Source organism: Neoarius graeffei, chromosome 8 (genome assembly GCF_027579695.1).
Source record: "Neoarius graeffei isolate fNeoGra1 chromosome 8, fNeoGra1.pri, whole genome shotgun sequence".
NCBI lineage: Eukaryota > Metazoa > Chordata > Actinopteri > Siluriformes > Ariidae > Neoarius > Neoarius graeffei.
The window spans coordinates 9,424,364-9,568,542 of NC_083576.1; the positions used below are offsets into that span (position 1 = coordinate 9,424,364).

At 40.8% G+C, this 144,179-nt stretch overlaps 1 protein-coding gene and 1 long non-coding RNA gene across 2 annotated transcripts; one reads left to right on the top strand and one right to left on the bottom strand.

The window, feature by feature from the left end:
* Positions 1–18,666: 18,666 nt before the first annotated feature.
* Positions 18,667–110,249, top strand: col23a1a (collagen type XXIII alpha 1 chain a). The gene is made up of 28 exons (XM_060927256.1): positions 18,667–18,687; positions 45,857–45,883; positions 53,487–53,513; positions 55,782–55,808; positions 56,569–56,595; positions 61,851–61,922; positions 63,785–63,901; positions 77,334–77,360; positions 77,605–77,631; positions 78,439–78,492; positions 80,015–80,077; positions 80,225–80,269; positions 82,586–82,663; positions 88,439–88,462; positions 89,722–89,775; positions 89,901–89,945; positions 91,927–92,007; positions 92,115–92,168; positions 92,259–92,324; positions 93,955–93,981; positions 95,050–95,109; positions 95,220–95,291; positions 99,928–99,954; positions 100,046–100,099; positions 103,456–103,542; positions 103,743–103,811; positions 107,617–107,655; positions 109,726–110,249. Exons 6-28 carry the CDS (start codon positions 61,851–61,853, stop codon positions 109,774–109,776), a joined length of 1,293 nt encoding a protein of 430 aa, XP_060783239.1. The 5' UTR covers positions 18,667–18,687; positions 45,857–45,883; positions 53,487–53,513; positions 55,782–55,808; positions 56,569–56,595; the 3' UTR covers positions 109,777–110,249.
* Positions 110,250–118,622: 8,373 nt separating this feature from the next.
* On the bottom strand, positions 118,623–129,644 carry LOC132890432 (uncharacterized). Its single transcript, XR_009655193.1, has 4 exons — positions 129,511–129,644; positions 125,065–125,163; positions 124,740–124,908; positions 118,623–123,479 (listed from the first exon to the last, which is right to left on the bottom strand). It is a non-coding gene; the product is annotated as an uncharacterized LOC132890432 (long non-coding RNA).
* Positions 129,645–144,179: the final 14,535 nt, after the last annotated feature.

The following is a 144,179-nucleotide window of genomic DNA, read 5'->3' on the forward strand; positions in this document are numbered from 1 at the left end:
AAAAGTTGCTAAATACGTTTCACGTAGGGTGCACCGTTCAGAAGTTGTACGTCAATCATTTTTCACTGCAGATTTTTACATGCTTAAAAATTCATAACAAATCTTCTAATTGCTCAACACTGCTCATACTTCACACGCAAATCACTCATTGGGCTTCTGACATGTGACCCAATTTCTGTGATGTTTCGCCACTGGGGGCGCTATTTTTGGGCAAAAAATCCAATCTTTCCTCAAATTTGGTCAAACTTCACGGCCACCCTCTTACTACCTCCCGTGTCATGTATACCACATTTTGGGAATTTTCGTCCATGGGGGGCGCTGTTTTTGGCCCACGCAATTGCTCCAAAACGGGTTTTTGGTAAATAATTCCATAATGCTTTTCCTTCACACCACTACCTTGTGATTGTACGTTGCTGTTGTAGACACTTATTTTTCCAACTCACAATCGCTCATGTACAGCATAGCGCCACCTACTGACATGGGAAAAACCAAAAAAATTTTTCTTCAAAAATCTATATCTCATCTTCTATTTACTCAATTGTCATCAAACTTCATACGCATACTCCTCATAGCTCACCTGACATATACGCCAAATTTTGTGCACTTTCGCCCCTGGGGGTGCTGATTATGGCAAAAATGATATTGCAGCTTCTGATTTGTCAAACTTGGCAAGCAAACTCTTTTCAAGACCCTTATTGAGGCTCTTGCCATGGTCGACGGCGCACGAAGTGCGAGACCCTATTGTTGCCATGTGTCCAATTCTGTGCTTTGTCGCCATTGTGGGAGTTATGTCTCTTGCCGCAGAAGCTGTGGAAGGTATTTCGCAGGGACGCATGCCCCCGCCCCCCTTGGCCGCTGGCGCGAGGGCCCGTCGAGGCCGCTTGCGGCTTTAATTATTATTATTATTATTATTATTATTATTATTATTATTATTATATACACATTCCTTTTGGGTGTTTCTTTCAAAATTCTCTCAAAATCTTCTGTATTTAACGACGCAAACCTGGCAGCCATGTTTGTTTACAAATTGTCCCAGTCGCTTGCTAGCGCAGAAGTTTTACATCTCCGATGTGTGACATCATGTTGTCTTGGCAACCATGCAATATTGTAAACCATATTCAACGCTCATTCTCCATTGGCTAGAGTTACGTAATACACGTAGGATAAGCGGTATGCTAACAATATTGCATGCTATCAAAACAAATGAATGAAAGCGGCTAGAAGGGAATAGAACACGTTTTTATTTGTCAAAAAAGTGTCCTATGTGTATAATAAATTACAATATTATATGCTGTTATTTTTAGGACATATATTCAATAATGCAAAGATGGAATGATCAAAAAACACTAAAAACCTCCAGTATAATTATCTTCCTTTTCAAAAAATTTTTGCAATTATTCATCAAAGGTGAAGTGAATATTGGTGAATAATAACCAAGACAAACTTGAGGTATTTCGTATTTAAAAAATCGTATTTTTCAAACTTCAAAAGTGTCATCCAAATGTAATAACTTTGCGGCGCAGACTTGTCACTTATCTATGCCGACTCACATAAAATACTTTGTTTTGAAATTGATAGAATAAATCACAATTCCACCTTACTTTTGAATAGTTTTAGAGCAAACTTTGTAGCATCTTTAGTGCTTTTAGGAACAGCATTTTCCTTTATCATTTGTAATTCTTCCTCACTTACGGTGACAGCGATCGGCTGCCATTTTGCCAAGTCACTCGAGGTGATTATCAAGAAATAGTCCGAATTTCTCGACCAATCAGCACACAATTTTCTATAATTACCTGCGTATTTATACGAAATACATATATTCAGTCTACAGAAACCACGCATAGATTAACATACACCAGAGGAATGCTCATGTTACCGAAAGATGGCTGTCTATTTATTTTTTGATGGCTTTATTTTTTTCTGCTATGTAAAAATATGATTAAATTTAAAATAAAATAAAATAAAATAAATATATGCAACTAAGATATTTCGGCAAGTTGATCAGTTTGATGTGAAAGCATCAGACGGAGAGTTCACAGCTCAAACAGCATTTGATGTCATGAAATAAAAGTGAAAAGGTTTGTGTGAAATAACCACAGTAAAGCCGAGAACATGTTAGCTGAGCTACCGGAGATGTATTTAGCATTAAAGCAGCTGTGCTTTTGTCTGTAAGTCTCCTGATAGAGAGCGTTTTAAAGAACTGGAACACACACAGAGTTATAAATTGAATTTCTTTCCACCTCGGTGCTTTTATTCGTCACAGTCAGAGAGACGGGATGCAAGAGTATCGGGTTCTGTGTTTTGATTTGGACAATTACTGAAAGCCGAAGAAAGAGATGTCCGGACGTCTCAGAAAAGTTTGTTTTAGAGAAACTGTCACGGTAGCTAAAACAACCTGGTGGGAAATCCAAGCCAAGGCTTGGTGCCTGGATGAGGAGGAGGGTCAAGGGGTTCGAGGACTGGGGGGATAAAGGATAGTGATGATGTCCTGCGAGACAAACACTCTAAAAGCTGAGCATGTTTTCTGTTCTGTTACAGAATGTGATAGAGTTTTTATTTTATCCGAATATACAGAATATACAATTACAACACATCCTTATGTGGAACGCATTTTGTGTGTGCATGCATATGGTATAAAAATCTCATATACTACAAAAAAAAAACATTATTATTATTATTATTATTATTATACATTCCTTCTGGGTGTTCAATGCGTCTTTCTCTTTCAAAATTCTCTCAAAATCTTCTGTATTTAACGAAGCAAACCTAGCGGCCATGTTTGTTTACAAATTGTCCCAGTCGCTCACTGACGTGGAAGTTTTACATCTCCAACATGTGACATCATACTGTCTTGACAACCACGCAATATTGTAAACCATATTCAGTGCTCATTCTCCATTGGGTAGAGTGACATAATACATGTAGGATAAGTGATATGCTAACAATATTGCATGCTATCAAACCAAATGAATGAAACCCACTTGAAGGGAATAGAACACGTTTTTATTCCATTGAAAAAGTGTCCTGTATGGATAATAATCTCTAATATTGCCTTTATAACTGTGTCCAATCACTGAACTGCTTTTAGATCCTCTCAGTTGTAATATTGCCGTCTATTATCCTTGACGTATTGGTTGTACCTCTGCCAGATGTCATACCCTGTTGTATTAAAAGCCTGGATACCAAGATGCCCAGATTATGGTCCAAATTTGACATCTTTCATTTAGGCGGTGGCTGGTTGGAAGGTTGACACAGACTACACACATAGCATTCATAATAACATTAATAACTCAAAGGGCACTTGGAGAGCTCAGAACTCTGCCAAGAACAATAGTCGAGTCATCTATGATATCCAAATCAGCAACCGCAACCACTTTATATGTCTGGATACATTTCCAAAACTATTAGAATTACATGCCTACATGTGTATCCCAGAGGATTACTGATACCCAGGTATGTAGACTGTAATATGGAGTCATATTTCTACACTGGTTATGTTTTTCCCCACTATTGAACTTTATTGTGGGTGGTGTTGTGGTTAGCACTGTTGCCTAACAGCAAGAAGGTTCTGGGTTCAAGCCCAGTGGCCGATGGGGGCCTTTCTGTATGGAGTCTGCATGTTCTCTCCATGTCTGCATGGGTTTCCTCCAGGTGTTCCAGTTTCCCCCACAGTCCAAAGACATGCAGGTTAGGTTAATTGGTGGCGTCAAATTGACCGTAGGTGTGATTGTGAGTGTGAATGGTTGTTTGTATCTATGTGTCAGCCTTGTGATGATTTGGCGACTTGTCCGGGTGTACCCCGCCTCTCGCCCATAGTCAGCTGGAATAGGCTCCAGCTTGCCCGCGACCCTGCACAGGATAAGCAGCTACGGATAATGGATGGAACTTTACTGCCATCTACTGGAATTTGTAATTTATGGTATTGTTGAGCCCAGACATCCGCTAAGGCCAAATCCCATCTCTCATAACGCTAGCGAAAGTAAAGCTACACTCATGGACCCACCCCGTGACTCGGATCTGTTCCAAGATGTAATGGATTCTTCTTTGGCCCAGGTTACACCCTTCCACCAAGTTTCATGGAAGTCGGATTGGTAGGTTTTGCGCAATCCAGCTTACAGACAGACAGCAGTGAAACATAACACCGAAAACAATTTCCTTGGCGGAGGTAATAATAGCAAATCGCGATCAGAATGTGGTGGCAAAAGAACCCTTCCAAAACACTGACATTCTGGGACTGAATATTAATGCATATTAATTATTAATCAGATTTCAAATGACCTTTTTTTAATTTACACCATGGCTCGTTTACTTTAATTACTGACTCAGCACAAGCAAAGTGTTGACTCTGCCAAACAAGCGGAAAGGAAAGAGTGTGTCCCAGTGGCAGTGCTCGGTGTTCGCAGAAATCAAGTGCTCCTCTCTCTCTCTCTCTCTCTCTCTCTGTCTCATGTTTATCATTTCAGTAATGTTCACATGTAACGATACGACTATCTTGCTATGATGCATTTCAAATAAGTCAATAAATGAATGGTTTTTAAAATGGGTTTTGTGCCATTACTGGAGGCTGTTACCATGGTAACCAGGTTCAAATGTCACTGAACCAAAGCTTAGTTGGATTGTCTCATTTTGGGATACACCCACATCTTCAAAAGAAGATTTTAGATCAAGTGCAAAACGCAGCTATCGTTTTCTTTTTCGATTTCAATTATAAAACCATTGGGTGCACAAATTTTTGCACTCCATTCTGTAGGTGCTTTATGCATTATGCATATGCTAATTACATGCCAGAGCGCAATAATAATAATAAATCTAACAAAAACAAATACAGTGGTCAACGTCTACACCCATGCTACAGGAGTATGTCAGTATTGAGCTGTCAGCCTGCCGCCCCCTTCCTTCCCCCTGCAGTGTTTACGACTGTGGCTCAGGAAGGGCATCTGTGTGTGCCACTAGGGTATATTTTTACCCACGTTGTTGGCTTGGGAAAAAGTTTGTAAGGAGACACCGGTTGGCACGGTTAGCTGGTGTAGCTCAAAGCCTGAGCCGCACAGAGCTATGCGGACTGTGTGGGCAGAGTGGCAGTTCCTGTGTCATTGTATATGTATGCTGGAACATGCGTCCGTCGTTAAGATACCAGGGCGGAGAGACCAAAGGAGAGATGCGTTATGGGAGAGGGAAAGGTCAAGCAGACAAGAAGCGTGGATGAGTTCCAGGAAGCAAACGAGTATTTAAAAAGCAGAGGCTTCAAAATATTGCTCTACCTACCCAATGTCAGTTAATTTACTCAGTAATTAATTCAGTAATACAACACTTGAGGGTGTGTTCTTACTCTTATAGGAAATTAATCAACAAAAAGGTGGTGTGACGAAGCAAAGTGACACCACGTTACAGGCATTTAGCAGACACTCTTATCCAAAGCAGTCTGGGGAGCAGTTGGGGATTAGGTGCCTTGCTCAAGGGCACCTCAGCCATTCTTGCTGATCTAGGGAATCAGACCAGTGTCCTTTTGGTCCTGAAGCTGCTTCTCTAACTTTTAGGCCACGGTATCACCTGGAAAATGAGTTTCTTGTAACAGCATGTTATGAAGTGTTTTATTCTTTTTACACTACAGCAATTTGAACATGAACATGTTATAGTTTTTATCCATTTAGTGTTACATTTACTGTTATCCTGTTGTTCCCTCGCCAACCGCGTCATGATGCTACTAAACTGAAAATGTGTGATGGAAAACTTACTGAAATGCTGACACTTTAGACTTTTAGACTCCTTCCCTAAAATATTAAATAGACGTATACAGAAATCTTCACAATATCGACAACCGTATGATTTTTTTTTAAAGTAAGGAATAACACACGATAGACCAGAAGTGTCTAATTTTTGTATAACAGCACTGTTTGGAGTGCGTTATTCCTCTCATACGGTACAACAGCAATCCAACCAATCCAATTTCAGCATCTAACTGCACCGGTGTTGTAATCAGAGTCACTAAACCTCAAGTCCGAGTCCAGTCTCGAGTCCACAGTGTTCAAGTCCAAGTCATTAAAGAAAATTTCAAGTCGATTCCGAGAACAAGACTCCAACCGCACCATTTGACGGTGCCCGTTTTAACGCCATTAACATGAGTTTGTTCCTGAACATGACGTATGAACAGGTGAATGTGCTTCTCTTTATCAGGGAGTGTGACGTATTCTGTCAGAGACGGTTGGGAGACGGATGTAAGTGCAGAAGGTGTGTTTATTAATACAAGTGAAGACGGTAAATAATCCAGAACGGCAGGCAAAGTCGTAAAACGGTGAAGCAGACAATAGGTCGAGCAAGGCACAAACAGGCTATTGTAGACTCGGCAGAATCAAAGACGAGAAACAGGAAATCAGGGATCAGGAACCCAAACAAGGAAATAAGGCTCTGTAATGTGTCAGCAATACAACTCAATACTTCGCAAAGTTTTCACAGTATTTTTTATATTGGCGTGCTGATTACGCCCTAATCCTGTGCAGATGCGAGTCGTTTACAGCGCATGCGAAAGTCCACTTGGCATGTGTGCTGTCCGGAGTACACCCGAGAATCCATCTGATGCATGCACCAAGGCGCGCAGGTGTGACACTCTTGCATGAAATTAGTATAAAAATTAATGTAGATATAAATATCTTATGCCAAATTATTATGGCATGTTACAAAAAATAAAGAAAAAATACGAGTTCTCGTCTACAGTTAACGAGTCCGAGTCATCAGTGCTCAAGTCCAAGTCAAGTCACGAGTCCTTAAAATTAGGGCACAAGTCGGACTCGAGTCCGAGTCCTGGACTTGAGTACTACAAGCTTAAACTGCACTGTGATATAACTGATAAATAAAATAAAAAATTCATTTATTCTTAATCTTAGAGTTTGTAAAGTGTATCGCTACAGTCACACTATAGCTCGCGATGCTTTGTGATGGGTTATGGATGAAAATGAGGTGTTTTAATGGCAATGCATGGTGATGTGCACTTAGTATAGGTGAGCTAAAGGTTGTGGTCACACAGCAGGTGAACACTTGGCCCTTTTCTTTTCAGGAGATGTGGCATTTTTCCTAGGAGGCATGCCTGAAGGTTTTGTACATATCAGCATCTGGGAGGAGAATGATCGTCGATGCCTTGCTTAATTGATTTAAACAATGCATGACATCAGCACCATTCAGTCAGCGACGAACACAAATGCGTTGTCTATCCATCGCCAAATATTTGCTGAATATTGATGAACCCTTCGCTCAACCGTTTACGAACCTCAGCGAAGGATCGACAAATGCAAATGCACTTTTTAAGTCTTGGCAAAGGCTAGGCTATTATTCGAGGCCCCCACGAGCATCGTGGATATGGATTCAAGACAAATTCCCAAACCCATCTGCGAATATTCGCCACTTAGTTTGCCGATAAAATGCCACCCATCCATTATTTGTAACCGCTTATCCTGTGCAGGGTTGCGGGCAAGCTGGAGCCTATCCCTGCTGACTATGAGCAAGAGGCAAGGTACACCCTGGACAAGTCACCAGATCATCGAACCCAGAACCTTCTTGCTGTGATGAAATCCATGCATCAGAAATTTTCACAATGTTTTGGCCACTCACGAGGCGGCGACACACCAAAAAACAACTTGCAAAGCTCGGAGAACATTCACCGTGCATTGCACGATTGGTAGAAATGCTACCAATTTTTCATCACCAAGTGTTCGCAAACCCTTTGTGAGCTGTAGTGTGACCAGGGCTTTAAACCTGAAATTTGTGCTACCGCAGCCTACTGGAACTACTGCCAGAGCTTCTCATCTCATCTCATTATCTCTAGCCGCTTTATCCTGTTCTACAGGGTCGCAGGCAAGTTGGATCCTATCCCAGCTGACTACGGGCGAAAGGCGGGGTACACCCTGGACAAGTCGCCAGGTCATCACAGGGCTGACACATAGACACAGACAACCATTCACACCTACGGTCAATTTAGAGTCACCAGTTAACCTAACCTGCATGTCTTTGGACTGTGGGGGAAACTGGAGCACCCGGAGGAAACCCACGCGGACATGGGGAGAACATGCAAGCTCCGCACAGAAAGGCCCTCGCCGGCCACGGGGCTCGAACCCGGACCTTCTTGCTGTGAGGCGACAGCGCTAACCACTACACCACCGTGCCGCCCTGCCAGAGCTTCTGTTACAGAAAATTAATTAACCCCTACTGACCATTTTGAGAATTCAACAGTACTGGGGTATTACAAAGTCCCAAAGCAAGAAGAGTTCAAGTTCTTGGTCAAGAGGCTACCTGTGTGTATCTGGCCTGGGATTTGAACTCACATCCATCCACCAGAGAAATAACTCAAGATTCAAGTGGAATAGGAGAGAAAACCCAAATCCAGGAAGAAGCAGGTCTTCTGTTGCATTGGGATTAGGGGTAGATCCCCCTTTCCTGGCCATGGTCGGGTGGGTGGTTGTGGTTGTGGCGGTGGTGGGGGTGTTAGAGCAGCAGGAGCTGATTAGCTTAGTTTAATAACACTCATCATGCAAACACTGGGAGCTTGTATGCCACTAAAGCCACCAAAGCTCATTAGACACCCGGCGGCCTCAGCAGGTATGGTTCCTATTTCACACTCCTGCAAAAGCGAGACGCAGGTCAGTCCAAGGAAGTGATTTAGCGCTGAGGAAGGAGACAGGGTTGGCTTCATTTATTAGCCAGAAAAGCAAAGGCTACTAGGTTTGGACAAATGAATGTCACCTGTGGATTTATTGCAGTAAATGATTGTGTGGAAATCTGGGAAAAGCATCATGTTCTCAAATTCTGACATTTTCCACATCAATACATTATATAGTTCTGAAAATGACAGATGTTACTGAAATTGGTGTCTAGTTTGCAAATATTTCAATTGCAAGTAATGTTATAAAGTCTGTTTACTACAATTCCAAGATTTAATTCCGATTCCACTGAATCGGAGAAACAAGATGCAAGGAATTGTAAGATTACAAAATTCTCAGGATAATATCAGTACGGAAATAATCACTGAATCTTTCACTCAGCTCTGTTTAATGCATTTCTTGTTTGTTATTAATGTTTTTAAAAGGGTTTTAAACATTTTTAAACACACTGCCGTCTGTCCACAATGTTGTAAATCTTCTCAGGAGCATCGGGAACATTTTCACAGGCAGTCTCGGATTAGAAACGGAATGAATAAGGATTGACTTTGTGAGAAAAATCACACTTCACTAGCAAAGTTTTGGAGTGTTTTAAAATGCTGTGTTTGTTCAACTGGTTCCTTCCTTGGCGTGATCTTTGCATGTGCTATTTCCAGTTCAAAATATTAATGTTTTCTTAAAGATGTCAAAGTATATAACTGGTAGAAAAACGAGCTTGTAATACAATCTCGATATCTGTACGTATTAATCCAAAAATGTGACAGGAAAGAGGATACACAGTCTATATGGAGTTGCTTGATAAATAATAATTTGCTTTTCCCTCTTTTAAATGTCATCCTGTTTATTATTATAAAGCTAGATTTGTGAGGTTTAATCATAAACATGCCGACGATTAAAGCTAGACCGCCTTTCAGATTTTTCAAGTGTAGGTCATAAAAAGAATTTTCCCCGACACCTGATTATTTTTGTTTAGTGGACCGAAAGCTACTGAATTCGAATCACAGACTTCCAATTTTATTACTTTTTTCCTAAAAGAACAATTAATGAATTTATCTCCACGTGGCCCTAAATTCTCCGCTATTTTTTCCTGCTTCATCATGACCCAATACAAGATACTACATCATGCATCACGTGGTGGGCTTTCCCTGTTCACGCAAGGCATTATAGGATACAAGTTTGAAACAGGAGAGAAAAATGGAGGACGTGAGTGTGCGAATGAAACGTAAAAGACCGACTACAGTAACGGAAAGCGAGAAGAAAAGACGTCATGTTATAAACGAAGGAAAGGAAACGCAGGACCAAACTAATAAATATCGGCGCTCAGCGAGCACCTCGGTGTGATCAGCTGTTCGTTTAGTGACAGAATGATGGAACGGTCAGTGCACGCTCAAAGGTAAACCTGCGCATGCACGCGCGCACACACACGGACTTCCTCTGTCTGCTTGACTGCACGAAGAACCGAGTGATTTCAGGCGCATTATTTGCTTTAATCCCCTCAAATTAAATAACTTCCCAGCCACAGAATGACCTAATATTTTTGAGATATTACAGAAATAAACATATATCACAATGACCGGATTTCAGACAGAACTAAATTTCACCGATTTTATGAAATCGAAAGGCCGTCTAGCTTTAAGATTTAAACCAATCCAAAGTAGAATGAAAGTGTTTTGGAGATGGAAAGATTGAAGTGAAGGGCTTTAGAAACGCTGAACCTGATTGCATGTGTTTTTTTTCTTGTTGTTCTCTGTTAAAACTGATGTATTTCTTTCATTTCAGGTCCTCCAGGAAAGCGTGGCAGGATAGGAAGACGTGGAGATCCTGGTGAGTTCGAAATTCTCCTGAAGCTTTCAGGAACTGTTGTAGTCTCTTTATGATTCACTGATGAAATCTCTCACTTCACATTCTCAGTAACTATTTAGTTGGCTATTTATATATTCGTAACAAACGGTTTGATGTGGTAATGCTGCCTTTCTAAACAGGGATCTTCTAAACATTATTTAGACTTCGTACTAATTAAGACGGGACTGAGTGTCGTCTCATCTCACACAGACACTGACTCAGACGTCCCAAACTGCTTTAAGTATCTAAACACGTTTACTCGTTGCTTTCTCTTTGAGATATATCTCATCATCATCATCACAGTGAAGTCTCAATGTGGTTCACAAAATTCATTAGACCAAGGGTCGTCAACTGGTAGACTGTGCTCCAGATGTGGACCAAACCATGCACTGTAGCAGAGCGATGGAAAAAAAAATTACCTTGGTTTTATCAATTCCATTTATTTATTTATTTTTTAACACAAACCATCGCAGCTCCTGGAGCAGATCCTCCATCACGTGCTAATCACATACATTAATGTCAGTTATTTAGCTGAAGGCAGCTCACTGCTTCTATGACCTTCTTTTTTTTTTTTTTTTTTTTAAATTCCAGTAAATTTGTGACGGACAAAACAACATGGCTTGTTAAAGAAAAAGTTGCTGATGAAAACAATGTTTTAAAGACAACTGGACAGAGATTTATTTTGTTTTTATTCTCTGATTCAAAAAAAAAGTTCAAAACAGGCATCTCATCTGTTCAGAGTTTGTGGCACTAGTCAAATACAGCTCCAGTAACCTAACATAATATACTGTAACATATCCAGTCCCAGAACCGGTATTACATATGCATCCTTTAGCCATACGCGTAAAAATTCCTCTTGTAGCAACAACTGATACGACACGAGACTAGTGTACATTACCATACAAACACAACATGACGGCGATTTCACCATCAAAGCAGACTGGAAACCGAGTGCTATCAAAACATCACTACACCACCTCTACAATCTACACTCCAATAAACCTTATGGTGTTGAATTAAATGGTATCTTTAACAGAGAGTGTTAATATTTTTAATAGACAGTGTTAGAACGACTGGCCTGACTGCACAGAGCACTCGGGATTGTGGTCATTAAAAATTAACTAGATAGATACTCTGGCTAAAGTCACAGTGATTTCTGCTAGCTGTTACAAACCGGGACGTCTGGTCGTTGTACTCTATAGATCCGGAACGGTAAGAGATAGAGAATGACGCTGAGTGAGGAAAAAAGGCCATTTTTCATGGATCATTCCGGTTTGGTGATCCAGATCAGCACCAAAAGTCATGGCAACTTAATTCAGCCCAGAGGTATTCTTCCTGTGAAATTTGGTGATGATTGATTGAAAACTGAGGGAGAAATAGCATCTAAAACATTAGAAGAAGAAGAATACAGTAGAAAGGTCCTGAGTGAGAGTAACAATTTGTGCTAGCGCAAATTAAAGGAGATCTGAAGTCATTTTTAAACTTGCTTTATTTCTTAATTAACGTCTTATTCAATTAAAATTCATTTAAATTGCAAATTTTTATTATCAAAATTCTATTTCTCTCATTTTATTAAATATCGGAATGCATTTTTGATCGCAATTTTGTCGCTGCTATAGCAAGTTATGAGTGTTTGAAATATGCTCTGTAATATATCAGTCCATATGTCAAAGCGACGGCCGTAAACGAGATTTGTTGAGACCTGTGCGAGACATCGTAGGACGGAAGTAAAACGTACAGCAGAAATCAAAGTGACCGACATCTGCCAACGTTGTCAAAAGACGTGCGCGCCCTCTTTTGAATGCTGACGTAATCAAGCCGGAAGTTTTGTTTGTTTTGATAGCAATCAGGAAAGTTTGAAAAAAGTAGGCAGTAATCGTCATTTAAACTCGTTTTTGTGCAATACTTCGTTTGCAAAACCGTTTTCAAAACGGCGGCACTGACACCTGGCTGACACTTGACGTTTCAAAGTCTTGCACAAGTCTCGTGAAGATCGCGCGGATAAGCGACGCCTGCCGTGGACCAAACGAACTAAATTCAACACGGCTAAAAATCGAATAGGCCGATAAGTATAATATTTAATTGCAATTAGTTGCCAATACGAGTCACGATATAAGGCTACTAAAACCGAAAACGTAATTGAATAACACGTTAATTAAGAAATAAAGCAAGTTTAAAAATGACTTCAGTTCTCCTTTAAATACAGAAGATTTTGAGAGAATTTTGAAAGAGAAAGACGCGTCGAACACCTGAAAGGAATGTGTATGTATAATAATAATAATAATAATAATAATAATACTATTGTCTGGCTTTTTTTCATGGTATATCAGATATATTCCATTCAGCTACTCGTCTTCAACTCGTTCATTCAATATCATGCTACCTGGATGGAATATATCTGATAGACCATGAAAAAAAGCCAGCCAATATTATTTAAATATGTCACTCAGATCCGTGATGTATTTCGTATGAAAAATATGAGTTTTTCAGCACGAGAAGATAAACTTCATATCTTCAAGTCATTTTCTTTTTATTATATCGACACACAAACAAAAAGTACCAAAATTTTTCAAAACAAATCTATTATCGATTTTCTCACAAGTGGCATATTGAGATTTATGTCACGGTTTTGGTTCTCCATGTCCCGGATGGAGCTCGTATGAAAAATACGAGTTGTGTATTTCCCAGTAAAACACTTGTCTATATATTTTGTTCCACGATGCTCCCAATTGCTGAAAAAATGGCATTGATGCATCCCTACGTCAAAACGTTTGTAACCTATTTGTAACTGTGAAGTAATCATTACAGCTAAACGTTTAACTGTTGTCAGCATGTGGTTATGATGGTCACTTATCTGGACCTTTCATCTTACTGGATTAACACAAATTAGAGAGACAGGAGCCTTTATAAGATTGATTGATTGATTGATTGATTGATTGATTGATTGATTGATTGATTGATTGATTGATAGTGTGATACCTTGGTCATTTAACTGATCATATCGTATGATCCATACCTTGTTTTTATTTAAATGTTAACCACTACGTCAAGTTTTCATTCTCATCTCATTTCAAATCCAAACCCTGTCCGTTCCCACAGAACCAGAACATAACCACAATTGTAATTATGCTGCATCTGGTCCTCAAACGCAAGCAGAACATTTTATTTATGAAGTGATGGCAGCGTTGCTTGTTTCAAAACTCGATGTGGTTCTGTTTAAATTTGCCCTTTTGCTGGTAGTTGGTCAGGTTTGATGGGAATACACTGAAATGGGCGGTGCCGGCTCTGTCACTGGAGCTCTGGGATGGAAAAAGACAGAGAAAACAACAACAACAACGTAAAAAGTAGTGATCCATTACAGAAGTCATGAAGTGCAAAGAAAATTCAACAACAAAATAATAACCACTTCACATTAAATACAAATGTCTCATGTCAGTTGTTTGTTTTTTTGTGTGAAATGGATTACATCACAACTTCTGATTACAATCAGTGTTACTTTACATGTAGAAAGGAAAGAAAAGAATCAGGAGTTTGAACTCAAACACCGACTCGCTGTCTCTTTTCCTCTCTTTGCAGTCGTCAAAACTCGACTGAGCTCGGAGTTAGTTTACAGTTTATAAAAAATACATTTTTAACCCTTAATCATCTCTAACTGACATTTCAGCAAGACATTTTCCATACGCCGTCTCTAAATCCCAGAGCTTTATTCCAGAGCCGTCTTATGAAAAGCATCTGCACACGAGCAGAGATGAACCTTGATTTAATTCCAACGCACCTGTTTTTCAAGTCTTCTGTTCTCCAAAAGGATCAAACTTTTGAACTTTGTCATGTTTGGGGTGAAATATGTTCTTGTTTTTGGCCTTGACCAAATGGATGGATTTACATGAACCATTCCATGTACCGAGTTTCATTTATTTTAAAAAGACAGCAAGTCATTTTGTGGCTAATGAATTGGTCATGTGCAAATATGAGACCCTGGAATTATGTTTCTTTCTGACTTTTTGCATACAAACTGCATTTCAGTAAAAAATTATAGGCACTGTAACCAAATCTTTCCCAATTAAAATTAACACCAAGGAGCCAAAAATCTACTTGAGTGAAAGTCCAAAGAATCTACATTAAACATACTCAAGTGTTCAAGAGTAAAAAGTTCACACAGGTTCAGTGAGCCTGAGCCTGGATGATTAACATTCATCTGAATCACTCATAAACACCATGTTCTGTTAACTCAAACACGCCTAGGATTTGGCTCACTAATGTTCGCTAATGTTTAATAGCTGTTTTGGAAGGAATGCTAAAGCACATTAGCAACAAAAACAAAACTTACCACATCTAGTGCATTTTCAAGAAGCACTTTATCCTGGTCAGGGTTCTGGTGGAGCCACAGTTTATCCAAGGAAAACTAGGTGTGAAGTGGGAGAATTCACTGTGGATAAGACACCAGTGTAATCCCCCACCACACACACACACACACACACAAATTCACACCAAGGAACAATTTAGTGTCACCAAACCACCTGGCATGTTTTTGGGTGTTGGAGAAAGCGGAGAACCAGGAGAAAAGCCAAACACGGGCACTGAGAGAACATGCAAAACTCCACAGAGACAGTGAACTAAATTAGTAAACAAGCTAATTTATAAAACTTGCTAGCTAATGGAACAAGCTAATTTACAAAACCTAACTAGCTAGTTTTTGAAACAAGCTAATTTGCAAAACTTAACTTGTTGGCTAATGGAACAAGCTAATTTATAAAACTTAACTAGCTAGTTTTTGAAACAAGCTAATTTACAAAACTTGTTGGCTAATGGAACAAGCTAATTTACAAAACTTAATGAGCTAGCTAATGAAACAAGCTAATTAACAAAACCTAACTAGCTAGCTAATGGAATGAGCTAATTTACAAAATCTAACTAGCTACCTAATGGAATGAGCTAATTTACAAAATCTAACTAGCTAGCTAATGAAACAAGCTAATTTACAAAACCTAACTAGCTAATTTATAAAACAAGCTAATTTACAAAACTTAACTGGCTAGTTTATGAAACAAGCTAATTTACAAAGCTCAACTTGCTAGCTAATGGAACAAGCTAATTTTAAAACTTAACTAGCTAGTTTTTGAAACAAGCTAATTTACAAAACTTAACGAGCTAGCTAATGAAACAAGCTAATTGACAAAACCTAACTAGCTAGCTAATGGAATGAGCTAATTTACAAAATCTAACTAGCTAATTTATAAAACAAGCTAATTTACAAAACTTAACTGGCTAGTTTATGAAACAAGCTAATTTACAAAGCTCAACTTGCTAGCTAATGGAACAAGCTAATTTATAAAATTTAACTAGCTAGTTTTTGAAACAAGCTAATTTACAAAACTTGTTGGCTAATGGAACAAGCTAATTTACAAAACTTAACGAGCTAGCTAATGAAACAAGCTAATTGACAAAACCTAACTAGCTAGCTAATGGAATGAGCTAATTTACAAAATCTAACTAGCTACCTAATGGAATGAGCTAATTTACAAAATCTAACTAGCTAGCTAATGAAACAAGCTAATTTACAAAACCTAACTAGCTAATTTATAAAACAAGCTAATTTACAAAACTTAACTAGCTAGTTTATAAAACAAGCTAATTTACAAAACTTAACTAGCTAGTTTATAAAATAAGCTAAGACAGAAAACTTAACTAGCTAGCTAATTGAATCATCTGATTCATAAAACCTAACTAGCTAGCTAATTTTACATGCTACTTAACAAAACCTAAATACCCCACTAAATGAACAAGCTAATTTACAGATTTTAACTAGCTAGCTAATTGACCATGCTTATTTACAAAACTTAACGAGCTAGCTAATATATCAAGCTAATATACAAAGTTTAACTAGCTAGCTAATGGAACAGGCTACTTTCCAAACTTAACACAAACATGAACACACTTCTTTAAATTTGATTGTGAATTTTAAAAACCAGCTTTTTATTTGTTTGTCGTAGGCAGATGTATTCATTTACATCCTTAAGGCCTGCGATAAATCTGCGCATCTTTGGCGTCACTAACGATTATTCACATTTAAATCTTCTATCTCTGTGATTTCTTGCAGGACCTCCAGTAAGTACCTCACACTCTGTATCCCGTCAGTACCTCACTGCGTGTTGATGTTTGTAGTGTGTTGTGTAAGAAGGTAAGTGAGAAGTGAGTAAGTTTATTTTGGGGGAAAAAAGTCAAGTGCAGCACGAAGCTATAAAACACCCTGATGCTCGGATGCGCTGCCAGCACACAGCAAGCCCTCGCGTTTAATGACGTATGCAGTTAAATCACACACATGTGGTGACCCGACACCTCGGATCCATTCATGTGTTGGAACATCGTGCGCATGTGAAGAAGTCTGGAGTCACCAGAGACGTTGTGTATTTGTGTTTGGGATTTTATTTCAATTTCATGGTGTTTTTAGTGCTTTCAAGTGTTTTACAACAAACGTAAAAACACTGACTTCCTGATTTCTGTAAGAGCATCGTAAAGATTATTGTAAAGGAAAACTCCTCCCTGAAACATATTCAGTATATTTGTATTGAAATATTCATGTTGTGTTTCATGATTTCTCTGTTAATTTATTGTTTGGCGCTTTGCTGTATTTTCATTTGAGAAATTAGCAAATGTGTCACACGCTGATGTCACAGGAGGATGTTGTTATTGCTAGCGCAGTTAAAGTAGCATTTAATTAATCAAACATAAGCGAGAAATTTTCAGTCAAGCTCTAAAAACAAAAACTTCCAGTGACTTTTAAAATAAATCATATTAATAAAAAAAAAAGTCAGTGTAAAAATAGTGAAGACATTGGTGCATATACTGGATTACAGAATGCAGCTATACAAGGTTGAGTTACGGCAGAGACTCGGACAGACTGAAAGACTAAAGCGCTGCTGCATCACTCTCTTTAAACAGAGATGCAGTGAAAGGTAAATCTGACCGTAGCACTGTCCACGTAGTCGACAAGCAGTGTTTTAGTCGAGTCACTAAACCTCGAGTCCGAGTCCAGTCTCAAATCCGAGTCATTTAAGAAAATTTTGAGTCGAGTCTGAGAACAAGACTCCAACCGCACCATTTCACGGTGGTTGTTTCAGCGCCATTAACATTAGTTTGTTCCTGAACATGGCGTATGAACAGGTGAATGTGCTTCTCTTTGTCAGGGAGTGTGAAGTATTCTGTCAGAGATGGATGTAAGTGCAGAAGGTGTGTTTATTAATACAAGTGAATCCAGAACGGCAGGCAAAATCATAAAACGGTGAAACAGGCAATAGGTCGCGCGAGGCACAAACAGGCTATCATAGACTCAAAGACGAGAAACAGGAAATCAGGGGTCAGGAAACCAAACAAGGAAATAAGGCTCGGTAATGTATCAGTAACGTAACTCAATACTTCGCAAAGTAAGTGTGTTTTCAGTTTTTATATCGGCACGCTGTTGCGCCTTAATCCTGTGCAGGTGCGAGTTGTTTACGGCGCGCGTGAAAGTCCGCTTGATGCGTGCGCTGTCCGGAACGCTCCTGAGAGTCTATCTGAGTGCGCAGGTGTGACACTCTTGCACAAAATTAGTACAAAAATTGATATAGATATAAATAGGTTATGCCAAATTATTATGGCATGTTATAAAAATTAAAGAAAAAATCTGAGTCCTCGTCTCCAATTTACGAGTCCGAATGTAGTTAATGCACGAGTCCGAGTCATCAGTGCTCAAGTCCAAGTCGAGTCACGAGTCCTTAAAATTAGGGCACGAGTCGGACTCGAGTACCACATACCTGTTGACAAGTTCATTAAAACAAACTGAAGATCAGATGTTAATTATAAAGATTAATATATGAGTCATTCAGGGTGGAGTTTTTCTTTAACAGAGAGAGAGAGAGAGAGAGAGAGAGAGAGAGAGAGTTCATTGTGATGCTCGCTTTACCGTTTAGCAGTGTTCTTAGTGGGCACTTGATCATTATAATACTCACTGTTATATTTTATAATAATGTAAATACACACACACTCCATCATTCTTTTTGCATTTTTTTCTGCTTGTTATTATTTTTTCATTCTTTGTGCTTTTAAACATGGCCACTCGTGATCATTGCTCTCATACAACAGAATCACTTTTCCACATTTAATTCCTGTATTTTGACCGTTTTTCAATTTTAAACAGGGGAAACCTGGACGGGACGGCTACCCGGTAAATTTCCTTTCAGTTACCCTCCTTCTTTTTTCCCCCCCATGTTATCATTTTCTTCATTTCTGCTTTTTCTGGCATCAACAGTCTCCTTTTCATGACCTTCAGCCTTCCCACTGTTTTTATTCTGCTTCCTTACTTGTATTTCCTATTCTCTGTTTCTTTCTCTCTCTCTCTGTCTCTCTCTCTTACCTTCCCTTCTGTAGATTTTCTTCTTTGTCTCAAACATTATGATTATTACATCCAGCCCTTTAGCTGCACCTGGTTATGGTTATTTACTTACAGCACTGTTTAGTTGTGGCTGTAAAGGTGGAAGAAAGGAAGGAAGGAAGGAAAGGCAAAATCGACTAGCTCTTCTCAATGAGTATCAATAAATAAGGAATTTGTCGGTAAATAATAACAAATGTAAAAGGAAAAAATACCAGGCATGTTTCAATCATGGGCGGCATGGTGGTGTAGTGGTTAGCACTGTCACCTCACAGCAAGAAGGTCCGGGTTCGAGCCCTGTAGCCGGCGAGGGCCTTTCTGTGCGGAGTTTGCATGTTCTCCCCGTGTCCGCATGGGTTTCCTCCGGGTGCTCCGGTTTCCCCCACAGTCCAAAGACATGCAGGTTAGGTTAACTGGTCACTCTAAGGCTACGTTTACATTAGACCGTATCTGTCTCGTTTTCTTCGCGGATGCACTGTCTGTTTACATTAAACCGCCTGGAAACGCCAAGAAACGGGAATCCGCCAGCGTCCACGTATTCAATCCAGATCGTGTCTGGTCCGGTGCTGTGTAAACATTCAGAATACGCGGATACGCTGTGCTGAGCTCTAGCTGGCGTCTCATTGGACAACGTCACTGTGACATCCACCTTCCTGATTCGCTGGCGTTGGTCATGTGACGCGACTGCTGAAAAACGGCGCGGACTTCCGCCTTGTATCACCTTTCATTAAAGAGTATAAAAGTATGAAAATACTGCAAATACTGATGCAAATACTGCCCATTGTGTAGTTATGATTGTCTTTAGGCTTGCCACCCTTCCACTTCCACTTGCTGGGATCACACACACAGCGGCTCAGTCCCGAATCGTGGCTTGTGCACTTCACTCGCGCGCTGTGTGAGCTGCGCAGGGCCGGAGTGCGCACCCTCCAGAGGGCACTCGCTGTTCAGGGCGGAGTGATTTGGAGCGCAGGATGCCTGCGGAGCCGAGCGTATCCGTGTATTGGCGTTGCTGTGTGCACGCAAATCGTGTATTGGTGTTGCTGTGTGCACACTAATCGTTTTAAAAAGGTTAATCTGATGATCCGCTGATACGGTCTAATGTAAACATGGGCTAAATTGACCGTAGGTGTGAATGTGAGTGTGAATGGTTGTCTGTGTCTGTGTCAGCCCAGTGATGACCTGGCGACTTGTCCAGGGTGTACCCCGCCTTTCGCCCGTAGTCAGCTGGGATAGGATCCAGCTCGCCCGTGACCCTATACAGGATAAGCGGCTACAGATAATGGATGGATGGATGTTTCAATCATCTTAATTTTACGACATAAAACAATAGTGTTTAGATTACTTCAGTATATACACTGCATGTTATTTATTTAGTTAGTGAGTAATTATAGTATAGTAATCAAATATACTGTGCACTGAGAGGCTCTGGTTGAAATTATGGACTCTCTGAGGTGACTGGTGGAGTACTGTTTATTTATAGAGTCCACAGCCCTGAAGAAAACAGTACTACGCAACTCACTGAAGAGAATCCATAATTCCCGGTACCTCTCAGTGCACGGTATATTTGATTTATATCCTTCATCAAAAATTTCCAAACTAAAAGTGTTAAGATTGAATCTCGGCATAAACTCACTGGAGGCAGCCATGTTTACGTTGGCGCAACCTTCAACCTGTGCATGTGCAATGTACCATGCTATCGCCTGCCTCGCTAGGCATGATCAATTTAACTTTTTAGTTGATGGTTTAACACTGCATCATGCTGATGAGAAACACTCTTTCGTTTCTTTCTGTGTATGTAAATACTCAGGGAAATGACAAATAAAGTGAATCTGAATCTGAGAAATGCTCGCGGTGCCACAGCTGTGAATCGAGTCGGACGTATAGCTTGAAATTGTGACGTCAGTTCATGGTATATCCAGGATACACCATGACTGACTCGCACTATATCCTTTTTTTTTTTTTTTTTACATCACGAGATACGTTGCTTAATCAGTGGTGGAACTATTTAATGTCACTTGAGCCATCCTTGGCCAATCCCTGCACAGGAATTATGATAAGGGATATAAAATGTTATACGGTATACAGTATGTTAATGAAGAGTTATAACATCAAAGAAACAGACTTCATGTTAAAAATGTTAGAATCACATTGTCTGTTATCACCCAAATGAGGATGGGTTCCCTTTTGAGTCTGGTTCCTCTCGAGGTTTCTTCTTCATGTCGTCTGAGGGAGTTTTTCCTTGTCACCGTCGCCACAGGCTTGCTCACTGGGGATAGATTAGGGATAAAATTAGCTCATGTTTAAAGTCATTCAAATTCTGGGTGGGTGAGAGTAATAAATTAATAATGTTAATACATGTATTTATTTAACTCCTTAGCTAATTAATGTTGTTATTGTTATTATTATAGATTGGTAATTTCTTAGATTTATTATAATTTATGTAATTATATGGGTTATGTATTATTTTTATGTAATTATTATGTATTAAATATTTACCTAAAAGTAACTGTAACAACAATTATTAATGTAAAGTGCAATTTGGCAAAAAAAAAAAATTACACATTCCACCAATTCCATAGTCCCCATTCCTTGTTCTGGAACGACATTGGCATAAAGGTTAGGGACACATCCGTTGGCCCAAAGGGTCACTGGTTTGATTCCCTGGCCTGGCAAAAAAAATTTAAGAAAATTGATAGCTGAAGTGCCCATGAGCATGGCACCTAACCCCCTACTCTTCCCCAGGCGCTGTGTGTGTGTGTGCTCATTGTACGTTGCTCTGGATAAGCGTGTCTGCTAAATGCATGCAGGAAAATTGTTTTAATAAAACCCAGTGGTGTCCATGTCACCCAAAACTTTTACATAATAACCCATTTCTAATCTTCTCCAGGTTACACGACGGTTCAGAAACGTGAGCCAGTCGTGTGCTGTTACAACCCCGATTCCAAAAAAGTTGGGACAAAGTACAAATTGTAAATAAAAACAGAATGCAATGATGTGGAAGTTTCAAAATTCCATATTTTATTCAGAATAGAACATAGATGACATATCAAATGTTTAAACTGAGAAAATGTATCATTTAAAGAGAAAAATTAGGTGATTTTAAATTTCATGACAACAACACATCTCAAAAAAGTTGGGACAAGGCCATGTTTCCCACTGTGAGACATCCCCTTTTCTCTTTACAACAGTCTGTAAACGTCTGGGGACTGAGGAGACAAGTTGCTCAAGTTTAGGGATAGGAATGTTAACCCATTCTTGTCTAATGTAGGATTCTAGTTGCTCAACTGTCTTAGGTCTTTTTTGTCGTATCTTCCGTTTTATGATGCGCCAAATGTTTTCTATGGGTGAAAGATCTGGACTGCAGGCTGGCCAGTTCAGTACCCGGACCCTTCTTCTACGCAGCCATGATGCTGTAATTGATGCAGTATGTGGTTTGGCATTGTCATGTTGGAAAATGCAAGGTCTTCCCTGAAAGTGACGTCGTCTGGATGGGAGCATATGTTGCTCTAGAACCTGGATATACCTTTCAGCATTGATGGTGTCTTTCCAGATGTGTAAGCTGCCCATGCCACACGCACTAATGCAACCCCATACCATCAGAGATGCAGGCTTCTGAACTGAGCACTGATAACAACTTGGGTCGTCCTTCTCCTCTTTAGTCCGAATGACACGGCGTCCCTGATTTCCATAAAGAACTTCAAATTTTGATTCGTCTGACCACAGAACAGTTTTCCACTTTGCCACAGTCCATTTTAAACGAGCCTTGGCCCAGAGAAGACGTCTGCGCTTCTGGATCATGTTTAGATACGGCTTCTTCTTTGAGCTATAGAGTTTTAGCTGGCAACGGCGGATGGCACGGTGAATTGTGTTCACAGATAATGTTCTCTGGAAATATTCCTGAGCCCATTTTGTGATTTCCAATACAGAAGCATGCCTGTATGTGATGCAGTGCCGTCTAAGGGCCCGAAGATCACGGGCACCCAGTATGGTTTTCCGGCCTTGACCCTTACGCACAGAGATTCTTCCAGATTCTCTGAATCTTTTGATGATATTATGCACTGTAGATGATGATATGTTCAAACTCTTTGCAATTTTACACTGTCGAACTCCTTTCTGATATTGCTCCACTATTTGTCGGCGCAGAATTAGGGGGATTGGTGATCCTCTTCCCATCTTTACTTCTGAGAGCCGCTGCCACTCCAAGATGCTCTTTTTATACCCAGTCATGTTAATGACCTATTGCCAATTGACCTAATGAGTTGCAGTTTGGTCCTCCAGCTGTTCCTTTTTTGTACCTTTAACTTTTCCAGCCTCTTATTGCCCCTGTCCCAACTTTTTTGAGATGTGTTGCTGTCATGAAATTTCAAATGAGCCAATATTTGGCCTGAAATTTCAAAATGTCTCACTTTCGACATTTGATATGTTGTCTATGTTCTATTGTGAATACAATATCAGTTTTTGAGATTTGTAAATTATTGCATTCCATTTTTATTTACAATTTGTACCTTATCCCAACTTTTTTGGAATCGGGGTTGTACTTTTTCCTCCTGTGGGCGAAGTGCCTCTCAGTCATGTCTGATGAAGGTCTGATGCCCTCTAGTGGCTGTGAGCAGAATGTAGGAGCACTCCGAGGAGCAGAACCATGTAGCAGTGTGAGTGTTGTGTGAGTCAGAGTGCTCCTGTGAGTTTGGGCTGAGATTCTGGATCACATGACATCCTGTTGTTCGTCACTGAGTAATAGAGCGTCTGGCTAGACGTTTAAAACAGGTCTCGTAATGGATTTTCGCCCCTGAGGAGAGCTCTTTATGGGCGTGTGAGCAGAGAGAGTGTTTGTTTGTGTGTCTATGTGCTGTCTGTTCTGACCAAGTGAATATACAGCATTATCTCTCTAACCACCTGCTCTCTATCTCTGTAGCTATCTTAACCATGATGAGGAGCTGTAAGCTGCGTGTAAATATGATACAAGTGTAGCGTGTTACTTTTACTGTAAGATCACCGTTCTGCAGATAGTGATCAGTCTGGGCCTGGCACACTCATGCCCGTGCAGATATTTGTGTTTATTGAGGGGTTTTAACCAGCGCCGCCTTGCTAAGTTTCCCCAGAGTCTTTGTCTGCCTCGCTCTCTTTCCTGCTGGGAATTTACCTCTGAATAATTACTCACAGGTGCGTGTGTGTGTGTGTTTCACAAGTAATTGTGAAAGGATTGGACTAAACATTGGCAGGAATGATAAGACTATTGAAATTCAGATTCATTAAATTCATTCATGCTCTGATTCTGTTTTATATACACCATCAGAGTTATGCTGTAAGGGCGGGGCAGGGTGGGGGGCATTTATTTTTGCTCTTATGATTTGACTCCACTTATCCACTTCGAATGAATCATCATCATCATCATCACTTTTACCCTATGAGGAAAAATTTCTCTGCTGACGGGCGTGGTCTCTTCCAAGTTGACCCCGCCCACATCCACAGGGCACAAAGGCTCATTGAATGGCTTGATGAGGATGAAAATGATGTAAAACTTATGCAAAGACCTTCACACTTACCATATCTGAACCTGAACACTTATGGATTTTAGAGTGACGTATTTCAGACAGCGCTTTCGACCATCGTCATCATCATCATCACCAATACCAACTGAAGGAAAATGTTTTCCAAGAACGGTGTTCGTCACTTCAATAGAATTCCAGAAGGAGCTCTTCTGGAGGCTCTTGATCACCCAGGGTTTTAGTGATACACTATACACCTGCACATTCATGCAGTTTTCTGATCAGCCAATCATGTGGCATCATGTGTGATCAAACGTTTCAGTTAACATTCACTTGAAATGTCAGAACGCAGGAAAAATGCGATCTCACTGACTTTGTGGCATCATTCGGAAAGCCTCGTTGATCAGAGAGCTCAGAGAAGAACAGTCAGACTGCTTTGTGTAATAGAGCGTCATACCCACTGCGAGGGTATGAGAACTCAAATAATCACTCTTTACACACATGTTGAACAGAAAAGCATCTCAAAACATGAATATTAAAGTGGATGGACTGCAACAGCAGAAGACCACATCAAGTTCCATCAGGTTCTGTCAGCCAAGAACAAGAATCTGAGGCTATAGTGGACACAGGTTCATCCAAACGGAACCTTTGAAAACATTAACCATATACAGGAAATGTATGTCCTTCATGCATTTTCCAGCACTTTACAGTACGTCATATGCAAATATTTTTCTGACAGATGTACAGATTTCTCTGCAGCATAAACACTGATCCGGTCTGGGTTTGTGTGTGTGTGTGTGTGTGTGTGTGTGTGTGTGTGTGTGTGTGTGTGTGTGTGTGTGCTGCAGCGCCGCCCCTGCACTCGTGTGGAGCAGATTCAGCAGATGTGTGCTGAAACAAGTCTTTTCAAATCCCTCAGCCAGGTGCAGTAGGCCATGCGTTTGCAATTGCTCGCTTCTTTCCAGGAATCGTCCTCGTTTCCGAAACATTCCTTTTTGAAACTAATTATTAAGTATTTATAGTCGCTTTATTTCCTCAATATGACTATTTAGTTAATACTAAGACTCGGAGTTTATCTGAAACAGCTTTCAGGTTATGTAATACAGTTCAGGTGATTTATTTTAACTGAAAGAGTGTAAGATGATGGAATTAATATAATAACTGGGTTAGAAGCTGGGCATAGTATTTGGTTTGAGGCACAGAGCATGCATGTGTGCTTGTTAGTGTGTCTGGAAATTGTATACAGACGGTATTGCATAACTCTGTGTGTGTGAGATGCAGCTGTGTGCACCTTACACCTGCTCTTAAAGGTCCCATGGCATGAAATTTTCACTTTCTGAGGTTTTTTAACATTAAAATGAGTTCCTCTGACCTTCTTAAGTCACCCCAGTGGCTAGAAATTTCATAATGTGTAAACCAAACTATGCCCAACATTTGAGAATGGCGCATCAAAATGGCGCGTTGATAAGCTCTTCCCTTTACTACGTCAGCAAGGGAGATGATCCCCACGCCCCCCCTCTGGATTCCCACCCACTGTATGAATTGCCCGCCCAGTTGTAGTGAGGAGACCATAGAGGAAACAACAACATGGCATCACCTAAGCGAGCGAAACATGGAAATTGCACTGTACATGGATGTGACAACACAGAAAGGAGTCTGTTTTTACTGCCGACGGGAGAGCCCCTGAAGACGCAGTGGCTTCATTTTATTTACTTCAATAATACGCCGTCGAGTCTACCTAAGACGGTATATGTTTGTCGGAAGCATTTTCCTGAGGAATGTTTCCACAACTTGGGACAGTACAGGGCAGGTTTTGCACATCAACTGTCACTGAAGCCTGGGTCCGTACCAAGCATCCCTGCCGCATCAACCACAAACAGCAAACAAGTAAGTGTATAACTGTTAAGTCGTTTTGCCGTGTTTTAAAATCGGTGCCACGTTAGCCTTGCAATGGCTACATTAGCTATGCAGCTAACCGCTTCCTGCAGTTAGCCAGGTACTCTGCGCTACAAAACCAAAAAGCATGCAGCATGCTCTGTTATAATAGCCAATCAAAACAGTTTTTACAAAGACACCCACATTCTTTTTTTAAGTCACTCATTCATTTTATTTGTTTGTTTGTTCAGTAAAAACCCAAACATTTGTTGAATTTATTTTATTTCCTCGCGTCGCACCTTAATGACGTCAGCACGCGGTATTTTTCCCTTCGCGGTTTGTTCCTTCTCTCTCGCCATAGTAAGACACCCACATCCGCTTGTTCTGACCCACTGGAGGTAGCGTCACAGTGCTGTTAGCCAATCAGAGGTAACACGTTTACATGTCATGAATATTAATGATAAGACCCACCCCCACCCTCTACCCTTCCCTGCCTCCTGCTTCTCATTAGCAAAACGACACACTGGGAAAAGGGCTGAAATGGGGCTTTCTCCCAGGAGGCTATATCTACGTGCCGAGGGTTCATTTCGAGAAAGGCTGCGGATATAACATCCGGAAACCTCCACGAGCCCGTTTAAAGCATCAACAAATCACCATGCCATGGGACCTTTAAACCCTCATCTAAGTTCACTCAGATTTATACACTCACCAGCCACTTTATTAGGAACACCCCTACACCTGCTGTTTGGTGGCATTCTCTAATCGGCCAATCACGATGCATCAAATCGTGCAGATACAACTCAAGAGCTTCAGTTAATGTTCACTTCACAATGTTAAAACATCCGAATGGGAAAAATCATGATCTCACAGTGAAGTGTGATTTTCTTTCACTGTGCCATGGGTGTTGGTTTGAGCCAGATGACTATTTTTGGTTTGAGTATTTCAGAAACTGATGAGCTCCTCCTGGGGTTTTCATACACGACAGTCTCTACACAGAATGGTGCAAAAAAAACCAAAAAACATTGAGGTGAGTGAGTGACAGTTCTGTGGGTGGAAAAAACAAATGCCTTGTTGATAAGAGAGCTCAGAGGAAAATGGACAGATTGGTTCGAGCTTTTTTGCCAAGAAGGATATAGTAACTCGTATAATCATTCTTTACAACCGTGGTGAGCAGAAAAGCATCTCAGCATGCAACAGAAAACAAAAGAACACATCGGGTTCCAGTCCTGCAGCCAAGAACAGGGATCTTAGAATCAAGAACAAGTTCCTATTAAAGTGGCTGGGGAGGGTATATTTTACAAATAGAAATTTATCATTTACTCATGAGATATTGATTTCGATTTCTCTGATTCTTCTTTTATTTTCAAGTGAATACATCGATACAGTAGTGAAGGACTTGGTCCATCAAGTGTCATAAATAGCCATAAAAAGTTTTCCTGGATAACATTATAACACAACATAAAGTTTAAACCAATGTATGATTAAAGATTCAAGATTGTTTTATTATCATTGCGTAAGACACAAAACAAAATTCATTGCACTGCCTTACGAAACGGTCCTATATGCAAAAGAGATTTACATAAAAGATAATATATAGATTTAGGCACTGCCTAAAAGCAGAGCTCCCATCTGTTTCTGGGTTGTAGAATTTTCTTATATCATAGCCAGCCTCTTTTGTTTTATTTCTTTACCGGCTGTAACACTGACCACTAGGTGGTGCGTATGACTGGTAATTACTAACACTGACCACTAGGCGGTGTGTATGACTGGTAATTACTAACACTGGCCACTAGGCGGTGTCTATGACTGGTAATTACTAACACTGGCCACTAGGCGGTGTGTATGACTGGTAATTACTAACACTGGCCACTAGGCGGTGCGTATGACTGTAATTACTAACACTGGCCACTAGGCGGTGCGTATGACTGTAATTACTAACACTGGCCACTAGGCGGTGCGTATGACTGTAATTACTAACACTGACCACGAGGCGGTGCGTATGACTGGTAATTACTAGCACTGGCCACTAGGCGGTGCGTATGACTGTAATTACTAACACTGGCCACTAGGCGGTGCGTATGACTGGTAATTAATAACACTGTCCACTAGGCGGTGCGTATGACTGGTAATTACTAACACTGGCCACTAGGCGGTGCGTATGACTGTAATTACTAAGACTGGCCACTAGGCGGTGCGTATGACTGGTAATTACTAACACTGGCCACTAGGCGGTGTGTATGACTGGTAATTACTAACACTGGCCACTAGGCGGTGTGTATGACTGGTAATTACTAACACTGGCCACTAGGCGGTGTGTATGACTGTAATTACTAACACTGGCCACTAGGCGGTGTGTATGACTGTAATTACTAGCACTGGCCACTAGGCGGTGTGTATGACTGTAATTACTAACACTGGCCACTAGGCGGTGTGTATGACTGGTAATTACTAACACTGGCCACTAGGCGGTGTGTATGACTGGTAATTACTAACACTGGCCACTAGGCGGTGTGTATGACTGGTAATTACTAACACTGGCCACTAGGCGGTGTCTATGACTGGTAATTACTAACACTGGCCACTAGGCGGTGTGTATGACTGGTAATTATTAACACTGGCCACTAGGCGGTGCGTATGACTGTAATTACTAACACTGGCCACTAGGCGGTGCGTATGACTGTAATTACTAACACTGGCCACTAGGCGGTGCGTATGACTGTAATTACTAACACTGACCACGAGGCGGTGCGTATGACTGGTAATTACTAGCACTGGCCACTAGGCGGTGCGTATGACTGTAATTACTAACACTGGCCACTAGGCGGTGCGTATGACTGGTAATTAATAACACTGTCCACTAGGCGGTGCGTATGACTGGTAATTACTAACACTGGCCACTAGGCGGTGCGTATGACTGTAATTACTAACACTGGCCACTAGGCGGTGCGTATGACTGGTAATTACTAACACTGGCCACTAGGCGGTGTGTATGACTGGTAATTACTAACACTGGCCACTAGGCGGTGTGTATGACTGGTAATTACTAACACTGGCCACTAGGCGGTGTGTATGACTGTAATTACTAACACTGGCCACTAGGCGGTGCGTATGACTGTAATTACTAGCACTGGCCACTAGGCGGTGCGTATGACTGTAATTACTAACACTGGCCACTAGGCGGTGTGTATGACTGGTAATTACTAACACTGGCCACTAGGCGGTGTGTATGACTGGTAATTACTAACACTGGCCACTAGGCGGTGTGTATGACTGGTAATTACTAACACTGGCCACTAGGCGGTGCGTATGACTGGTAATTACTAACACTGGCCACTAGGCGGTGCGTATGACTGGTAATTACTAGCACTGGCCACTAGGCGGTGCGTATGACTGTAATTACTAACACTGACCACGAGGCGGTGCGTATGACTGGTAATTACTAGCACTGGCCACTAGGCGGTGTGTATGACTGTAATTACTAACACTGGCCACTAGGCGGTGTGTATGACTGGTAATTACTAACACTGGCCACTAGGCGGTGTGTATGACTGGTAATTACTAACACTGGCCAATAGGCGGTGTGTATGACTGTAATTACTAACACTGGCCACTAGGCGGTGTGTATGACTGTAATTACTAACACTGGCCACTAGGCGGTGTGTATGACTGTAATTACTAGCACTGGCCACTAGGCGGTGTGTATGACTGTAATTACTAGGCGGTGTGTATGACTGTAATTACTAACACTGGCCACTAGGCGGTGTGTATGACTGGTAATTACTAACACTGGCCACTAGGCGGTGTGTATGACTGGTAATTACTAACACTGGCCACTAGGCGGTGTGTATGACTGGTAATTACTAGCACTGGCCACTAGGCGGTGCGTATGACTGTAATTACTAACACTGACCACGAGGCGGTGCGTATGACTGGTAATTACTAGCACTGGCCACTAGGCGGTGTGTATGACTGTAATTACTAGGCGGTGTGTATGACTGTAATTACTAACACTGGCCACTAGGCGGTGTGTATGACTGGTAATTACTAACACTGGCCAATAGGCGGTGTGTATGACTGTAATTACTAACACTGGCCACTAGGCGGTGTGTATGACTGTAATTACTAACACTGGCCACTAGGCGGTGTGTATGACTGTAATTACTAGCACTGGCCACTAGGCGGTGTGTATGACTGTAATTACTAACACTGGCCACTAGGCGGTGTGTATGACTGGTAATTACTAACACTGGCCACTAGGCGGTGTGTATGACTGGTAATTACTAACACTGGCCACTAGGCGGTGTGTATGACTGTAATTACTAACACTGGCCACTAGGCGGTGTGTATGACTGTAATTACTAGCACTGGCCACTAGGCGGTGTGTATGACTGTAATTACTAGGCGGTGTGTATGACTGTAATTACTAACACTGGCCACTAGGCGGTGTGTATGACTGGTAATTACTAGCACTGGCCACTAGGCGGTGTGTATGACTGGTAATTACTAACACTGGCATGGTGGCAGGCACGCACAGGACCGAAACCATCAGAAAACAACTCGATGGGTTTCTTTATGTATCCACACTCTATGCCTATGGGGCTCCACTCGGGCGGGCCGAAGGCCTGTGCAGGAGCTCCGCTACAAGATTTACAAACATGAAGAGATATACAGACATAAGGGTTTACATACATCAGTGTTGTAGTTGAGTCACTAAACCTCAAGTCCAAGTCCAGTCTCGAGTCCCCAGTGTTCAAGTCCAAGTCATTAAAGAAAAGTCCGAATCAAGTCCACTATTGATTCGAGTCGAGTCCGAGAACAAGACTCCATCCGCACCATTTGACGGTGGCTGTTGCTGCCTTTATGTGAAAGCGTCTCTGCTACTGTGTTGGACTAACGTTCCTGCTCGACTGCGCCATTTTAGTTAATAGGCTACAGATAAAAAGCTAGTTCATTGCTCAGAAAGCCCCGCCCACTATCAACAGAGCAATGAACATAGCGTGTCACTTCTTTCTCTGGGTGGAGTCTTACCAAATGACGATTGAAGTTCGAGGTCGTCCCCGTCGTCTCCTCGATAGTTCTTCTACATATGGAACACACAGCAGGGCATTTTTTCCCACTGCACGAGAAGTCTGTATAAGCAAAGCGGACAATCCTAGCGGCGTTCTCTCCAGGCATATTAGCGCCATTAATGTTAGTTTGTTCCTGAACATGACGTATGAACAGGTGAATGTGCATTCTCTTGCACGAAATTAGTATAAAAATTAATGTAAATATCTTATGCCAAATTATTATGGCACGTTGCAAAAAAAAGTAAAGAAAAAATCCGAGTCCTCGTCTCCAATTTACGAGTCTGAATGCAGTTAGTGTTCGAGTCCAAGTCTGAGTCATCAGTGCTCAAGTCCAAGTCAAGTCACGAGTCCTTAAAATTCGGGCATGAGTCGGATTCGAGTACTACAAGCCTGACAAAATTTACAACCAAGAAGGATATACTAATATACAGAAATTCACGTAACATTTGATCAAGTTAGAGGTCTGCGCGGGTCGGATTTTTCAGTCCCACTCCCGCCTGCGCCCGCAAAGAATTATGATTTTCAGTCCCGCTCCCGCCCGCACCCACAAAAAAATTATGATTTTCAGTCCCACTCCCGCCCGCGCCTACCATATTTTGTCCCGCTCCCGCCCGCAAATCCCGCATGATGCAGACGTTCGCGTTATTTCTCAGGAAAGTTCTTGTCTTGACACAGCGTGATGGTGCCTCGCCCCCTACTTTGAGTGGATTTGAGCATAAATATCTACAGCTCACGTTATTATTTACCTTGTTTCTGAATTCAGCATGTACTGTCTCTAATAATAATTAATGTTGTCAAGTGATTAAAATATTTAATCACAAATCACACATTTTTATCATATGAGAAACCATTGTAATTCTTTGATCAGCATAAAAAAGTGAATAGGCTTGCTTTGTACCAATGGTTTTTTTTTATTTTTTTTTATTGCAAAGCAGAGCTAGTAAGAGAAGTGAATTGATTTACTGCTTGAGTTAGTCTACAACTTTAATCAGAGAGACAGGTTACACAGTGACGGTAGGCTTGACTCAATGCTATCCCAGAAATCCTTCCTGTAATATGCAAATTTGGCCGCCTCTGATTGGACAGCCAAATTTGCATATTACAGGAAGGATTTCTGGGATAGCATTGAGTCAAGCCTACCGTCACTGTGTAACCTGTCTCTCTGATTAAAGTTGTAGACTAACGCAAGCAGTAAATCACTTCATTCATGGTTCTCTTGCTAGCTGAGTGTGAACTGCAAGTCATTAGAGTGATCAAAGGATTTCCCGTTAGGGTAATCAATGGCAAATTTAAGATGCCATTCCTCTGGCAATCTGACTTTCTCTGCAAATTTAGGTATCTTAAAATGTTTTTATTAATGCCAAATAAAATATCCAGCACAAATTATATATGATAGACATAAATTAATAATTTATAAATTTTATTTCAAACACATTTTTAGTTAGTGGGACTGCAGCTTATCACCGCTCCCGCCCGCGCGCGCATATGTGCACTTCCGCCCGCACCCGCAATGAGCTTTCAAAATTTGTCCCGCGCCGCACTGCTTTGCGGCGGGTCCCGCGAGTCCCGCGGGACTCCCGCGGGAGTGCAGGGCTCTAGATCAAGTATCAATAATAGAGACCAGCACTGTGAATTATTCTTAAATTTTCAGAATGATCTTTTTTCTGTATAAAGGAAAACAATCCATCATAAGTATCTCTCTGAAGGTGGAAACCTGTGATTTTTGCGAAGTTAAAGAAAAGCACGTTAAATATGTTTATGTTGAAATACTTGTGATGCGTTTAGCGACCCTGGTGTCGGTTATTGGTAAGGTCCTAAAAACAAAACATCAGGAGATTCTTTAATCACACGTTAATTAAGAAATAAAGCAAGTTTAAAAATGACTTCAGTTCTCCTTTAATAGGAACTTGTGGTTGATTCTAAGATTCCTGTTCTTGGCTGCAGGAGCAGAACCCAATGTGGTGTTCTATTTTCTGTTGCGATGCTTTTCTGCTTTTAAGCAATGTCCAAGATTTATTTATTCTGTGTTTTATCTTCTTTCATTGACGTTTATCTGTTTATTTTCACTTCACAGTTACCCACAATGCTCAGAATGATATCTAAAGAGAGTGATGCAGCGGCACTTTAGTCCTTTAGCCTGTTCAGCTCTCTCACCTTCTCATCTGTACGCTCTGCTCAAACAGATCAGCTTCCAAACCTTCAAGCTTCATGCTAATAAAACCGTCAACACCGTCACTCACAAAACTGCTAACTAGCCAAGCTGAGTTTCTGCTGGAACTGTGCAGCATTGCATTGTGGGACTTTGAGTCCAGCATGTGCACAATTTTATGTTGGATTTCTCATGAATGCTGAGTGATTAAAGAATCTCTTGATGTTTTGTTTTTAGGACCTTACCAGTTACAACTAAACGCATCACAAGTATTTCAACATAAACATATTTAATGTGTTTTTCTTTAACTTCGCAAAAATCACAGGTTTCCACCTTCAGAGAAATATTTTAGTAATTTTTTTTTTCACCAGAGGATGTCAGACATCAACTCTCTATTTAGACTTTTCTGTCATTTAAAGGGTAACGTGATCCCAGACCAAGAAGTACCTCATGAATATAAAATTAAAAGTTGTATATTTGGGCTTTTCTGAAAAAATTCCACATAAAAACAGAGCGAAGGCTTTTTCACCTCCTACTAAACATCAAATAGAGAAGCTGGCATGGAAACGGTTTTCTTCATTGACTTAGTGACCTCTTGCTTTTTTTTTTTTGTCTGTGCCAACTATCAAAGAGAATTTTTGCTGGGAGGGAAAAAAAGAATGTCGTGTTTCACAAATGATTTTTTATGTATTGGACCGTAACATGAAGCAATAAACAATTTCCCATTGGGAAGCAAAGGTGGAATTGAAAAGGATGAGATTTCACGGGCATTAGATCCAGATGCCTGGTGTTTTTCATCTCCCACTTACTGTAGTCTCACCACAAAACTCATGCTGGGGTGCACTTGTGGTTTTGAGGTCCCTTTGGTCAAAAACGTGAGACGTGAACAGAGACGGCGCTCGTTTGGGTTCCCATCAGTTCAGGTTTCTGACTTTAAAACCAGCACTGATCAAAGAATTTTACATGTTCTGCTCTATTCTGCTCTCTGGTCACCACATCCCGCTTCAGGATACAAAGAAACCAGGAATTTTAAGTTAATTTCTTTTATTTATTTAAATCTTTGGAAGCACTTTCAGTTTGATGGTGGTTAATTTGTAAAAATTTGTAAAAAAAAAAAATATATATATATATATATATATATATATATAAAATCTCATTATCTCTAGCCGCTTTATCCTGTTCTACAGGGTCGCAGGCAAGCTGGAGCCTATCCCAGCTGACTACGGGCGAAAGGCAGGGTACACCCTGGACAAGTCAACAGGGCTGACACAGACACAGACAACCATTCACACTCACATTCACACCTACAGTCAATTTAGAGTCACCAGTTAACCTAACCTGCATGTCTTTGGACTGTGGGGGAAACCGGAGCACCCGGAGGAAACCCACGTGGACATGGGAAGAACATGCAAACTCCACACAGAAGGGCCCTCGCTGGCCCCGGGGCTCGAACCCTGAACTTCTTGCTGTGAGGCGACAGCGTTAACCACTACACCACTGTGCCGCCCCATGTATATGTATGTATATTAAAAATAAAATAATAATAATAATAAATGGTGTAACTTAACACATTGAGGCAATCTTATTAACCACGTTTACATTCTTTGTCTCATATGAACAATTTGCTCTCAACAATTATACTTCATCTCATCTCATTATCTCTAGCCGCTTTATCCTTCTACAGGGTCGCAGGCAAGCTGGAGCCTATCCTAGCTGACTACGGGCGAAAGGCGGGGTACACCCTGGACAAATCGCCAGGTCATCACAGGGCTGACACATAGACACAGACAACCATTCACACTCACATTCACACCTACGGTCAATTTAGAGTCACCAGTTAACCTAACCTGCATGTCTTTGGACTGTGGGGGAAACCGGAGCACCCGGAGGAAACCCACACGGACACGGGGAGAACATGCAAACTCCACACAGAAAGGCCCTCGCTGGCCCCGGGGCTCGAACCCAGGACCTTCTTGCTGTGAGGCGACAGCGCTAACCACTACACCACCGTGCCGCCCACAATTATACTTAAAATATACAAATTTTTCAGGTGTAAATGAGTCCAAATGAGACTATAATTTATATTCTAATACCAGCTCGAATCAGACTTGGCGTTCAGTTTTATTTCTTGTTTTACATTCATTCACTGGCCACTTTAATAGGAACTTGTTCTTGATTCTAAGATTCCTGTTCTTGGCTGCAGGAGTGGAACCCAATGTGGTCTTCTTTTGTTGGTGCAACAGTTTTCAAAATGGCGGCACTGATACCTGGCTGACACTTCACGTTTTGAAGTCTCATGAAGATCACACGGATAAGTGACACCTGCCGTGGACCAAACGAACTAAATTCAACATGGCTAAAAACCGAATAGGCCGATAAGTATAATATTTACACTACCGTTCAAAAGTTCGGGGTCACTTTGAAATGTCCTTATTTTTGAAAGAAAAGCACTGTTCTTTTCAATGAAGATCACTTTAAACTAATCAGAAATCCACTCTATACATTGCTAATGTGGTAAATGACTATTCTAGCTGCAAATGTCTGGTTTTTGGTGCAATATTTCCATAGGTGTATAGAGGCCCATTTCCAGCAACTCTCACTCCAGTGTTCTAATGGTACAATGTGTTTGCTCATTGCCTCAGAAGGCTAATGGATGATTAGAAAACCCTTGTACAATCATGTTAGCACAGCTGAAAACAGTTGAGCTCTTTAAAGAAGCTATAAAACTGACCTTCCTTTGAGCAGATTGAGTTTCTGGAGCATCACATTTGTGGGGTCGATTAAATGCTCAAAATGGCCAGAAAAATGTCTTGACTATATTTTCTATTCATTTTACAACTTATGGTGGGAAATAAAAGTGTGACTTTTCATGGAAAACACAAAATTGTCTGGGTGACCCCAAACTTTTGAACGGTAGTCTAATTGCAATTAGTTGCCAATACGAGTCACGATATAAGGTTACTAAAACCGAAAACGTAATTGAATAACACGTTAATTAAGAAATAAAGCAAGTTTAAAAATGACTTCAGTTCTCCTTTAATAGGAACTTGTGGTTGATTCTAAGACTCCTGTTCTTGGCTGCAGGAGCGGAACCCAATGTGGTCTTCTGTTTTCTGTTGCGATGCTTTTCTGCTCACCACGGTTGTACAGAGTGATTATATGAGTTACTATAGCCTTCCTGGCAAAAAAAAAAAACTTGAACCACCTCAAATCTGTCCATTTTCCTCTGACCTCTCTTATCAACAAGGCGTTTGTTTTTCCACCTACAGAACTATCCCTTGCTCACTCACTCAATGTTTTTTTGTTTTTCGCACCATTCTGTTGTGAGACTGTGTGTGAAAACCTCAGGAGGAGATCAGCAGTTTCTGAAATACTCAAACCAAAAATACTCATCTGGCTCAAACCAACACCCATACCACAGTGAAAGAAGAGATTATACTCTCCAGGCCTCCATCAGTAGCTCAGGGGTCAGGTGCAGCAGCTGCATGTAAGTTCAATCATAAGTCAGTGTGTAAAGTTGATCCTAAACCAAATATTTTGAAATGAATGTAAAGCTAGCTTGGTGTAGAATTCCAGTTGCACTATAGACCCTGCGGTACATTATAGCTCATAGTGTAGAAAGCAATTGGAGATAAACTTTCTCACATACAGTAGAATGATGAATAGTTTATTTCACCATCATCAGCCAATCATTACATTAATGATATTTAGAAGACGCTCTATCCAGAGTGACATACAACATACCCAGAGCAGCCTGGGGGTTAGGTGCCTTGCTCAAGGGCACTTCAGCCATTCCTACTGGTCCAGGGAATTGAACCAGTGACCTTTTGGTCCCAAAGCTGCTTCCCTAACCATTAGGCCATGACTTCCCCCATTCAGAAACATGATCTGATATATGTACTGTATATTTTAACCATTTACTATTAAATACTTTGAACAACATCAGGAAGGATTGCACTTTACAGTAAAGGGTTGGCTCAGTTCATCTATTCCTTGTATTTGTAATTAATACTAATATGCCTTTGTTCTGTTCTGCTGGTTGGGCTCTTGTACAACAAATTTTACGGCATTTTAGTAATACCCTGTAGTACTAAAAAAAATCCTGAAAATTTAATCCACAAGTTTTAATCCTTTCCAAAACGTCAAGTCTCTTCCATGCCAGGACCTGGACTTCTCAGGCAATCTCCTGTCCCAGTACTAATGACCAGACCATTTTCCCAAGTTCCCAAGGCTATGGGCGGCACGGTGGTGTAGTGGTTAGCGCTGTCGCCTCATAGCAAGAAGGTCTGGGTTGGAGCCCCGTGGCCGGCAAGGGCCTTTCTGTGTGGAGTTTGCATGTTCTCCCCGTGTCCGCGTGGGTTTCCTCCGGGTGCTCCGGTTTCCCCCACAGTCCAAAGACATGCAGGTTAGGTTAACTGGTGACTCTAAATTGACCGTAGGTGTGAATGTGAGTGTGAATGGTTGTCTGTGTCTATGTGTCAGCCCTGTGATGACCTGGCGACTTGTCCAGGGTGTACCCCGCCTTTCGCCCGTAGTCACCCGGGATAGGCTCCAGCTTGCCTGTGACCCTGTAGAACAGGATAAAGCAGCTAGAGATGATATGAGGTTGCTGGCTATCAACAAATCATTGGCTACTTCCATACTTTTGGCCTGCAGTGTAGATTAAACGATTAGAAACAACAAGGCTGAGTGGAAGTCCAGAGCCGTGCTGAAGGCAGGGTTGCGCTCTCAGTGTAATCAGTTTTCCAATCCTGTGCTCCCAAGGCCTTCACCAAGACCAGTTTCAGCTGGGAATGCTTGGAGTCCCAAACCCTTCCCTGGATTGAATGTGTAATTTACGATGAGGAGGGAAAACAAAAGTTTAGCCCTAGCATCCTAACATCGGACAGAAGAATGAAAAGCAATTATTGTCTTTTCTCAACTCGCCTCATGAGGTTTTGTTAGTAATTTGAGCAATGTTTTTTTTTTTCTCGGTCTTATACTCCTCTTAGAACGTGTCATAAATCAGCGGGTTTTTGACAAAAGTTATTTATTTCTTACTTTTTTTCAGAGGTAATAAGGTCTGGGATGCAGACAGGAATGTTCAAAATAATTTTATCCCATGACTGACAAACAATAAAAAAAAAAAACACAGCTGTACTTGAGTCAAGACTTGTGGTTTGACTCCGTTCTGTGTGTTGTTGTTTTTTTTCAAGCATTGGACAGTTCAGGGATAAGGCTTACTACTTTGTTGTTCTCAAAAACATGGTTGTGGTTAATGTCAGTAATACATTTTGTATTTTAATGCTGATTTATTGGAGGAACTTGCTTTAGGGGTGGAAATGTAACTCAGTCTTTCAGCCCAGTTTCATGATTTCCATGCTTATGACAAACCGGAGCCAAGTATTGGGCAATTTGATTATTAGCTACTGAGCTTGATCAGGAGATCTTTAGACTACTGGGCCTCCAGCACTGCGAGTGCGAAATACTGGTACTATCCGAGACATTTAGTCGACAAATGCTTCTGGGTGTATTTTGTGATTTGGTTTTGGATTAAAGTCTAGGTTTCGTAAGCATTACATACAGTGTCTTGCAAAAGTATTCATCCCCCTTGGTGTTTGTCCTGTTTTGTTGCATTACAAGCTGGAAGTAAAATGGATTTTTGGGAGGTTAGAACCATTTAATTTACACAACATGCCTACCACTTTAAAGGTGGCATTTAGATGGCACTAAATACAGGGCAATTTTGGAGGAAAACCTGTTTGAGTCGGCCAGAGCTTTGAGACTGGGACGAAGGTTCGCATTCCAGCAGGACAATGACCCTAAACATACTGTTAAAGCTACACTGGAGTGGTTTAAAGGGAAACATTTAAATGTCTTGGAATGGCCTAATCAAACCCCAGACCTCAATCCAATTGAGAATCTGTGGTATAACTTGAAGATTGCTGTACACCAACGCAACCCATCTAACTTGAAGGAGTTGGAGCAGTTTTGCCTTGAGGAATGGGCAAAAATCCCAGTGGCTAGATGTGCTACGGCAAGTTAATAAAGACATACCACAAGAGACCTGTAGCTGTAATTGCAGTGAAAGGTGGCTCTACAAAGTATTGACTCTGGGGGGTGAATACCTATGCACACTCCAGATTTCTGTTTTTTCATCTTAATTATTGTTTGTGTCACAATAAAAAAAACAACAATTTGCACCTTTAAAGTGGTAGGCATGTTGTGTAAATCAAATGGTGCTAACCCCCCAAAAAATCCATTTCAATTTTAGCTTGTAATGCGACAAAACAGGACAAACACCAAGGGGGATGAATACTTTTCCAAGACACTGTATTTATTTGTTCCATGCTTTCTCTATGAGCTGAAAATCTTTTCAAAAATTCACTTGTCGAAATGTGATTAGTAAGTATTGTACAGTCAACACTGTTATCTAGCTAGCTATGTAACTAACTTAGTTGTATCTTTAAAGTGCCATTATTAGCAATCAGTCACGATTATAATTGCAGCAATTGCTTATAACATGATAACATTTGATTTCAAGAAAGTTGTGATAGAAAAATCTGCGCATTTGAAAGATCGACCAGCTTGATTTCTTTACAAAAGATGTTGTAGTGTTAAGTTAAAAATATTCAGCTTGATCAGCTTGTCCTTACCTTGTACCTTGGTCAGGTCTTCATCCATCTTGTGATAGGTCTGCCTGCTCACAATGTCTTAATCGTTGTTTGGCGGAACGTAGGATTCAGTGCCATTTAGCTCGATCCAGTGCACAAAGCATCCCCACTGCAGTATCATGATCCTTTCCTAGATACAGCTCAAGATCGTTACCCAGCGTCTTCAGGTTGTTTGGTCTTGGGCGTCCAACACCTCTAGAGCTATGGGCGGGAACCCAATCTTGCAGGAATTTAGGGAACTTGCCATCTGACATTCATGCCACATGCTTAAAGTAAAGGACACGGCAGTAGCTTATGCTAATTCCTAGGCTACAGCAACCAGTTCTCCTTCTTATCTCAAGGTTCAAAATGTGATCATGGAACCATACCTTTAGGATTCTGCACAGACAATTATGATGGAAAGCATCCAGTCGATGGAACTGTAGAGGATTGTTGTAATAACTCCACACTCATACAGTGGCATGCAAAAGTTTGGGCACCCTTACTGAAAATGTCTGTTACTGTGAATAGTTAAGTGAGCAGAAGATGAACTGATCAAAAGGCATAAAGGTAAAGACGACACATTTCTTTTCAGCGTTTTCTGCAAGATTTGTGTATTATTTTTGTTTTGTACAATTGGAGAGTGAAAAAAGAAAAGGAACACCATGTGAAAGTTTGGGCACCCCAATACATTTGAGTTCTCAGGTAACTTTTACCAAGGTTCCAGACCTTAATTAGCTTATTGAGCTGTGGCTTGTTCAAATTCTTCGTTAGGAAAGGTCAGATGATGCAGATTTCAAAGCTGTATAAATTCTCTGACTCCTCAAACTTGTCCCTAAAATCAACAGCCATGGGCTCCTCTAAGCAACTCCCTCGCATTCTTAATAACAAAATAATTGATGCTCACAAAGCAGGAGAAGGCTACAAGAACGCAGCAAAGTGTTTTCAGGTAGCTGTTTCCTCAGATTGTAAAGTTATTAAGAAATGGCAGTTAACAGAAACAGTGGAGATCAAGGTGAGGTCTGGAAGATGAAGAAAACTTTCTGAAAGAACTGCTCGTTGGATTGCTAGAAAGGCAAATAAAAACCCCTGTTTGACTGCAAAAGACCTTCAGAAAGATTTAGCAGACCCTGGAGTGGTGGTGCACTGTTCTACTATGCAGCGACACCTGAACAAATATGACCTTCATGGGAGAGTCATCAGAAGAAAACCATTCCTGCGTCCTAGCCACAAAATTCAGCGTCTGAAGTTTGCAAATGAACATCTAAATAAGCCTGATGCATTTTGGAAACAAGTCCTGTGGACTGATGAAATCAAAATAGAACTTTTTGGCCACAATGTGCAAAGGTATGTTTGGAGAAAAAAGGGTGCCGAATTCCAGGAAAAGAACACCTCTCCAACTCTGAAGCATGGGTGTGGATCGATCATGCTTTGGGGTTGTGTTGCAGCCAGTGGCACAGGGCACATTTCACTGGTCGAGGGAAGCATGGATTCGAATAAATACCAGCAAATTCTGGAAGCAAACATCACACCATCTGTAAAAAAGTTGAAGTCAAAAAGAGGATGGGTCCTACAATAAGACGATGATCCAAAACACACCTCAAAATCTACAATGGAATACCTCAAGAGGCACAAGCTGAAGGTTTTGCCCAGGCCCTCACAGTCCCCTGACCTAAACATCATTGAAAATCTGTGGATAGATCTCAAAAGAGCAGTGCATGCAAGACAGCCCAGGAAACTTGTAAAACTGGAAGCCTTTTGCAAGGACGAATGTGTGAAAATCCCCCAGGTAAGAACTGAAAGATTATTAGCCGGCTACAAAAAGTGTTTACAAGCTGTGATACTTGCCAAAGGGGGTGTTACTAGGTACTAACCATGCAGGGTGCCCAAACTTTTGCTTCGGGCCTTTTCCCTTTTTGTCATTTTGAAAACGTAAAAGATGAAAATAAAAAATTGTTTTTGCTTAAAATATAAAAGGAATGAGTCATCTTTAACTTTATGCCTTTTGGAGATCATTGCATCTTCAACTTGCTTAACTGTTCACAGTAACAGCAATTTTGACTGGGGTGCCCAAACTTTTGCATACCACTGTATATCAGCTTATGGAATTGTTGTTTTGTTCTTTCTGTTCTCTTGTTGAAAATAGATAAAGACTTTGTTTGTTAATTCAGAACTTGTCTTCTCAAAACTGCTTCTTATCAGGTTCTTCTAATAGCGTCTTATCACCTCTTGACTTAGTTTTGTTTCAAGCTAGGTGGTTGTTGTTTCATGTTGTCCTGCGCCACCATAATTTATGGGCGTGAACCACTTCTGGTAATAAATATGCCCAGTTTTCTTTGTTAGGGTGAACATTTTTAATGGCGTCATGGATTAACTTCTCTAAATCCTTTATAGAGATAGACAAACATTTTAAATCTAGTTATATTTAGGAGACTACCTGCATCAGGACTGAAATAAATGCCAAACCTAGCCGAGCACACCAGTAGCACTTAGCGTACTTCTAGCAGGTCATGTTGTGTCACACATCATTGATCAATCTGCAGCTTCAGTATGAGTTTGAGATTCATTTGTCTCTGTTTAAGAAAGAGTAGTGTGACCTCAGAGTGCACACCAAGACTGCTCATCATGACTAGCCACCAGGGAAATCAGGCAACTTAAATGTTTCCAGATGGACCTGACACTGAGACAAACATGCTTGAACCACATTTACACATCCACATTTCTAGATCAAACCACTCCATGGTCATGATCTACTTCTGATCTGTAGACATCACTGGGGGGGGGAGTTGTGCAACTAATGCCAAAAGTATCATATTATGGAACTCCAAGCTTCCCTTCCCTTTTTATACAATACTGAAAATAACTTTACAGTTCTCTATACCACATTTTCCCACCAATACCACTTTATACCTCGCATCTAACCATTTGACCCATGAAATGTGGTTTATGGTGCCATTCTGGTGCATCACTTTTCTCTTTTCCCACTTCTGGTCCTGGTTTCCAAATTTCAACAGGTCGTACCTCAAGGGACTAAAAAAAATTACCATGGAATATAAATATATCATATATAGGTCAAAGACCATCTCTGCTAAGCTTCTTCAGACACTCCACCATCTCCACCATCATGCTTCATGTAGCTTTTGAAGTCCTTCTCCAGAGGGATTTTTAAAATTCTTGTCCAAAGGAGGGTAGGTGGGTGCAGAATAAGTGCACAAAGTTTTCTAAGAGTGAAGCTACAGTAAAAGTGGTTTTAAAATCTGTGGGGGGTCCTGAAATTTGGTGTGTTTTGTGATGTCTAAAAGCTGTTTTTAAGCCTGGGAGTGATCCAGAGATCTGGTGTTCACTTCAACCAAACTCTGTTGTAAAGGCTGTAGGATGCAAGTCCAGTCTTGATACATATTTTGTACTGACTTGGACTTATCTCAGACATCCTGGAATTTGTACTTGGATTTGTCTTGGTTTTGGGTATTGGGTTCATTATATATGATCTTGGTCTTGACTGAAAGTTTGTAAAAAATAATACTTTTGTTTTCTTTACAAACTAGTAGTTTTTGCCCATGAACCTGATTTCCTCTGAATAGTGCTCTTCACAGGGGCTAAATTGCTCCCTGTGTCTCCTCAGTGACATAGACTCAGCCCTATCAGAAGTCTCCGGCAAGGAGCACTGATTTTGAGGTCCTGTACAATTGAAACTTTCAGGCAAGTGGGGAAGGGGATTCCCCGCCAAGGCTGCGCGAAGTGTGTTAGCATATGAGCATGTAGCCTATGGGAAATGAATAGTGTGTTTGGATTAGCACTAATCCCATGTTTTGGAAAATCGAAAATGTTGTCTTGGGACCCTCTGGGGTGCTACCAATCCATGTGCAAAGTATGGAGTATGTGTGTCCAGCTGTGTCGGACAGAGAGACAGAGACAGACAGCCTTCCTTTAGTAATATAGATTGAGAAGGTTTGACAAAATGTAATACCTTCTTCTCTAAAATACAGCCTAATTCTTGGTACAAAGCATGAATGAAGCAAATTAGTTGAAGTAAAGGCCTGGCTCAAAAAGGATCTGATGGACTTTGGTCTTGGTCTGGACTTGGTCTTGCTTTCATTTGGACTTGATGTCAACTCGGCCTCATCTCACTTAAGACTCGATCTCAGCTAGTCCTGCCTTTAGACTTGCCTTTGACTTGACAATGGTGGTCTTTCCAGCACTACATGGCCCAGTGCACATGCATGGAAGCTTGGGGTGGAGTAACATCCTCAGAGGAAAGCACTATCAGCATCACAGATGCTCATGATTGACTCATATTGCTGTGATCGACAGGAATGACAAAATGCCCCTTCTACCCATTGAGCCCTGCCAATTTATTTTTCCTGGACTCCTTGGCCATGAATTGTTGTGGTCTCATCAAGGTTCAAACTCTGAGGTTAAAACTTTTCTGGTGTGCCCCTCCAGAGCCCTATGGAAAACCTTACTTACTGATATATAAAAGTAAACTTTTATAGGACTAGAGCACTACAATTAGCTGTTTTTTGTGGTGTGTTGTGGTGTGCTGGCACTGAGAACATCATCAAAACAGAGAAAAAACATTTACACATTCTGGACAGACAATAACACACACAAAGTTTTAAAAAGACAAGAAATTTAGCCAAGAGAACAGAAGTAAGTTCATGAATCTGATTATTTCTTCGCTGATATTCACGTGACCAGAGATCAATCAAGTCAAGAGATGACAGTGTGGCTCAGTGAGGGACTTTTAGCTCAGGTGATGAGATGGACACTGATGTAGATAATGCTGTTAATCATAATCACTGAGAACTTATTTCCCATTGTACGCTTTTATTTCTTATAATTAAAAATTGGCAGTAATATATGGAGTTTTTAGCTCATCCGGCTGTAGGTCAGGCCAGATAAGCTTATGCGATCACCTGTTGTTTGTCCATCATCTGTCCACAATTTACAAAAATTGCTACTTCTTCTATAGGATTGATCAGATTTCAATCAAACTCGCATACTATGTTCCCCAGGTGGGTGTGCATAAAATTTGTCAAGAAGGTGGTGCCACCTGTCATATTTATGATTTTATGGATGTCTGAAAATTTTGGGCGACTCATCACACCAAACACTACTGTTTGTAAACTACAAGGATGGTTTCACTGAAACTCACCCAGAAGACTCTAAAGACATATTCCAAAAAGAGTTGTTCACCAAGTGGCGCCACCTGCTATGGCTGCAGCTACACAGGGGCCATATGCAATTTCACAAAAATCGCTACTCCTCCCAGCCTCATTGAGACTTTTTTTTTTTTAGGAAGTAGGGATTTCAGCCATCACGCATGTCCCATCCTTGGTTCAAAACAAAACATTTAAGACACATGAAACAAACTGGTCTGTAGATGAGTTTGCAGCTCACTAGTACGCTATAAGAATAAAGGTTCCATCGAGGATACCTAAGGCCTGAACCCTACTAACTGTATTTCTCATTTTAAAGAGGGTCCCAACACCTGTAACTACCCAGAGAGCACTTGAGGTACCATTTGCGTAAAAGTGTGCCTATAAAATTAAGAAGTGATATCATGCTGTGCTAACACTGAGATTCTGTCCTCTTCTTTTTCTGTACTTTATCTCCTATCATGGCTCTCATTTGTTATCCTGCACCTTCGGTTACAGCTGTATCTACACTTTGTTCTTTATTGCCCCATCATTTTGAGAAGTTGCAGTGTCTAACCGCTCATTTATCTTCTTCTGCTTTCTCTGCATACAGGGGCCTCTTGGTTTGGATGGTAAACCTGTGAGTATCTGTATCCAGCTTTGAGTGGCAGCAGGAGGACATGTGCATGTGTGCGATTGAGTGGAAATGATAAGGAGTGCAGGATTCATGTTTTATATTGGACAGAATTACAGTAAAACCTAAGTGGAAGTATGGAAGACAGTCTGGATGGGAGATTATATTTGTCTCAATTATTGTACGTTTGAGATGCAGTATATAAGAGAGGTTTGTACAGAAGCCAGCCATGATTCAAAAATTGTTTCCAGCATCTTATAGCAGAGTTCAATACTTAAGAGAATATGGTAAGGCATCGATCTGATGGCTTTTGCGACCGTATGACATCCATACGTATGAACAATGAACATGTACCACGACAGGGAACCCGACTGTAAATGTAAGGACACATAAACACTTGCCCACCGGATGACAAAATTTGTAAGTTTATTTACATAAGATACAAGGGTTTCTATCCAGCGCTTATTTTTAATTTGTGTTTTAAAAAAATAACATGGGATTATTTACTAACACATTTTATGGAAGATATTCACGACAATTTCATATAAAACTCGCTAAAACAGTTTTATTAGTCCATTAGCTTGTTGGACAGTTGAGTTTCTGTCATGTAAGGGCGATAGACAGATGTAAGTGCAGGAAGAGTTTTACTAAAAACATGCTCGCAAACAGATCCAAAATGTAGACAGAGTCAAAAAACAGGCAGTGGTGGAGTAAGACACAGACAGGATATCAGAGGGAATACAATACTCACAGCCCAGAAACACAAACAGGGTCAAAACCAGAAAAGCGATATAGAATACAAGGCTTGGTAACGTCAGACGCAGGGTACAAAGTCTGTGTGTTACTGAGAGTCCTTATATGTAGGCGCTGTGATTGAGCTCTAATCAGGAACAGGTGCATGGTAATTAGTCCTAATGGCACTGCATGTGCGTCAACACGTGTGGATGTGAGAGATGTAACCAGACAACTGTTTGACATATCGAGTTTGATATTGGATGATAACTATATAGTAGTGATGTAAAGAGAAAGCACTGGTTCACTGCTGTCCACCAGGCACCCAGCAGAGTCACACCATAATAAATGCCGTGGTGTTGTTTCTGGTGCATGGCATGCGGTGTCAAAGAAAGGAATAAATATGTATTCATAACTGCTATGTGTATCTGATTATTGGTCTCACTGTCACAAGACAATGCAGTAACTTCCTGACATGAAATACATGACACTACGCAATTCAATGGTTCATTCATGGTGCTATAATATTATTATTCTATCCAGGTTGATTTTGTGCCCTGGCACATATTTTGCTCATCAATTCATCAGGAGTTCCGCTTTTAAGCAGTGTGTAAATATCTATGTCATACTAACTGCGATGACAGTTTTACATTCTGAAAAACTTCCTGCTTTCCCTACCTTTTTAAAATGTGAGAGGAAAAAAAACAGCTGTGGTTTAGTCAGTGCTAATACAACATGCTAATTGCTAGCCAATTGTCTCCAGAATTTATTCTTTTCTCAAAAAACTATCTGCACCCAGGTGTAAAAATGTATTTTTCACAATTTATCTCAGTTTATCTGTTATAAATCCACACCCCATAGTTAGGTCTCTTTCTTTGACATAACAACCACCAACTTGGGAAGGTGAAAGCTAACACTTGCTAGCAAAGCAAACATAGCTACAGGTTGTTGTGGGGTTTTTTGTTTTGTTTTAAAATCACTTTTACCTTTTAGTCAATTAGCTACTACTCTAGAGGTAACATTTAAACCCTAGATAAAATAACTGCTTAGCTGGCTAACTTGAGCTAAGTGTTGTGCATCTGTAGCTTAGATAATATTGCTAAATCAATTCTGTTACAACAACTGAGACTTTTTCAACATTTTTGCACTTCACCTTACCTTCTCTATAGAGGATTTCGACGTGACGTCACAGGTCACGTGACGCCCCGGTGTCCGCCATTTTGAAGGTCAAGCTAGCTAATGTCAACAACATAGTAGCTGGTATGTTACTGTAGCAATGTTTACGTTCAGTCATTTGGATGACTGTTAAAACCTTTCAGCCTCAAGTTTTTCCTTTACTGTATTTACTAGTTTACTGAGCTAGCGCGCTCGGGCAGGCTGGGAGCGAGCGCGCTCGGGCAGGCTGGGAGCGAGCGCGCTACCTCGGGCAGGCTGGGAGCTAGCGCGCTAGCTCGGGCAGGCTGGGAGCTAGCGCACTCGCTCCCAGCCTGCCCGAGCGCGCTAGCTCAGTAAACTAGTAAATACAGTAAAGGAAAAACTTGAGACTGAAAGGTTTTAACAGTCATCCAAATGACTGAACGTAAACATTGCTACAGTAACATACCAGCTACTATGTTGTTGACATTAGCTAGTGCTAACAGCTAGCTGCTAGTGCACTGCTACAACTACACCGACCCTAATAAGACAGTTCTTGGTCATTGCCTGGTAACAGCAAATTTATAACGGGCCATGTCTCAACAGACTAAGAAGTTATTTCAATGACATTTAATAACATTTTGTTTATCCTGAGGACCGAAAGTAAATGAAAATGTGAACAAACCTTAGCTGTAATAAGATGGCGACCACCGGCTCCAGGGACGACCCGCTGATGTAGGCATGTTACCCAGCCTGGTTTTTAACGACATAGATATACAGATCATGTGGGCCGAAGTCAGGTAAAGACGAGGGCTTCGTGTACTTCTGTACGTCAGTGAACAATCCTGGTGGAAGCAGGTAAACGTCGTTTTCTAAGCCTGCTAACCTCAATTTTTGCAAATACCTTTCCCTCTGCTCGCCCTGTAAATGCCCTACGTCGCTGGATAGTGAAGGTGTTTTCTGCATCTCGCTCCTTTTTCTTTTATGTTTTTTCCCTGGTATTTCCCCACACGCCTGACTGCAGGTCAGGAAGATCACCCACGCTGCAGCACTGCAAAGCCAGAAAAAGATAGCCTGGTAACGTGTACGGATCACGTACACCAGCATCATTGATTTTCTGGTGATATCGCTTCTTACTCGCGTCATCTAGGCCGGATAAAATACTCGACAATGAGACTTCGTCATGATCAACAGTGTATCGCTACCGGTAGTCGCCATATTTGTGACCGTCAAAATGGCGGCATAGATATTGTCGCTATGGAAACAATGACGTAGGCCGAAATCCTCTATAGGTCTCTTAATATGTACCTGATACATTCATGTAACAACAACTAACCTTTTAATAACCCTTTAACTAAACAAAAGCCATATTATAGCATTAGCAACTTATGCATTTGCTCTGGGAAGAAAATGGTCCAAGGTACTTTTATTAAACATTATAATACATAGGGCCAAATTACTCAATTCTGATTGGTCAGTCAAGGAGGGCTTTTTTTCCTTAACACGGGGCCGTACTTCTGAAATGCTATTGGCTAGTTCATGGCTTGGTTACGGTAGGGCACGGGCGCAGATAGAGGGGGGGACGGGGGGGATTCGTCCCACCCAGATTTAAATTCACCTCGTTCGGTCCCCCCCACTTATAGGGAGGAAAAAACGTCTATGCTGTCTTTCTTTGCATAAGGCAAACCTCACGGAAAAATCAAAAGACTAATTACCATTCGGTTTATTGAGGTGCACAGCAGTATATACATAGTTGCAACTGCGCAGACTGCACAGGTTGCGAGCTCGAGCTTGGTTGCTATGGTTACCCACAAGTTTGACAGGCATATCGGGGACAGCGCCTCCTAGTTCAGGACCCCAACACGGCATGATGAAGGGTGCCAAAAGGCAGAAAACGATTGCATCGTTTTTTTTTAAAACGACTGTAAGTAAACTGTGCCGTACTTTATCATATCACCTTGCAGTTTTTTGATAGTCTGTTCAAAGTAATGTCGTAGTGAAAGTAAAATCGTCCGGAGTAGAGATGCCTTTCTGGTAGCCTCCTTCTTTCGGTGGCAGCCTGTAGATACAGTGCTCAGAAGGCAGTTTTAATGTTTAATCTGGCGTTCCCTGCCATAATTTCAGCGAGCATATTGTTTCATAAGGAAACTTTGCGATGAGTTGTTGACTGACTGCCGTTCACGCAACACACAGGCATAGTTAGAAAGTCAGGATGCACTGGTTTACACTTTACACACACACACGTAGCCCAGCCTCTCGCTATGTTTAACAGTTGGAACTTAGCGGTTTTAAAACTAATTTTGCAGTTTTGCAATTTCTGTGCGTGATGATAATGTGTAAACTTTGGATTTCCATAGGCTATGTTAAAATGTTATCATTGTCCTGGCCTGCAGGTAGTTCCTGGTGATGGCAGTGAGGGAGGTGAAATAACATGTATACACACTACTGTTCAAAAGTTTGGGGTCACCCAGACAATTTTGTGTTTTCCATGAAAAGTCACACTTTTATTTACCACCATAAGTTGTAAAATGAATAGAAAATATAGTCAAGACATTTTTCTGGCCATTTTGAGCATTTAATCGACCCCACAAATGTGATGCTCCAGAAACTCAATCTGCTCAAAGGAAGGTCAGTTTTATAGCTTCTCTAAAGAGCTCAACTGTTTTCAGCTGTGCTAACATGATTGTACAAGGGTTTTCTAATCATCCATTAGCCTTCTGAGGCAATGAGCAAACACATTGTACCATTAGAACACTGGAGTGATAGTTGCTGGAAATGGGCCTCTATACACCTATGGAGATATTGCACCAAAAACCAGACATTTGCAGCTAGAATAGTCATTTACCACATTAGCAATGTATAGAGTGGATTTCTGATTAGTTTAAAGTGATCTTCATTGAAAAGAACAGTGCTTTTCTTTCAAAAATAAGGACATTTCAAAGTGACCCCAAACTTTTGAACAGTAGTATATATATATATATATATATATATATATATATATATATATATATATATATATATATATATATATATATCTACACACACAAAATGGAATCATTTGCTGACAGCTCAGTCCCCCCCAGTTCAAAAATCCTATCTGCGCCCCTGCGGTAGGGTGACCAGATTTCCCTAGTCTGAAACCGGGACACTTTTGTGCGTGACCATGCTCGTGCACGCACACCTTTTTTTTACGTAAACGTGACACTCAGAGAGGTGCTCTTATCATTTTGTTGAAGCTCACATTTATCAACATCTCACATGAAATAAAACAAACAGGCATTTTGTTATCTAGTAGCATAGTGGTATACAGATCAGTTAAATTATGGCCAGACAACAGATTGTGTAATGGCTGAGAATAGGCCAGGCTATGTCCATAGGCCACATTTAAACTGATTTATTTCACCTGTTTGTGAGAACACCAAGAAGAATGCATATGCACATGTAGACTATATCTCTAAAATTGTATGCACTATAGCATGAACTTAAAAAGTAGATATGTGACCTCAACATAGCCTAGGTCAGAATCAACCTTACTAACCATTCCCCACAACTGAATGAATAAAGCAAGAAGATGTGTACAAAAGTGAACACATTAATGGAAGGTGCAACAAGCTGTTCAACACAGCAATATGGCCAAACTGTCAGAATGGTGTGTTAAACAGAAACAAAAAAGAGACAAGTGATTTGAGAATATACACTCAAACAAAACAGCAATAAAGGAGGAGAGGGGCGACAGCCCGAGGAAAGCCCCCACAGGAGCGCACATCATTTGCAACATAGGCTACCCAACTCAGTACAAGAACAAAGCACAGGAACAAAGCTAAGGTGACTGTCAATCCACCCACCCTGAACAAAATGCATTAGCCTACGTATATTTACAAGAAGAGTGAATCTTTTCCAGTAGGAAAAGTAGCCTCGCTTATGTTTAGCCGTTTTAATGTGATCCTGTATATCGGCGTTACCACCGTGGGCTACGGAGAAGGAACACTTACAGTGTGTGCAGTAGGCTTCGTGCGCATTGTTCTGCACCTCTCGGAGGAAGGGGTAGGTGCCCTGTAAATCTTTGGAAAAGGTACATTTTCTCATCTCATTATCTGTAGCCGCTTTATCCTGTTCTACAGGGTCGCAGGCAAGCTGGAGCCTATCCCAGCTGACTACGGGCGAAAGGCGGGGTACACCCTGGACAAGTCGCCAGGTCATCACAGGGCTGACACATAGACACAGACAACCATTCATACTCACATTCACACCTACGGTCAATTTAGAGTCACCAGTTAACCTAACCTGCATGTCTTTGGACTGTGGGGGAAACCGGAGCACCCGGAGGAAACCCACGCGGACACGGGGAGAACATGCAAACTCCGCACAGAAAGGCCCTCGCCGGCCCCGGGGCTCGAACCCAGGACCTTCTTGCTGTGAGGCGACAGCGCTAACCACTACACCACCGTGCCGCCGGTACATTTTCTTTTCGGCATAATTGCTGCGGCATTACTGCTGCTAGCTGCTAGACAAAGAACATTCACGCCAGTTAATATTTATTTTATTGTTGCATGGCAACACGTTCTGTTGTCTGGAATAATGTGGCTAAATAAACACCCATGCCACAGGGTCAGGGGGCAGTAACCAGGAAAGTTTGCGATTCCTGTCAATTCATCAAAATAGTAAATGCAGACATTTCTCCGCTAATGATTCCCACGCTGCTCAGTCGCAAACGTCGCGAGTGGCGAAAACCGGGACATATCCGTGTCCCGACAGACTATTGTCGGGACTCGGGACACACAACCCCAAATCGGGACTGTCCCGGTAAAACCGGGACGTCTGGTCACCCTAGGTTACGGTTACAAAAATTAGCAAATTTTGTCAGCAAAATGGCTGACTCTACTGACTCAGCAATGCCGCGTTTCGCTATATTTGACGAAGAAATGATAAACCAATTGAAAGCTGCAAGCGAAAATGAAAATACCAAAAAAAGTACAAATTTTTGGCTTTCCGTGTTTAAGAAATGGGCCGCAGAAAGACAAATAAACGACTCTCTAATGGCATATGAATGCTGTGAGTTAGACAAGGTGCTATCGCAGTTTTTTTGTGTCATGATGAAAGACGCTTTAGAAACTGATTCAAACGTGCAAGATAGTCTTGTGCCCTGATCGGTTCAGAAAACGTAAATGACAAATGTTGTGAACTTGAATGGCTTCCGAAGTATGAATTTGGCCCTATATATTATAAACAAGTAATCGTATGGTTCCTCGTAAAATTAAGGATCAATTTCACTCGTGATTTCGAAGTTTTGAAATTGCCCGAGTCGCAAAGCGACTCTGAAATCATTCTCAATTAATAAATAAAACAATTTGAAAACTGGTAACTTGCTGTGCTATAAGAGAGGAAAAAACACTTCAGGATGTGTTGTTACTGGAAAATAATCAACATTAGCATGGTAGCATTAACTGTCCCTTAAATCAGGTTGCGTCACACACCTTATTCATTGTTGTTGATGATTTTCCTGTAACACCTCACCAACCAGGTGGTTTATTCCTTACTAACTTGATATACAGTGCTAAATTCCATGCAGTTTTTTTTTTTATTTTGCACATTTTATTTACCACAGAGTGTCAGTAATGAAGGTTATGAAGGTTTTTTTTTTCTTTCTAGTGTGATATTAAACAATATAATGCATTCTGTAATACACTTCAATGTTGACATTTGTTTTTGTTATTCTTTATCTGTATCTTGTTTTTCTCCAAAGGGTCCTCCTGGGCAAAAAGGAAATCAGGTAGAGTACTTTTTTTTTGTTGCTGTTCCTCTATTTGAGATGTGAGCTATCTATCCATTATCTCATACCAGCACTTGATTGTTTTTAACCTTTGTCAAACCCACTGGGCAGTTAGAAGGTGAATTTACAGTACTTCGTCTCTAGACCCATCTGGTAGCTGTTACCCCACACTGCGTAAATGAAGGACTGTGGAGACGTCTGTCTACACAACATGTCTGTCCTCCCAAGCTATTTATCAGCTCTGTAGTAAGACTGCACAGTCTTTTTTTTTCATCCACCCAACCACAACCTGAGATGGAAATAATGGATTATACAGTAAAGAACGAAAATTTTGTCTTAACCCTGACTTCCATGCTGTCACTGCCAAGAGTAATACATTGCAGTATAAACCACATCCACTTCTACTCATCCAAATACTATTAATCTGTTGTTTAATGCTTGAAAGAGATGTCAGCTTGTTTGGGGTCTTGTAGAAAGAAAAATCACAATCGACTGAGTTCAACATGAATCTCGACCAGCTGTGATATTGACTCTAGGGTTAGGATTACATCATAGCACAGCATCTGACTTCAGGAGGTCAACTGAAGCTCATCTTCTTTTCATCTGTAGCTTTGCGTGTGCTGATTTCCACTGCAGCTGTTCAGACCATTTACTGTGCTGGGTTACAGCTCCAAGGTCCCTGGTTCGACATGAGGTTCTTCCCGGGTTCTCCAGCTACACTAAACTGACCACATGTGTGAAATTGCTTGTGTGTGTGTTTGCGTGATGCCCTGTGTGTCTCATCCAGGGTGTATTCCCTCCTCACATCCCAGTGTTGCTGGGATTGACCACCACCCTGTCCTGGATAAAGCACTTACTAAAAGATTAATATTCATTAATATTCAGAGTGGTATAGTGGGTAATGTTGCTGCCTCACAGCTCCAGGGTCCCTGGTTCAATTCTGAGCTCAGTTACTCTCCATGTTTCTAAGCTTAACTGAAATTCTAAGAGTAACTGAAATTAATGTCCTGTACTAAAAGTGGTACGATTTTTTTTTTAATGGAGATTAAAGCTGGTGCAAAAAACATTTGGCTTTATCCTGGTCAGGGTTACAGTATATCCTGAGAACTCTGGATGTGAAGCAAAACAGGAATACATCCAAGATGATACACAAGTCCATCACAGGCCACCATACACACATACATTCACACCTAGGGGCCGTTTAGAGCCACTGTTCCACCTACTGACGTTTTTTTTGACATGGGAGGAAATCTGAGGACAAGGAGAAAACCCACATGGACATGAAGCTTAGAAACATGGAGAGTAACTGAGCTCAGGATCGAACCAGGGACCCTGGAGCTGTGAGGCAGCAACATTACCCACTATACCACTCTGAAGTGCATGAATATATCAAAGCTGAAATCAGAGGAGATTGATGATAGTAAAGTGACTCTGATTTTGACTTTATGATTCTGATTCAAATTTTGATTCTGACTCTGTGATTCTGATTCTGATTGTGACTGAATCATTGTTCTGATTCTGATTCTGAATCCAACGCTTGTCCCGTTTCGACTGTGTCTGAATCTGATTCAGATTCTTATTTTGATTCGGATTCTTATTTTGACTCTGTGATTCTAATTCTGATTGTGATCCTAATTCTTGTTCTGATTTTGATTCTGATTCTGAATCCAACCCTTGTCCTGTTTCTGACTCTGTTTCTGAGTTTGATATTTATTCTTATCCTTGTCCTTCCTCTGATTCTGATTCTTATTTTGACTTCATGATTCTGATTCTGATCTCAAGTCTTGTTCTGATTTTGATTCTGACTTTGATTCCGATTTCAACACTTGTCCTGTTTCTGACTCTGTTTCTGAGTATGATTTTTATACCCATACTCTGATTCTGATTCTTATTCTGACTGCGATTCAGATTCTTAAGGTGATTCTGATTCTTAATTTGACTCTGTGATTCTGATTCTTACTTTGTGATTCTAATTCTGATTCTGTGATTCAGATTCTGATTGTGATTCTAATTCTTGTTCTGATTTTGATTCTGATTCTGCCTCTGTTTCTGAGTATGATTCTTCTTATCCTTACTCTGATTCTGCTTATGTTCCTCATTCTGATTCCGATTCTGACTCTGACCATGATTCTGATTTGTTTCCTCATCCAAATGCACAAAATTGTGTAATAGCTGGCTGATTTATTTTGGTTTATTGAACTGAGATCATTACAAACTATTAATATATACCAGACCCTCTCATCTGTTCTCCTCCTTCTCTGTTCTCAGGGGCCAGCTGGACCAAAAGGAGATAAGGTAAACTAGCACATGGCTTATTCTCATCCCCAGATAACAAACTAATTCAGCTTTACATTTTTGAAGTGTTACGGTTATGGGATATTTGGTTCTAAGAAGGTTCTGTATTGAGCATGGTTTTATATAAACTTTATTAACGTTCCTGCAACATTTCTGTAACATGGTTGTAGGAACACTAGAGCTTGCGGAACGTTAGTTTTTGTGTAATGTGTAAGGAACATTCCAGGAGATGTTTTTAGAATGTTTAAGGAACGTTATTTCTATAACCTTATTAGTATCTTGTTAATATTTTACTGAATGTTCTGATAGCATTCTCCATACGGATTAAGCCCCAAGCCTGAGCCTTACCTTATACTTTACAGTGTCGTGCCGAACAGTAATTGTCTCTCGTGCTTCACAGCAACCACATGTTTTTCCAAATTGTCTAGCAGCAAGCAATGTGGTTCCTCTGTGCTGCTGTGCGTGCACACGGACACAAGAACACTGGGTGCTGGACCACATCTTTAAAAAAAAAAAACACAATAAACAAGAATGAGGCTTGGAATATTCCTGTTGATTATCTCTGGAAAATGCCACAGGAGCTTGCCCTTAATCAGTTGCCCATGCTCCATGACACAAACTTCCTTCGGCTTTTATCTCCACGTTGCTTTGTTATTGTGGAAGTGAAGACATTAGACTGATGATCAAGATGCTAAAATGACATGCAGACACAGCAGAGAGTTCACAATCATTCCATTTCTGTCTTTTTTTTTTTTTAAAGGGTGACCAAGGAGAGATTGGGCCAAGGGTAAGTTCTTATTCATGTTGGTGAGCAGACAGTATATCTCATTATGATCAAATACTGTAAGTACCGACTGATTAATTAATTAAACAAAATCAATTTTAGACAAATTTCATTTCTGCTGTTTTAATTTCATAATAGTAATCAGACTTTTATCTCATCTCATTATCTGTAGCCGCTTTATCCTGTTCTACAGGGTCGCAGGCAAGCTGGAGCCTATCCCAGCTGACTACGGGCGAAAGGCGGGGTACACCCTGGACAAGTCGCCAGGTCATCACAGGGCTGACACATAGACACAGACAACCATTCACACTCACATTCACACCTACGGTCAATTTAGAGTCACCAGTTAACCTAACCTGCATGTCTTTGGACTGTGGGGGAAACCGGAGCACCCGGAGGAAACCCACGCGGACACGGGGAGAACATGCAAACTCCGCACAGAAAGGCCCTCGCCAGCCACGGGGCTCGAACCCGGACCTTCTTGCTGTGAGGCGACAGCGCTAACCACTACACCACCGTGCCGCCCCCAGACTTTTATCAAATATTTTATTTTATTAATTATTATTATTAACAACAACAGCACAATAATAATAACGAGACCGTCAATGACGGCGTAGCTCACTCCAGCCTCTTCTAGTCCAAAGGAATGATTTAAAGTGGGCCACCTTGCACAATAAATGTTGCTAGCTACGTATATAAACGATATACAAGCTATATATAGAGGCAATATACACCCTAAGAATACCCACCTATTTGCCAGAAAAAATCAAAATCAGTGAAGAATTGAGGGAGAAGAAGTGATTTGTGTGGAAATTGCTCGTTAGTGCTTAATTATTCCATATTTTCATTATTAATTGCAATTATGTAAATTTGCATAGAAGCTATATGCACCCCAGGCAGACCTACCTTCCTGCCAAAAAGAATAAAAATCAGTGAAGAATTGAGAGAGAAGAAGCGATTGTCGTGAAATGTGGACGACGCCGGCCGGACAACACACGATGGCATAAGCTCATCGCCTGTCGGCCGGATGAGATGATAATAATAATAAGATCCAGGCGGCACGGTGGTGTAGTGGTTAGCGCTGTCGCCTCACAGCAAGAAGGTCCGGGTTCAAGCCCCGTGGCCAACAAGGGCCTTTCTGTGTGGAGTTTGCATGTTCTCCCCGTGTCCGCTTGGGTTTCCTCCGGGTGCTCCGGTTTCCCCCAAAGACATGCAGGTTAGGTTAACTGGTGACTCTAAATTGACCGTAGGTATGAATGTGAATGGTTGTCTGTGTCTATGTGTCAGCCCTGTGATGACCTGGCGACTTGTCCAGGGTGTACCCCACCTTTCGCCCGTAGCTCCAGCTTGCCTGCGACCCTGTAGAACAGGATAAAGCAGCTAGAGATAATGAGATGAGATAAGAGCCATCTTTTTTCTCCTCCCTCTCCTAAAATTGGAGATGACCCGAGAGACATGACTCTCAAACAATTTGCGAAGGTGCTTTGAACTCACCGAGATTAACTGACGCCGCCTGGAAGCTCCGCCCCTTCCCCATTGTTTTGAGTTTGTAAATGTGAAATAAAATCATATCAATATATTAACATATCGTTAAAAGTTAACTATATTTATTAGGGATGTCTCTGAAATATTTCAGCTGAAAATGATCAAAAACTTTACACCAGAAAACAATCCAACATCCAAGTGTTAAATCACTCCTGCTCTCTCCTCTTTTTCTCCTGAGTGCTGAAATAGTTTGAGCAGCAGATCAACAGTAAAAACGTCGGTCATGTGGATACCAAACGACTGATTTAGAAAAGGATTATATCTACATTACAACCCTAAATTAGAAAAAGTTGGGACGGTATGGAAAATGCAAATCAAAAAACAAAACAAAGAAAGCAGTGATTTCTAAATCTACTTTGACTTGTATTTCATTACAGGCAGTATGAACCCGAGATATTTCATGTTTTGTTGGCCAACTTAATTTCATTTTTTTAATATACATCCATTCCTGCATTTCAGGCCTCGAACACATTCCAAAAAAAGTTAGGATGGGGGCAATTCAGGGCTAGTAATGAGGTAAAACAATAAAATAATGATGTGATTTGAAACAGGTGATGTCAGCAGGTGACTGTAATCATGATTTGGTCCAAAATCAGTATCTAGGAAAGGCCTAGTCTTTGAGGAGCAAAGATGAGCCGAGGATCTCCATTTTTTCATCAAATGCATGAGAAAATTATTGAAATGTTGAAAAACAATGTTCCTCAAAGAAAGATATGAAGCAATTTGGATATTTCACCCTCTGTGGTGCATAATATCATGAAATGATTGAAGGAATCTGGAGGAATTTCTGTGTGTAAAGGGCAAGGGCTCAAGCCTAATCTGAACTCCAGTGATCTCCGATCACTCAGGTGGCACTGCATCAAGAACGGTCATTCATCTATAGAGGGCTACTGCATGACGTCACCGCGCCGCGAGATTTTGTTAGGCGCCATATTGGAAGACCAAGTACATGCACTCACAATATAAAACAAAGTACGAGCGAGAGTAAAGTGACACGATGGCTGATAATTCTGGTTATGTGAGTACATTACCAGCTGCAGAAAGGGCACGGTATGTGGAGAAACTGGCTGTGATTGATGGGTTTGACCCATATGATAAGACTCGTGGCAAGGGAGAATGGAAACATAAGGAGGACCGGACACCAATTCTGCCATCTGTTTGCTACCCAGACATTGTAAACTATTTGTTGTTTACACCCAGTGCCTACACTCAGTGTTCGAACTATGCCGATATTTTCGGGCGGTCCCTTTTTTTCCCTTGGGGGGGGTGCTTGCGCTTGTCTCGGAGCGCGGATCTCCAAACACATGAGAAGCCTATCTTACGCACATATCACGCGGACTCCACACCTCCACACACGCATCGCGTCTGAAGTCATAACTCATCAGGGGAAATCGTGTCCACATTGGCATGTTCAAAATCTTTGATGTAAACACAACACTTCGGATATGCAAATGCTTCTCGTTACACACAATTGCTATGTCAATAAACATCATTTTGCCAATATTTTAAAGACCCCCCAACATTTCCCAAATCATGTTTTCAAGGGATCTCATGTCTGTTTCAGGGGATCTCGGATCCCCCGAGTACCCCCGTAGTTCGAACACTGCCTACACTGCTGATGACTTGAAAGCCTACAAAGGGCTACAGGCTTACAATTATGTTGTTAGTGGCTTGGTTCATGATATTACAGCTGTTATTAAGAATAACCTACACATAGTTATGGCCAAGGTAATCTTGTTGATATTTATCTTTTAATAATATATCTTTTCAGTTGAAAAATTAATACTTTTTGTTACTATTAAGGTATCCATAATTTAGGTTAATTTATCCAAATTATACATATGTATTTATGATATATGCCTACACAACAACTATGCTTTATTTATATAATAGGAGGGAGAGCAAGCCCCAAACCATCCTAAATTATTATTATTATTATTATTATTATTATTATTAAATTGTAGAAGTCTGGGAGGCTTGCTCCTCATACAGTTATCAACTTGGGGCCAATTTAGCATGTTTTAAATCTGAATTTCTTGCGTTTGCTTACCTCAAAGTGTCCGCAGATCATGCACAGACTTATCCATTATATCCACAGTTTTTTGCCAAGTCTCACACAGGTTTCTTTCAAGTCTACTGTTGGGCCAATAAATCATAAATAAAACAGCTCAGATTTGTTTGTTTAAGTCGTTTGCCACTCCACTTTATTCTCGTGGGTTCACATACCGCTGCCGTTATTTCCCCCTAATCACGAGTTTGTTGGTCTTCCAAAATGGCGCAGGGTCTGTTTACTTCCGGTTTCGGGTGACGTCAGTGAAAGGGGTCTATAGTTGATAGAACCACATGGGCTCAGGATTACTTTGACAAACCTTTGTCAAGCTCTACAATACAAAGTTACATCTACAAACATCAGTTAAAACTTTACTGTGCAAAAAGAAAGCCTTATGTTAACTGTCTCCAGAAGCACCATCGACTTAGGGCTCAGAGGCATCTGGGATGGACCATCACACAGTGGAAATGTGGATTGTGGTCAGACGAATCAGCATTCCAGGTCCGTGTTCTCTGGACCAAAGACAAAAAGGACCTTCCAGACTGTTACCAGGAACAAGTCCAAAAGCCAGGGTGTGTCATGGTATGGAGTTGTGTCAGAGTCCTTGGCAAAGGTAACTTACACTTCTGTGATGGAGCATTAATGCAGGAAAGTACACTGAGATTTTGGAGCAACGCGTGCTGCCTTCAGGACGACGTCTTTTCCAGGGAGATTTCAAAAAGACAATGCAAAACCACATTCTACACACATTACAAAGGCATGGTTGTGGAAGAAGAGGGTGTGTCCCTGCTGTAACGTGTGGTGGATTTAGAAACAAAAAAATACTGAAGAATGGGATAAAATAACACCTGAAACACTTCATCACTTGGCGTCTTCAGTCCCTAAACATCTTTTAAGTGTTGTGAGAAGGAATGGGAACATTAGAAAGCGGTAAATGCTTTTTTTGAAATGTTTTCTGAGAATCAAAATTGAGAAGTTGAAAAGTGAAAAAAAAAAAAACTCATGAGGTAAAGCATCAAATAATGTGCTGTTGTATTGTTTTAAGTCCAAAGATTATTTACAAATCGTTGTTTTCAGTTTTAATTTCAATTTCAATATACCGTTTCAACTTTTTCTGATTTGCGGTTGTATATTGAATATCCTTTATTTAGTTTTTTACTGTTTACTCCACATTACTGTAGAATCTCTGAATAATTGCCACTGCCAACAAGCAGTTCCCGACCACACAGCTGATATATTTATTATAGTATTTATTTATTTTAGTCTATCGGCTCAAGATGATGAAATCATTAATGGTTTTATGCTAAATCGCAAACAGGGAAAAATCTCGCACAGGCCTGTATTGTATTAGTAACTGTGATGATGTGCATCGTTTCTCTGCTCCAGGGTCAGGCCACTCATGCAGGCCTGTACGGTAATCAGATACCCATTAAGGTTTGTCCCTTCTTTGCTCCTGCACATGTGCTCTTCTGAACACTGTCTGAAAGAGCCACCTGATTTCCCACTTTTCACTTCACCTGTCATTCCTGAGGCGTTCTGGCGAGGCTTTACACTCGCCCCTAAAACACAGACGATAGCTTCTGTTCTGATCTTTCTGCTCTTCTCTCCTCTGCTCTCCTCTTCTTCCTCCATCTTAATTTTCACTCTGGTGCTGGCTGTTCAGATGGTCTTTCCTCGCTATGATCACGGCTTCATCTCTGCCGACCAGCCCACTTTCCAGAGACGTATGCTGAAGGTAGCAGGAGTGAAAGGCATGCCCTGGTTACTTACAGCTCCGAGCTGCACTTTCTTTCATGCTGACGTTAAAACCACGTGCATGTTTCTGTACCGTACGCATGTACTCAAGGGTTAAATCTTTTTTTTCTTTTTTTTGCAGTGATTAATAGCAGTGTGCACACATCTGGCCTCATTTATGAATTTGGATACAAACAGATTTATTCGTAAATCATAAATAAGCAGGAGCATTGAGTCAAGAAATGTGGTCAGATCATATAATTGGCGAAGACTTCCTGAGATTTTATATACGGATTACGCTGTCAGGTTATTTCATTATTTCATTTACACACACGGATTTTTCATTTCATTGAATGACTTGAAACAAATCCATAAATGAAGACAAATAACACTAGGCATTCATTTAGGACAAAAATAATGGCACCCTATAAAAGGAGCAAGAGTTGTTGGGTGTTTTTATGGGCGCTGATGCTCTGCAATGGCTGAGCTGCATTAGTGGAAGGTTTAGCATATGCCATGATTAGGAGGTGCCCTTTCACCTTTTAGTCACGATTTTATTGTTTTCAGCTTTTCCGTTTATCGAGTTTTGAGGCTGTAAGTTGTGTAAATGTGCCATGAGCGCACTTGATAATTTACTACTAATTGGCATTAATCAACATGCACACACAAGTACAAAATTAATGCTTGCAATGTTTATAAATTGGCACGAGTTTTTAATTCTGTTTATTCTCATCTCATCTCATTATCTCTAGCCGCTTTATCCTGTTCTACAGGGTCGCAGGCAAGCTGGAGCCTATCCCAGCTGACTACGGGCGAAAGGCGGGGTACACCCTGGACAAGTCGCCAGGTCATCACAGGGCTGACACAGAGACACAGACAACCATTCACACTCACATTCACACCTACGGTCAATTTAGAGTCACCAGTTAACCTAACCTGCATGTCTTTGGACTGTGGGGGAAACCGGAGCACCCGGAGGAAACCCACGCAGACACGGGGAGAACATGCAAACTCCACACAGAAAGGCCCTTGCCGGCCCCGGGGCTCGAACCCAGGACCTTCTTGCTGTGAGGCGACAGCGCTAACCACTACACCACCGTGCCGCCCCCTACTAATTCTGTTTAAACTTTACAAAAAAAAAAAAAAGATAAATGAGGCCCATTGTGTGTAACTCTTGCTAGTCATTGTTGCTAATGTACAATGCATTCTAACATACTAGTCAAAAATCTTACAACTGCAAATGTATATATGCTTACCGGCCACTTTAATAGGAACTTGTTGTTGATTCTAAGATTCCTGTTCTTGGCTGCAGGAGTGGAACCCAATGTGGTCTTCCATCTGCTGTTGCATGCGGAGATGTTTTTCTACTCACCACGGTTGTAAAGAGTGATTATTATGACTTAGTATATCTTTCCTGGCAAAAAAGCTCAAGCCACCTCAAATCTGGCCGTTTTCCTCTAACCTCTCTTATCAACAAGGCGTTTTTTTCCACCCACAGAACTGTCACTCATTCACTCACTTGATGTTTTTTGTTTTTCGCACCATTCTGTGTATAGAGACTGTTGTGTGTGAAAACCCCAGGAGGTCAGCCGTTTCTGAAATACTCAAACCAGTCCATCTGGCGCTCAAACCAACACCCATGCTACAGTGAAAGAAAGTCACACTTCACTGCGAGATCACAATTTTTGAGCATTAACTGAAGCTCTTGATTTGTATCTGTGTGATTTGATGCATCGTGCTGCTGCCAAGGGATTGGCGGATTATGGTGTTCCTAATAAAGTGGCCAGTGAGTGTTAATGTTAAATGAATCTCATCTATACGGGAGACTCTGAATTCACAAAGTCATTCTGCATTCGTCATCAGGGTGACCAAGGCCAGGCCGGTCCACCAGGTCCTCCAGGTCCTCCCGGACCCCCTGGACCAAGAGGTCCTCCTGGAAACACAGGGAAGGACGGACCCCGGGGTCCCCCTGGGGCACAAGTAAGACATGTTGACTGATTTATTTGCGATAAATCATTTGATTATACAAAGCAGCGCTGTAAAACTCAAACTCCACCCAGTCAGTATTATTGTGACCCCTGTAAGGGCTGTAAAAAAATTTTTCTTGGTTTTCTCCCTAATTTAAGCCTAGGTCACAACCGGACGTACGATTTTTTGGCCGTACGATTTTTGGCGTTTCCCAAATCGCTGCGTTTTTTTTGTTTGTGGAGAAAGACGCACGTTGGCCGTAAGTTTGGCTTGCAACCTGAAAAAAACGTAAGTGCCCGTAGAGTTTGTTTGACATGACAAAGAACCTCTGCGGCCAGTCTACGGCTCGAAAATCAGCACGTCACACGCGCGCCCTCCGTGCGTTTCTTGCGTTTTTTGCACGTAGACCGGCCGTAGGAGCACGTACAGTTGGTTGTGACCTAGGCTTTAGTCATGGCCAATTCCCACCTACCAGATAGATCTCCTGTATCACATGACAGCTACTGTAGCAACCAGGAATGGTGAAGGCTATGACGTGCTTTCTTCGAGTCATGTGACACCACCTAACTGCATCTTTTCAAATTGCTGCTCATGCAACATTAAGGGCGGCATCACGCACTCGGAGGAAAACGCTATCCACCTACTTCTGTATACATGAGCTCACAGATGGCCATGATTGGCTAGTGTCACTGTAATTGACAGGGGGCAAAGCTTTTCTGTTGCACCACTCAGGATCCTGTTCATTTTAATTTCTTTAACATATCCTTAAGTATTCTACTGGCTTTGAAAGTAGAATAGGATAATTCTACGAAAAAGAAGCAACCAACAGAACAGAAATAGTTAAACTGTACAGATTATAAGGCTGATATTTATTAAAATGCTTAAAGGTTCTGACTGCAAATTGAATTCTGGGCAAAATGTTTTATTTCTATAGCTGTTGGAGTTTCGAGATGTTTCACTGCTGCGCACACACACACCGTGTATCCTGTGTGTAAATGTTTTGCCAAGATAAAAAGTGTCCCGCATTTTATGATTCCGGAAATTGCCGAAGCAAGTGAGCAACAATATCACGTGACCACCGTTTTAACCAAAACAAGTCGGCATGGGCAAACATGGCGGACTCGTGTCTCTCCCTCCAGAGGAAAAGAAAAGGAAAGCCTGCCTAGTGAGTGGAACTACAAGGTTAGAGGGCATGTCATTTTTCTGGACAGATAACTAAATCATTCTAGCTAGCGCTTAGCTATCTTAGCCTTAGAATGCATGCGCTCGACTCCATGGTAGCAAGTATGGAGTTATACACCGAATGTTTTGATCTTATAGAGACAGAAACGAGAGCACAAAAGCAGAAACAGAGAAAAGATATATTCGTCTTTTGTTTCACGGATCTATACGTGAACATCAACCACAAATTACATCCCTACGACTCAAAACTCTCCGAGGTCGATGCAGAGCAGTGTTGTAGTTAAATCACTAAACCTTGAGTCCGAGTCCAGTCTCGAGTCCCCGAGTCAAGTCCGTCATTAAAAAAAAATTTAGAGTCGAGTCCACTATTGATCCAAGTCGAGTCCAAGACTCCAACCGCACCATTTGACGGTGCCCGTTTTAACGCCATTAACATTAGTTTGTTCCTGAACATGACGTATGAACAGGTGAATGTGCTTCTCTTTATCAGGGAGTGTGAAGTATTCTGTCAGAGATGGTTGGGAGATGGATGTAAGTGCAGAAGGTGTGTTTATTAATACAAGTGAAGACGGTAAACAATCCAGAACAGCAGGCAAAATTGTAAAACAGTGAAACAGGCGATAGGGCGAGCGAGGCACAAACAGGCTATCATAGACTCGACAGAATCAAAGACGAGAAACAGGAAATCAGGGATCAGGAAACCAAACAAGGAAATAAGGCTCAGTAATGTGTCAGCAACGCAACTCAATACTTCGCAATGTAAGTGTGTTTTCACAGTTTTTATATCAGCGCACTGATTGCACCTTAATCCTGTGCAGGTGCAAGTCGTTTACGGCACGCGTGTGCGAGAGTCCACTTGATGCATGCGCTGTCCGGAGCACACCTGAGAGTCTATCTGATGCATGCGGCAAGGTGCGCAGGTGTGACACTCTTGCACAAAATTAGTACAAAAATTAATGTAGATATGCCAAATCTTATCATCTTATGCCAAATTATTATGGCATGTTACAAAAAAATAAAGAAAAAATCCGAGTCCTCGTCTCCAATTTATGAGTCCGAATGCAGTTAAAGGGATAGTTCGGGATTTTTGACATGAATCTGTATGGCATCCCCATCAATAGTGTCGTGCAAACACACTGACTTACCCCCGACAGCATCCTGTGAGTCCAGTTCTTGTCCAGTTTTGGTCCAGATGAAAGTAGTCCGGCAAGTTTGTTGGGGTCACGAAAGTAAAATGTTTTTCGTCTCAAAACAGTATGTGTTCAAAAGAGTGATATATTTGCATCACAAAACCGTTGCCAAATAAAAAGTCAGACCTCGAAATCGCTTGGCACTATTTTCTCTCCCTCGGTATCACTGCGCGCTGCCGCCATGTGACAGCCACGGCTGTTTCATTCATTGTTTACTAGTGATGGGAATTTCGGCTCTTTTTCGGGAGCCGGCTCTTTTGGCTCTTCTTACTATAAGGAGCCGGCTCTTTCGGCTCCTGAGATTTTATTTTGGATTTAAAGGAATACGCCACCCCCAGATGAAATTGAGTCAGTCCCTGCAGTCCCTAGAGTTGGATGAGTGAGCCAAAGCGTTTTGTAGCCGACCCAGCCATTGTCCTGATCTAGAAACGCCCTGGTTAGCTTTAGCTTAGCGTAGTCACTGTAATCCGGCGTGTCCAGCTAGCATTGTCGTTACAAAAGTGAATTAAATAACTCAAGATTTTTTATAATTATTTCTCATGACTTGTACATTCACATCGAGTACACATATCAATGCAAATTAACACGAAGGGATTTACTAGATCAATTTATATCTGGAACTATTTTCAGCCACAGCACAGGCAAAGCACCGCTGCAGGCGCAAAGACACCACACAGCGCCTGAAAACGGGTGCGCAGCCCCTGAAAACCCATTTTCAGGCGCTGCGCGGTGTCTTTGCGCCTTCCTTTTCCTACCTATTCCTTTAATTGCTGCAATTAACTAGTTAATTCTGATTCTATTTCTCCTCTCAGTTATAATCTGTCCTGCTTTTGAAAAGATCCTCTCTGGGGGGACAGATGCTGCCACTATACACATCCTCCGTGCCATCACGTGTGTAAGCCGTGGATAGAGTGCAGCCTTGGTCTCCCACCAGCTTAGTGGGTCTGCGTTTCGCTGTCACCTGGCGGCAGCGCGCAGTGATAAGAAGGGAGAGAAAATAGTGCCAAGCGATTTCGAGGTCTGACTTTTTATTTGACAACGGTTTTGTGATGCAAATGTATCACTCTTTTGAACACATACTGTTTTGAGACGAAAAACGTTTTACTTTCATGACCCCAACAAACTTGCCGGACTACTTTCGCCTGGACCAAAACTGGACAAGAACTGGACTCACAGGATGCTGTCAGGGGTAAGTCAGTGTGTTTGCACGACACTATTGATGGGGATGCCATACAGATTCATGTCAAAAATCCTGAACTATCCCTTTAATGCACGAGTCTGAGTCCAAGTCCAAGTCATCAGTGCTCAAATCCAAGTTGAGTCACGAGTCCTTAAAATTAGGCCCCGAGTCCGAGTCCTGGACTCAAGTACTACAAGCCTGATGCAGAGTCACGATGTTTTCCACGAGTCACCATCTTGGTGCGACACAGTTCCATGGTTATGATAATTAGTTAAAGCTCCTCGCATCGGCTGTTTCCATAGGGCCATACTGTCCCAAAACATAGGAAAGCAACCCTCAGGACATCAAAATGATCACATCTCATCCACATAGGAAACTGCCATGCACAGTAAAAAAAAGAATTTTAAATTTCAGATGACTTTGTACTCAGCACCTTTAAATAATTATATGCATTCATGACCTACTAATGACATCCAGTCATTCATGGGGTAACTTTAATATAGAAGACAAAGAAAGAAATCAGGCACCAAAGCGTGACGTTTGGAGTGAATGTTTTCAATTCTCAATCTGATATATTTGGGTTCCTCGAGCTCCAGAGTCCCCACAAAGCTACGGTAGTACCTATGGTTTCATGGCCTCCATCATCTCATAGGTCAAAGGTCAGTCAGAGGTGCAGGGATTTAAACGTTTAGTCTTTCTATTCGGGATTATGGAAGGAATCACAGGCAGGCTGGTTAACACAATCAAAATCCACGGTCAAGATCATAAAACAGGCATGCAAAGGTCAAAAGTAGAGTTCCTAGCCAGATAAATGTGATGTACAATGAGGTTAAAGACATCACAACACCACTATAATCTTCAAACATCAACTGTAAACCCAGCTGTGCTGGTGTGTAGCTTATTGGCTCCAGTTGTTTGGCTTAGAAGATATGGTGCATATAAAGACTCATTCCTGCAGATAAAGACCGAACATACTGTCCTATAAAGAGCTAGAAATTATTCTGTGGTTATCTTTAGCCTTTATTAGGCTCGGACCAGCAGTGCTGTTGGCTCGCAACTCTAAAGAACCATTGACATCTGCATCTGATGAAAGGTTCACATCCCAGCAGCGTTCGTAAAAACAAGCAGCTGATGTGTATTTCTGTAAGAATATGGCATCAAACAATAAAGTGCATAAGTAGTCATAATTGAAATCTTTATGGTTGTGGCAGCCGTTGCAGTCACACTTGTGCTTGTACAGCGTGGGCTTTTAATTTTTAACGGTATTCATATGATCTTCTGATGTTTCATCGTAAAAAAAAAAAAATATCGCCTCGTTTTGTCACATGACCCAAAAAACTACACGTTTTATACGTTGTGTAAATTCTTTACAACTTGAAAGAAAGAGAAAGTATGATTCTGGCTGGACTCCACATGGACAAATGTGCACTGGTTTTCCATGGACAAGGAGCAAAATACAAAGATTTACAGCCCCATCAGCTGGTTCTCAGAATTGTTAGACAAATAAATGGATGACCGAATAAAAGGAATAAAGAAACTGACTCTTCATCCATCTTGAGTGCAGATGCTTCAGTGAAAGTGAAGAACGAACCGCGATGTTCTGTTGCCCCCTAGCTTTCGTGTGGTGCTTCTGCTCGCTGAAACTCCTCCGTGAAATAAAGACAACGCAACAGCATCAACAATCAGTGCATGGAAGATCTATCTGATGGTTTATCTTTTTTTATGCCTCCGCCACCTTAAGGTGCAGGAGGCATTGTGTTTTCGGGTTGTCCGTGCGTGCGTCCGTCCCAAAACCTTGTGGACGCGATATCTCAAAGGCTAATGAAAGGAATTTCATCAAACTTTCACCATTTGTGTGCTTTGGGACAAACATGAACTGATTAGATTTTGAGGTTAAAAGGTCTAAGGTCAAGGTCACTGTGAGGTCAAATGTCTGTCCAAAAACCTTGTGAACACAGTATCTCCAAGACAAATGAAAGGAATTTCACCAAACTTTCACCATTTGTGCATTTGGGGACAAACATTAACTGATTAGATTTTGAGGTTAAAAGGTCACAGGTCAAGATTACTGTGAGGTCAAATGTCCATCCCCAAATCACAACTTAATAAGGCGTGTGGTTTACCAGACGGAGGCATCCCCATCAACGCCGTTGGCATCGAGTTCTATCTAGTTTTTTTTTTGTTCCCCTCCCCCCCAAATTTTACACGCACTTTCAGGGGCTTCAAAGTTTGGGAGAATAGCAGGGTACAAATAATTTACAGCAGGGTGCAAAATGGTAAAATGTCTGCCAGCGGCAGACATAATGCACGCAAAGCGTGCAGGGATATAGATAGATAGATAGATAGATAGATAGATAGATAGATAGATAGATAGATAGATAGATAGATAGATATGCAAGTACGAATTTTTCATGGGGCGGGATGGTTTGGAACAGGCCATCTAAAATTGGGATAACATTTACCCGGGACGGGTATTTGAGGCGGGTCGTCTAGCTTAAGCTTGATTAGCGTTGTTACGCACGCCAGTGTTTCCCACAGAAATTTTGGAGACTATGGGGGAGGCGCGGGGGTTGTTTAAAATTCAGTGATATTTTAAATATTAAGTTATTACTGAAAAACTATTGATTAAAAAACAGACACTGAGAAATGGTCCTATAAACAACTTTACCAATATAAAAGATTACCAGGACTACAAAAATGCAGAAAAATAGGCTTTACTTATCCAAATGCACCTGTTGGTTCAAAAGTTAAAGTGCAGAGAACCTCACAGCACAACATGAAGTTACCTTAAAATATAATATAAATGCCTCAGCTTTCATGTAAGAAAAAAAACTATTAATACTAGTGCTGTGTGCAGGCAGTCTCTCCTGAAGACTAAATTAAACAATAATTATAAACTAATAAAATAAATGGCTCAGGCTTCATAGAAGAAAAAAACAATTTGAACAGAATCTCACAGTATGATGCTGAAGCTGCCTAAACAATGGAAAATAAAATACCATTTTGGCAAAAACGTTGGCATCCATTAATTTCTTGTATTAAGTAAAAAAAAATATGTTGCCAGATACTGCTGACGTTTTACAGCCCAAAATATGTTCAAAACCCGCCAAAATGCACTTAAAACCGCCCAAATTGGGAGGGAAAACTCGCAATCTGGCAACACAGGCGGCAGTAATGGCTGCACTCGTGTCGAGGATGTAAACACAATCTGGCAACACAGGCGGCAGTAATGGCTGCACTTGTGTCAAGGATGTAAACACAATCTGGCAACACAGGGCAGTAATGGCTGCACTCATGTCAAGGATATAAACACAGTTGACGCGGCAACGGACATACATGACATAGTGGATGTAATTTACGTTCACAACTTTTTTTGCTGTCAGAAATATTTAATATTAAATTTTGTGACTTGACTGACAATAGCCGGCGGCATAGCCATAGCGATTTGCCGCCGGTGACCGGCTACTTTTGAGACCGCTGACTTTTCAGGGCTTTCCCCAGGAAAAAAAATATCAGAGCGGTGCTACTGATGCAGAGCCCAGCCCATAAAGTCTGGCTCCGGGCCTGAGGGCCCCAAAGGCTGCTAGGGGGTCCGGGGACATGATCTCCTGGAAAATTTTGAAAGACTTCAAATGGTGCATTCTGATAGTATCTAGGGCTGATTTAGGCACAATTCACACACAACATTATTAAATTTGCTGTTTTTTACCTTGTCAAATATGCAAGGGGCGAAATTTAAACCACAAAATTAGATTTGAAATGAAAACACTTCGTAGCACACCTCTTCGTTTTCCAGTTCCAGGATGCCAGGAACAGAATTGAGGTCAAATCACACAACAGCGCCATCTAGCAACCAGCACCTAGAATATGGTTTTATGTATGGTTGTGAATGGCAGTCAGTGCACACAGCGAAACCCTTTATTTTCACTTCTGGGTTGAGTACCAGGATCGTCTAGACCTATATATTACTCAGGGATGAGAGTTTTCCGCTTTTCGGCGGATTTCCGCTTTTTCTGAGTAAAAATCAACCTTTTTATATTATGCCAAATCTGTTGAGTTTTTTTTTTTTTTTCATTTATTGAGGGGGGTTGGGGTATGTTCCTTCGTGATACTCAAGCGTAATTCATTCCTATGATGATGTTACATGTTTACATTTTCGCCATCTTTAGTCTCGCTAAGTCTCGCGGTAGAATACGTGTTATCTACAATGTAATTGGCCAAAACATCGCTGGCGAGAGCATGATAGCCAATCATAACAGTTCTTACAAGAGTGTGGGAGAGAACAAAAGCCAATCATAACAGTTCTTACAAAAGTACCCACATCTGTTCTATTTTATCGAAACTTGCACATGTTCATCGTCGCTGCTCTTCAAAAATACTTTTCTCTTTCGTATCGGCTTTTTTACTCAAAATGCCGAATACAATTGACAAGCGAGACGAAGCAAAGGTGCGTGAAATCACTGCTGGTATAAAAAACAGAGAGAGGACTGACAAGCTCTTGTCTTTGGCCAAAAAGCTGAAGAAGTCGTCGAAATGATGAAATGAAAATGAGAAGTGACTGTGAACTATAAATAATCGTATAAAGTGTACATAGACATTATCCCATAAACTTAGCATTCGTTTGATTTAGTACATTGAACATGTACAGTTGTGCTCATAAGTTTACATACCCTGGCAGAATCTATGATTCTTTGACCATTTTTCAGAGAATATGAATGATAACACAAAAACATCTTTTCCACTCATGCTTAGTGGTTGGGTGAAACCATTTATTGTCAAACGACTGTGTTTTCTCTTTTTAAATCATAATGACAACAGAAACTACCCAAATGACCCTGATCAAAAGTTCACATACCCTGGTGATTTTGGCCTGATAACATGTGCAGAAGTTGACACAAATGGGTTTGAATGGCTACTAAAGGTAACGTCCTCACCTGTGATCTGTTTGCTTGTAATCAGTGTGTGCGCATAAAAGCTGAGTGAGTTTCTGGGATCCAGACAGACTCTTGCATCTTTCATCCAGCCACTGACGTTTCTGGATTCTGAGTCATGGGGAAAGCAAAAGAATTGTCAACAGATCTACGGGAAAAGGTAGTTGAACTGTATAAAACAGGAAAGGGATACAAAAAGATATCCAAGGAATTGATAATGCCAGTCAGCAGTGTTCAAACTGTGATTAACAAATGGAAAATCAGGGGCTCTGTTAAAACCAAGCGAATGCCACAAAGTATCTCGCCTACAATACGCCAAACAGCACAGAGACAAGCCTCAAAACTTCTGGAACAAGGTAATTTGGAGTGATGAGACCAAAATTGAACTTTTTGGCCACAACCATAAACGTTTACATTTGGAGAGGTGTCAACAAGGCCTATGATGAAAGGAACACCGTTCCTACTGTAAAGCACGGAGGTGGATCGCTGATGTTTTGGGGATGTGTGAGCTCCAAAGGCACAGGAAACTTGGTCAACGTTGAAGGAAAGATGAATGCAGCACGGTATCAACAAATACTGGAGGCAAATTTGCACTCATCAGCCCGGAAGCTGCGTATGGGACGTACTTGGATGTTCCAACATGACAACGATCCAAAACACAAGGCCAAGTCGACCTGTCAGTGGCTACAGCAGAACAAAGTGAAGGTTCTGGAGTGGCCATCTCAGTCTCCTGACCTCAATATCATTGAGCCACTCTGGGGAGATCTCAAGCGCGCAGTTCATGCAAGACAGCCCAGGAATTTACAGGAACTGGAGGCTTTTTGCCAAGAAGAATGGGCAGCTTTACCATCTGAGAAAATAAAGAGCCTCATCCACAACTACCACAAAAGACTTCAGACTGTCATTGATGTTAGAGGGGGCAATACACAGCATTAAGAACTGGGGTATGTAAACTTTTGTTCAGGGTCATTTGGATGTTTTTTGTTGTCATTATGATTTAAAAACAGAAAACACAGTTGTTTATCAATAAATGGCTTCACCCAACGACTAACCATGAGTGGGGAAAAAGTTTTTGTGTTATCATTCATATTCTCTGAAAAAAGGCCAAGAAAGCAAAAATTCTGCCAGGGTATGTAAACTTATGAGCACAACTGTATATGATAGATAGTCAGTAAATCTGAATTAATGCTGACAGTTTTGAAAACTTAAATATTTCAGAAGACTTTGAAGAAATCATATGCAACTAATGAGGACATAGGGAGAAAAGGTCAGTCACCCTAAAATTTTATTTAATATATGAACATTTTGATAATTAATAAAACTTAAGTTTAATGTGAATTTAGTTTGTCGTTTTTGTTGATCATGAATTATAACCATACCCTTGAATGTAGAATGTGATTTTATCTTGAATTCAAACAATACTCCTATTGATTTGAAACATATTTTCATGTAAATATATAAAAAAGACAACAGATATATTTTTTTATCTACTACAGCTCAGATTGCAGGACAAGTGGTTTGTAAGGCCTTATTTTTCAAAATTTTCCGGGGGGGCATCTTGAAGACCCCACCACCACCCCCGTTGGCTTTGGGCGCCATCTTGTTTTCTGCTTTTTTTGATGACCACCCACTCTCATCCCTGATTACAATATCTTCCAATTTCTAGAGTTATTACTCATTTTACCTCGCCCACGACGGAGTAAGCGGGGCGAGGTATTGTGTGTGTCTGTCTGCCTGTTAACAATCTAGCATCTAGACAGTTACACCAATTGACTTCAAATTTTCAGGGTAGGTGGGCAATGTTCCGTAGATCACCTGATTAAATTTTGGGGGTAATCGGGTCAAGGTGAAGGTCAAGCTCACTGGAAAGGTCAACCTTTTGGTCAAAATAACATATTTTCCATTATAACTCAAAAACGGTTGTCGATAGACAAATGTTTACTATTATGAGCCTATAGGAACTCTCATATGGTCTTTCATTTGGCACCATGATCTTTGACCTTGAGTGACCTTGAAAGGTCAAACTCAAGGTCATGGGTTTTCAGGGGGCTGTAACTTGAAAACGGCTGATGGTAGACAGATATTTACCATTATCAACTTATAGGAAGTGCCATATAGGCTTTCATTTGCCACCATGATCTTTGACCTTGAGTGACCTTGAAAGGTCAAACTCAAGGTCATGGATTTTCATAGGATGATAACCTGACAGATGATGATTGAGAAATATTGCCATTATCAACATATAGGTATAAAATAAGTGCTGCCGGGCGAGGTTTGTTTTGCCTGGCAACATTTGTTTTCAGAGGGTAATAGGAGATATTTACAGTGGTGCTTGAAAGTTTGTGAACCCGTTAGAATTTTCTATGTTTCTACATAAATATGACCTAAAACATCATCAGATTTTCACACAAGTCCTAAAAGTAGATAAAGAGAACCCAGTTAAACAAATGAGACAAAAATATTATACTTGGTCATTTATTTATTGAGGAAAATGATCCAATATTACATATCTGTGAGTGGCAAAAGTATGTGAACCTCTAGGATTAGCAGTTAATTTGAAGGTGAAATTAGAGTCAGGTGTTTTCAATCAGTGGGATGACAATCAGGTGTGAGTGGGCACCCTGTTTTATTTAAAGAACAGGGATCTATCAAAGTCTGATCTTCACAACACATGTTTGTGGAAGTGTATCATGGCACGAACAAAGGAGATTTCTGAGGACCTCAGAAAAAGCGTTGTTGATGCTCATCAGGCTGGAAAAGGTTACAAAACCATCTCTAAAGAGTTTGGACTCCACCAATCCACAGTCAGACAGATTGTGTACAAATGGAGGAAATTCAAGACTATTGTTACCCTCCCCAGGAGTGGTCGACCAACAAAGATCACTCCAAGAGCAAGGCGTGTAATAGTCGGCGAAAGGTCACAAAGGACCCCACGGTAACTTCTAAGCAACTGTAGGCCTCTCTCACATTGGCTAATGTTAATGTTCATGAGTCCACCATCAGGAGAACACTGAACAACAATGGTGTGCATGGCAGGGTTGCAAGGAGAAAGCCACTGCTCTCCAAAAAGAACATTGCTGCTTGTCTGCAGTTTGCTAAAGATCACGTGGACAAGCCAGAAGGCTTTTGAAAAAATGTTTTGTGGACAGATGAGACCAAAATAGAACTTTTTGGTTGAAATGAGAAGCGTTATGTTTGGAGAAAGGAAAACACTACATTCCAGCATAAGAACCTTATCCCATCTGTGAAACATGGTGGTGGTAGTATCATGGTTTGGGCCTGTTTTGCTGCATCTGGGCCAGGACGGCTTGCCATCATTGATGGAACAATGAATTCTGAATTATACCAGTGAATTCTAAAGGAAAACGTCAGGACATCTGTCCATGAACTGAATCTCAAGAGAAGGTGGGTCATGCAGCAAGACAACGACCCTAAGCACACAAGTCGTTCTACCAAGGAATGGTTAAAGAAGAATAAAGTTAATGTTTTGGAATGGCCAAGTCAAAGTCCTGACCTTAATCCAATGGAAATGTTGTGGAAGGACCTGAAGCGAGCAGTTCATGTGAGGAAACCCACCAACATCCCAGAGTCGAAGCTGTTCTGTACGGAGGAACGGGCTAAAATTCCTCCAAGCCGGTGTGCAGGACTGATTACCGGAAACGTTTAGTTGTAGTTATTGCTGCACAAGGGGGTCACACCAGATACTGAAAGCAAAGGTTCACATACTTTTGCCACTCACAGATATGTAATATTGGATCATTTTCCTCAATAAATAAATGACCAAGTATAATATTTTTGTCTCATTTGTTTAACTGGGTTCTCTTTATCTACTTTTAGGACTTGTGTGAAAATCTGATGATGTTTTAGGTCATATTTATGCAGAAATATAGAAAATTCTAAAGGGTTCACAAACTTTCAAACACCACTGTAGGTGCAGAAAGTACTCTGTATTGCTCAATTTATGGTATTGATTATTATTATTTTTTTTGGTGTGCAAGTGACAGCGCAGCGCTGACGTCGCACAGCACGGTGGAGCGTGGCGTATCCATGCTTTGGGGAAAGCCCTGCTTTTTCTTTTTTTAGAAAAACTCAACTGATTGAAAACAAGGGGTATAACGCACTGACATTGCTTAGTGCTACAAATGTTTGTATCTCTATTTGTATTTAAATATGAAGTAGGCGTGCCCTAGACTGGATTTTTTTAGATATATGACCTTATCAATATGCACACTTTTAGCATGGTGTCCAAATATCTGACACAAACAGTTCCTCAACCTCAGCTACATCACTCCAGTTCATAATTATTCTCTACTCGGGATGTCTCTGACGGATTTTTTTTTTTAATCCCACTCACGCCGATATTATTTTATACATATTTTGTACCTGATTTTGATATTTTCAAATGAATTTATTTGGTTTGGGTCCTTTTTCCCAAAATGTAAACAAACTAGTCGTCTCATTTAAACCAGTGCAGCCCTGACCAGGCAGGTACTAAGGATGAATATATGAATGCTGTGAATTCGTGTTAATGAATCTGGTCTTTGTGATTCCTGTGAGCTGCATATCTGACGGCACACTCGCACCTGAGTGAAAGTAAAATACTCTTGTGAGCGAGTGTCTCTGTTACCTCTTGTGGGATCCCTGTCCTGATGGACACATCTAGTCTTAACCAGATGTGAACTTTTCTGATGTTATAAACAGACAGCGAGAGAGAAAGAGAGATATTTCTGTTTAAAACACATCCCTTCATTCTGAATGAATTCATATTCGGTAACATTTTCTCCTTATTTTTACATAAAGCACTTTCATTCATACCTCTCTCTCTCTCTCTCTCTCTCTCTTTCCCCTCTTTCTCTTTCTCTCAATGTATATATCTATCTCTATCTCTTTGTCTGTGTTTCTCTCACTGTCTCATTTCTCATTTATTTTCTCTCTCTCTCTCTCTCTCTCTCTTTCTTTAGGGTGGCCCTGGGAAAGATGGACATCAGGTTGGTGTTCTATCTTTTGTTTATCCGATTGTACATGTACTTATCTTCAGTTATCAATTGAAACATCAGCTCTGCCCCTCTCTCTCTCTCTCTCTCTCTCGCTTGCTCTCTCTTTCTCTCTCTCTGTCTCACACTCTCTCTCTTGCTCTCTCTCGCTCTCTCTCACTCTATCTTGCTCTCTCTTGCTTTCTCTCTCTCTCTCTCTCTCTCTCTCTCTGTCTCTCTTTCTCTTCCACACACACAGGGACCGAAAGGTTTAGCAGGCAGTCCGGTAAGATCCCTAAAAATAATTGTGTGTGTGTGTGTGTGTGTGTGTGTGTGTGTAAGTAAACTTACCTGATGTTAAGCATTAGCCTTCCTTCTGTGTAATAAATTTGAGCATCATGTTGAGGCCCGCTGTTTGTGTTCGTGTGTTAAATATTAAACATTAAATCAATTTTTTTTGTGTGAGCGATTTTTTTTTTTTTTTGTATATGTGTGTTTTTTAGTACTTATCTGTAACTACGGGCGGCACGGTGGTATAGTGGTTAGCGCTGTCGCCTCACAGCAAGAAGGTCAGGGTTCGTGCCCCGTGGCCGGCGAGGGCCTTTCTGTGCGGAGTTTGCATGTTCTCCCCGTGTCCGCGTGGGTTTCCTCCGGGTGCTCCGGTTTCCCCCACAGTCCAAAGACATGCAGGTTAGGTTAACTGGTGACTCTAAATTGAGCGTAGGTGTGAATGTGAGTGTGAATGGTTGTCTGTGTCTATGTGTCAGCCCTGTGATGACCTGGCGACTTGTCCAGGGTGTACCCCGCCTTTCGCCCGTAGTCAGCTGGGATAGGCTCCAGCTTGCCTGTGACCCTGTAGAAGGATAAAGCGGCTCGAGATAATGAGATGAGATGAGATCTGTAACTACTCTTTCCATAGTTATTTTATTATTCTATGTCCATTGTTTAGGCGAGGAGGGACGGTGTTTCATTCTTGACTGTACAAAAGTGCGGGAAAAAATGACAATAAACAAATCTCGAGATCTTGTGTAAAGTTGTTGTTCGTACAGCACTGATGTGTCGTCATGTTCATGCTTCTCTGACTAACACTCAGGGTGCAGATGGTCAACCAGGATATCCAGGCCCACAGGGGCCCCCAGGGTCAAAGGTGAGATTATTCACACTTATTAATCCCACTATATCCCACAGAATAAATAAGGGTTTTTTTTATATTGTCTCCTTCCCCTAAGGCTGTAATGCTGTATATACAGTAGAACATACTGTACGGTGATTAATCACAGGGACACTATTGCTACGAGAACTACATTTGCTTTAGACAGGATTGAGGAGTTCGTTATGAGTGTAAAAACTGTAGCTTTTATTTGCGTTATTTTAAAGAAAATGGGTTTTTAAAAACAAAAGCTAATCGGAAAGACAGTGATGAAAACGGACAATCAAGTGTTATTGTGTCACAAAACATAAGAGCCAATATGCAAATGTAAACCCTATGTACTATAAATTATATGGAATGTGACACTGGTTTACCAGGGAAGGGGCGGGGACATGTAATATATGCAAATTAATATGCTTGTAGAATATTTGCATATTCATATTTGTTTTTTGGGGGGTGTAGCATACTTGCTTCTGTGCATTTTTTTGTTGCTGTTGTTGGTTAATGTTGTTTAATGGCATTTTTGTTAAACCTTCATCTGAAGCCATTTAATCATTCAATACAGAAAAAATATATATGTTCTTCAAAATAAGGATTTTATATAACTTTCATCCAAAGAAACCCACTCTCCATCATTAAGTTTTGCATCAGGTTGAGTGAGCAAATCCCAAATCCAAGCCAATGCACCAAACTGGAACTTTCCTTGCCACTGGAACCATGAAGAACCTTTAGTATGTCTCTCTCATTATCTGTAGCCGCTTTATCCTTCTACAGGGTCGCAGGCAAGCTGGAGCCTATCCCAGCTGACTACGGGCGAAAGGCGGGGTACACCCTGGACAAGTCGCCAGGTCATCACAGGGCTGACACATAGACACAGACAACCATTCACACTCACACCTACGGTCAATTTAGAGTCACCAGTTAACCTAACCTGCATGTCTTTGGACTGTGGGGGAAACCGGAGCACCCGGAAGAAACCCACGCGGACACGGGGAGAACATGCAAACTCCACACAGAAAGGCCCTCACCGGCCCCGGGGCTCGAACCCGGACCTTCTTGCTGTGAGGCGACAGCGCTAACCACTACGCCACCATGCCGCCCCACCTTTAGTATGTACCTGGGAATTTTCATATGGTGTAGCTTTAATTACATTATTGGTATTTAGCAGACGCTCTTATCCAGAATGACATACAATATACCCAGAGCAGCCTGGAGTTAGGTACCTCAAGGACACTTCAGCTATTCCTGCTGGTCCAGGGAATTGAACCAGCAACCTTTTGATCCCAAAGCTGCTTCTCTAACCATTAGGTCATTATGTCCTCTTTTACTTAGCTTTTAGAGTAAATCTTTAAAGATACATCAGAGGCTCTTCAAGTTTGTGTACCTTCAATTATTTGTAAAGGTCAAAGGTGAAAAAGAAGTATATTTGATGGTACGACCCCAGCAACGAGGAAACATACAGCTCGGTACTTTTATTTCTGACCAAGTACTGCAAGTGAAATATCTTTTCGTTTTGCAGGGAGAACATGGTGAACCAGGAGCCAAAGGCGACCGAGGCATGGACGGCCTCCCGGGCCTTAAAGTAAGTGTGCACGAAGACCTGCTCACACCTTCGTATTATCAGCTTATCTGTATTATTACGCTATATGTTTACCTGTAAAAATTGATTAAAGTAAGAGGTGAATAATATTTTTATTTCAGATGTTTCATGTTTTGCTTTTTTTTTCAGGGAGACAAAGGAGAAGTCGGAGAAACAGGACCTCAAGGAGAAATGGTGAGTGAAGAAAAAAAGATCATGTGACTTAAAGGAATCACAAATTCCCAGTTATTCCAAATTGATGATATTGGTTGCTGTGACATGTTTGCTGTTTGGATGAAATTTGGAGGAAAGGTGGACCATGGGCCAAGGAACAATTGATTAGAATTTGTTTCAAATCTGGATATGTATGTGCATCCAGGATCCAGATATGTATGTGCATCCAGGATCCGGATATGTATGCAGATCCAGGATTGTTTTTTTTTTTTTCGTCCGTTCCCAACGTAACTCAAAAAGTAGTGAACAGACTCGGATGAACTTTGGTGTACAGCTTTAGTATTATCCTCAGTTCCAGTGATTTTTATCTGTTATCACCCAGATGAGGATGGGTTCCCTTTTGAGTCGGGTTCCTCTTGAGGTTTCTTCCTCATGTCGTCTAAGGGAGCTTTACTTTGCCACCATCGCCACAGGCTTGCTGATTGGGGATAAATTAGGGGATAAAATTAGCTCATGTTTAAAGTCTTTAATTTTCCGTAAAGGTGCTTTGCGACAATGTCTGTTGTTAAAAGCGCTATACAAATAAACTTGATTTTGATGTTGATAATATGTTTTTTGGCAGAGGTATGCACTCTACTTTCCCGAGTGCCCTTCTGTTTAGTTATATAATAGTTACAGGATATAATTCCAACATACAGTGGTGCTTGAAAGTTTGTGAACCCTTTAGAATTTTCTATATTTCTGCATAAATATGACCTAAAACATCATTAGATTTTCACACAAGTTCTAAAAGTAGATAAACAGAACCCAATTAAACAAATGAGACAAAAATATGATACTTGATCATTTATTTATTGAAGAAAATGATCCAATATTACATATCTGTGAGTGGCAAAAGTATGCGAACCTCTATGATTAGCAGTTAATTTGAAGGTGAAATTAGAGTCAGGTGTTTTCAATCAATGGGATGACAATCAGGTGTGAGTGGGCACCCTGTTTTATTTAAAGAACAGGGATCTATCAAAGTCTGATCTTCACAACACGTTTGTGGAAGTGTATCATGGCATGAACAAAGGAGATTTCTGAGGACCTCAGGAAAAGCGTTGCTGATGCTCATCAGGCTGGAAAAGGTTACAAAACCATCTCTAAAGAGTTTGGACTCCACCAATCCACAGTCAGACAGATTTTGTACAAATGGAGGAAATTCAAGACCATTGTTACCCTCACTCCAAGAGCAAGGCGTGTAATAGTCGGCAAGGTCACAAAGGACCCCAGGGTAACTTCTAAGCAACTGTAGGCCTCTCTCACATTGGCTAATGTTAATGTTCATGAGTTCACCATCAGGAGAACACTGAACAACAATGGTGTGCATGGCAGGGTTGCAAGGAGAAAGCCACTGCTCTCCAAAAAGAACATTGCTGCTCGTCTGCAGTTTGCTAAAGATCACATGGACAAGCCAGGAGGCTATTGGAAAAATGTTTTGTGGACAGATGAGACCAAAATAGAACTTTTTGGTTTAAATGAGAAGCGTTATGTTTGGAGAAAAGAAAAACACTGCATTCCAGCATAAGAACCTTATCCCATCTGTGAAACATGGTGGTGGTAGTATCATGGTTTGGGCCTGTTTTGCTGCATCTGGGCCAGGACGGTTTGCCATCATTGATGGAGCAATGAATTCTGAATTATACCAGCGAATTCTAAAGGAAAATGTCAGGACATCTGTCCATGAACTGAATCTCAAGAGAAGGTGGGTCATGCAGCAAACAATGACCCTAAGCACACAAGTCATTCTACCAAAGAATGGTTAAAGAAGAATAAAGTTAATGTTTTGGAATGGCCAAGTCAAAGTCCTGACCTTAATCCAATCGAAATGTTGTGGAAGGACCTGAAGCGAGCAGTTCATGTGAAGAAACCCACCAACATCCCAGAGTTGAAGCTGTTCTGTACGGAGGAACGGGCTAAAATTCCTCCAAGCCGGTGTGCAGGACTGATCAACAGTTACCGCAAACGTTTAGTTGCAGTTATTGCTGCACAAGGGGGTCACACCAGATACTGAAAGCAAAGGTTCACATACTTTTGCCACTCCCAGATATGTAATATTGGATCATTTTCCTCAATAAATAAATGACCAAGTATAATATTTTTGTCTCATTTGTTTAACTGGGTTCTCTTTATCTACTTTTAGGAATTGTGTGAAAATCTGATGATGTTTTAGGTCATATTTATGCAGAAATATAGAACATTCTAAAGGGTTCACAAACTTTCAAACACCACTGTATTGATATTACCAAAGTGTCATTTCAATGTAGTGTGCTGTGTTTGGTGTTTAATCATCAGGGTCTTCCGGGTGAGAAAGGTACATCAGGCTCAAATAACGTCATCACCTTCAACGACAAACTACTCGATGCTCTTCAGGTAAGACATGATGGCAAATGAAATAAAGAGTGTTTACTTTTAAAGGAGTTATACTCCTAGAGTATGAACAAGGTACACTGATTTCCTGCTAGTTTGTAACGAGATAAATACCGTAATTCATCACAGACATGGCACGATACCATTTTCTTTTCCGATACCGATACTGAAACCTACAGAAATATCAGCTGATATTGATGACTATCCAATACTGTTTAAAAAGCTACTAAGGTTTTTTTTTTACCAGCCATAGCCAATGAGCTATTTCCATCACACGGCATCCATCCGTCCGTCTGTCCGTCCACAATTCACAAAAATTGCAATGCCTCCCTGAGTTTTCAGTGGATTTTGATTCTGATTGTTACAGTATGTTTGGAAGATCTAATCAGTCTGCACAAAAGTTACTCCCTGGTTTTGTGATTTCTTATTAACAAGTTGCTGATGAGGCCGATTAACGAACTTTCAGTAAAATTGCTACTCCTCTTTGAGTTTTCAAAGGATTTTGATTCTGATTGTTTTGAAGCTCGATTTGTTCTAATTGTTCTCATGAAGAGCAACTTCGCTAATTACAAACGAGTCTGGTTTCTCATGGTACGGCCGTGTGAGCTCCTGCATCGCTGACGCTCTGGTTAAAATCTCCTTACAGAAAATGTAACACCATATCAACAATCATAACATGTTTTGTTCTATATTATTATTATTATTATTATTATTATTAGCCTCATGTTATGTGGTGTGTCTGCTTCAGAAGTTCTTGTGTTTGAGTTGTTACTATAGAAACAATAATAAATTAGAACAAGCACATTAATATATAGTGGACATTACACGGTAATATAAAGATATGAAGTTAGTCTTTGAGTAGTGAATGTGTATTTCACGAGTGAGCAAAGCAATCCAGTGAAATACACGGCAAGGCTTCGCAATGTGTGTATACTCCATTTCCTTTACACTACCGTTCAAAAGTTTGGGGTCACCCAGACAATTTTGTGTTTTCCATGAAAAGTCACACTTTTATTTCCCACCATAAGTTGTAAAATGAATAGAAAATATAGTCAAGACATTTTTCTGGCCATTTTGAGCATTTAATCGACCCCACAAATGTGATGCTCCAGAAACTCAATCTGCTCAAAGGAAGGTCAGTTTTATAGCTTCTCTAAAGAGCTCAACTGTTTTCAGCTGTGCTAACATGATTGTACAAGGGTTTTCTAATCATCCATTAGCCTTCTGAGGCAATGAGCAAACACATTGTACCATTAGAACACTGGAGTGAGAGTTGCTGGAAATGGGCCTCTATGGAGCACTTGCATGTGACGTCACAGCCAATCCAGATTGTGACAGACGCCATCTTGTCGGTCAAACGCCATATTTCCGCCTTCTACTTCTACTTCTGCTTCTACTTCTACCTTTTCTTCTGGAAAACCCTACTATATACAATTCTACTACAACGGCTGCGGCTACAAGCTCTCCCTACCTGTGCATGTTTTTTATGTTTTTTGTGTGTATTTTTGCGTGTTGTTCATCTGTACCGGACTTCAATATCCACTACAACCGTATGGACTTACTGGACATTGGTTTCCAGCAGAAAATGACGGTTTGTAGCGATTTCCATCGCATGCACAACATTCCGGACGAGAAAAAAAAAAAAATTTCGGACGAGATAGCGAGACCAGCGGGGTCTCCGTGGATTGTTATCGGAAGCAAAGCGAAGGAGGCGGCGCCGGGAGCGGAAGCAAAAGCGAGGCTGCAGAGCCGGCCTGTTGACTAAGCTCAGAAAACAGCTACTCAAACCTCCACTGCCAAGCCTCTACCTCTCCAACGCCAGATCCATGGTAAACAAAACGGACGATTTGGAATTACAGCTGGAATTACCTTATTCTATTCTATTCTATTCTATTCTATTCTATTCTATAATCGGCTGGTCAGTGCAGTACTAGTAATACTTAAGTGACTTACCCATCCAATGAGGATTGTTTTCTTGTTTACAAGATGCCACATCTGAGTCACTGACAAATCCTGAATTTCTGTAAAGATAACTGTCCAGAGATTTATAAGCACGCAGTGCTTCACCACTGAACAGCGAGGGAAAGTTAATGAGGTAATTATACACGTCCGGGTATTCCGCTGGCAGTTCCATATCCACTGACACGGTCGTGAAAACTCCGTCCGGAAAGCCATAAGGGTCACTAATCTGTAGATCGTTTATTTTAGACATATATCTAGTTATCTGTTCATTAGAAAAATGAGCCGTGTAGTCCGTCGGTTGAAATTGATCCATTCTGTACACGAGTGCAGCAGTATTCAGCTGTGTTGTTGCCTGACAAGATGGCGTCTGTGTACTTTCCGGTCACGTGACTGCAAGATCTCTATACACCTATGGAGATATTGCACCAAAAACCAGACATTTGCAGCTAGAATAGTCATTTACCACATTAGCAATGTATAGAGTGTATTTCTGATTAGTTTAAAGTGATCTTCATTGAAAAGAACAGTGCTTTTCTTTCAAAAATAAGGACATTTCAAAGTGACCCCAAACTTTTGAACAGTAGTGTAAATACTACAAAACAGACAGTAGGTGAGTGTAACAGCTGAATGTCCTCATATTCAGAGCAGGGAGCCCTCTGGTGGTGTAGAGGTGAAATGTCCTGGACAGACATAATGCACCTTGTACTTAAACACTACGTTCAGACTGCAACCTGAAACGACCCATATCCGATTTGTTGTGAAATCCGATTTTTTTGTTAGGCTGTTCACATTACCAATTATATGAGACTTGTATGCAATCTCCAATATGAACGGAAAACGACCCAAAAGTGTCCCGCATGCGCAAATTGACACGTAATAAGCACATCTATGTAATACGTAAACAAAAAAGCGCACTCATGTTTAATGATTTCTTTTTTTGTTTGTTTGTTTAATTATCTGGTTAGTGTTAAAGTGTGAGGTCTCGTGTGTGTTTTTGTTTCTGAACTGAAATGAAAACGTGTAGCCTGGTAACGAGGGTTGACTCCTAAATGTCTCTCTAATTTCTATATAAGTGCACTACATGTTACTAGGAAGTAATGGATTTTTAAACTCTATATAGTGCACTCGAGCTTCAGTAGGCAGTCATTTGGGATACGGCCGCTGTATTACCAAACTCTTAATTCAGGCTTAATAATTTGCACATATTTATTTCGTCATATTAATAAACTTTTTCTACATTTTTATAAATATTTATTTAGATTGTTTATAGCCAGCTGAATTCTGCAACTTCTCTCAGCGCTGGCTCAAGGTGCAGAAACACCAGTGCAGTTTGCTATGGAGATGAGGCGAGACCTGGCGATGTGGTTTTTGTGGCGGCGGCGGAACTCACACAATAATCTGATTAATGTGGGCAGCAGACTAATGAGACCGAAGGTGTCAAATTACTGGAAATTTCCAGAACAATCTTATAATTTTGTAATACAGGATGGTTTAAGTTATAAATCAGTTATAGAAACTGTTTTATTTAATCAGGCTAACAGATCAACATCCAGGTCCCTACCAAATCCACCATTAGCTTGATCAATTCTATAAAAGTCTATTTAAATTCTGAAAACTGTACAAATGTTGTTGTTTTCCACCAAAGAGGCGGGATTAGCCAACGCAGAATAGTGACGTTTGTCTCTTGTTGATGACGTGTAGGTCGCATGAATGCGACCTGTCCGGTCAGACTGCAGTCGCATGTGAAAATAACGGATATGCATCGGAATTAGGACCACATATCCAAGCGGCCTGGGTCGCATGTGAAAAAATCGGATCTGTTTCGTTCAGATTGTCAATAACAAATCGGATACAGGTCGCATATGGGCAAAAAAATCGGATATGGGTCGTTTCAGGGTGCAGTCTGAACGTAGTCAAAGTCTTATAAATGTGATGTTAGTAAAACAATAACAACAACAATCGTGATCAGTTGACGGATGATTATAATTGAGGGTTTCTTTTTCCCCCTCATGCCTCAAATTCCCATACAAGCTCACGGCAGCTCATGAGGGTTTTTTGTTTGTTTGTTTGTTTGTTTGTTTGTTTGTTTTGTTTGTTTTTCATAACTGTATCATGATTGCTTTATAAAAGGTGAATACATACTTGCCAACCCCCAGCGAATGAAAAGTGGTAGATCAGATTGCATGATACAGTCGCGTCCTTCTAGAGGGTCTGGAGGCATGGTCCTCTGGACATTTTTGGGGAAAAAAGTGTAAAATGGTGCATTCTCCTGCATTCTGAGTGCTATATTTGAAGAAAATTGATCAAGAAATTGGACCAACGTACCTCACAGAATGCGGCTTCTCACCTTGCCTCGACGCTTTGATGCTGGATCAAGTCACCTTGAACTTGTTGTCATAACGAATCTTTTTTTTCTTCCGAGTTTTCATTGTTCACAATCACCAGATTGTGTTTGGTTTTTACAAATTCTGGTGCGATTTGTTGTTGATTTGTTGATTGGCTAGAACCATTACAAGAATCAATGCAATAGCACGATACAGTCAAGTCAAAGTCCCTCTCACGCCAAAATCTGATCTTCCCAGGCAGGCAGTCTCCTGTCCCAGTACTAACCAACTCTCTTTAAGGCATATGGGTGTGGCGCCAATCTCCGTTTCGATAGCCCCCGACCTCTCACCTATACAGCTAGGGTTACAGTGGGGGGCTAGTCCTCTGGTAACCACGAGAGTTTGACTCCCTACTCACATCTGTATTGCAGGGTGCCTTGCCAGATGGCAGTAGGTACCATTATTACCCCACCCACGACGGAGTAAGCGTGGTGAGGTATTGTAATCAGTGCGGTTTGTTTGTGTGTCTGTCTGTTAACAATCTAGCGTCTAGACAGTTGCACCGATTGACTTCAAATTTTCAGGGTAGGTGGGCAATGATCCGTAAATTACCTGATTACATTTTGGGGGTAATCAGGTCAAGGTCAAGGTCACCGGAAAGGTCAACCTTTCGGTCAAAATAACATACTTTCCTTTATAACTCAAATGGTTATCGATAGACAGATGTTTACCCTTATCAACATATAAGAACTTCCATATGGCCTTTCATTTGGCACCATGATCTTTGACCTTGAAAGGTCAAACTCAAGGTCATGGGTTTTCAGAGGGCTATAATTGGAAATGGTTGATGGTAGACAGATATTTACCATTATCAACTCATGGGAAGTGCCATATGGGCTTTCACTTGGCACCATGGTCTTTGGCCTTGAGTGACCTTGAAAGGTTAAACTCAAGGTCATGGGTTTTCATCAGACTACAACCTGACAGCTGATGATTGAGAAATATTGCCATTATCAACATGTAGGTATAAAATAAGCGCTGCCAGGCGAGGTTTGTTTTGCCTGGCAACACTTATGATGGTCTTTGGTATGACCCGGTCTCCCAGTCAAGAGGCAGAAACGCTAACCACTAGGCCAACTTGTGGTCACGCGATACAATTTAGCTTTAACATCATTAAACATCGTTTCATTGGCTCTCGGCTTCGCGTACTTAATATGACTATTTGGTGCTGTATCCTTGTATCCCCTGTGCTGAAAACTGCTGAAGCGAGAGCAGAAGAACAAATCCAACAGCTTTCACTGTTTATTTTGTAATGCGATTTTTTTTTTTTTTTAGAACTAAAATCAGTAGGCCGTATTCACCTGTCAAAATCTGTAGACTACCACGTGAATCGGTAGAGTTGGCAACTGTGATGTATACAATGCTTCAAGTCTTAATAAAGTATTGCCAAATATTCAAACCTTCATCTGAAGTGCGTTGTTTTCCCCGGCAGGCGATCCACACTATCAGTGTTTCGGTAATCCTGATGAAAGCATGGGATGGATGTCATCTATACGTTTAACATGTTATTATCTAACAGTGTGGATTTGAATACGTTGAGATGTTTGTGATTGTGTGACACGCATGCAGCTAATTCACAAACCTTAAAAATATATTTGTACTCACCGGTTTGGGTTGGATTGGTCTCTCAATACATAATACTCCAGAAACTCAGTGTATACATAAAATATGTATATAGTACATACTGAGTTTCCAGTTTATTATGTGTAGTTTTACGGTATTTGGAGGAAATGTACAGATGCAAATAAATGTAGGTGATTATTCAGTTGCATTCTGGTGCATGATGAGTGTTTAATAGCAATGTATCATTTTAATAGAGAGCTTAAACTGGTCTATGTATGGAATAATACTCTTCAAGACATGCTGTTATTGGAAAATAGTTAACAGTTATTCCACGAAATCGAGTCATACATGAGCTGATAGCGGCTATAATCCATGTATGACAAAATTGAGCAGCGTAACTGTTTTATTCTATCCACATTGACTGGATTTTGAGAAACTGAGCGTTTTTATTTTTATTTTTTGCAAATTCGATTAATAAAAACTTTATACAAAACATCCAACAAAGTAATTTCCGCTTAGAATGTAAACAAACCTGCAAAATGACAGGAACAATTTGTGAAAAATGCAATAATAATTCTTGAAAAATTTTTTTTTAAAGTTACGTTCTTCCCATCAAATACTTTCATTCCATATTTTGTTGCTTTTTTTTGTATTTTTGTTTTCAAGTAGAGTTTTTATTTCATCCTCGGTTGCTTCAGCAACACGCTCCGCCATTTTTTTTTCTCTACTCACGGTATATGAGCTGATATCCTAGTAGTAGAGTAGCCAATCAGAGCTCATATCCAGTGAATGTGGATATTATAATCAATGTTATCAGTGGTTTTAATGTTATGGCTGATTGGTGGAGAACCTTTACAGGTTCTATCAGAGCTGAAATCATTACACTCTTAGAAAATAAGATTATACAATTAAGGCTCTTAATTGAGGCTCCTAAAAGGTTTCTACTTCAGGAACTTAAACATTAAGAGTTTTCCCAGATAGATAAATGAAGAACTCTTAAGGGTTCTCCCTTTTCTAACAGCGTCGGTAAAGTTTTTAATCTTCAGAGCTGATTAATGTTCACCTTCGGTCTTGCCTGGAACGTAGCACGACTTTTGAAAATGTGTTACAGATTACAGAACATCCATTAACTGTGTCATCTGTTCTTCACAGGGACCGCCGGGTCCTCCTGGACCACCAGGACCTCCGGGAAAGGACGGGACAAAGGTGAGCTAGAACCTGAAGTGCATTTGGTCTGATGTTCCAGTAATGTTAATGAATGATGCAGTGATTAAAGGTGTGTTAGCAGTGTGGCCGTATCATGTATCGTGTGTGTGTGTGTGTTAATACAGGGAGAAATGGGCTTACCTGGACTAGCTGGCGTAGATGGAGCAAAGGTGATCACTTTTCAAGAACGCCACATCCGACTTTTTTTATCTATTTATAGTTACATTTTAAAATTCCTTCCATAAATAAATGTCTTCTCACAGAAAACTTATCTGACTTATACCATATCAGCGACTTTTTGAAATCTGATTATGTGAAGTAATAAGTTGTTACTATAGAAACTATATTGTGTGTGTGGTTCGATATTATTGCTGACATCACAAACATTTTTAGGAGCAAAGAATTGAAAATAAATATTAGACGTCGGTCCATCGTGACCCTGACCAGGATTTGTGCTACAGTAGAGAAAAGGCCGAGTTTGATTTACAAGGAAATACAACCCCGATTCCAAAAAAGTTGGGACAAAGTACAAATTGTAAATAAAAACGGAATGCAATGATGTGGAAGTTTCAAAATTCCGTATTTTATTCAGAATAGAACATAGATGACATATCAAATGTTTAAACTGAGAAAATGTATCATTTAAAGAGAAAAATTAGGTGATTTTAAATTTCATGACAACAGCACATCTCAAAAAAGTTGGGACAAGGCCATGTTTACCACTGTGAGACATCCCCTTTTCTCTTTACAACAGTCTGTAAACGTCTGGGGACTGAGGAGACAAGTTGCTCAAGTTTAGGGATAGGAATGTTAACCCATTCTTGTCTAATGTAGGATTCTAGTTGCTCAACTGTCTTAGGTCTTTTTTGTCGTATCTTCCGTTTTATGATGCGCCAAATGTTTTCTATGGGTGAAAGATCTGGACTGCAGGCTGGCCAGTTCAGTACCCGGACCCTTCTTCTACACAGCCATGATGCTGTAATTGATGCAGTATGTGGTTTGGCATTGTCATGTTGGAAAATGCAAGGTCTTCCCTGAAAGAGACGTCATCTGGATGGGAGCATATGTTGCTCTAGAACCTGGATATACCTTTCAGCATTGATGGTGTCTTTCCAGATGTGTAAGCTGCCCATGCCACACGCACTAATGCAACCCCATACCATCAGAGATGCAGGCTTCTGAACTGAGCGCTGATAACAACTTGGGTCGTCCTTCTCCTCTTTAGTCCGAATGACACAGCGTCCCTGATTTCCATAAAGAACTTCAAATTTTGATTCGTCTGACCACAGAACAGTTTTCCACTTTGCCACAGTCCATTTTAAATGAGCCTTGGCCCAGAGAAGACGTCTGTGCTTCTGGATCATGTTTAGATACGGCTTCTTCTTTGAACTATAGAGTTTTAGCTGGCAACGGCGGATGGCACGGTGAATTGTGTTCACAGATAATGTTCTCTGGAAATATTCCTGAGCCCATTTTGTGATTTCCAATACAGAAGCATGCCTGTATGTGATGCAGTGCCGTCTAAGGGCCTGAAGATCACGGGCACCCAGTATGGTTTTCCAGCCTTGACCCTTACGCACAGAGATTCTTCCAGATTCTCTGAATCTTTTGATGATATTATGCACTGTAGATGATGATATGTTCAAACTCTTTGCAATTTTACACTGTTGAACTCCTTTCTGATATTGCTCCACTATTTGTCGGTGCAGAATTAGGGGGATTGGTGATCCTCTTCCCATCTTTACTTCTGAGAGCTGCTGCCACTCCAAGATGCTCTTTTTATACCCAGTCATGTTAATGACCTATTGCCAATTGATCTAATGAGTTGCAATTTGGTCCTCCAGCTGTTCCTTTTTTGTACCTTTAACTTTTCCAGCCTCTTATTGCCCCTGTCCCAACTTTTTTGAGATGTGTTGCTGTCATGAAATTTCAAATGAGCCAATATTTGGCATGCAATTTCAAAATGTCTCACTTTCGACATTTGATATGTTGTCTATGTTCTATTGTGAATAAAATATCAGTTTTTGAGATTTGTAAATTATTGCATTCCGTTTTTATTTACAATTTGTACTTTGTCCCAACTTTTTTGGAATCGTGGTTGTAGTAATGCCAGGAAGAGATTAGAATTAATTAATTGTTGGTTTTGTTTAGGGAGCTAAAGGAGATGCTGGAGAACCAGGAGCCCCTGGAGATAGAGGAGAGAAGGGAGAGATGGGACTCTCTGGTCCTGCTGTATGTCATCTCTGTTTGGTATTACTGACTGTCTGTGTGTTCAGGTTGCCTCATTACTGTATAACTCTGTCTGTGTGTGTGTGTGTGTGTGTGTGTGTGTGTGTCAGGGAATGGATGGACAGAAAGGAGAGAAAGGAGACAGCAGACTAGAAGACAACCTGGTCAGTAAAGAGGACAAAGAGTATCTAAAGTAGTATCTCAGCAGATGTGGTTTTTTTTTTTTAATTCTGCTTTTTTTTTTTGGTCTCCAGGTTCAGATGATTTCTCAGCCAGGACCACCAGGACCTGCAGGACCAAGAGGACCTCCGGGATTTATGGTGAGTTCAAGCTGTGATCACAGCACAAGTCCTGTATCATTATCATTAAATCCACTCTTTGTCTGTCTTTAAGATGGTTGTAACTTTATGATGCATAATTCAACTTTTCAATGCATTCTTCTTGTCCACTGTACAAAACCATATCTTACCAAGTGAAGATACATTCTCCGGGAATAAAATACCAGAGGTGGACAAAGTACCCAACTTTACTGTATTACTTGAGTCAAAGAACAGATCCCGCTGGTCAAATGTTACTCCGATACAAGTGAAAGTTGTCCAGTCAAATTTTTACTGAAGTTAAAGTACTGAAGACTTCTTGCTTTTAAAAATATTTAAGTACTAAAAGTACATTTTCTGTCAACGCATCGTTGTATTATTGCCACAACGCTTACAAAACCTAACACCGTTACCAAAGGCAGAAATGTGAATTCACAAAATGAACACACGCTGTGCGTCATGGTGGTTTAACATTAAGTCAGTAATGCTCCACCTGACATGCTAGCAAACCCTTTTCAAACTTGAAATCATATTGGGTAGCTAACGCTACTAGAAAAAAAAGATTTCTACATTCTGTTTATTTGGCAAGATTATGCTAAAATATATTTCTGAAAGGACTTCAGATAAGTTAACGTTATTCATGTTAGCGTCACTCCGTTCTTACATCCTAACTAACAGCGTCCAAGTTAACTAGCTATGTGTTAACGTTAGCCGTGGGCAAGGCTACGGCAACTTAGTGGGCAAATCCATAGAAAGTCATTTGACTAACCAGACTGCACAGCTATTGCAACGTTATCGCTAGCTCTAAATGCACAGACAACTTCTTTACAAGCTTTCTCTTGGAATAAAACATTTATATACCTCAATATGCTTCCGCAGGCTGGACGGCGAGTTTTTGTAGGCCGTGATGTGGTTCGTTTTTGGGAAACAAAGCAAACATTTAAAACAAAACGAATCTTTAATCCTTTCAGAAAACTGAAACATGGGTTCACGGGCCATGGGTGCGTGCATTCTCCAGAAGAGCCGCCTCCTTCCGTTCTGACATCAACTGATCATGTTAAATAATGCTGCGGAGAAATCACTGAACTTGATTTTATCCAGTCTATGGATGTGACGTGACCCTAGTGATTACTGATCGGCTGTCTCAGTGTGACCTGTGAAAAAAACAATCACGTTTTAGAAAAGAAAAGAAAAAACATCCACTTTCAAAGCTGCTTCATAGTAACGAGAACCTTGATAGAAATGTAGTGGAGTGAAAAGTACAATATTTGCCTTTCAAATGTAGTGAAGTTAAAGTCATAAGTTTGCAAAACAAAAATACTCAAGTAAAGTACAGATACTTAAAAAGTGTACTTAAGTACAGGACGCAAGTAAATGTACTTCGTTACTGTCCATCAAAGTAAAGATACTTTCCTTGCTAAGATATATATACACCAAATAGCTATAGATAGATAGATAGATAGATAGATAGATAGATAGATAGATAGATAGATAGATAGATAGATAGATAGATAGATAGATAGATAGATAATTTTTTTTCAGCTATTTGGTTTTAGGTTTTCACAAATAAAACTTTCACTCAGGAACCTGACATTAAACAACATTTATTTATATTTATTTATTTATATTTTAGGGTCATCCTGGTATTCCTGGTCCGAAGGTAAGTTTCACACAAGGACTTATTTCTCTCTAGTAACAAAAAAACTTACGACACAGCATATTTAAATAATATTGGCTGGCTTTTTTTCGTGGTATATCAGATATATTCCATTCTGCTACTCCTCTTTGACTCATTCAATATCATGCTAGCTGAAAGGAATATATCTGATATACCATGAAGAAAACCAGCCAATATTATTATTATTATTATTATTATTATTATACATTCCTTTTGGGTGTTCAACGTGTCTTTCTCTTTCAAAATCTTCTGTATTTAACGAAGTAAACCTGGCGGCCATGTTTGTTCACAAATTGTCCCAGTCGTTCGCTAGTGCGGAAGTTTTACATCTCTGATGTATGACGTCATGTTGTCTTGACAGCCATGCAATATCATAAACCATATTCAACGCCCATTCTCCATTGGGTAGAGTGGCGTAGTACACATAGGATAAGCGATATGCTAACAATATTGCATGTGATCAAACCAAATGAACGGAACCTGCTAGAAGGGAATAGAACACGTTTTTATTCCATTGAAAAAGTGTCCTGTATGGATAATAATTTAATTTATTTAACTCTCTTACATGCATTTAACCCTTTCATGCATGAATTCTTCCACACCATATAATATAGATATTTTTATCACTTGATATTGTACAGCATATGAATTTTGACTTTTTCTTTCTTTCTAAAAGTAAATTTATTGTTCATGTGTCGGAATATCATGAGTGCAAAAGAAAAAAGGATAAAAGATTAAAGTTGAAGTAAATTAATTAATAATAATAATAATAATAATAATAATAATAATAATAATAATAATTTTTCCAATTCTTCCAAAAAATCTAAAACATCTAAAATATTTAATGTTGATGAATGGTAGAAAATATCTTTTTTTTCTTTTCTTTTTTTACAGAGCTTTAAAAAAATCTGTTCAAAAAAGCTGAAGTGTTCATTCCATTAGAGTTTCTGTGACACAAATATATTTGCTTTACTTGAATGACAGTCATGGTCGTAAATGATTTGAAGGTGATTTACTTTATATGTGTCGTGATTTAAACCGGTCTTCCAGGGTGATCCAGGGGAGAGTGTGAAAGGAGAGAAGGGTGACAGCGGAGCTACAGGAATCCCAGTGAGAACACGTCCTTTCCTCAAACTCACACTTTGAATGCGTATTGAAGCACATAACACACATTTCATGGGAAATTTAAAGGATAATTTGTGAAACCTGATGTTTTTCAGGGTGTTCAAGGCCCACAGGGGCCCTCAGGTCCAGCAGGGTTGGTCGGTCTTCCAGGATCCAAGGGTGAAAAAGTAAGAGCTGGAATTTCACTGAATTATAGAGTATAAATGTTTTAGAGTCTTATATTTAACAGTTACGCTACGAAATCGAGTCGTACATGAGCTGATAGCTGACGAGGTGCGTAGCACAGAGTTGGCTATAATCCATGTGCGACGCAATTGAGTGGAATAACTGTTTTATTCTATCCATATTCACTGGATTTTAAGAAACAAAGCATTTTTATTTTTTGCAAATTCGATCAATAAAACCTTTATACAAAATGTCCAACAAAATCATTTCCGCTTAGAATGTAAACAAACCGGCGAAATGACAGGAGCAATTTGTAAAAAATGCGATGATAATAATTCTTTAAAAATAAAAAAGATACGTTCTTAACATCAAATACTTTTCATTCCATATTTTTTTTTTGGGGGGGGGAGTTGTTTTTTGGGGATTTTTGTTTTTAAGTAGTTTTTATTTCGTCCTCGGTTGGTTCGGCTACACGCTCCACCATTTTGTTTTTCTCTACTCACGGTATATGAGCTGATATCCTAGTAGTAGAGTAGCCAATCAGAGCGCTTGACTGCGTATATCCAGTGAATGTGGATAGAATAAACACCAATTGACCAAAGGTGACCTGTTTCATGGTTGAATATTACTGAATGATGGAACTAAGTTGAATATGTAAGGAGTTGCTAGTTACTAGTAAACCAAGGCTGATTATTTTTCAATAATAGCATGTGATGAAGTGTTTTATTCCTTTTATACTACAGCAATTGGCTAACAATTACAATTAAAGATCAGTTCATCATACTTTTTATCAGAGGTGGACAAAGTACCCAACTTCATTACTTAAGTCAAAGAACAGATCCCGCTGGTCAAATGTTACTCTGATACAAGTGAAAGTTGTCCAGTCAAATTTTTACTTAAGTTAAAGTCCTGAAGTACTCGCTTTTAAAAATACTTAAGTATTAAAAGTACATTTTCTGTCAACGCATCGTTGTATTATTGCCACAACGCTTACAAAACCTAATGCCTCTGAAGCAACCGACTGGATTTACTGACTAACTTGTACAACCCCGATTCCAAAAAAGTTGGGACAAAGTACAAATTGTAAATAAAAACGGAATGCAATAATTTACAAATCTCAAAAACTGATATTGTATTCACAATACAACATAGACAACATATCAAATGTCGAAAGTGAGACATTTTGAAATTTCATGCCAAATATTGGCTCATTTGAAATTTCATGACAGCAACACATCTCAAAAAAGTTGGGACAGGGGCAATAAGAGGCTGGAAAAGTTAAAGGTACAAAAAAGGAACAGCTGGAGGACCAAATTGCAACTCATTAGGTCAATTGGCAATAGGTCATTAACATGACTGGGTATAAAAAGAGCATCTTGGAGTGGCAGTGGCTCTCAGAAGTAAAGATGGGAAGAGGATCACCAATCCCCCTAAGCCCATGTTTACATTAGACCGTATCAGCGGATCATCAGATTAACGTTTTTAAAATGATTAGTGTGCACACAGCAACACCAATACACGATTTGCGTGCACACAGCAACACCAGTACACGGATACGCTCGGCTCCGCAGGCATCCTGCGCTCCAAATCACTCCGCCCTGAACAGCGAGTGCCCTCTGGAGGGTGCGCACTCCGGCCCTGCGCAGCTCACAGAGCGCGCGAGTGAAGTGCACAAGCTGTGATTCGGGACTGAGTCGCTGTGTGTGTGATCCCAGTGCATATCACTTACCACTTGCAAGTGGAAGGATGGCAAGCCTAAAGACAATCATAACTACACAATGGGCAGTATTTGCATCAGTATTTTCATACTTTTATACTCTTTAATGAAAGGTGATACAAGGCGGAAGTCCGCACCGTTTTTCAGCAGTCGCGTCACATGACCAACGCCAGCGAATCAGGAAGGTGGATGTCACAGTGACGTTGTCCAATGACGACGCCAGCTAGAGCTCAGCACAGCGTATCCATGTATCTCAATGTTTACACAGCACCGGACCAGACACGATCTGGATTGAATACGTGGACCCTGGCGGATTCCCGTTTCCCGGCGTTTCCAGGCGGTTTAATGTAAACGGACAGTGCATCCACGAAGAAAACGAGACAGATACGGTCTAATGTAAATTTGGCCTAATTCTGCGCAGACAAATAGCGGAGCAATATCAGAAAGGAGTTCGACAGTGTAAAATTGCAAAGAGTTTGAACATATCATCATCTACAGTGCATAATATCATCAAAAGATTCAGAGAATCTGGAAGAATCTCTGTGCGTAAGGGTCAAGGCCGGAAAACCATACTGGGTGCCCGTGATCTTCGGGCCCTTAGACGGCACTGCATCACATACAGGCATGCTTCTGTATTGGAAATCACAAAATGGGCTCAGGAATATTTCCAGAGAACATTATCTGTGAACACAATTCACCGTGCCATCCGCCGTTGCCAGCTAAAACTCTATAGTTCAAAGAAGAAGCCGTATCTAAACATGATCCAGAAGCACAGACGTCTTCTCTGGGCCAAGGCTCATTTAAAATGGACTGTGGCAAAGTGGAAAACTGTTCTGTGGTCAGACGAATCAAAATTTGAAGTTCTTTATGGAAATCAGGGACGCCGTGTCATTCGGACTAAAGAGGAGAAGGACGACCCAAGTTGTTATCGGCGCTCAGTTCAGAAGCCTGCATCTCTGATGGTATGGGGTTGCATTAGTGCGTGTGGCATGCGCAGCTTACACATCTGGAAAGACACCATCAATGCTGAAAGGTATATCCAGGTTCTAGAGCAACATATGCTCCCATCCAGACGACGTCTCTTTCAGGGAAGATCTTGCATTTTCCAACATGACAATGCCAAACCACATACTGCATCAATTACAGCATCATGGCTGTGTAGAAGAAGGGTCCGGGTACTGAACTGGCCAGCCTGCAGTCCAGATCTTTCACCCATAGAAAACATTTGGCGCATCATAAAACGGAAGATACGACAAAAAAGACCTAAGACAGTTGAGCAACTAGAATCCTACATTAGACAAGAATGGGTTAACATTCCTATCCCTAAACTTGAGCAACTTGTCTCCTCAGTCCCCAGACGTTTACAGACTGTTGTAAAGAGAAAAGGGGATGTCTCACAGTGGTAAACATGGCCTTGTCCCAACTTTTTTGAGATGTGTTGTTGTCATGAAATTTAAAATTACCTAATTTTTCTCTTTAAATGATACATTTTCTCAGTTTAAACATTTGATATGTCATCTATGTTCTATTCTGAATAAAATACGGAATTTTGAAACTTCCACATCATTGCATTCCGTTTTTATTTACAATTTGTACTTTGTCCCAACCTTTTTGGAATCGGGGTTGTAGAACCTGTAGAATAAACACCTTTAAACACAGATTTCTGCATTCTGTTTATTTGGCAAGATTATGCTAAAACATATTTCTGAAAGGACTTCAGATGAGTTAACTTTATTAATGTTAGCGTAACTCCGTTTTTACATGCTAACTAATAGTGTCCAAGTTAACTAGCTATGTGTTAACGTTAGCAGTGGACAAGGCGACGGCAACTTGGTGGGCAAATCCATAGAAAGTCATTTGACTAACCAGACTGCATAGCTATTGCAACGTTATCGCTAGCTCTAAATGCCCAGACAACTTCTTTACAAGCTTTCTCTTGGAATAAAATGTTTATATACCTCAATATGCTTCCGCAGGCTGGACGGCGAGTTTTTGTAGGCCGTGATGTGGTTTGTTTTCGCCAAACAAAGCAAACATTTAAAACGAAACATATCTTTAATCCTTTCAGAAAACTGAAACATGGGTTCTTGGTAAAACCACCGGTTTGTCCATTCCTCAGAAGAGCCGCCTCCTTCCGTTCTTCCATCAACTGATCGTGTTAAATAACGCTGCTGAGAAATCACTGAACTTGATTTTATCCAGTCTATGGATGTGACGTGACCCTAGTGATTACTGATCGGCTCTGTGTCACTTGTGAAAAAACCAATCACGTTTTAGAAAAGAAAAAACATCCACTTTCAAAGCTGCTTCATAGTAACGAGTAACGAGGACCTCGATAGAAATGTAGTGGAGTGAAAAGTACGATATTTGTCTTTCAAATGTAGAGAAGTTAAAGTCATAAGTTTCCAAAAAAAATAATACTCAAGTAAAGTACAGATACTCAAAGTGTCCTTAAGTACAGGACTCAAGTAAATGTACTTCGTTACTGTCCACCTCTGCTTTTTATTGTTGTGGAAGAAACAAATAGCAACAGACGTTCATTCCTTCACTCTGTCTTGAAGCTAATAAAGCAAAAAAACAAAAATCTACAACTTATCATATTACCAAGAAACCAAAATTCGTTGACGCTGGAGATTGCTTCCATGTCCTTAAACGTTAAACGAACGTTTCCGTCACAACATCAACCAAACGACACGTTTATTAGTCTCAGATCATGTCGCATGTCCACTGTGCAAGTCCTTTTGAATGAGTTAAGTATAGAAACGATGATTATTGTTCGATCTGCTGTTAAAGACGACACTTAACTGACACTTTCTGACCATTCAAAATGAAGAATGAGTTTACACACTGATAAAATGCGAACTGAAATGAGATGTTTTACACGACACTGAGCGATGAATGAATGTAATCTGTCTTCTCAGGGAAAACAAGGAGAGCCCGGATTAGACGTAAGTGTCTGATTACAGTGATCATATTCACGCTGAATCTCTGGGAGTCTGAATGTCTCACTCTCATGTGTACTGTGTGTTGTGTGGACAGGGATTCCCTGGTCTTACAGGAGATAAAGGAGACACGGGGCCTAAAGGAGAAAAGGTACGCTGTAACACACATAATGCACAGAGTTTACAGGCAAGTGCAAAAGTTTACACCCCCATGCTTCTCATCTCATTATCTCTAGCCGCTTTATCCTGTTCTACAGGGTCGCAGGCAAGCTGGAGCCTATCCCAGCTGACTACGGGCGAAAGGCGGGGTACACCCTGGACAAGTCGCCAGGTCATCACAGGGCTGACACATAGACACAGACAACCATTCACACTCACATTCACACCTACGGTCAATTTAGACTCACCAGTTAACCTAACCTGCATGTCTTCGGACTGTGGGGGAAACCGGAGCACCCAGAGGAAACCCACGCGGACACGGGGAGAACATGCAAACTCCACACAGAAAGGCCCTCGCCGGCCACGGGGCTCGAACCCAGGACCTTCTTGCTGTGAGGCGACAGCGCTAACCACTACACCACCGTGCCGCCCTATTTGTATATGTGCTATATAAATTTATTATTATTATTATTATTATATTCTTGTATTTGGTTTTGTTTTGCACTCATACAGCACAATAATTTGCTCACCCCTTTCATGTTTGAATTAAAAAGTAAAATATGGGCTTTTTTTTTTTTTTACAATTTATCAACCATTTCAAAGGATTTCAGTAAAGTCATAAAGTTCAAAATGAAATCTAAGTACATATTGTGAAAACATACAGCATAAAAACTATTTTTGTGCAGCAGTATTACGGTTGAAATGATTCAAAAACTGCTGAGAAAATACAAAAAGTTGGAAAAAGCGTAAAAAAAAAACCCCTACATTATTAGAGAATACTGGCTTTTTTTTTCTGAAAGTGATTTTTTTCAAGAACTCTTGTAATTTTGTCAGTATCTCAGTATTTCAGTTTCAATTGTGTGTTATGCTTTAATTATTAATACAGTGCCTTGAAAAAGTATTCATAACCCTTGAACTTTTTCACATTTTTCCACCTTACAACCACAAACTTAAAAGTTTTTTATTGAGATTTCATGTGATAGACCAACACAGAGTAGCACATAATTGTGAACTGAAACGAAAATGATAAATGGTCTTCAAATTTTTAAACAAATAAAAATCTGAAAAATGTGGTGTGCATTAGTATTCAGCCCCCCTGCGTCAATACTTTGTAGAGCCACCTTTTGCTGCAATTACAGCTGCAAGTCTTTTGTGGTATGTCCCTACCAGCTTTGTACATCTAGACACTGAAATTTTTGCCCATTCTTCTTTGCAAAATAGCTCAAGCTCAGCCAGATTGGATGGAGAGCGTCTGTGAACAGCAATATTCAAGTCTTGCCACAGATGCTCAATGGGATTTAGGTCTGGACTTTGACTGGGCCATTCTAACACATGAATATTCTTTGATCTAAACCATTCCATTGTAGCTCTGGCTGTATGTTTAGGGTCATTGTCTTGCTGGAAGGTGAATCTCCTTCCCAGTCTCCAGTCTTTTGCAGCCTCCAACAGGTTTTCTTCCAGGATTGCCCTGTATTTAGCGCCATCCATCTTCCCATCAACTCTGACCAGCTTCCCTGTCCCTGCTGAAGAAAAGCATCCCCATAGCATGATGCTGCCACCACCATGTTTCACAGTGGGGATGGTGTGTGCAGGGTGATGAGCAGTGTTAGTTTTCCGCCACACATAGCGCTTTGCATTTAGGCCAAAAAGTTCAACTTTGGTCTCATCTGACCAAAGCACCTTCTTCCACATGTTTGCTGTGTCGCCTACATGGCTTCTGGCAAACTGCAAACAGGACTTCTTATGCCTGTCTTTCAACAATGGCTTTCTTCTTGCCACTCTTCCAAAAAGGCCAGATTTGTGGAGTGTATGACTTATAGTTGTCCTGTGCACAGATTCTCCCACCTGAGCTGTGGATTTCTGCAGCTCCTCCAGAGTGATCATGGGCCTCTTGGCTGCTTCTCTGACCAGTGCTCTCCTTGCTCGCTCTGCCAGTTTAGGTGGACGGCCATGTCTTGGTACAGTAGGTTTGCAGTTGTGCCATACTTTTTCCATTTTTGAATGATGGATTGAACAGTGCTTCCTGAGATGTTCAGAGCTTGGGATATTTTTTATAACCTAACCCTGCTTTAAACTTCTCCAGAACTTTATCCCTGACCTGTCTGGTGAGTTCTTTGGTCTTCATGATGCTGTTTGTTCTTCAGTGTTCTCTAACAAACCACTGAGGCCTTCACAGAACAAGTGTATTTATGCTGAGAGTAAATTACACACATTAGGACTCTATTAACTAATCAGATGACTTCTGAAGGCAATTGATTGCACTGGATTGTATTTAGAGGTATCAGAGGACAGGGGGCTGAATACTAATGCACACCACATTTTTCAGATTTTTATTTGTTTAAAAATTTGAAGACCATTTATCATTTTCATTTCACTTCACAATTATGTGCTACTCTGTGTTGGTCTATCACATAAAATCTCAATCCAACACCTATATAGTGGAATGCAAAAGTTAGTGCACTCCTTACTTTTTTTTTTGTCCATATGCCAAATTTGAGGAGAATAAACAAAATATAAACATGTTTTACAATTTATCAGCAAGTTCAAAGAAACTCAGGAAGGTCATTTCATTCAAAATAAAATCTGGCTGCAAGCTGCAACAGCACAATAATTTAAAACCTACACAGAAAGCAACAGAAAATTAGTTTGAGAAGAGATTTTGCAACAATCAGGTTCATTTGAGTCTCCTCGCCTGATTTGCATATCTCAAAATGTGTAGAAATATTATTTAAAATATAAAAAATGGTTGAACAAAAAGTGAGCATACAAGTTATCAAAATCAGGATTAGACAAAAAAATCATTTACAATTCACTCACGATGTCAATTGCTATATAACAAATTAAATTAAAGCAAAGCAGGTAGACAGGGACAGGAGGAAAACTTATTTTTATTTGTAGAAAATAAAGGGATCTTTTGGCATGGGTGTGCAAACTTTTGCATACAGATCTATCTTTATGTAAAGGTAATATTTGTATTGAATAAAAGTAAATATTCTATCCATATTCACTGGATATGAGCAATTGCACGCTCTGATTGGCTACTCTACTACTAGGATATCAGCTCATATATCGTGAGTAGAGAAAAACAAAATGGCGGAACGTGTTGCTGAACCAACCGAGGACGAAATAAAAACTACTCGAAAATTAAAAAAAAAAAAAATGCGGATAGAATAAAACAGTTATTCCAGTCAATCTCGTCATACATGGTTTATAGGTGACTCGGTGCTACGCGCCTCGTCAGCTATCAGCTCATGTACGACTCAATTTTGTGGAATAACTGTTAAATATTTGTCGGGTTTATTGTGCTTGATTAGTCTGCATTTTGATGCTTTTGATTTCCTGTTTCAGGGCGATCGTGGCTCTGTAGGCAAAAGAGGGCTGAAGGGACAGAAAGGAGAGCAGGGGCCTCCCGGGTTAGACCAGCCCTGTCCTGTGGTGCGTGATAAACTCTTCATCTTACCGCCGTAGAACTTTATCAGGATCCAATGTGTATCTTCTTCACTCACTTCTTTCCCTCTGCTCTTCCCTGCCTTTTTATTCTTTGAATTCTGCTCTTTATCGTGTGTGTTTGTGTGTGTGCAGCAGTGAGTCAGGTGACACCAGTTTTCAGTATACGTGTGTGTTCTTGCCGACAGGGTTCTGCCGGATGTAAAGGCCAGGCAGGGGACAGCGGGCAGGCTGACGCCGGAGCTCCCTGCCGGCTGGTACTGTACCACTGCCTGGAGTGTGTTTCCCTCTGAGCATGCAGATACGAGCGTTTAACATTTAACCCCACATCTCATCTCATCTCATTATCTCTAGCCGCTTTATCCTGTTCTACAGGGTCGCAGGCAAGCTGGAGCCTATCCCAGCTGACTACGGGCGAAAGGCGGGGTACACCCTGGACAAGTCGCCAGGTCATCACAGGGCTGACAGATAGACACAGACAACCATTCACACTCACATTCACACCTACGCTCAATTTAGAGTCACCAGTTAACCTAACCTGCATGTCTTTGGACTGTGGGGGAAACCGGAGCACCCGGAGGAAACCCACGCGGACACGGGGAGAACATGCAAACTCCGCACAGAAAGGCCCTCGCCGGCCACGGGGCTCGAACCCGGACCTTCTTGCTGTGAGGCGACAGCGCTAACCACTACACCACCGTGCCGCCCATTTAACCCCACATGCAAATAAAAACCAAACTTCTTGAGACGGCTAGAGAAGAGATAGACCAGTCATTCCGCTTATCTTACTAATACTCTGTGACTATAGTGTAGATTCGTCAAAATGATTTGTAATAGTACCTTAAACACCACTGTTGTACCAAACTACAAGTACTTTTGCTTGTCGTTGGTGTGGTACCATCAAGGGTACCAGCACCTGTGGCTGTCTTATGTAGTTATCTCATCAGCCAATCCCTTGACAGCAGCACAACGCATCAAATCATGCAACAAATCAAGAGCTTCAGTTAAGGTTCACTTGAAACATTAGAATGGTGCGAAAAGCAAAAAACATCAAGTGAGCGACAGTTCTGTGGGTGGAAACATCTTGTTGATAAGACAGGTCAGAGGGAAATCGACAGATTGGGTCAAGCTTTTTTTTGCCAGGAAGGATATACCAACTCATATGATCACTCTTTACAACCGTGGTGAGCAGAAAAGCATCTCAGCATGCACCAGCAAGAGACCACCACATTGGGTTCCGCTCCTGCAGCCAAGAACAGGAATCTTAGAATCAACCACAAGTTCCTATTAAAGGAGAACTGAAGTCATTTTTAAACTCGCTTTATTTCTTAATTAACGTGTTATTCAATTACGTTTTCGGTTTTAGTAACCTTATATCGTGACTCGCATTGGAAACTAATTGCGATTAAATATTATACTTACTGGCCTATTCGGTTTTTAGCCGTGTTGAATTTAGTTCGTTTGGTCGACGGCAGGCGTCGCTTATCCACGCAATCTTCACAAGACTTGTGCGAGACTTCGAAACATGAAGAAGTGTCAGCCAGGTGTCAGTGCCGCCATTTTGAAAACTGTTTTCCAAACGAAATATTGCACAAAAACGAGTTTAAATGACGATTACTGTCTACTTTTTTCAAACTTTCCTGATTTCTATCAAAGCAAACAAAACTTCCGGCTTGATTACATCAGCATTCGAAAGAGAACGCACGCGTCTTTTGACAACGTTGGCAGATGTCAGTCACTTTGATTTCCGCTGTACGTTTTACTTCCGTCCTACGATGTCTCGCACAGGTCTCGACGAATCTCGTTTACGGCCATTGCTCTGACATATGGACTGATATATATTACAGCATATTTCAAACACTCATAACTTGCTATAGCAGTGACGAAATAGCGATCAAAAATGCATTCCGATATTTAATAAGATGAAAAATAGAATTTTGATAATAAAAAATTCCTTCGGTTCTCCTTTAAAGTGGCCGGTGAAGTGTATATTTTACAGTACCTGAGAAGGTGGATGTGGTGTAGCTTGCATCTTCTATGCCATCAGGTCAAAGGTGAAGTTTACTTCTGATGACTCTTCCATGCAGGTCATGTTTGTGCAATCAAGGCTGTTGATTCCTAGAACTCCTTCCAGTCTGTTCCTGCAGGTCCTTAGTGTTATATGGGGGCTTCGCTTTGCCTTTCTGCCCAGCGTACAGCCAATTCTACCTGAGAGGGTTCTTGATATCTTGCCTCGACTAACACAGTTCCCCTTTACTGACATTTGGGACAGTGGAAATTGAATGGAAAGTGATTTGGTAACTTTTCATAGACTTTGTAGGCATCAGTTAGCTTCATGTTCAGGTCCTCATTTGAGCTGCTTAAGGGCTCGGTCCGTACTGTCAAGACCTCGGTCTGATATTTTCCCGTAAAGACCGAGCAAGCGAGGTTAATAAGGAGTTTATTGCATGGCTTTTTTATTTCTAAGATTAAAATAGACGGTCATTATAATATGAGGTGTGATGCTGCTTTCAGTCACGTCATATTTGTAACATAGTTGAGTCACGCATGCAGAATAAACGGCTAGTGGTTTCAAAACTGAATTTCTATTAGCGGTTAGCAGTTTCTGAATACTTTTCATTTCTCATTTCTTGAATAACTCAGTGACTCTTGCTTGTCTTTTGTGTTTTGGCTGTTTTTGATTCAGTTTTGATTTCCAATTAATCTTTTTTTTTTTTTTGCAACATTGAAAGCCGGCGCCTTGGAAAGAAAGTCCCTAATCGCCCACAGGCATTACGGGAAAATTCTTCCCGCCAAGGAACCAATCAGAGCGCACGATTTTACTAGAAGTAGCTTGTGCCATATAATAAACTCTGGTATTGTTATTCCTAATGATAATTCATGACCTGCGTAACGAGTTCTATTTTATTTCAATTCATCAAATATAAAATTACTGTGCAGTGATATATTTGTAGGAAAATAAGTAGTTTGATACGGTGGTTGTATTGTATTTGCTTCTTTTCACTTCGGAAATCAATAAAACATATAAGACAGTCATATTACAGAACCATAGTACCACATTAAACGAGATCGTCAATGACGGCGTCGCTCACTCCGTCCCAGTGTAGTCCAGAAGGAACAATCTAAAGTGGGCCACCTTGCACAATAAATGTTGCAAGCTATATACACTATACACAAGATATACGGTATAGAAGCGATATCCACCCTAGGAATACCAACCTATTTGCCAGAAAGAATCCAAACCGGCAAGGAATTGACCAAGAAGAAGTGATTTTTGTTGAACTGCGCATTAAGGCTTAATTGGTCCATAACTTCATTCATCTCATCTCATCTCATCTCATCTCATTATCTCTAGCCGCTTTATCCTGTTCTACAGGGTCGCAGGCAAGCTGGAGCCTATCCCAGCTGACTACGGGCGAAAGGCGGGGTACACCCTGGACAAGTCGCCAGGTCATCACAGGGCTCCATAACTTCATTAATAATTGTAATTATGCAAATTTGGGTAGAAGCTATATGCACCCCAGGCAGACCTACCTTCCTGCCAAAAAGAATAAGAATCTGTGAAGAATTGAGAGAAAAGACGTGATTTTCGTGAAATGTGGACAACCGACGACATGATGGACGACAGACAACAGACAAAACATAACGGTATAATCTCACCACCAATCAGCCGGATGAACTAATAACCAGTAGAGGTACTATAATCGGGCACCAGAGGTATAATTTAGTACCATAGCAGTTTATTAGTTGTATGGTGAAACTGAAACATGCATCAAAAATTTGTCAGCATTTATTTAAAAAAGATCAAATTCTCTTTCCTATTTCCTCCTGACTCCATTTCCTCTCATTTCCTTTTTCCTCGTTACCATTTCCTGTTCTAAACCCACCATTTATACTGTATACTTCTTATTAACTCTATTTGCGATACGCTAAGCTGTTAGTTTATTAGTACCTTGAATGTTACATTTTTGTTGAGCATGATATTAACCTGCCTGGTTTTTCCTTTGAGATATTTATAGTAATATTTATTTATAAATTAATATTTGTGTTTGTTGTCATCAGGGTCCAGATGGACTTCCGATACCAGGCTGTTGGCACAAGGTCAGTACACATTAATAATGATTATGAATGATGATGATGTGTGTGTACGGCTAGTCAGAAGTTTCAAAAAAGAAACGCCCAGTGTCAACCTCAGATGCTCCTCCCACATTTTCTGTCTTTCATATTTCATATTCATTTTGTTCACTTTTCTGGCCACAAGCCTCAGAATCATGCAGGTTGCAATCTGATTGGCTCGTCACGTTTCTGTGGATAGAACAGTTATCAAAGAACATGAAGAGTTCGCAGCATCATGGGAGAGTTTACTGAGACTGTATGTGCAATTCAGACTGTCGTGAATTTGTGTTTGTTTTTAAATCAGGTTTTTCCAGTCGGTAACCATGGCACATCTGTTCCGAATAGCAAATTTCATTCTTTGCCAATAAGTTAGATTGCAGTTGGACGATATAGCTTATAAAAATATTCATGATTGCACTATAAAAATGACTATCACAAATAACATTTTATGTAAATATATTTAAATTTGTCATGTTGCCAATGCATACTAATTTGAATTATTTTCATTTTTACTAGTATTGCACAATGTGCAATACTATTGTTATTCTTTAGTATTATCTCATCTCATCTCATTATCTCTAATGAGGCGACAGCGCTAACCACTACACCACCGTGCCGCCCCTTCTTTAGTATCATAATTATTATTATTATTATTCGGGCGGCATGGTGGTGTAGTGGTTAGCGCTGTCGCCTCACAGCAAGAAGGTCCGGGTTCGAGCCCCGTGGCCGGCGAGGGCCTTTCTGTGCGGAGTTTGCATGTTCTCCCCGTGTCCGCGTGGGTTTCCTCCGGGTGCTCCGGTTTCCCCCACAGTCCAAAGACATGCAGGTTAGGTTAACTGGTGACTCTAAATTGAGCGTAGGTGTGAATGTGAGTGTGAGTGGTTGTTTGTCTATGTGTCAGCCCTGTGATGACCTGGCGACTTGTCCAGGGTGTACCCCGCCTTTCGCCCGTAGTCAGCTGGGATAGGCTCCAGCTTGCCTGCGACCCTGTAGAACAGGATAAAGCGGCTACAGATAATGGATGGATGGATGGATTCTCTCATTCTTGTCGTTGAATGAATGGGGCTAACGTTTCAGGTCGTCCTTCATCGGAGACTCACCAGGCCAACTCCCCCGACACAGACATGTAATCGGTTTTGACCTGCACTTGTTTCTTCCTTTCGTTTTGCTCATCCTTTTTATTCCCCATTCATTTTTGGCCCCATTCAAATGAATGGAGTTCTGCTCAGTCATGCTTCACCACACATCCCTCAAACTTCATATGGCACCTCGGGCCAACTCACCCATCACATACATGATCTCACACACACACGATGTCAGTCATAGCGACGGTAGACAATCGTGGCTGTCTGTAAGCTCGTGTATGCTGAAGACGGTAGATAGCACTTTCCTCTGAGTGTTGCGCTCCCCTGCCCTGCCCTGCGATGCAATATGAGCAGGAGTTCAAAAAGACTTGTGTTTTTGACGAAGCACTTATTCACCTTCACCATCCCTGACTGTCACTGTTGTATGGTATTGGAAAACTGGAAATTGGCAGGTGACCAAATTGGACAGGAAATGGGGGGAAATGAGAAAACTAGATGGTGTTGGAGACTTCTGACTTTGGCTGTTGGTTTTTGAAAGACTGCATGGAGAGTATTAATTGATTTGTGATTTAATTAATTGCTGTATAAAGTCTATATGGCACGCTCTGTCTAATATCTAATATCTGCATTTTTTTCTTTTGCAGTGATGACTAACATGAAGCATAATCAGGTTTCTGTACATATTCCTACAGTATAAATACAGCCTCCTATTTTTTTAATAAAAGACTTTGATGATTATTCATCAGCCAAAGAATTACCTACAGTATATATAAAATATAAAAAAATTTATATTTTTCAAAATAAATGTTCTGGACCAAACTAGGAGTTTGTATAGCAGGGGTTTTTTTTAATGTGCATTGGACAAATTGGAAGAAAGGAGCATTGCTTTCTTGCATGAGCATGTGCATCATCTGCCATCATCATCATCATCAGCGCTTGAATCGCAAGCGTTTAATTATATCTTTTCAAGGACGACAGGATGATGCAGAGGATCAAGCGAAAGCGTCTGTCGCAGCCTTGACTACGCAGTCAAAGGAGTGAACTAATCAGTGCGTCGTACAGGAGCGTCTTCGTGATGAACTGAAGCCTGGCCAAGTGCCCTTGCTCTGGAGGGCACATGGGAATGTAGTGGCTCTGTCTCATGATGGTCACTGTTGTCCAGCGAGGATGTTTTGACACTAGCTCTTCACTAGCTGATGGATGGAAAAGCTGATTTTACGGTAGCTTCGCAAAGGCAAGCAAACAGTTGGGTGTCGAGTGTGTCTGTCTGATACGGAAGTGATATCGAAGAGCTAATTTTGAGTACCATTTCTTGATTTACTATCATTAGTAGTGTATGCTTTTTTAAAATTTGATTTTATTCAGCATCTGCAAGAAATGAACTAGTGTTTGGTTGCTCAGATGGTTCGTTGTTTTTTGGGAGTTGTTTTGTAATTAAGGAAGATTAGCGTGTTACTGTATTATTATTATTATTATTATTATGTACACTACTACTAGATTGTATTATATTTTGTTAACATACTGTCATCGATTGATCACATTGTTGGAATTCTTCATATTACAGTGACAACCTGTGATTTCATTTAACATCACATTCAGTTTCTTTATCAACGTATTAATTTATGGTATATTTTGGAATATGGTATATTATAGTATAATTACGACAGCGTATTAAGGACATTGTAGGAGGAGGCGGGATTATATTCCATGAAAAAAACCCTCAAAATTTCCAAGATTAAAGTCAGAAATTTGCAAGAAAAAAAAATCCTAAATTCTCTACAAATAAAGTCGGAAATGTACAAGAAAAAAAAGTATTTTTTTTTTCCATCACCGACATCACACTGCAGACGTTACGGCTGAGCTGGGAGTTATATGAAATGCACGCTTTCTTCCCCAAATTGAGAACTATAAAAGAATAAAGTGCTCCGAGATTTCCACTACATTTCTCAGAATGCACTGCAGCCAGGAAGCACATTTTTGTCGTCTCAGAGAATTTTTCTTGTAAATTTATGACTTTATATTCTCAGAGAATGTGATTTTTTTTCCTTTTTCACGTAAATTTATGACTTTAATTTCAGAAATTGAGTTTTTTTTGTAAGATTCTCACTATTGTAAGATAAACACTATTTTGCTGCTTTTTTTAAATAAATGTATGATTTTAATGTCAGGTAACTTCTGAGTATTTTTTCTCACAAATTAATGAGTTTTTGAGTTTTCTCAGAAATTTACATCCTTAATATCAGGAATTTTGAGGGTTTTTTCTTGGAATGTCCTCTTTTCTCATAAATTTGACTTTAATCTTAGGTAATTTGAGTTTTTTTTTTTCTGAAATTTGCATCTTTAATCTCAAATTCTGAGGGTTTTTTTTTCCCTCAAAATATTCTCTGCAATTTTTAAACACTGTTTGTGTGTGGGGTGGGGTGGGGGGGGTGGGGGGTGGGGGTCATTTTTAAACACTATTTTTCTGCGGGGTTTTTTCCCCATAAATTTATGACTTTAATCTCAGATAATTTCTGAATTTTTCTCGCAAATTTATGAGGGTTTTTTTTTTCCAGAAATGTACATCTTTAATCTCAGAATTCCTGAGGGTTTTTTTCTCAGAATATTTTCTGTAATTTTTTTTAAACACCATTTTTCTGTGGGTTTTTTTTCACAAATTTATAACTTTTATCTCAGAAATTCTGATTTTTTTTCTCAGAATATTATCTGTCATATTTAAACATTATTTTTCTGTTTTTTTTCATGAATTTATGACTTTAATCTCAGGTAATTTCTGAGATTTTTCTCGCAAATGTATGAGGGTTTTTTTTCTCAGAAATTGAGTTTTTTCTCGAGTTATAACCCCTCCCACTTTTTTACCTACCATGGCACTAATATGCTATCGTATATAAATGCTGGAGATGCATCGATATACTTTTTTTTTTTCCAGACTGTTATTTGGTATTCATTCATTTGGTATACAAATGATATTGAAATGAGTAACCTACATTCTATTAAACAAACAAGAATATTACATTATTTTATTTTGTTTGTGTTCCTGGTTTAAAATGTGGCCATGAAACAAGTTTATTTTAAACGAAGCGCATTATGAAGCTAGCTACATTGGAGTTACTTTGGAAAAGCTTTTCTGTACAGTTCTCATGACCTTTTATTGTCTTCACTGCATTGAAATCCCTCATTCTGAGGTCCTCCTTTTGATATTTTCACATTTTGCTTTGCTTTAATTGTCGTTAATCATCCAATCCAAAGTGTGGTCATTTCATGTTGTCAGTTAGTTAGCGCGACGGCGTCTGCTGCCTTCAGGTCCTCCTTGGAAGTTTGTGCATACAAATCATGACAGTGTGTACTGAAGTTATTTTTGTTTTTATTTATTTATTTTTGTATCGTCAATGACAAAAGTTTATTTTGCCTTACAGAAAGAAAATACTGAACAGTTAACATGTTTAATTATTACTTAAATCTTAACATCTACTATAGACGTCACATTCATAGTGGGGACTTTTGGTTATCGATGTAAAATCAGGACTCGTAAAACAGTTCCCGTAATGACTGTAATCACTTCGTAATTATGATATTTCTGACAGCACTTGAAGGCAGCAGTACACTTACATCGCTTCACATGGTATCATTTGTTGGTATCCCCCCCGCCAAGTACGAGTAAACAAGTACGATATCGGCTCTCGTAACGAATCTATACTAGGATCAGTATCGATGTGTCCCTATGGACTGCTTTTTAAAATTAGATAACTTTGTCACAAGAAGACTAAAGTGACGAACGTTTGGTTTTCATTCATGGAAATTTATAGATGTTACAGATGGAGACTTTTAGCATGACTCAAAGCCTGTTCATTTACAGAAACGTGTATGTTTATGTGGTACATGAGTTACGAAGAATAATAATCCGCGCAGTTGACTGGTTCACTTAAAGAGACGATTATTAGCGAATAACATTCTCATTTTTCACTTCTTGGCATTAAGAGTTAGAAAGGCATTTTGCTTTGCTTTTCTGCCAATTTATGATCATATTGACGTTAATTTTTACTGATACGCAAACACACGTGTATTGTAGCTGTTCCACACGTTTACTCACATAGACAGGGAAGAAATTGAGACAATTTCTCACACGCTTCACTGTTGCTGCCTTAAATCACTGTATACGAAGCAGTCTGTTAAATCCCACTTACTGTGAATTCCCGTGTTTTTCCCCCCCAGCTTTCCGAACTGAATTTATTTCGTAACAGTATTACTTCAAAACAGTGTTGCTGCTGAACCAGTGTTTGTATTTATCTTTGCTTTATGATAAGGGAAAGTTTTCTCAGCAGCTGCATACCAAAAGCAACCTACCGAGTTTAACTTCTCGTGATTTGCATTTTATAAAATAAATGTAAAGGTTGTTTAAAAATAAGTAGCTTTGCTGACTCGTCTTTATAGAACGATGGTTTATAGATAGAAGGTTTCATACAGGAATGATTTCAGCATCATGAAATGTCTTGTTTTGTTTCTTTCTCTCTTATATACTCAGTCAGATTAACTGTGCGTGTGCGCGCACGTGCAAGATCAGCAAAAAGTGTTCACTTATTGTCTTGTTAATACAGAGATGTTTTCACCATGGAAACGTTCACATGCAGCATTTCCAAATAAACTATTTTTCACTTAACCTGACTTGTTTTAATGTGTTCAGCAAAACACAAGACCTGGTTTTACGTTCACAACTTGAAACTTTATTTAAAAAAAAAAAAACATTACTGTTAAGTTAGAAGAGGGAAAAACGATCTAGAACTGCATTCATGTGCAGCGGAGACTCTCCAATTTTAAAAAAAAAGTCTCACAAGATGTGATGTCATGAAGGATTGAAAGCACAACCTTACACGCTACTGCTATAATATTATTATTTCTATGATCTCTGATTCTCAACCACCCCATTTAAGCTGCATGTTGGAGACCCGAGTGTTTGAAAAATTCTTCTGCAAACCCAATGATTATCAAATAAACATGTACAGTGCTTAACAAATTTATTAGACTACCTGTCATAAAAGCAAGAAAACACAAATATTTTAGAAATCTCTCAAATTTGTTTAAAAGTTAATGGTTATTTATTAGGAAAATAAAATGAAACAACTAAAAATAGTTTATACACTTGTGTTCAAAATAATAGCAGTCCAACACGACTAACCAGATCAATCACTGTTTTTGGTGGAAATTATATTACTACATGGCAAATAATTTACCGGTAGGTGTAGTAGAGTCATAGAAAACCAACAGACCCAACATTCATGATATGCATGCTCCTGAGTCTGTGTAATCGAATAATTAAGTGAAAGGGACGTGTTCAAAATAATAGCAGTGTGGAGTTTAATTAGTGAGATCATTCATTCTGTGAGAAAACAGGTGTCAATCAGGTGGCCCTAATTTAAGGATGAAGCCAGCACATGTTGTACATCCATTTCTCTCTGAAAACCTGAGAAACATGGGTCGTTCCAGACATTGTTCAGAAGAACAGCGTGCTTTGATTAAAACGTTGATTGGAGAGGTAAAACGTATACTGTAAAGAAGTGCAGAAAATGATGGGCTGCTCAGCTAAAATGATCTCCAGTGCTTTAAAATGGACAGCAAAGCCAGAGAGACGTGGAAGAAAACAGAAGACTACCATTCGAATGCATCGAAGAATAGCCAGAATGGCAAAGACTCAGCCAATGATCAGCTCCAGGGTGATCAAAGACGGTCTGAAGTTACCTGTGAGTACTGTGACAATTAGAAGACGCCTGTGTGAAGCTAATCTATCGGCAAGAAGCCCCCGCAAAGTTCCACTGTTAAAAAAAAAAAAAAAAAAGACGTGCTGAAGAGGATACAATTTGCCAAAGAACACATCGACTGGCCTAAAGAGAAATGGAAAAACATTTTGTGGACTGATGAAAGTAAAATTGTTCTTTTTGGGTCCAAGAGCCGCACAGTTTTTCAGACGACCCCCAGACACTGAATTCAAGCCACAGTACACTCTGAAGACAGTGAAGCATGGTGGTGCAAGCATCATGATATGGGGATGTTTCTCTTACTGGGGTGTTGGGCCCATTTATCGCATACCAGGGATCATGGATCAGTTTGCATATATCAAAATACTTGAGGAGGTCATGTTGCCTTATGCTGAAGAGGAAATGCCCTTGAAATGGGTGTTTCAACAAGACAACGACCCCAAACACACCAGTAAGCGAGCAGCATCAGGGTTCAAGACCAACAAAATTAAAGTTATGGAGTGGCCAGCCCAATCCCCGGACCTTAATCCGATAGAAAACTTGTGGGGTGACGTCAAAAATGCTGTTTCTGAGGCAAAACCAAGAAATGCAGAGGAATTGTGGAATGTTGTCAAATCATCCTGGGCTGGAATACCTGTTCACAGGTGCCAGAAGTTCTCAGAAACCGTGGTTATACAACTAAATATTAGTTTAGTGATTCACAGGAATACTAAATCCTTAAGATTTTTTCAGTTTATACAGTAAATATTTGGAGTTTGTAATGAAAAATGCAGACACTGCTATTTTTTTGAACAGCCCAATGTTCATTTTTCTTCATTTTCTGTAAAGTAATTAAAATATTGATACATTTTTCTTCATGTTTTGATGTAGAATATAATGTGCAGTGTTCCCAATGCATGGAAATAAAAGCTATAAGGATTTTGAGCTTTACTCACGTTTTTAAACACACTGCTATTATTTTGAACACAACTGTATATATAATAACCAAAAAACTTAATATTTTGTATGGCCTCGATAAGGGCTTGCATTCTTGCTGGCATTGTTTTTACATACTTTTCAACAGTCTCTTTTGCTATCATGTTCCAAATAGTTTGTAACTGTTCCCAGAGACTTGCTTTGGATGAAACTTTTGTTCGATCTACAGTTAGGTCCATATATATTTGGACAGTGACACAAATTTAGTTTTTTTACCCGTTTACTGAAACATATTCAAGTTATAGTTATATAATGGACATAAAGTCCAGACTTTCAGCTTTCATTTGAGGGTATCCACATTAAAACTGGATGAAGGGTTTAGGAGTTTCAGCTCCTTAACATGTGCCACCCTGTTTTTAAAGGGACCAAAAGTAATTGGACAATTGACTCAGAGGCTATTTCATGGGCAGGTGCGGGCAATTCCTTCGTTATGTCATTCTCAATTAAGCAGATAAAAGGCCTGGAGTTGATTTGAGGTGTGGTGCTTGCATTTGGAAGAGTTTGCTGTGAAGAAAACATGCGGTCAAAGGAGCTCTCCATGCAGGTGAAACAAGCCATCCTTAAGCTGCGAAAACAGAAAAAACCCATCCGAGAAATTGCTACAATATTAGGAGTGGCAAAATCTACAGTTTAGTACATCCTGAGAAAGAAAGAAATCACTGGTGAACTCATCAATGAAAAAAAGACCTGGACGCCCACAGAAGACAACAGTGGTTGATGATCGCAGAATAATTTCCATGGTGAAGAGAAACCCCTTCACAACAGCCAACCAAGTGAACAACACTCTCCAGGAGGTAGGCGTATCAATATCCAAATCTACCATAAAGAGAAGACTGCATGAAAGTAAATACAGAGGGTTCACTGCACGGTGCAAGCCACTCATAAGCCTCAAGAATGAAAAGGCTAGATTGGATTTTGCTAAAAAAACATCTTTTAAAAAAAAAAAAAAAAAAAAAAAAAACACACAGCACAGAACATTATTCTTTGGACAGATGAAACCAAGATCAACCTCTACCAGAATGATGGAAAGAAAAAAAAAAAGTATGGCGAAGGCGTAGTACAGCTCATGATCCAAAAGCATACCACATCATCTGTAAAACACGGCAGAGGCAGTGTGATGGCTTGGGCATGCATGGCTGCCAGTGGCACTGGGTCACTAGTGTTTATTGATGTGACACAGGACAGAAGCAGCCGGATGAATTCTGAGGTACTCAGAGACATACTGTGTGCTCAAATGCAGCCAAACTGATTGGTCGGCGTTTCATAATACAGATGGACAATGACCCAAAACATAAAGCCAAAGCAACCCAGGAGTTTATTAAAGCAAAGAAGTGGAATATTCTTGAATGGCCAAGTCAGTCACCTGATCTCAACCCAATTGAGCATGCATTTCACTTGTTAAAGACTAAACTTCAGACAGAAAGGCCCACAAACAAACAGCAACTGAAAACCGCTGCAGTAAAGGCCTGGCAGAGCATTAAAAAGGAGGAAACACAGCGTCTGGTGATGTCCATGAGTTCAAGACTTCAGGCAGTCATTGCCAACAAAGGGTTTTCAACCAAGTATTAGAAATTAACATTTTATTTACAATTATTTAATTTGTCCAATTACTTTTGAGCCTCTGAAATGAAGGGATTGTGTTTAAAAAATGCTTTAGTTCCTCGCATTTTTATGCAATCATTTTGTTCAACCCACTGAATTAAAGCTGAAAGTCTGAATTTCAACTGCATCCGAATTGTTTTGTTCAAAATTCATTGTGGTAATGTACAGAACCAAAATTAGAAAAATATGTCTCTGTCCAAATATTTATGGACCTAACTGTATTTTTGAATCCATTAAATCCCAAATCTGTTCAATAGGATTCAAGTCGGGACTTTGACTTGGCCAATCCATCAGTTCCAGTACTCCAGATTCCCTTTTCTTGGTCAAATAGTCTCTGCACAGCTTTGCAGTGTGCTTAGGGTCATTATCTTCTTGGTATATGAACCCACGACCAATCAGTTTCAGTCCAGAAGGGATTCCATGATGCACCAAGATGTTGTGGTAGACCTTCTTGTTCATGATGCCATCGATTTTCACTAATTTGCCCATGCCGTTTCCAGAAATTGAACCCCATACCATAACGGAACCTCCACCGTGTTTCACTGTGGGTGCAATACATCTAGCATCAAAACGTTCTCCAGCTTTTCTACAGACATAAACACGACGATGCTGACCAAAGAGTTCAAACTTGGACTCATCCGTCCAGAGTACCTTCTTCCAGTCATTTGCAGTCCAGCGTTTATGCTCCCTGGCAAATCTGAGACGTTTCTGGATGTTTGCAGTCCTCAATTACGGCTTCTTAGCAGCTATTCTTCCCTGTAAGCCTCGTTCCCGCAGTCGTCTGCTTATGGTCATTCTGGAGACTTTTTCGGACTCTGATCTAGACCTATTCATCTCCGCCTGAAGATCAGCAGAGGTCTTCCGTCTGTCTCTAGTACTTAAAATCTTGAGGTGCCTGACATCTGCTTCAGTCAGCTTTCGTTTTCTGCCTCTTCCTTTACGCATTTTGTCGGTACCAGTCTCGCCAATGGAATCCAAAGCATACTTGACCACACTGTGAGAACACTTTAATGTCTTGCCCTATTTGTCTCAAAGACCATCCAGCATCACGGAGTGCTTTAATGCGCACTCTTTCCTTTTCAGTTCTCTGCATTTTGCCATTTTGAACAGAAGTGAGGAATTTCAAACTGAATTCACGGTTTTTATACCCAAATGTGAGCTGACAACCAGGACGTCTTTGACAAGTCAGAAATTAATCAAGCATAATATTTGAAAATTGAAACTAATTTTTCTACTTAGGAATGCAAGTAAATAACAATTTGGCATTTTAATTAAAAAAAAAAAAAAACACTGTACTTTGCTATTTTAAAAAAAAGCAAATTTAAAAAAATTCAGATAACACTAATTTTATTTTAGCATTAAAAATGTCATTTCAGTTCAAGAATATGCACATACTGGTGGATTAACCATTTCAGAAAAACTATTTTGGTGATCATTACTGTATATTTATGGTTGCTGTGGCATAAACCTTAAATCAAGTGGTGGTCTAATAAATTTGTTAAGCACTGTAGAACGAGAGAACAGTGAAGGAATCAGGCCATGGGATTGTTACTTAATTTTATTTGAGGCATCAGACTCAAATGGAACAGCTGCGTGGCAGACAAATCTCCATCTAAAACAAGACGTGAATATATAAGTGATGCAAGTGTGTGCGTGAGAGAGAGAAAACTGGAATGCAAAAAAAGCCAATCACACCAGTCGTAACATTAAATGGAAAAAATATATATATATTTAAGATCTATCAGTACAAAAGCAGTTGGTGTGAGGAACATCATATAGCAGGATTTGAACTACAAAATAGATTACATTCACAGAGTGTTTGGAAATGTCTCAGGGAGGGGAGAAAAAAAAAGGCAAACTTGTGAGAAAAGGAGTGCTTGTTAAAAAAAAAAATCCAAAACAACAAAACAATAGCATATGTATGTAATAAAATATGTAAATACATCCTACGATATGCTATTGCTTATGGACAGAAGAACCAGGGACACAAACACCTCGATCTCATGCTGCACTCTATCATCAGACCTTAACAGCTAGAACGATATAAACCTAGCACGCAAACCAGTACGAGGGATTCCAGCGCTGGTGTAACACACGTCGCAGTGGGAAAATGGCGTCTGTGCGAGGCGTGTCTAAAAACATCATGGTTTCACGGTATATCAACCAAGCTGAAAAGAATAATTGTGATCTCAAAGTGAAGTGTGACTTACTTTCTTTCACTGTGGCATGACTGCTGGTTTGAGCCAGATGAGTATTTTTGGTTTGGTTTGAGCATTTCAGAAACTGCTGATCTCCTCCTGGGGTTTTCACACACAACAGAATGGTGCGAAAAACAAAAAACATCGAGTGAGTGGGCAACAGTTCTGTGGGTGGAAACAAACACCTTGTTGATAAGAGAGGTCCGAGGAAAATGGACAGATTTGGGGGGGGGTTGTTTTTGCCAGGAAGGATAGAGCAACTCATATAAAATCACTCTTTAGAACCGCGGTGAGCAGAAAAGCATCTCAGCATGCAACAGCTGATGGAAGACCATACTGGGTTCCACTCCTGCAGCCAAGAACAGGGATCTTAGAATCAAGAACAAGTTCCTATTAAAGTGCCCAGCAAGTGAATATGACCATCTTTCTGTAGGATAAGACACACACACACACAAGTTAATTAACATATCCAGGAAAAGGGTGTTTTTAAAAAAAAAAAAAAATCTCTGGATGAACCACAAAGTAGTACTGTGTCTTCACGACGTACATGTGCTTGTCACGCAACCTACATACAGCTTGCTTTAACACAATACTTATCGTCCATGGCATTTTCCTGTCTCGCAAGAACAATATGTCGATGAGGTGATCATTTTGATGTCCTGAGCAGGGTTTTTTCTAGAAAAATCTAGTATGAGGGCGCTCACCATGGCGAGGGAGCGAAGCGACGGGGGGGGGATGGTGCCGGTTGTCCGTCCCCCCTCTGCAGCCTTTGAAAAATTGAGGCTACATTGGGACATTCTGAGGCTATCTGAAAGGGAAATTGTAACAAATTGTCTGCCAACGTTGAAAAAGAAAGAAGTAATCATCTTCTGCCCCGGACAGTCTTTGGCTTTCTTCCGCTTTGTGCCGTGGGATGACATCTTTAAATGCCCAAGTGTCAACAAAAACAACTCGCGAACTACTTCTGTCAAAAGCTCCCGTGCCGGTGGGTGAAAGGTCATTCAGTCTCGAGAAATCTCGCTCTACAAGTCAGCTGACCTTGTATGTAATCCATGTCAAATCTCGCGAGAGCAGCCGCGACAAGTAAACAACTAAGCAACATGGTGCCTCAGTCTGGAAAACGCCAATTCGGATTGTTTTTGCACCGTCTGGCGGTGTATCTACTATGATTGGAATATTTTTGGAGTAATTATAACGTATTTGATGATCAGACACATTGCCACGTGGTGTTGCTGGGATGTTTTCACGGAGAAAAGATCGTTTTGAGAAAGACTGCATGTTGTGCAGTAGCATATAAGCGCATGGCCCAAGTGTGACTTGGGGTTCAATCGGCATTTCAGTAAAGGGGCGCATGCCGAGTGTAAGAGGGCGCAGCGCCCCTGTTCCCCGGTTTAGACGAAAGCCTGCTGGAGGTCGCTTTCCTCCATTTTGGGACCATTTTCCTCCCTCTTGAGGTAAACAGTACAGAAACAGAAAACAGCCGAACGCGAGGGAGGAGCTTTGACTACTTAGCATAACTAAAACTACGTCACACCAAGGAAACATTGTGACTCTGCATCAACCTCGGAGAGTTTTGAGTCACAGGGATGTTTGATATTTGCGAATAGATCCGTGAAACAAAAAAAGACGAATATCTCTTTTCTCTGTTCCCGCTTCTTTCTGTGCAAGATCAAAACATTAGGTGTATAACTCCATACTCGCTACCGTGCAGTCGAGCTCATGCATTCTAAGGCTAAGATAGCTAAGCGCTAGCTAGAATGATTTAGTTATCGGTCCAGAATAATGACATCATCTAACCTTGCTCTATCTATCTTGCAGTTGCACTCACTAGGCAGGCTTTCCTTTTCTTTTCCGCTGGAGGGAGAGACGAGTCCGCTATGTTTGCCCATGCCGACTTGTTTTGGTTAAAAGTAGGTCAAAACGCCCCACGGTGGTCACGTGATATTGTTGCTCACTTGCTTTGACAATCTCCGGAATCATAAAACGCGGGACGCTTTCTATCTCGGCAGAACATTTACACACAGGATACGCGGTGTGTGTGCAGCAGGGAAACGTCTCGAAACTCAACAGCAATAGAAATAGAACATTTTACCCAGAATTCAAATTCGCACTCAGAACCTTTATCATCATGAGTGCTTGTTTGAGTGGGCGTGGCTGTGAGTAGTAGTAAGTCACATGAACATATGTAAATGGAAGCTAATTTGTTTATGGTAAACGATGCGGCTCTGCCACTTGACGTTTTTGTGCTTTTATTTTGAAGAGCACCGCTCTTCTTCTACTACTACTTCCTGTTATTGCTGACGCTAGACTTCCTGCTCCCGTCTCACTGTAACGACATGCTCTTGCTGCTCCAGAGTTGGTAAAACATGCAAACAAATTATTCACTTGTATTCTGTGTTGAAACTTGTGAGAGGTTATTTTATTGTGGTTCGCTTCATTTTTGTCTCGTTTGTATGTCGCATGCAAGGACTGTCACTGCGAGGTGCGCGTGGAAGATAGGCTGCGAGCAAACAGAGCTCAAACTTGGCGCCCTTGGAAGCAGAAGGAGACTAATGGTGTATTCATTGTAAAAAGAACGGTTCATTTTATTTAAAAAAGGAAGGAAACGGTCATTATTTTTATTTAAATAAGAGCTACAACTCATAATAGTTTAAAAGGCTAATTTCGTGTAAAAATTCATGATTTAAGTTTACTGAAATTATCTGTATTAAGTTCAAAAATGTAAACATGATTTCTATGTGGAAATATACTATGGCATTCGTATTTCTTGTCCATTTTATATAGTTTTCACGGTGTCAGAATGCCTGGAGTAAAAAGAGGAGAGAATTAAAAGTTGTGTAATATACTAGGAGCTTCGTTTCCTACAGGATGGAATAATCTTTACCCGTACGTCAGTTCAGATTAGATACTTCCTGGACGTTCGACGTGGCACAATCCTTCCATGTGTATGCATCAAATCCGTCTGCGAATTATTGTACTCGGAAATTTCAAAAGTAGAATTTTTATTTTTGGGCATGGCTCACTTTAAATACGATCCAACAGCCAGCTAAAGGGAGAGACTGTATTTACGTGGTTCGTCTCGGAATGTCAACGATTGCCACAAATTATTTCCGCATGACTTGCGATTAAAAACGAAGACGTTTGATCTGTTGGTATTCTTTGCTCAAGAGAATCAACACCTTGTCACAGAAACAAAAGTTACATGCATTACGAAGTCATTTTAACGAACAGGAAGTGACCATGACTCTGCGCACCGACAATGTTTTGACGTCAAAGGTGTCGGAAAACGGTTCTCGTTTCAGACTTGGAATCCTGTAATCAGAGTTAAATTATTATTTTTTAATAAATCTTGGACGTTTTTTCATCACAGTGGCATCGAGGAAACAAGAGTACGGAAATTAGCTTCTGTATTTTTTTTTTTACGTCAACCGTGAAACCATGATGCTGCAAAAACCCTAGAGACATCTGCATAGATATATGCTGGGGGAGGAGGGGAAAAAAAAAAGATTCTATGGACAACCAAACCAACAAGCAGAACATCGGTACTACTTACAAATCGGAGCCCTCACGGTGTTGGAAGTCGTGCTGTGAAAGCAGGTTTCTTGTGCAACAGTGTAATACCCTGTTTAATACGGTTTTAATAAAATGTTGTACATTCCTAAAAAAAAAAAAAGCAGCCGAGTTTCTAAATGCTCATGCTCACGCTGTAGTCGATGATTTCACATCTTCCTTTATGAGGCTATCAGGTGACGTTGCACAATCTCAGTCAGCTGAAACTGAAACATCGGGTTAATCAATCACCAATACGTCCAACTGCTGAAAGAAATTTGGCACCTAAGAAAGATACGGTTTCACAAACGCTACATGACTTAGCCTGTGTTTGGTGTGTGAAGGTTTTCTGCAGAGCGAGCAAGAGGTGGGAGGGGGAAAAAAAAAAAAAAAAAGATCTGAGCGGTCTGAAGGAAGAAAAATAAATAAATAAAAACATAGAGGCCGATGTCAGAAGCCGGACGGAGTGAGAATGTTCATGTCGCGATGTTTGAGCTTATGTGCAGACGCCTTTTTTCCCTCCACCCCAGTCACCTCCAGGTTAGGAGACTTGAAGTTGGTGGGGTCTTCAACCGTGAGGTTCACTTGGGTCTTGATGCCATCCAGGGTTGTGGACTTCTGAAACCCGAAGTACGACTGCAGACTGAAACCTACCGCAAAAATAAATAAATAAATTGTTTAAAATCAGACATCATCTGTATCTAAAAACCTGGACTCGGATTTAAACCTGAAGTGGGCGTGGCCTCAGCAAAAATGTTTCGTTTTAGTTTTTTTTTTTTTTTTTTTTTAAACTAAATATGAACCCGGCAACACTTAACATCAAACTCCGTACAAGATGAGCTCGAGTAAAATAAAAAAAGTTACACTGAGGACTAGGGCTGTAACGATACACCCAACTTACGATTCGATTCATATCGCGATTTTTGACCCACGATTCGATACGCCCACGATTTTTTTTAAAATGTTTTTTTTAAAGTAGTAAATTTGACTTATTAACATTTACTTACTTACATTAACTATTTAATAACAAATAATTCAGACCACTGCAGAGAATGAGTAATATGTATGCAAAAATGAACAAATGTATATCCAAAGATTGTTTTATTTCTCAAAATAATACCGTTGAGCCGGAAGCTCTGTTTTTTTCGGTTCTGAAAAAGTCATTTTTCCAAATCGTGTAAATCCGTTAAGATTTTTTTTTTTGGGGGGGGGGGGGGGGGGGGGGGCTCTCTCACTGTCTCACTCTCATAGGGCCAATGATTTTCTGTGATCGCGGAAAACAGATGGAAATTACGGAATTTTTATGGTGAAACATTGCTCACGTGTCAAAATGTAACTGCCGCAGAAGGCTTCCGCCCAAGCAGACATGCCTTCAGTGTTGCCAGATATTGCTAACGTTTTCCACCCCAAAATATGTTCAAAACCAGCCAAAAAGCACCTAAACCCGCCCAATCTGGCAACACTGCATGCCTTTCCGGTCAAGTGATTGTGATTGGCTTGTGGCACACCTAGCCAGCCAATGAGCTGCTTGTTTACAGATTCGCTCCCCGCGTCGCAACCAGAATGGTGACCGCTTAAAAGAAATGAATGCTCTGCCAGTGGAGAGTGTGGACGTTGCGTGACTCGCAGAAGATTGTCGCAGGTCGGCGAAAAAACGACTTACTAATAGATATAAAAAAATTAAAGTAATTTAAGTAAGTTTAAAATGTAATTTAAATAAAAAGTAAAGTATTCATAAATTGAAGTTTGGAAGCGCCTCTGTTTTTGGGCTGAGGAGAAGTTTGAAAGGGTGTACCGCGATTCTGCCTTCTTGTATCGCGATACGGATCGTGGCTCTGCGTATCGCGATTTCGATACGCATATTGTTACAGCCCTACTGAGGACAGATTCATGCGCTGCCCGTTTCTCACTCGAGGTGTTGGAATCGGAGCCGGGGTCGGTGGGCGATTTCTGCACGCTGGGACGCGCCCCGAAGAGGCCCCATCGGTCCAGTCCACGTCCACCTCCTTCGTTTCCACCCATGGAGATGCCCGATGTGATCGCTGCTGGAGTCGGATGTGGCGAAGGCTAAAGGGGATCCTGTTTAACAAAACGAGTCAGTCAGTCATCGATCATCCTCATCAGCCACGGAAAAATAACCACGGTGTAAACCTCAAGGATTTTTAGTTTCATTTTATCCCAGATTTCATGTTTATCGTTGGAATTGGAAGTAAATATCTGGGCTGAAACGGATACCTGAGACGAAGTTGGGTCAGATGTGGACGATGAGACAGAGGTCACCGGTGCTGATGTTGAAAGCCTGTCCTCAAAGTCCCCAATAAACATCTTCAACTACTAAAAAACAGAGGAAAAAAAAAAAAATTACGTTAAACATCATCGATTTAAAAACATACAAATGCATATTTACAAAAGTTTTGTCATTGAATTACATCACTCTGGAATTGTACTCGATGGCTTGAACATGTGTAAGTTTTCAAATTCAACTTTATAATAAATCAGCTGTCAAAATTTAATTAAAAAAAAAAGAGCTTTTTTTCGTAATGTGAAACTTTTCCTCACGAGATGACACAGACCCCCGACGACAAGACGACCACAGAACAATCCTGACCCCCAATGACAACAAAATCTTGACGTGAAGCACTGCAGTTCGGCTTTTCCTCGCACTTTGGAGGAAGCACATTTCTTGTTTGTGTTTAACATCTGATACGTGACACGACTGAACATACTAAAGACAAGAGGAATTCAAAATGGCTCCAAATTATTACCGGCAATTAGTTTTTCAAGTCAAACGGAACTAAAGATGAAGATTCCATATTGCACTGAATTATCACTGGTGAACCAGAATATCATTCAGAAGAACAATCGGATCTTCACGACGTCCTCTGAAAGTCTTCTGTTGAGCTACAAAGATTTAAACATGCAAACCCTTGATTTGATTCAGCGAGCTAGTCAGTGTGTCGTTAACTACTTTTAGTTTACAGAAGTCAAATGAAAAACACAGTTAAAAACTTCAATTTCAAACTTTCCTTCAAAAAAAAAAAAAAAAAAAAAAAAGTGTTCACTTTAAATCTAGAATGATCAATTATAGACTTGTTTGATCAACTTTATTCACATTTAAAAGGTCATAGGCAAGGGTCGGAAGTGAAACATAGAATATCAACTTTATTGTCTAGAAGAGCAACCCAAAAAGCGAATTCAATCTTCCTGGTGTCTAATTTGCACCCTAAAATTGAATAAAACAGATAAAATATACTGTTTTTCCCAATTTCCGGAGGTTTGTTTGCATCTCACTTATGCGCACTTTCAACACCACGTGTACGGACTTTGGTCGTGAGAGGTTGTGTAAAATGTCTGAAAGCGATAGCGATTTTGAAGTCGGAACTCTCCAAATTGAATATCGAGAGGTGAAACCGTATATGTATGAACCTATGGCCATTGTGAAGCAATCGGTGAATGTGGCTCACTGGTTTGACCGTGCGGCCTCGGAATCGAACAGCGACTCGGCCGACTCTGATCGCGGCGACCCCGGACCTCAACAAGACTCGCGCCCAAACGATTTATCCTGGTAGTGATGATAAATTCCTACTTTCGTCGTAATACTAAATAAGAGCCCTTTTGAAGAATAATTAAACCGCCCTCCCTAGTGGACATAGGGAACGATTACTGGACAGTGCGCCGGTCGGCCACGTTAGCCTGCCATCCGCGGCATTATACTATTTATAGCCGACTCTCAGCGAGGAAATATCCCTTTGTCTCATTTCCACAATGATTGTACAGGATCCCTCAGGATTCTTGTCAATTGCAAGCAAAAGTAAAAATGTTTCCCTCCAATCTTCTCCTTTTTGCTTGAGCGTTGCTGCTCCGTTTCTTCTTTGACTGCTTGATTTTGTTTCACGCGCACAATCCACTCGCTCCGCCTCTTCTCCATTTTCAGAAAAAGCCAACCCTCTCGCTCCGCCTCTTTTTCGGAAAAAGCCAACCCTCTCGCTCTGCCTCTTCCGGAAAAAGCCAATCCACTCTCTCCGCCTCTTCTCCTCTCTCGGAAAAAGGTAAAAACTTCTTCCTGAACCGGTCCCGTCATTACAGTTCACTGCACAACAATAAAGCATGATTTTTTTGGAAATTCCCGCACGTGCGTCTGCACTCAAGCCGAACGGCAACGTAAGTAAACGGACGTGAACTCAACTCAAGTGGTTTGTTTGACTTAAATGACGTCACACGCCGAGTGGTCACGGAAATAGCCGACAGAAATTCGCCGCGATCCGCACTAACTTATTTTAATTATTACTTATTAACAATACTTCTTGGAACCAGAAGAAAATTACAGAGGGGTTTTTAAACAAAGTTTCAAATGTGCATAAAATTAAAACTGTTGCCTGAGAAACACCCACATGAGAGAACAGGGGCTAAACAGCACACACACACCCCCAAAGCAATGGGGAGCGATGCTACAGTGCCCAGGGAGCAGTTTGGTGTTCGGTGCCCTTCTCAAAGGGGAAAGTGCTGCTCAAATCACTCAACTCCCCTCACATTTTTCCTGCTGTTCCCAGGAATCGAACCAGCAACCCTCAGGGCCCAAGGCTGTTTTCTCGAACCTTCAGGCCATGGCTGCCCATCAACTTTAAAAGTTTCATGATCACAAATTATCACAAGCTGTACCTTGAAAATAAAACTGGCTTTGCAAAGTCATGTAATTTTTTTTTTTCACAACTTTGTTGTACAAATCTGTATTTTGTAGTTTCTATTAATCAGTATGCTAATTAGGCTTCATACTTAGGGCAGCTGATGATCACATCATTTGACATTTTGGATATCTAAGTTTCGTCAAGTTTTCTCAGGTTTTAAGAAAGTGCGCGTGCACGCTGTGGGCTATTCTGAGGTCCAGTGAACAGACTGAGACCAAAACAAAAGCTCTAATTTTATTTATTTTTTAATAAACTTGGCAAGGAACTGTTCAAATAAAACATGGACAGCGACGACGATGTTGTGGAGGAGGTTGTAGAAGGTAATGTGGCCAGCTTTGTTTACAAAATAGCTGGCTAAAGTTTATGCTATTTATTTTAGCCATGCTTACAATCAAGGCTATATCTGTTTACATACTTGTATTATATTAAATTATTACATATTATTTCAGTCTGAGGTTCAGCAGTGACTCAAACGGTTTCCGTTGCCCTGGTCTTAAAATTAGGCTTTACTTTCAGATTCCCTGTACAACCTCATTTGCATGTGCAATTTTGTGACGTCATAACATGTAAACCTTGTGGGGGGGAATGCTGTAGTGCTAAGTTCAAATACATTATTGTTTCTATAGTAACCAGGGAGTATCTGCATAAGGGTTGTTTTACAATCAGGGTACGCAAGCTAAAAATCACATTTAACACTTATTATCTTCAATATCAAAAGGCTTGACTAAAACTTGGTTGTTTATTGTAGCCCTGTGATCGCTCTATTTACCATGCAAAAAAAAAATTAGGTGATAACGTTATTTTTGGTGAATGTATGGCAATATATGTCATAATTAGCAAAATTACTCGTGTCATTTAGAAAAAGTGCTTTTTTGACCACAGGTAGCTCCAAAAGGGATGCACTTAAATCATTCTTTATACCATAAAACACATATTTGGTTCCATATCATTGGAAACATAGTTAAGTTTTAATGTTGAATGCCAGTAAGTTTTCAGACTATTTGGATCGAATTAGTATGGAATTGTGTCAAAAAAATGTCCTCTCCGAGACAGCTAATTTTTCAATATAAAATAACATATCTAAAATGATTATTTTCATCCTAAAATGTGATCAAGATATTGGGACATAAATATTAGAGACAACTAACACAAAGCTTACAGCCTTATATTTAAAAGCACGATGGAAGTAGCGGATTCTGAATTGTCAAAAAAAAAAAAAAGTCCTCTCAGAGAATCACTTCATTTGTTTCTCCCAGCCCTGCTTAAAGCTACACTTAATCTTCTTTATCTTATAGCAGATTACACAAAACTACCATACACACATGTCAAAAAATTACCTGAAATCTGTTCTTTAACTTGTCCTTCACTTAAAAACTGGTACAAGAACCAGTTTGAATTTTGGACTCCTGTGACACAAACTTTGTACCCTGATTGTAAAACAACCCTAAAGGCATTATTAGGTTGAGAAGGGTGTAGTATGGAGGCTTGTGTGTGTATTTGCAGAAAATATTTCCAAATTGCAGAACAAAATTGACATTCTGCAATATTGCAGAACACTAGAAAAAAGTATTTCGACCACTGGTCACTAATATTTTCATAAATAAATATAAATATCCAAACCAAAATCTGTGCTATTTAACAAAGTTCATTTTGTTCTGTAGCACATACAGGAACCACACCGAGATCAGTGCAGAGGGATTCCCTCAGACATTTCCCTCACATTAACAAAAAATCCAACAAGCCCAGAGACCCTTTATTTTTCTCTTTATTCATCCGAACGGATAAATCAAACAATTTATCTTCAGCAACATGCTCTACAGTTTCCACCGGTGATAATTTGATATTTAATGCTATTTTGTTGAAGTTATTTATTATTATTATAAAGATTTTCCATATTAACTAGAGACGTAAACAAGGCCTCAGGTGAAGCCTGAGCTAAATTAGCTAACATGCTACTCGGCTAACAAACTACCAAGGAATTAAACCCCATAATTACCTTTTAAACTGTAGATTTTTGTCTTCATCCGCCTTAATCTGGTCTTCTATTCTGTCCATAGTTTTAAATATTATCCGATATTATTGCTCGATTAGCTCCGCTGGTTCTGTTTCTTTTTCTTCTGGTTTAATGGCGGTTGGCAGCCAGTTTATATGGAGCATTACCGCCACCATCAGGACTGGAGTGTGACTCAGGCGTTCACAATAAAATAAAATAAAAAAATAAATTCTATTCATCAGTCCTGTGTTTTTCAGGAAACTACATAAGTGGTTGAAACAGACTTCTCCTGTGTTTAACTGTAGTATGCTCTGTAGACTGAGCTGGATTTGTTTTTCCTTTCGTTGGAAATACTTGGTCATTTATTTATTGAGGAAAATGATCCAATATTACATATCTGTGAGTGGCAAAAGTATGTGAACCTCTAGGATTAGCAGTTAATTTGAAGGTGAAATGAGAGTCAGATGTTTTCAATCAATGGGATGACAATCAGGTGTGAGTGGGCACCCTGTTTTATTTAAAGAGCAGGGATCTATCAAAGTCTGATCTTCACAACACATGTTTGTGGAAGTGTATCATGGCACGAACAAAGGAGATTTCTGAGGACCTCAGAAAAAGCGTTGTTGATGCTCATCAGGCTGGAAAAGGTTACAAAACCATCTCTAAAGAGTTTGGCTCCACCAATCCACAGTCAGACAGATTGGGTACAAATGGAGGGAATTCAAGACCATTGTTACCCTCCCCAGGAGTGGTCGACCAACAAAGATCACTCCAAAAGCAAGGCGTGTAATAGTCGGCAAGGTCACAAAGGACCCCAGGGTAACTAAAAAGCAACTGAAGACCTCTCTCACATTGACTAATGTTCATGAGTCCACCATCAGGAGAACACTGAACAACAATGGTGTGCATGGCAGGGTTGCAAGGAGAAAGCCACTGCTCTCCAAAAAGAACATTGCTGCTCATCTGCAGTTTGCTAAAGATCACATGGACAAGCCAGAAGGCTATTGGAAAAATGCTTTGTGGATGGATGAGACCAAAATAGAACATTTTGGTTTAAATGAGAAGCATTATGTTTGGAGAAAGGAAAACACTGCATTCCAGCATAAGAACCTTATCCCATCTGTGAAACATGGTGGTGGTAGTATCATGGTTTGGGCCTGTTTTGCTGCATCTGGGCCAGGACGGCTTGCCATCATTGATGGAACAATGAATTCTGAATTATACCAGTGAATTCTAAAGGAAAATGTCAGGACATCTGTCCATGAACTGAATCTCAAGAGAAGGTGGGTCATGCAGCAAGACAACAACCCTAAGCACACAAGTCATTTGACCAAAGAATGGTTAAAGAAGAATAAAGTTAATGTTTTGGAATGGCCAAGTCCTGACCTTAATCCAATGGAAATGTTGTGGAAGGACCTGAAGCGAGCAGTTCATGTGAGGAAACCCACCAACATCCCAGAGTTGAAGCTGTTCTGTACGGAGGAATGGGCTAAAATTCCTCCAAGCCGGTGTGCAGGACTGATCAACAGTTACCGCAAACGTTTAGTTGCAGTTATTGCTGCACAAGGGGGTCACACCAGATACTGAAAGCAAAGGTTCACATACTTTTGCCACTCCCAGATATGTAAAGTTGGATCATTTTCCTCAATAAATAAATGACCAAGTATAATATTTTTGTCTCATTTGTTTAACTGGGTTCTCTTTACCTACTTTTAGGACTTGTATGAAAACCTGATGATGTTTTAGGTCATATTTATGCCAAAATATAGAAAATTCTAAAGGGTTCACAAACTTTCAAGCACCACTGTACATGCTCTATGATCTCCTGGCTATCACTACATTCACAGGTCCCATCAACATGTTTCTTTATCATAAATAGTGTGCTGTTTAGTGCTGTATGACCAAAGCGCGTCCTTGAAAATACATCCTCTTCTTGCTTGCTTCTGCCTGTATTCCTACCTCTTCCAACTTTGTTTTGGATATTATAATAATGGCGTCCAGTATGCCCAGTGTTCCAAAGGTGTCGGTGACTTTAGTTTTAACTATGCTGTTTAACTATGCCCAGGGCTGTGTTCTGTCTCCCATTCTCTTCTCTGTCTGTACCAACAGCATCTCCTGTAGCAGAGAAGGAATGACTCTCTTAAAGTACGCGGATGACATGGCCTTGGTAGCCCATCTGACTGACTCCCAGGCAATGCAACATTATCAGCAGGAAGTTCACGCATGCCCTGGTCCAAACCTTTGCTGAAAGCTCATTAGAGCTGAATATCTCAAAGATGAAGGAACTGTGCTGTGGGTCCAGGGGGAAAAACCCAGAGCACTTGTTCCAACCGCTCAGCATCCACGGTCAGCTGGTGGAGCAGGTACAGACTTTTAAGTATCTTGGGACAGAGATCGACACCTGCCTGTCCTTTTCACAACATGCTGACTCTGTCTACAAAAAAGGCACAACAGCATCTCTACCTGCTCAGGAAATTGAGGACTTTTAATGTCCGCAAAGACATTTTAACACTTGTTTATAGATCACTCATTGAATCCACTCTCATCTACAATATTTCAACCTGGTTCAATTTCCTCACTACTACCACCAAAACAAAACTCTCCCGCATAATAAATCAGGCCAGTAAAATAACCAGAACAGCCCAACTACCTCTGACTGAACTGTACAGGCGCTCAGTGATGAGGAAAGCCACCCTCATCACTGAAGACCTCTCCCACCCCCTGCACCACTCCATGTTGCTGCCATCTGGCAGACGATACAGAAACCCACTGGCCCGGAAAAACATCTATAAGAAATCATTCATCCCCTTTGCAATAACTGTTCTAAACAGCACAAAATAGGTTGCACTATTTGTTGTTGTGTGTGAATGTGTTTGTGTGTTTTTAATTTCTGTTGAAGCCGTGACTAAGAGAAATTTCTGTTTTTCTACTGAAGAACAGACAATAAAGTTTCTAATCTAATCTAATCTGCTTTTGATTTCTGCCTTGCTGTGTGTAATATGAATGTCTATAGTGGATTTCTTTATTGCTTGCTGAGCAAACTTGTCTGCTATCTCATTTCCTCTTACACCTCTGTGAGCTGGCACCCACGTACGGTAAATGACAAATTGATTCCAGATCTTACCAGATTATTTCCCATTTGCATGATTTCATATACAATGTCTTGCCTTGACTGTCCATTTTTGAGGCTTGTTAGTGCTGAGCTTGAGTCACATGCAATCACTACCTTGCTTGGTTTGTGATCTTCCACCCAGTGTAATGCCAGCCATATTGCTACTAGTTCTCCTGTATATACTGCCAAATTGTTAGTTATTCTTTTTGCCACAGCAATTTTTTGTTCTGGAATGGCATACGCCACTCCCACCTTTTCATCAGATCTTGATGCATCTGTGTACATCATAAGATTCAAGAATTTTTTTTTTGTCATATACACAATAACAGACACAGTGGTTTATTATTGGGTAATGAAATTCTTATTTTGCAACTGCCCAACCAAACTACACTTACCAAAATAAAAAGAAATATATATAGAATATGAAATATAAAATATAAAGTGCATATGGAATGCAAAATATAAAGGTAGAGTGGAAAATGAAGATAACATTTAAAAAAAAGAGAGACAAACAAACAATGTGCAAACATAGAGGTAGATATACTGTGCAATGTCTTGTGCAAAATTGCTAATATAATCTGTGATTCAAAAGCCTGACGGAAATATAGAGGTAGATGGTGATTATAATCCGTGGTTCAAAAGCCTGATGGCCTGGGGGTAAAAACTGTTTGTCAGTCTAGTAGTCCTTGCTTTCACACTCCTATAGCATCTGCCAGATGGTAGGAGCGTGAATAGTCTGTGTTGTGGGTGTGTTTGGTCCCTGATGATGCTCTGTGGCCCGGGTGTTGTAAATATCCTGTAGTGGGGGGAGGACAGCTCCACAGATGAACTGTGCCATTTTAATGACATGCTGGAGAGCCTTTCTGTCCTGAGTTGTGCAGTTCCCGTACCACACAGTGATGGAATTTGTCAGGACGCTCTCCACTGTGCACCTGTAGAAGTTGCTGAGGAGTTTGGTGGACAGTCCAAATTTCCTCAGCTTCCTCAGGAAGAAGAGTCTCTGTTGAGCCTTCTTGATGGTCTGCTGTGTGTTGTGTGTCCAGGAGCTGCTGTGTGTTGTGTGTCATAAGAGCGTCTTTATATTTTTCTCTTAAGTAAATAAATACTTTGATGTTGTCTAAGTCAGGGTCACCCTGTTTTTCCTCCAACAGTCCTAGATCAACGTTGAGGTCTATAATAAACCATGGAGGGATTACTGGGAACACAATAGCGGGGGATATCCTGACTGCGTCCAACTCCATTTCTCTCACTCTATATGAAGAAACCTTTATTCATCACATGCACACTTCAAGCACAGTGAAATTCATCCTCTGCATTTAACCCATCTGAAGCAGTGAACACACACACACACTCAGAGCAGTGGGCAGCCACACCAGAGCACCCGGGGAGCAGTCAGGGGTTCGGTACCTTGCTCAAGGGCACCTCAGCCCAAGGCCGCCCCACGTCAACCTAACTGCATGTCTTTGGATTGTGGGGGAAACCGGAGCAACCGGAGGAAACCCACACAGACACGGGGAGAACATGCAAACTCCACACAGAAAAGCCCTCGCCAGCCGCTGGGTTCGAACCCAGAACCTTCTTGCTGTGAGGCGACTGTGCTAACCACTACACCACCGTGCCGCCCAAAATATACTTACGTTCATTTAACATAGGCCGACTTACGACCAGATCGGTTTACGACCGGTCAGTCGTAACCAAACGACAATATGGTATTGTCCATCCAAAGCTTTTAATTCCCTCACTCTCCCTCTCTTGACACTGTAGCAAGACTGACTGTGTTATGTCGTTGTCATTATGGCCCTTTAGGTTTGCCCAGTATACAACTGCAAGCTGTTCTCTCCTAAGGTGGAGGGTCATCTCTCCCATCTCAACTTGTGTGGCTGCCACTGGTGTTGTTTTCTTTGCTCCACAACATAGTCTGAGGGCTTGGTAGTGTACTACCTCCAGCTGTATTAGTGAGGTTTTAGCAGCTGATCCATACACCATACAGCCATAGTCAAAGACTGATCTGATCAGCCCTGTATAAATTGTTTTAAGAGCTGTTCTACTTGCTCCCCAATCCACTCCACACAAACACCTCATAATATTTCGTACCTTTTTACACTTGTCAACCTTCTTTTTAATACAGTGGGGCAAAAAAAGTATTTAGTCAGTCACCAATTGTGCAAGTTCTCCCACTTAAAAAGATGATAGAGGCCTGTAATTTTCATCAGAGGTATACCTCAACTATGAGAGACAAAATGAGAAAAAAAAATCCAGAAAATCACACTGATTTTTAAAGAATTTATTTGCAAATTATGGTGGAAAATAAGTATTTGGTCAATAACAAAAGTTCATCTCAATACTTTGTTATATACCCTTTGTTGGCAATGACAGAGGTCAAACATTTTCTGTAAGTCTTCACAAGGTTTTCACACACTGTTGCTGGTATTTTGGCCCATTCCTCCATGCAGATCTCCTCTAGAGCAGTGATGTTTTGGGGCTGTCGCTGGGCAACACGGACTTTCAACTCCCTCCAAAGATTTTCTATGGTGTTGAGATCTGGAGACTGGCTAGGCCACTCCAGGACCTTGAAATGCTTCTTACGAAGCCACTCCTTCGTTGCCTGGGCGGTGTGTTTGGGATCATTGTCATGCTGAAAGACCCAGCCATGTTTCATCTTCAATGCCCTTGCTGATGGAAGGAGGTTTTCACTCAAAATCTCATGATACATGGCCCCATTCATTCTTTCCTTTACACAGATCAGTCATCCTGGTCCCTTTGCAGAAAAACAGCCCCAGAGCATGATGTTTCCACCCCCATGCTTCACAGTAGGTATGGTGTTCTTTGGATGCAACTCAGCATTCTTTCTCCTCCAAACACAAGTTGAGTTTTTACCAAAAAGTTATATTTTGGTTTCATCTGACCATATGACATTCTCCCAATCCTCTTCTGGATCATCCAAATGCTCTCTAGCAAACTTCAGATGGGCCTGGACATGTACTGGCTTAAGCAGGGGGACACGTCTGGCACTGCAGGATTTGAGTCCCTGGCGGCGTAGTGTGTTACTGATGGTAGTCTTTGTTACTTTGGTCCCAGCTCTCTGCAGGTCATTCACTAGGTCCCCTCGTGTGGTTCTGGGATTTTTGCTCACTGTTCTTGTGATCATTTTGACCCCACGGGGTGAGATCTTGCATGGAGCCCCAGATCGAGGGAGATTATCAGTGGTCTTGTATGTCTTCCATTTTCTAATAATTGCTCCCACAGTTGATTTCTTCACACCAAGCTGCTTACCTATTGCAGATTCAGTCTTCCCAGCCTGGTGCAGGTCTACAATTTTGTTTCTGGTGTCTGACAGCTCTTTGGTCTTGGCCATAGTGGAGTTTGGAGTGTGACTGTTTGAGGTTGTGGACAGGTGTCTTTTTTATACTGATAATGAGTTCAAACAGGTGCCTTTAATCCAGGTAACGAGTGGAGGACAGAGGAGCCTCTTAAAGAAGTTGTTACAGGTCTGTGAGAGCCAGAAATCTTGCTTGTTTGTAGGTGACCAAATACTTATTTTACCGAGGAATTTACCAATTAATTCATTAAAAATCCTACAATGTGATTTCCTGGATTCTTTCCCCCCAGTCTGTCTCTCATAGTTGAAGTGTACCTATGATGAAAATTACAGGCCTCTCTCATCTTTTTAAGTGGGAGAACTTGCACAATTGGTGGCTGACTAAATACTTTTTTGCCCCACTGTATGTATTTTCCATGTTAATCTCCCATCAAGCCAAAGCCCCAGGTACTTAAAGGATTCAACCCTTTCCAATTCTTTACCTGCCAGTCTCAGTTTTAAATCCAGTCCTGTCCTCCATTGATTTTGTTTTATCTTCAGATATTCTAAATCCCCACTGGCGGGCCCATTCCTGCACTATATTTAGTGCTTGTTGCATCTTGTTCACTAAGAAGCCTATGTTTCTCCCCCTTTTCCATATTGCTCCATCATCTGCAAACAGTGCTACACCACTGCTGTTTTGTATGTCCTTAGACATTCCATTAATCATGATGGAAAAGAGCAAAGGGCTAATTATTCTCCCTTGTGGAGTTGGTTCTGTAGCTTAATAATTACTGTAACCTGATAATATACAGTAAGAGTTGCTTTACAGCTAAAAAAAAAAAAAGCGTCCCGCAATTTTAAAGCCTGGAAAAGACCCTTCTGACCCTTCAAACTACAGACCAATAGCATTAACATCTTCTTCTTCTTTTGGCTGTTCCTGATTAGGGGTCGCCACAGCGGATCTTTCGTCTCTATTGCTCCCTGTCTTCCGCATCCTTCTCTACCACACCTGCCACTTTCATGTCCTCTCTCACCACATCCATGTATCTCCTCTTTGGCCTTCCTCGTTTTCGTTTGCCTGGCAGCTCCATCCTCCTTCCAACATGCTCTGCATCTCTTCTCAGGATGTGCCCATACGTACCATCTCAGTCTCATCTCTCTTAGCTTAATTCCCAAGCTCTCCACATGTGCTGTCCCTCTGATGTGCTCGTTCCTTACCCTGTCCAACCTCCCATCGCAAACCTTAACATCCTCAACTCCGCCACCTTCAACTTTGCCTCCTGTCTCTTCGTTAAGGGTACAGTCTCCAATCCATACATCACAGCTGGACTCACTACTGTCTTATACATCTTACCTTTCACATTTGCTGGGACTTTCCTATCACTAATGGATAGCAATAACATCACAGTTTGGTAAAACAATGGAGCGGATGATAACTGAGAGGCTTAATTACTTCATGGAAAGTAAACACCTGTTCGCATCTTATCAAAGTGGAGTCCGTAAAGGAAGAAACACATTGGACTCTGTCTTATGCTTGGAATCAAAAATCAGGAAAGCCCAGACTAATAAAGAAATAGTTTTTAGCTGTCCTGTTTGATGAAGAAAAAGCATATGATGTGCTCTGGAAAGAAGGACTTCTTATTAAGTTGAATAAATTAGGTATAGGTGGTAGGTTATATAAGTCAAGTTTATTTATTTCTATAGCACTTTTAACAATAGACATTGTCACAAAGCAGCTTTACAGAATTTGAATGACTTTAAACATGAGTTAATTTTATCTCTAATCTATCCCCGATGAGCAAGCCTGTGGCAACAGTGGCAAGGAAAAACTCCCTCAGACAACACGAGGAAGAAACCTCGAGAGGAACCAGACTCAAAAGGGAACCCATCCACATTTGGGCAACAGCAGACAACACGACTAGAACATTAACAGTTTTAAAGGAACAGTCCACCGTACTTCCATAATGAAATATGCTCTTATCTGAATTGAGACGAGCTGCTCCGTACCTCTCCGAGCTTCGCGCAATCTCCCAGTCAGTCAGACGCAGTCAGACGCGCTGTCACTCCTGTTAGCAATGTAGCTATGCTCAGCATGGCCAATGGTATTTTTGGGGGCTGTAGTTAGATGCGACCAAACTCTTCCGCGTTTTTCCTGTTTACATAGGTTTATATGACCAGTGATATGAAACAAGTTCAGTTACACAAATTGAAACGTAGCGATTTTCTATGCTATGGAAAGTCCGCACTATAATGACAGGCGTACTAACACCTTCTGCGCGCTTCGGCAGCGCATTGATACGGAGCTCAGATATCAATGCGCTGCCGAAGCGCGCAGAAGGTGTTAGTACGCCTGTCATTATAGTGCGCACTTTCCATAGCATAGAAAATCGCTACGTTTCAATTTGTGTAACTGAACTTGTTTCATATCACTGGTCATATAAACCTATGTAAACAGGAAAAACGCGGAAGAGTTTGGTCGCATCTAACTACAGCCCCAAAAAATACCATTGGCCATACTGAGCCTAGCTACATCGCTAACAGGAGTGACAGCGCGTCTGACTGCGTCTGACTGACTGGGAGGTCGCGCAAAGCTCGGAGAGGTACGGAGCAGCTCGTCTCAATTCAGATAAGAACATATTTCATTATGGAAGTACGGTGGACTGTTCCTTTAACATGAAGTCAGTTTCGTTGATGTTATAAACTCTTCACTGATGTGCAAAACTGTTCATAATAACTGCAGTCCTAAAGTTAGCAAGTCAACTGTAGTCCTCAGGCATAAAAGCATTAGAGGCCCATTTCCAGCAACTCTCACTCCAGTGTTCTAATGGTACAATGTGTTTGCTCATTGCCTCAGAAGGCTAATGGATGATTAGAAAACCCTTGTACAATCATGTTAGCACAGCTGAAAACAGTTTAGCTCTTTAGAGAAGCTATAAAACTGACCTTCCTTTGAGCAGATTGAGTTTCTGGAGCATCACATTTGTGGGGTCGATTAAATGCTCAAAATGGCCAGAAAAATATCTTGACTATATTTTCTATTCATTTTACAACTTATGGTGGTAAATAAAAGTGTGACTTTTCATGGAAAACACAAAATTGTCTGGGTGACCCCAAACTTTTGAACGGTAGTGTAACTGGGTGTTTAGACTTTCTATTTGGCAGAAGTAAGAGTAGGCACGGAGTATTCGAACATGTATTTAGTAGAAAACAGTACTCCACAAGGCAGTGTGTGTAGTCTGGTGTTATTTAACATAATGATTAATGACATTTTCGAGGGGCGGCACGGTGGTGTAGTGGTTAGCGCTGTCGCCTCACAGCAAGAAGGTCCGGGTTCGAGCCCCGTGGCCGGTGAGGGCCTTTCTGTGCGGAGTTTGCATGTTCTCCCCGTGTCCGTGTGGGTTTCCTCCGGGTGCTCCGGTTTCCCCCACAGTCCAAAGACATGCAGGTTAGGTTAACTGGTGACTCTAAATTGACCGTAGGTGTGAATGTGAGTGTGAATGGTTGTCTGTGTCTATGTGTCAGCCCTGTGATGACCTGGCGACTTGTCCAGGGTGTACCCCGCCTTTCGCCCGTAGTCAGCTGGGATAGGCTCCAGCTTGCCTGCGACCCTGTAGAACAGGATAAAGCGGCTAGAGATAATGAGATGAGATGAGACATTTTCGAGCAGGTGGAATATGGCATCGGAAAAGCACTGTATGCAGACGACGGGGCCCTCTGGATTAGGGGTAGAAATTTAGAATGCATTCAGAAGAAAATGCAGACAGCAATAAAAACAGTAGAGGAATGGTCAAAGAAATGAGGGTTTAAGCTATCAATATCCCAGGTAATATGTTTTTCTAAACAGCAAAAATCACTTTCACTGAAACTATATGGTCAAACGCTTGAGCAAGTCAGAGTGGTTAGGTTTCTTGGGGTTATTTTTGATGAGAAACTCAAGTGGAGACAGCATATAGAATAAACAAAAGGCAAATGTAAGAAAATCAACAATCTTTTGCGTTGTTTGTCAGGATGGGACTGGGGGGCAGCAAGATCATCATTACTAAACATTTACTGGGCACTCATGAGAGCAACATTAGATTATGGTTGTGTAGCCTATATGTCAGCGGCAAAAAGCAACCTTAAAAAATTTGATGTAGAGCAGGAGGTGGCGGTAATGCACCTTTAAGCTGGCATGCCAACCACCATTAAACCCAAAAGAAGAAGAAAAGCGTCCCGTATTTTACGATTCCGGAGATCGCCAAAGCAAATGAGCAACAGTATCACGTGACCACCATGGGGTGTGTTTGACCTACTTTTAACCAAAACAAGTTGGCATGAGCAAACATGGCGGACTCGTCTCTCCCTCCAGCGGAAAAGAAAAGGAAAGCCTGCCTGGTGAGTGCAACTGCAAGATAGTGCAAGGTTAGAGGGCATGTCATTCTTCTGGACAGATAACTAAATCATTCTAGCTAGCGCTTAGCTATCTTAGCCTTAGAATGCATGCGCTCGACTCCACGGTAGCGAGTATGGAGTTATACACCAAATGTTTTGATCTTACACAGAAAGAAACGAGAATCCAAAAGCAGGAACAGAGAAAAGAGATATTCGTCTTTTGCTTCACGGATCTATTTGCGAATGTCAACCACAAATTACATCCCTGAGACTCAAAACTCTCCGAGGTCAATGCAGAGTCACGATGTTTTCCGTGCATTGCCATCTTGGTGTGACGCAGTTCCATGGTTATGTGTGGTAGTGGGGGCCAAGCAGCAGTCTGTGAATGGAGGGCGGGGTCGGAGAAGGTAAGTGGCTAAGTCATTTCACCTGCTGTCAATTAATGTGTGTGTGTGTGTGTGTGTAGAGTGAGTGAGTGAATGAATGAAAGCAAGCAAGCAAGCAAGCAAGCTGAAAGGCTAGTAGTAAAGTGAAATAAAGAGTTTGCGTATGACCATCAACTCGCCTACCGTGCTTCTGTGCTCCACCCACACCAGGAACTGCCACATTATGGTAATTAGGTAAAGCTCCTCCCTCGCATTCAGCTATTTCCTGTTTCCATCGGGCCGTATTGTTTACCTCAACAGGGGGCAAAACGGTCCCAAAATGGAAAAAAGCGACCCTCAGGACATCAAAATGATCACATCTTGTCCACATGATATTGTTCTTGCGAGACAGGAAAATGCCATACACAATAAAAAATTTGAAAAATTCAGATCACTTTGCGGTCAGCACCTTTAATCATTAAAATGTATACACACACATGTATAAGGCAAGTCGAGGACAACATCTAATCATCTGTACAAGACAAGAACTTTTAAAATGGAGCACGGTTACTGACATCTTTTTCACAAACCGATGTATTATTATTATTATTATTATTCATCTCATTATCTCTAGCGGCAGCACGGTGGTGTAGTGGTTAGTGCTGTTGCCTCACAGCAAGAAGGTCCGGGTTCGAGCCCCGTGGCCGGCGAGGGCCTTTCTGTGTGGAGTTTGCATGTTGTCCGCGTGGGGGTGCTCTGGTTTCCCTCACAGTCCAAAGACATGCAGGTTAGGTTAACTGCACTGCTCTTTTGAGATATTATCTCTAGCCGCTTTATCCTGTTCTACAGGGTCGCAGGCAAGCTGGAGCCTATCCCAGCTGACTACGGGCAAAAGGCGGGGTACACCCTGGACAAGTCGCCAGGTCATCACAGGGCTGACACATAGACACAGACAACCATTCACACTCACATTCACACCTACGCTCAATTTAGAGTCACCAGTTAACCTAACCTGCATGTCTTTGGACTGTGGGGGAAACCGGAGCACCCGGAGGAAACCCACGCGGACACGGGGAGAACATGCAAACTCCGCACAGAAAGGCCCTCGCTGGCCACGGAGCTCGAAACTGGACCTTCTTGCTGTGAGGCGACAGCGCTAACCACTACACCACCGTGCCGCCCATTATTATTAATAACTATTTGCAATTTAGCACCACAAGGCGGAGACATTTACCGTCATTATAATTTTATCACACAATTCATTCCTTCATTGATCTTCAGTAAGTGCTTTATCCTGGGCGCAAGGTGCGAGAATTCACTATGGACGGCATCACAAGATACCATGCACACACTCATTCACAACTAGTGTAGCCAACCTGCCTAGTGGCATGTTTCCAGAGGAGGGTGGAGTACAATCTACACTAATGCACCCCCAAGGTACAATCTACACTAATGCACCCCCTAGGGCTCATTATTAGACCTCAAGGTAACTATGTGTAACTTTTTAGGGCCGTAAAGGTACCTATATGTTCCCAAGCAGTATATAAAGGGTACAAATACTGTAAGTACCTTAGAGGGAACTGCCCCGGTGACAAGCCGTTATACCCCTAAAGGTACAATAATATACTTTTTTCTGAGAGTGTAGGAAATCACGCGCAGATTGGTCGAGAGATTCGGACTATTTCTCGATAATCACCTCGAGCGACTAGACAAAATGGCGGCCGATCGCTTCGTCATCGTAAGTGAGGAAGAATTACAAATGATGAAAGAAAATACTGTTCCTAAAAGCACTAAAGATGCTACGAAGTTTGAGCTAAAACTATTCAAAGGGAAGGTGGAATTGCGATTTATTTTATCAATTTCAAAACAAAGTATTTTATGTGACTTGACGTAGATAAGTGACACAAGTCTGCGCCACACCGGTATTACATTTGCAAGCTGCTTTTGAAGTTTGAAATAATTTTTTTTTAATACACCTTTTTTTTTAAAATAATCACCTGTTGTAGTGGTTAGCGCTGTCGCCTCACAGCAAGAAGGTCCGGGTTCGAGCCCCGTGGCCGACGAGGGCCTTTCTGTGTGGAGTTTGCATGTTCTCCCCGTGTCCACGTGGGTTTCCTCTGGGTGCTCCGGTTTCCCCCACAGTCCAAAGACATGCAGGTTAGGTTAACTGGTGACTCTAAATTGATCGTAGGTGTGAATGTGAGTGTGAATGGTTGTCTGTGTCTATGTGTCAGCCCTGTGATGACCTGGCGACTTGTCCAGGGTGTACCCCGCCTTTCACCCGTAGTCAGCTGGGATAGGCTCCAGCTTGCCTGTGACCCTGTAGAACAGGATAAAGCGGCTAGAGATAATGAGAATGAGAGGTTCAGTGAATATCGATGAATAATAACCTCGACTTCGGCGAATAATTGTTAAATGTAGCACAAAGAGGAAACCCATCCATCCATTATCCGTAACCGCTTATCCTGTGCAGGGTAGCAGGCAAGCTGGAGCCTATCCCAGCTGACTATGGGCAAGAGGCGGGGTACATCCTGGACAAGTCACCAGATCATCACAGGGCTGACACGTAGAGACAAACAACCATTCACACTCACATTCACACCTACGGTCAATTTAGAGTCACCAGTTAACCTAACCTGCATATCTTTGGGGGAAACCGGAGCACCCGGAGGAAACCCACGCAGACACGGGGAGAACATGCAAACTCTACACAAAAAGGCCCCTGTCAGTCACTGGGCTCGAACCCAGGACCTTCTTGCTGTGAGGCGACAGTGCTAACCACTACACCAGCGTGCCACTCTGAGGAAGCTATAATGTGTAAAATATGACAGTATACAGTTATACAGAAAAAAGCAAGCAGTAATAAGTATTTCTGAAAGGAGATGTAGCATTTGATACACTACATTTTAGACTAGAAGTTTTGTTGTCTTTGTATTCTGTCACACTATGATTTCCCTTCACTCGAAACCTGCTCCAGCGTGACAACGCCCCTGTGCATAAAGCACCTCGAATCTTTCCTGTCACACACATTTTTTTCTGAAATTGTCTATTTTGTGTTTTCAATCCTTAATTTCAATGTTGCCCACAATCCAAGTAAGGAAATGTTTTCCAGACATGTCCAGACGTCACCTGTGCTAGGAATGCAGTTTGCGTACACCAGGTACTACTGTTTTATTTGGGAATAGAAAAGCAAAAATTATGCTCAGGATTGTATTGATGATCCTACACACCTGGCACTGGTGGATTCTATAGTACACAGCTGTGGATGAGTAATGTAATGACTCATGCTCACACTATCTGGTGTCACCCGGATGAGGATAGGTTCCTCTCAAGATCATTAATGACAGGCAGTTTGAAGAACATCTAGCGGAACCAGAAGACACTGCATGGAATTTGGAAACCATGCAAGAATGTTTCTGAAAAAAAAAATTCTTGGCAACTAGAGAGCACTAAAGTACATCCAGCTGGTTAATGAAATGCTTCAAGTACACAAAACTGTAGGATCGAACATGTCCAAGCATGT

Excerpts from the sequence above, each read along its gene's own strand:
- col23a1a (XM_060927256.1), top strand. The coding sequence starts at position 61,851 with ATGGTCTTTCCTCGCTATGATCACGGCTTCATCTCTGCCGACCAGCCC. Across the intron at positions 95,292-99,927 it reads CAGGATCCAAGGGTGAAAAA|GGAAAACAAGGAGAGCCCGG; the intron begins GTAAGAGCTGGA and ends CTGTCTTCTCAG. Across the intron at positions 100,100-103,455 it reads CGGGGCCTAAAGGAGAAAAG|GGCGATCGTGGCTCTGTAGG; the intron begins GTACGCTGTAAC and ends TTCCTGTTTCAG.